This window comes from Gasterosteus aculeatus, chromosome 9 (genome assembly GCF_964276395.1).
Source record: "Gasterosteus aculeatus chromosome 9, fGasAcu3.hap1.1, whole genome shotgun sequence".
Classification (NCBI taxonomy): Eukaryota; Metazoa; Chordata; class Actinopteri; order Perciformes; family Gasterosteidae; genus Gasterosteus; species Gasterosteus aculeatus.
This window is the reverse complement of record NC_135696.1, coordinates 19,252,118-19,375,653: the sequence shown is the minus strand read 5'-3', so window position 1 is coordinate 19,375,653 and position 123,536 is coordinate 19,252,118. Positions and strand designations below refer to the sequence as shown.

At 47.4% G+C, this 123,536-nt stretch overlaps 2 protein-coding genes across 6 annotated transcripts; one reads left to right on the top strand and one right to left on the bottom strand.

The window, feature by feature from the left end:
* Positions 1 to 4,351: 4,351 nt before the first annotated feature.
* LOC120825763 (protein ELFN1) lies at positions 4,352 to 66,753 on the top strand. 2 transcript variants are annotated; one of them, XM_078079553.1, is made up of 6 exons: positions 4,352 to 4,722; positions 46,153 to 46,217; positions 61,504 to 62,114; positions 62,203 to 62,356; positions 63,215 to 63,381; positions 63,879 to 66,753. In XM_078079553.1, the coding sequence occupies exons 3-6, from the start codon at positions 61,825 to 61,827 to the stop codon at positions 66,004 to 66,006; spliced, it is 2,739 nt and encodes a 912-aa protein (XP_077935679.1). In that variant the 5' UTR covers positions 4,352 to 4,722; positions 46,153 to 46,217; positions 61,504 to 61,824; the 3' UTR covers positions 66,007 to 66,753. The 2 variants fall into 2 exon arrangements, with proteins under 2 accessions (XP_077935679.1, XP_077935680.1); XM_078079554.1 differs by lacking the exon at positions 46,153 to 46,217 and having other exon boundaries at positions 4,486 to 4,722.
* Positions 66,754 to 76,370: 9,617 nt separating this feature from the next.
* Positions 76,371 to 111,673, bottom strand: mad1l1 (mitotic arrest deficient 1 like 1). 4 transcript variants are annotated; one of them, XM_040187076.2, is made up of 19 exons: positions 111,492 to 111,673; positions 110,848 to 111,011; positions 110,621 to 110,761; positions 110,353 to 110,532; positions 110,131 to 110,255; positions 109,942 to 110,023; positions 109,449 to 109,579; positions 108,690 to 108,804; positions 108,320 to 108,381; positions 105,159 to 105,245; positions 104,508 to 104,652; positions 101,905 to 102,045; positions 101,203 to 101,259; positions 100,329 to 100,420; positions 100,015 to 100,105; positions 92,227 to 92,437; positions 89,309 to 89,502; positions 76,794 to 76,989; positions 76,371 to 76,711 (listed from the first exon to the last, which is right to left on the bottom strand). In XM_040187076.2, exons 2-18 carry the CDS (start codon positions 110,989 to 110,991, stop codon positions 76,840 to 76,842), a joined length of 2,148 nt encoding a protein of 715 aa, XP_040043010.2. In that variant the 5' UTR covers positions 110,992 to 111,011; positions 111,492 to 111,673; the 3' UTR covers positions 76,371 to 76,711; positions 76,794 to 76,839. The 4 variants fall into 4 exon arrangements, with proteins under 4 accessions (XP_040043010.2, XP_040043011.2, XP_040043012.2 ...); XM_040187077.2 differs by having other exon boundaries at positions 76,839 to 76,989; XM_040187078.2 differs by having other exon boundaries at positions 111,244 to 111,658.
* Positions 111,674 to 123,536: the final 11,863 nt, after the last annotated feature.

Here is a 123,536-nt window from a genome sequence, read left to right as displayed (position 1 = left end):
GCGTTTATCAAAGGAGACTTCGGTCCTCCGGGAGGACGGGGGAGGACAGGGGGGGGTGTTTAGGGGGAGGGGGGGTTGCGCGGGACACACACCAAACACGCACGCATTCGGATTTCATTTACATCCTAATACCGTATAATTCATTTTTAGCTCTATACAGTTTAGCTTTACATAAACTCTGATAACGGCCCAATGATTTCTATTTTGAGGTTTTGATTTAAGGGATTTTGATACACGACAATATCCTGTATTCTAGAATATAATGAAGGCACGGCAACATTTCATGGAGCTGATAAAGACTTATCCAAAGCTCGACGGGTCTGCTGTGCCCATAGTTACGGTTGCTATGCTGGTATCGGTTGCTGGTCAGGTTTGGGGTTTAGCTAATTGTTAATTTGATATTTTTAGTCTGATATTTAACATAAAATATTACCTGCTTTGCTTTAACTATTACGGCCTCAATAAACAAATATGCACGTGAAACCACGCGCTTGCACACAAAGCGATGACTGACATTCCTAGCGGCTGTAGGGCGACGGAGGTCAAAGGTCATTAACCCCTCTCTTCTCACCTCCGTCCTCCTCGTTTCTCTTCGGGCTGTCAATCCCCCTAAACCCTCCACCTGTCCGAGTTTCTCTCCACCAGCCGGCTCCATCGGGTCGCCGGCCTCTTTGTGTGTCTGTCTCTGTTGGCATGACTATACTCACCGCAGCGTTTACGGCTGTGCACCATAGACGACCACAAACGGGCCTTTTTAAAGGAACGCGACAACGTTTGATTCATATTTGTTTCGGCCTGCACTAAAGGATTATAGAAATAGCCGCGTCCGTTTGTTTTTGTCGGATCATCTAGAAAACATTGCAAGTGATCAAACAAGTAGTTGATCACTTGCTGGTCCGGAGGGTTTTTGTATTCTTACAGCAGAAGAGAAGGTAGACATGTACATTTGTACCAAACAGTACGGTACACGTTCATGTAGTAGAAGGACATCCGTTCATCGAGGCATCAAATGTTTATAGGGATCTATTATTAGGTATTTATTTATTCAACCAATTTGATTATCAAATCCTTTGAGGAAACAAACACATTAACATATTAAATGTGAGAATGCAGCTCAAAGTTAATGTAAAATTACATTTGCAAATTGCAGTGCTGCCCGTCGTTTCATCTTTATGTGAGTGAATAATGCGAGTGCATGTATTCGTATATTTGTGAGATGAAAACATGAAACTGAAGATTTGTCATTAGAATCATGTTTAATGCAGGAAACTTGAATTAATATCCATGTACAATCGACAGATGAATCATAGTTTATTATTACAGATTAAGATAACTGGCACAAAACTCGACCAGCAACAACGCATCAATAATTAAAGTCCAATTGTGTCAAATGTATTAAGCTTAAATAGGAAATTTGGCAATTTAACTTTTTAAACTTTAAGTACTGTATATTTCAATCTATTGGGAGATTTGAGGCTGTTTAGCTTCCGTGATGTTTCTTTCAGACAAGAAGTAAAACTTGATTGTTATGGGTTTATTATGTGACACTTTGTTTAATAGTGTCTCTAGTTTTCTTATGAATACATAAATAAATGTGATATTGAAACCAAAGCTTTCTAAAAAACAGTAATACGTAAAAACAATGTTTTTTGTAAATAATCAACTGGGGGAAATTTGACACTTTTCACCTTTGTGTCTTATTGGTAAATGTGTTATTTGCAATATATATTTTTTCCAGACTTCAGGAGCATCAAACCTTCCAGTTGAATCCTGGATTCCTGTTCACATTCTGAAGCTTTTTACAGAGGGCGATCGTTCCTTTGTAGATTAGTTTTCCCTTGTAACATGGCACTTTTTCCACTTATAGTTCATTGTATATTACAGCACTTCCTTTATTCTTTTAGAGAGAAACATCCGGGAATCCAAGTTTCCTCTTAGAATCGAATAAACAGGTTTCACATTTCTTTGTAAAGCACATGATGTTCTACAGAAGAACTGTCCCAAGGTGTTTCCGTATCGTATGTATCGCCATCAACATGCTTCTTCTGAAAGGGGAACGTTTTTAATGATTACCTTGTAAACTGGGAGGGTAAACGCCATTTACGCACCTCTGGAATTTTGGAAATAGCGTTTACGCTCCTCGAAGTTCCCCGCGCCCGCCTGTTCGGATGGATTCATTGGTCACGTTGCCTTTTGGAGCTTTCTTTTAATGGTTAAGCAGCAGGGGAAGCGTCAACTTGCAGGATGGCTTTCTTCATATCACACGTTGAGCTGTAACGCCCTGGGCTTGTTTCCACAGGCCTTCATTTTTTGAAGGTCCTATGGAAGTCCTTTCTTTTGCCTACACATACCTTTTTTTTGACTGTTTTCTTGAAATTGAATAAACTACAAACACATGCATTCACTGCCATTGATTGTATGTGACTTTATCTGATGATGCACTACAGCCGGGAAAAGCCTTACAGAGTCTCTGTGTTGCGTTGCCTCGCGTCGATGTCTGTACGATCACAAAAATTCATAGTTCACCCACCTCTAATTTTACCACCACAGCGCTGCTTATAAACATGATGCTGCCAGTATCACGCATCCCTTTCATTCTAATTGTCCAGGTGCTGTTGAGAGTCACTCTGCAGTATAAATAAAGGTGATTGACGGGAACAGCTGAGGCAGGTGAGTGAAGTGCTAATAAGACTGTGACAGGATCACCAGGTGGTGCAAATCACTCCGCTCAGTGATGCGGCTTGTTTGAAACAATGATGTGGAAATAAGAGTTTGATTCAGCGGGATGAGATGTGTATTCATTGAATAAATAAGTGGAATAATGTATGTATTGTAACTTGTGTCTTTTGTTTCTTCGTTCACTTTTAACAGACGAGCATATTCCGGGACATCGGCCTTGAATTAAATTAAAATATAAGAAATACTAAAAGAAACCACCAGAGAAACCTTAAACCATAAGAAGCTGTATCATCTGCATGTGGGAGGACTTTTAAGCTTCAGTTCAATTTGAACAGCTTGTTCTCTATTGGTTGTGCAAATCTAGGCCCACGTGAATTGATTCTCATTGGGAAGATGCTTTTCTGCGGCGTAATGTTTAATCAATGCAGGGACGCACCCATTGAATGGTTACACCTTCATTTAACACACCGTGGTCACAAGTCACGGATTACAACAGTGGAAAGCAAATATTTTATGTTTTTCCAATAATATATCGTTTCCGAGAGAGACTTTATTAAGCATGTGAGGATTTCTGCACATTTTCAGACCAAGTTGTACCAAAGTTTCAGATATGTTGCCCCTTTCATGTGTATTTCTTGGCTTTATTTTATTACTCAGCACCTAAATGCTGCCAGGGAGTGAATTATGCTAATGTATATGTCAAACATATATGTGTATATATATGCAGTACAAAATAAACCTGCTGTATGTGTTGCAGACGCGGCTTTGATGAATGATGGTGGTTGGCGCCGAGCTCACTGATGAAGTCACTGCATTTCGTTTGACTGCTTAGCCCATAAGCTGTCAAATGAGAAGCACTTTCGCCGGCTTTCAGCGTTGTCTTTGCATTAGCAGTCACTTCAGCTCTGACACAGCGTGAGGAACAGCGACCATGTGGTTCACAGTGATGCTGATCTCCAGCATCTGCAGACAGGGGGATACATGCATGCATCATTCGGGGATGGGAGCAATTCCACTAGCAGGACAAACTCCTGTAGGGAATCAATGAGGAATTTGAGAATGTGTACAAGTATAAAGTATTAAGAGGCGACGGTATGTGTGGATTCATTTCCCTTTCAGATAATCTATTTGTCTTCATCCATGCCTGTGTGAGGACACGTTCACCTCGTGTGTGTGTGTGTGTGTGTGTGTGTGTGTGTGTGTGGCTCTACCAAAGAGCCGGTTAATCCGACCATGTCTGCTGGCAGGACATCAGGTCGCCCCACACAGTGCGTTCAGGCAAACAGCCAACCTCAAATCACATCTGACTGTTCATTCCGGTTGTGCTGCAGCCGCTCGGGCCTCCATCAGCCTCCCGATGGAGGCTGCGTTCCGTCCTGCAAACAGCTTGGATTTCATACCATTTCGATCAAGAACTTTGACCCGTTTGGGTTTTGATAGCACAGCCCCACTTATCGGGCTACTGAAAGCCACTAGTGTGCGAGCAAAGTGCCGAGCAAAGCTCTCTCCTCCACCGGCAGCTGGCCGGATGGTCGCCCCGGTTCACAGGAGGAGGCGACGGATGGAGGACGACGTAGAAACACAGAGAGAGAAACCGAATTCCAGCGAATTCATCACCGTGTGCTCCTGTGTGTGTGTGTGTGTGTGTGTGAGAGAGAGAGAGAGAGAGAGAGAGAGAGAGAGAGGGAGGGAGAGAGAGAGAGAGAGAGAGGGAAGGAGAGAGGGAGGGAGAGAGAGGGAGGGAGGGAGAGAGGGAGAGGGGGAGCCTGACGCAGTGTGAGAGGCAGAAACTAAGAGGAGAGACACGGAGAGCGAGGGAGACAGCGGCGAGGAGGCAGAGCACCACATCAGGCTGCTGCTGCTGCTGCTGCTGAGCTCACTGGACCGAATCAGTGCACGTGCACATTTATGTGTTTGTATTTACGTATGAAAACAACAAGTCAACACATCCACACATTCCGCCCAGAGGCGGCGAGCGGAGCGTGCGTCGCCGAGGAAGACCTGCGAGGAGGCGCCTTCCTCCCCGCGCACATCTGGAACGAGGTAAAGTGAGCGAACATCTGTGTTGCGCGCGAGGCGTCCGGCTTCCCTCCCGCGGCTGGACTCGCGGCGCGCGCGCGCGCGCGTGTGTGTGTTCAACTTTGAAAATCCTGCAGGTTCTGTGTGTGCGTGTGTGTGTGTGTGTGTGTGTGTGTGTGTGTGTGTGTGTGCGCGCGCGCGCGGTGGTGACAGGCATTTGCTGGCTGCCTTTGCTCGTCTCGTCTCCGCGCGGCTTCATCGATCCACATTTGCGTGATTGGCTCCCGGTGAGCGCGTGCGGTGCCTGAACGCCTCTGCCGCTTGATTCAACCAGTCCCCCCCCCCCCCCAAAAAAAACCCACGCGCCTCCAACGTGAGATATTTTCGTTCTGGTCTCTGGTGTTGATCTAGTTTTGGTCCCGGGACGTGCTGAAGGACTCCTGCCTGCACGCGGGGACTCTCTCCATCTCTCTGAAATGACTCGGAAGTGGTCGGTTCGTCTGCAGGTTCCTGTCAGTATGCTTCTTGGATCTGTTAATGCATCAGGCCCCAATAACATAGAACAATGTCATCTCATCAGCCGGAGGATTGTAGCTCAAAGTGCACATCCGGGCTGCAGAGAGTCCAGACAGGGGAACCAAATTAAAAAGGGGTCCACAGACTGTTTTGCATTTCAGGACAGAAAAAGTGCTCCAAGTTGAGACTTTCTGTCATTGAGTTTTACAAAAAGCCTCCATGAGAGCTCATGATTGGTATTCTGCGGCTTCTTTTAAATGAAAAACATGAACAAACGAGTTGAGAAAGGTAGAATGATGTGAATCCGATGCTTCGCCGTATCCCAACCTGAGTTAACACCTACGTGACAGCGACGTGATGGAGTAACATGTGGTGGCGGCCAACTATACCGTGTATTTCCATCACCTCTTTGGCATAGAAGTACCAGCCAGCCGAAAAAAGAAAGAAGAAGAGAAAAAAAGAAGCGTCAGTCTGCTCGTGACGTTCACCTGGGTGACACGAAGCCATTCAGCCGGTTAAATCTTTGGCCGCTGTGGCCCCGGTAACGTCCCGCCTAGTGCTCCACTATCGGTTGTAGCGGATGTTGTTGCCGCTCCGTCCCACAGGGCATGGACTACTAACAGAGTTTTTCCACTCACTGACTCCGGTTGCTGGCCGAGTACCACGGGAGAGAGCGAGCGAGGATAGAGAGGATGAGAGAGCGAGAGAGCGAGAGAGCAGGGTATCACATTAGCTCGCCGTGAATAGACATGAGACAGACAAACAAACGGCTTCAATGGCTCCTCTTTAGGAAGGGAGCAGATTTTTTTGGGGGGGGGGGCGTGAGGAGACGGCCGGCCGTCCGGCCTTCAGTTGTTTCCCGGGGAATCCGCTGATGACTCTCTCAGAGGTCGCTCGTCTCGCTTGCATCCTGCATCACTACCGCAGTGCTCGCCGCAGCACACTTCTCGAGTCTCCGGAGGTGTGAGAGCAGGGAGCGAAAAAGAAGAGAACCCCCCCCCGCCCCTTCCCCGGTTACAAAAGCGGCCCCCGTTTGATTCCTTCAGAGCCGACGACTCTGCCAAATGGAGCCCAAACAAAAAGCCTCTGTTCGACAGAGTGGAAGCTTTTTGTGCCGCGGCGGCAGAAATGTCAGAAACGGTGGAACTCTAATGGCGACGTCTGTAATAAGGCAGGTGGCGGCATTAAAAGTCAGCGGTAATGGAAAGTGACAACTTCAGCAGAGGGGAGCTGCCGGCATGTCCGCGAGCACGAGATGACTGAAGAAGAGGGGGGGGGGAGGTTTTAATGTCTGCGCCGGCCTTCGCTGCCACCTGGCCGTCGCCGCCGCTGCCACCTGGCCGCCGCTGCCGCTTCGACCCACGTCGTAATGGCGGTTTGCTGTTCTCCGTGCATCGTTAAACTGCAGAGCCAACCGGCTGTGGTGCAATCTCACTACCCAGAGGCGGCACCGCGGGCCGCGTTCTCCAGGAACGCCGAGGAGACGCGGCTGTGTGATTCCCCCCAGCGGTCCCCCGTCCATTTAGAGCATGTTTTTGGCTCCTCGAGCAACGCCGAAGTCCCCGGCTAAGTTTCCGAATCAACTCTCACCAGCGATTGTTTGTCAGGGCCATCAATATTGCAGCAGGAACCAGCTCTCTCCGTATTAAGCACGTTGGTGCACGAGGGGCCGGCTACTTCGTCTTTGGAAACACCCCCCACCGCGGCGTGGAGGCCAATCTGCAGTCAGCGTGGCACCTCCCCGCGGACTCGCGGCCGAAACGCGGAGACATCCGTAATTCCTGCTCCGCCATTGTCGGGGGGAAATTGTCGCACCGTTACATTTATTCATTCTCAGTTTTGTTATTGAAGCACAATTGGAATACAAATAAGTTGCAAACAAATCGCAGATTAGGCTTCTCGCAGTGAGAAAAATTGCCAAACTGGCATCGCGCCGTTTTGCGAGCGAGGCCTCCGTGTGCAGCGGTCGGGGAGAGGGATGCTGACAGACACGCGTGCGCGGCGGCGGAGGCACACGCCAGTGCACTGGATGCACACGCTCAAGCGAGCACATGGATTAATAATGTGCCGTATTCCCTGTAGGAGGCTAGTTAGCAGTTCAGAAAGATTGCACCAACACCAGGGATCTGTAATTAGGAAGTTATTGTTGCACGTTGCAACTCACACACACACACACACACACACACTGACACACGCAACCACTATGCAAATAGTCACTCCTCCTTTAATCAGTCTGCGCTTTTGGAGGCAGCTTTAGTGACATACTTTGACTTTATTTGAGTGTTTCCAGTGAATGCTACTTTTTTCTCTACTAAATGTAAGAGGAGGGTATTTTGCTTTTTACTTCAATACTTGCAATGTATTTGTTAGTGGAATTTCTTATAAAAAAAAACAATATTTGAATTTCTATGTCTGACGAACACCAAAGAAAAATCACAATCAATACAGCTTTATTTGAACACAGCCCCAAAAGCACATTTTGGATACCGCTCGAGATCTATATCTAGCGCGCACAAATATCTTGCTCGTAAAAGATTTAAAAAGAGAAAGAAAAAATAATTTTCTGCACATCTGACCGTGTGCGAGATGCGCGCCCCCCGTTCCAATATAACAGAGTGGAATGGAAAACAGTTTGTGCAGCTCACAGCGTTGAAAAATTACATTTTAAAAATTCATCAGTAACAGTTCTCCTCTCCGGAGACAGGCAGCCTCCATGGAGAGCATTTCCATCCGGGAGAAGTTCCATTTACCCCTCAGGTTTCCAGGGTGTGATCTGTGGACGCACAAAGCCCGAACCAAACCTCCGAACGTTTCGGGCGCCATTCTGGGAATGGCTGGGAATCCCCCCCAAAAAACCTGCATCACTTTGTGCCTCGACGTGCGGCTTAAGGATTCCTGAGAGGCGGTTTCATTAACCAGAGCGGTTACACTTCGAAACAGCGCTACCGACGGTGACCTCGCGTTAACGCCGCCGATGATGAATGGCCCGCTTAACGTATGCTGACGCACGTCTCGCCGAAACCAGAGCCGACCCCTGAAACTCTCACATCTCCTCCCGTTCCTTAAGTCTCCCCTCCCCAAACACCTTTCCTCTCCCTTTTCTCCTCTCATCTCTTGCCTCCATCTGTCCATACCGTCCATGCAGCCTGTGTGTGTGTGTGTGTGTGTGTGTGTGTGCATTGAGTCAGCTAGTTTGTATGCCGGTTGCTGCTTTACCAGCCTCTCTCTCTGGAAATCAAGGGTAGATCGTGGCGTGTGTGCTGAGAGAGGAAGAGGAAGAAAGAGCGGGTGGTGGTGGTGGGGGGATGAGAGGAGGCAAAGGGGGCTGGAGGTGATGGAGACAGAAAGATAGATGGAGAGGGGGGATAAGGATGCCACCGGCGTGAAACCAAACGGCAGAGGAAACTAAATAAGAAAAAAAGGTGGGGGGGGGGGCGGAGGAAAGCATTTTCCTTCCCCGGCCTCCTTGTCTCCATATTCCGTTTCAGTACCTCGCCCCTCTGTTCTCAGCTCTGCCACTGTCGCCGAGGCGGTTTGGTGACTCTGTCACGCCGCGGCGTGATGTTCCGCTGATGTTCTCATCAGAACATGAGCTCATGGTCTCAATTGCTTGTTTCTTCATCGCAGCATCACGTTCATTTCACGAATGATGGTCTCATTTGGAGTCAAAAACAAGCCAAAACAGGATACGCTTATGGGCGGGGCTTCTCTTTGATTGACGGGTTCGTGGGAGTCGTCTTCCTCTTACAAACCTTTGACAGTGTGTTTTCACTTCATTAAAGTTGTGAAACTGATTATTATGGTTTCAAATATCAAGATAGCAGCAACAGAGAGATTTGTTCTGTCCGTTTTCACTGTAAATGCCCATTTGACAACCATGGACCTTTGTTTAACTACCATATATATATATGTCTAAGAAACACAGCTTTGGTTCAACACCATCAAATAAAGGTTCATCATTGCCCATCGGAGATGACACGTATACCAACCAGCTTCATTATTAGACAACAGACGTGGCACAAAGAGCGAGTTAGTCTGTTATTTCAAGCACGATGCTTCTGTTCCCCTTCCGCACGAAACATCATCTGGCTTTTTGTGCAAAATATGCAGCTGTAGCCTCCCGCTTGTATCAAACGGTCATGTTTAGCTTAGCTTGATTAGCTAGCTTGCTACAGCTCGCCAATGAAATCAATGCCCCGCTGTTTGAATCTGCCATGTTATTAATGCAAATGCGTGACGATGAACCAACTCGACATACATGGCAACAGTAACTATGGGGGAAGAAAAATCCCACTAAGGGGGCAAAAAGTCGACAGCGTCAACTTCAATTATCTGGACAGCATTGAAACCCCAAATCTCTGAGGACAGACGGCCAGCAAGCTTTGCTTTCTTTGTTCGTTGTCGGATCAAAAGGAATCACTTTGGGACTTAAAGGAAAAAAGCCACTTCATGGGTATTTGTGATACAACCACAGAGAGAGAAACTCATATTTCTTGTTGGTTTCACCCCGTCGAGTGATGTCACGTCACGTCAAGTTTGTTTTCGTAAAGTCCGATGTCGTGTTCGGGGTCTCGGTGGGCTTTGCGGACCCTCAGCTGCCACGACTCTGAGGCCGAGCTGCCTGGCGTCGGGACGAGAAGGAACCCGGAGAATGTCGTCTTATAATAAATAGAAGACGATTTCAGAGTAACTCTGCCTCTGCTTCAGATCCGTGCCCAGCGGAGATGTCGTCTTAACTGCTGCTACTGCAGATTTGAGAGAATTAACCGAGTCGAGGAAGGATCAACTGCGCAGTATTTTCAACAGCCGGTTCAATGAAAGGAACGCGGAGGCTTTTACTATTGTTCCGAACTGCAGCAGAGAAACAATATAAATGCATATAAAGCAACTTAACTATACAGTTATGGCCTCAGTTTTAACGGTGATATCGTGCACCATCCGCTGTCTAAATGTAATCTTGTCCTACGTTGTTGTCAATTATTTATCCTTTTTCCGGTTATCTTCCCTTTAATTTAGCACCAGTTACTCGCGCGCTGTGACAGTGACAGTTGGTGATCAACCAGAGGAACCTTTGATCAATTAGCAGGGAAATACCAGGGCTTTGCTGCCACGTGTGTGTCTGTGTGTGTGTGTGTGAGGATCATTAAATGACAAAGTGTGTGTGGCAAGGCTTCTTGCTTTTAATTGTTGGATAAAGGTCAGAGGTCATGTGTGCATACAGGCCTTTCTTTTGAGTACTTTAGTTTCATCTGGTTTCTGTAGCCAAGTTGCAGACGCGTGTGTGTGTGTGTGTGTGTGTGCGTGTGCGTGTGCGTTTGCATGCAGTTCTGCATGTTTGCGTGTCTGCAAGTCTCAACAGAGATGAAGAGGAAACAGAAGACAAACAATCTGACAGCTGTATGCCGAATGTACTCTATGTGTTGTTGGGCCATCGTGTGTTTGTGTGCGTGTGTGTGTGTGTGTGTTGAGCCACACGCTCCGAGTTAAACGTGAAAAGCAATATCGGGTGTGTTCTGGTTTATAATGGCGGCCTGTGGGCATCATTTTCTCCCTTTGTCACTTTTCGGTCTCGGAGCCGCCGTGTCTGGATGTGACATGTGGTCTTTGAATTGTTTTTGAGACATTTACTAAAACCTTAATAACGAACTCCTTCATCTTATCGATTTTGAGGTATTAACATTCTGTTCAGAGCTGGAAGTGCTAAGAACAGCTTTTCAATCTTTGACTGCAACCCACGACTATTCTACTATTTATTCCTCATAAATTAATCATTTTTGGAACAATCAGTCTTTGCTTTATAAAACATTGGAAAAGCAGTTGAGTGTGGTCCACAAAATCAATAATATAACGCCAAAATATAATAAATACAAGAATTCATCCACTTAGTTTCCAATAAACCTTTTGTACTGTTTAACTCATCAATTGATTGCCATTTGTTTCTGGCCACATCCAATTTGAAGGCTGCTTTTAAACCTCCTAAAAAGGAAGCAGAAAGAAACTCCACAAACCAACATTTTAAATTTGCTTTATTGCCATTTTATAGTTAGATGAAAAGATTGAGCTCATGCCCCCGTCTGTACAGTAAACATCAAGCTACAGGCCTGGGTTGTTGCCTGGCGACAGCAGAAATTCAATACAGACTACTTTGGATCACTATATCGAATTAAAAATAATCAAATATGAAATAATCAAATTGATGTTTAAGTTTTGACACTAACAACGTCTCCCACTTGGCGTGTCACGTGGGCATAAATCAACACCTTTAAAAACACATTGATGGAAAATGTTACATATTTACGATCGTTTTCACCACTTTTGTAAAATGGGTGTCTGGAAACAGCCCCGGCGTATTTAGCCGGCGTGTGTCACATGACTGTGGAAATCAATGTGACATCAGAACGTGGCGCACAGCCTTCTACATCAAACGTGTGAGAGAATGGCAAACAGGAAACAAAGCACAGTGTGGTGCTTTTCACCTGCAGACAGAAACACGGCCAGATGACCTATTTGTGACGCCGTGGTGGAGTAACCTCTGCAAACGCCCAGAGAGAACGCGGCCTTTAGGTCGTGGCGACGCTTATCGTTCCATCTATAAAACGTTTTTCACTTAACGACACAATTGCTCTGATGTTCGCTTGTATAATACACGCGTTAATGTACTTGACCAGCAACAGGAAGCGGAATGTAAAGCTGATGACAAAATAAAGCAACTTCAGCTTTAATACGGACGGCGCGGTGAAAAAATACGGCATTTATTAGATATTCTGCATAGAAAGTCCCCCATCTGACGGAAACAATTTTTCTATTAATTAAAGGCATTTTCATTCAATTTCAATCTAACAATCGGTAGAGATGATTCCTCATTACCTCCATGTATGTGAATCACTGCCTCACCTCTCGATCCGCCTGTGTGATCCATGATGCCGCCCTCATTAATATCACATCGTACATAAAAGGGGGAGAAAGCTTCTTTGAACTCGAGGTGTATTTCCAAAAGCCCTTCACGCATTTCGAATTTAGGAGAGTAAAGATTAAGTTCAGGGAGAAAAAATAATGCTCAGGATCTCACACACACACACACACACACACACACACACACACACACACACACACACACACGCAGCAGCATCATGATGATGTCAGGACCGAAGTCACATCATCTTGGAAAGAAAACAGGCCAGAATCTCATCACTGCATCCTGAAATGAGATTACCACCCCGGCCCTGCTTTTTATATAGAAGTCAATATATCATTCATCTTGCCTCTGCCTCCTTCCCCTACAAATCCTATTAAATCCCAGATATGTCCCATAGAATAAAGACCGGCTGGCTGGCGAGGGCGAGAGAGGGAGGGAGGGAGACGTGAGTGTTGTGGACTTCACAGAGCTTCTCCCAGCGTCACTCAGTCAAGGACACATTGAGACGTGTAAACTGCAAACATCACACGCGGGACTTGCTTTCTGTTGTGCGTCCACGAGACCATTTAACGTCTCGCGAATGCAAACCGGGAACAAAGCGGATGCTTATGGATCACTGCGTTGGTGTGATCGCGTGCTATCGTGTGCAGACAAAAGTACCTCGGGTTGCTAGTGAGACATAAAGAGACGGGACCTCTGTCCACGGCGCCGAGGCGCATAAATACTCATGAGGTCAAACTTCCCCTTTCTTCCATCGCTTCATGTTTCCTGGCTGCTCTTCAGCCTGAATAGATGACACACAACCATGTAAGGAACCAGTGTTTAGGAAACACACAACTCCGCTATCTATAAATCACGAGGAGACGCCTCCTTTAGTATTTGCACATTTTTTTTAAAATAAACCTAAAACATTTTACAATCTTGAGTGGTCACTAACGAACCGGCGACGAATGAGTCATGAATGAGTCGTTCATGAATAATTCAAGGATGAAGTTGATGATAAACGAAGGACGCTGCTCCTCTGGATACAGAGAGACGTCTACGAGAAAATAACTGCTTGTCACTTGATCCATGCACCTGAAGAAAAGATGGCAAACATGAGTTTATGCTCCTAATCTCTAGTTTGATTTCTTCTGAAATATAATATAGTAAGAACACTTTGAGCAGAGCAGACCACCAGGCGGCTTCAGGGACCTTGTGATTGACAGATCTGAACTGGGACGGTTTCACAGTGTTTTTCGTTGCCTAAATTGTGTTTTATTCCACATCAGCAAATGTGGGCTTATAGACATATTAGCCAGACGGCACCAGATGCCAAGACGTTGTCAGACTGACAGCTGATCGCGTTTGGATTTGTTACTTTTACATTTTAGATAACAGTCTGATGGCCCTTTTTCCCGTTTCAACATGTCCTCAGGTGAAAAAACAGATGTGTAAAGAAATGACCTCCCCGGTTTGTTGTTGAACAGCTGCACAGACCTCGACCCAATCTGACACCTTTTCAGCCGAGACCAACACTGACCGCTCGCCGGACGCAGAACACAGCCGTGTGAGAAAGGTGCACCCCCCCCGCTGGGCCAACGGAGGAGGGGGGGGGGGGTCCTGCAGATAAGCACGGGGTCGTACTGCAGAAAAGTTACAAATAGGGGGCCGACTTTTGCCGCAGAGAGCCATCGCCTACGAGCTGCTGATCAATCCATTACTCTGTGATGGAAGCGATGCCCCCCTCAGCTCCTCACTTCTGTTTTTTGGAATTGGGGGGGGGGGGGGGGGGGTAACGTATTATAAGACCACACAGGAAGAAGCAGAAACAGTCGACTGTCCTCACGCTGCACCTCATCACACGGCAGCGTGACTCACCCCCCCCCCCCCCCTACCCCTCCTCCCCCGTCTTCCCTCTCTGGTCCACAGTTGCAAACTCAGCTATTTAGCTCACGTCTGCCCTCTCTGACCATGCATGCCCCCCCCCCACCCCCCCTCCCGCTGTCCTCTGTTCTCCTCTCCTCTCTCTGCGGCGCTACATCTCTTAAAACACATACGTGACCGCACTGCACGCGTGTATTTAAGGCTCTTTAATGTTCTCGGGATGCAAATATGCAACATAAAAGAGCGTCCTGATCAGCAGAAGGTCCCGGAGCCAATCGCTGTAATGAGGTCCTGTGGGATGTGCGCATGTGTTGCACAATGTGCAGCTATGTGGCTTAGCTGACGTGTGCGTGTGCGCGTGCGTGTGAATGGAGCTCTCTATGACGGACATACAGTCGACTACTGTCCGTCCGTCCGTCCACAGCTTCTACAATTAGAAGTGAGTGAGCGTCGGGATATTTGCTTCTTCTTCTTCTTCTTCTTCTTCTTCTTCTTCTTCTTCTCCTCGCGGCCCTTTGATGCGCGCGGCCAGCAGCTGGGGATGAGCGGGCCGGCAGCCAATCAGAAGCCGAGCAGGGCTGCTCACACTTTGGCCCAAAAGTCGCACAAACAAAACAAAAACAAACAAAAAAACACTGGGCTCTTTGACTCCAAGTCATCATTTTGTGTTCTGTTGTAAATAAAATGGAGCGGAGAGAGAAATCAACTACGGGTTGGCGAGTTTTTAAATACTGAATCCGCCATCCAGCCTGGATTTATAGTGATTTGAACGCTTGAGTCGCTCTGTTTCTGCTCATAAAGTAGACCCACATACGCATTAAGTTACAGCGATACGATTTGTGTCCTGTGGGACTATTCGAGCGACTAAAATAGGAAAATCTAAATAAGCCAGTGGGGTGTTACTGCACTGCAGTGACACGGCGACGCCACCGGAACCGAGCTGGGGGAAACATACAGAAGAGTGGATTGAAAGTTAATTCACCAGCGAGGATGCAATAGTGTTTAATGATACGAACCTGGATCATTTTCAGACGTCTCCCGTCAGTTGAACCGTTTCCCCGTCCGCGATCAGTCCCCTGACGTCCCCCCGTCCCTCTGGTTTTTCGGGAGCACGTGTCCACCGAGCAGGTCATCCCGGGCCATCTGCTGCTCGTCGCCGGCTGATTGCCGCGCTCGTCTTCCTCGCTTAGCCTGTCACCTGGTTGCCGGGGAAACGAAACCACGAGCGCTCAGCCTGCCTGGGATTGTCCTTGAGGCCGGGACGCCGACTCCTCGCCGGCTCTCGATCAGGAGGCCGCTCCGCAGAACGAGAGAGATCCACCCCCTACCTTCCCCCCCCCTGAAGGGATAAACGGGGTATCACGTTATTGCTAATTATCATCAGCGGCCCTGACGTGTCAATGATGAACAACTGATTTAATTATCATTGAAGAGCCTCTTTCTTATCAGCCTTATCGCGGCTTCCAGGTGCTAAAAGTGCAACGGATTTGGGAAGCATACTCCGGCGGCGCTATTTCCCCTCTGCACAGCCGGCTCTCTTGAGCCAAATGAATAATCTTCCTTAAAGGGATCTCGTTGCATATCGCAATGTGAACGCGGTGAATGCAAATTCACCGAGTGTGATGAATGTCATGAACATCAGCCGGTCGGCGTGTGCACATTATTGCTGAAGAGGGAACCCAGGTCGGGCTCAGAAGGAACCGGCATTGCCATAGGAACAAGCTGCACCCACGCAGGAGAAGCAGGCCGAGTCTCAGAGAGACGGGGAGAACGAGAGAGAGAGAGAGAGAGAGACATGCCTTTGATGTGAAAAAACAAGCATCCCACCGTCTCTAATCTTCTCCTTCCAAATATCCTTCTGCTTCTGCTGTGTCTCCTTTTAAAAAGAGAGAAAGAAAAGCACACGCTCTTCCCGTCCGTGACGGATGTCCTTGGGCCCAGCGAGCACGGCGGCGGAAGTTAAGTCGGGGATCCGAGGCGGGCAGGTGGGCGGGGGGGTTAAAAAGGGGGCGGGGCGCTACACGGAGGAAACACCCGCATGGAGCATCGGGTACCAGGAGGAGGAAGCTTCTCATCAGGGTTTCACCCCGATGGGCTCGCTGGTCTGTCGCCCACCGCGGCGTCCTTTGGTTCGGCTTCGCCATTGATCGCTCTCACATTCGTTCCGTCAAACCCGGGCGCATCGCTTACTATCGCAGCCGTGTTTGGGCTTCGTTTCGTTCCTTTGAAATCCTTAAGCTATCTGCTCTAATGTCTGCCCCCCTTTTTCCTGCCATCCATTCATCCCGCCTCTTTCATCTCCTCAATTAATTTAATCTCATTGCTTGAATCTGAATCTAAATAAATTCTCTATCTCCTCTCTTCAATCACATTTCTCTCTCGTGTCATTTTCATCTCAGTTATCCGTCCCGTCTTCTTTTGTCCCTTTCTATAATTTACTTATTAAGCGTGTTCACCATCCTCCTTTTCACCTCCTGGCTCTGGTCCTTTTCGCGATCACATTCACACTTTACATCACTCGTTTCTCACACCTCAGGTCATTTCTCTCTTCATCTCGTTCCTCTCGAAGGAGGCAGGTGGAGGACGACGAAGAAGAGCGGCCAGTGCGGCTGATGAAGACGAAGCTCTCTGACGGAAGCATCCGTCAAACGCGCCCGACGTCCGGCTCGCCCCGCAGGCCGCCTCGCTCCTTATCTGACGGATGGACTTGTGCGTGCGAGTCCGAGTCGACGACGGGTGACGCGCCGGGCGGGGGAGGGGGGGGGGGAGGTCTTCCGGCAGGTGGTGTCGTTAGATAATTGCGATTGTGTCGCCTGCACGTCGGCTGCGTCTCGCTCCGCGTGTCCATCACACCCTTCGCTTTCCCCCCCGTCCGTCTCCTCTTTACTTGCTTGTCCTTTTTATTGTCCTTTGCTTTCTCTGTCCCTTTTCCTTTCTTTTTCCCTTCCTGTCTTGGGTTAGTCTCACTTTGCCCCCCCCCCCCTCTCCCCCCTCCTGTCATGTTTGGTGAATCCAATTAAAAATGGATGTTGGACACTTTTCACTGATGGAGATCAACGCACGCGCTTCACGTCTCGGAGAAGGAACTTGTGTCTGACAGTCGCTTTCTTTTCAAATCCTCCTCTCTCTCTCTCTCTCTCTCTCTCTCTCTCTCTCTCGAGGACGAGGAAGTTGCCCCAAGGAAATGGAATATCACATTTGAGCACCTGAGCCGGGTTTCCCGCTCGCGTTCCGTCAGCTCTTCGGTACAAAAGCCCCACTCGGGGCTGCTGGTTGCAATCAGGAGATGGAATCGTTCTTCTCATCCTCTTTGACTTATGGAAACTCGTTTACGTGCATCAGCATAGAGTATTTCTGCCCCACCTCCTTAGAATTGATCTATACCACCAGAGGGGTAATTTGCTTTAGCTCAAATCCTAGATGAAAGCCATTTTTCACCCCAACGCAGGCCGGGCCGGCTCCATATTCAAGTGCAGAGAGCCATATGTGTCGCAGAGCGCAGGGGACGGGTGCACAAACGGCGCGACTCTGACCGCTTGTAACATCCTGCGCCGCATTTTTCTCCCTCGACATCAAACGAAATAGATTGTTTTTTGCGCGCCGAGGACGTGTTCATTAAGCGAGGAATGCCTCCGCGGCCGTTTGTGGGGAGAGAATAACGAGGAGGCGAAACCTGATGCATTATTCATTTGGGGAGCTGTTTTGTTTTGCACACATCTGGTCCAGGAAGTAGAGCTGGTGCTCTGTGAGTCCGGTAAAGAAGAGGCAGCGTAGGTCTTCTGGCCGCACGCGGCACCTCAGTGACGTACAGGCGGTCACGGTAAAAGCCCAGATCACCCTGCAGCCCGTGGGGGGAGGACGGGGGGGGGGAGTCGTCAAAGCTCTGCCCTCTTCCTTGCTCCAGTATCGGCACGTCTGCAGGGACTTTGCATATTTAATGGCTCGCCACGGGCTGGAAGGCAACAGGCGTCCACGCCTCTCCTCTCCTCTCCTCGCGCCCCGCCTGAACCACCACGAGGCCGGTGGACAAAAAGAAGATCAGCAGACGCGCGACGTTCTGCTGGTCGAGTTCTCCCAGTTGACGCGACGACGGTCGCACACGACGAGTGACGTGAACGCAGGAGAGGGAAGCTTCTTATCGCTCGCTGTGGTGTGTGTGTGTGTGTGTGTGTGTGTGTGTGTGTGTGCGTGTGTGTGTGTGTGTGCGTGTGCCCTCTCGGGTCGACTATGCGTTACTCATCAGACCAGCGGCCCTTAACAGTGGACATCTGACACACAGCCGCCTCACTTACTCGCTCACACTCTTTCACTCCTTTTGTATTTCCAGACTTCGAGGACGTGATGAGTTTTCTGACCTCTCTGACCTCGACCTGATTCTGGCCTCTACGCTAAAAAACAATCTGCATATTCTCAACAGGAATGTTTGTTGGCACTTTGCATCTGTGCAAACGTACGTTTAGTGGCAGAAACGTTTGGTGCTTAACGAAGCAAAACAGCTGGTTTGTGTTCAAATAACTATACGGAACTAGACTCCTTATTCTTTTATTCCTGTTGAAAAACGTAGTCATGTTAATATTTGCAGCAATTATTTACAGGTTGCTGCAGAACAGAACTTCTGCAGCAGAAGAAAAGCTCTTCATCTGTCAACGGCCTGAAATGACATTTTGTCTGAATCACTTGGCACTAAACTTAATGCGTTATTTGAAATGTGCACATGTAAGAGTTTTTCACCCGTCACTACCGATCCTTCTGCAGAGCCAGGTCGCTGATAATTGAAATAGTACAATATGAATTGAATCAATCTTCCCCCACGCAGATGTCTCCACCCTCCGGGATGCACGGCGAGTCATTTTTAAATGAAGTTTTCCTGCACTCATAATAATTGGACTGAATCCAGAGCACGTGGTGTGTTTGCGTGTGTGACACGGAAATGTGCATCATGTGCCCGCAGGTCAAAAAAGGTCAGAAAATCGCAAGGACGGAAAGCTCCAGACGGCAGCTTCATATTATTCCATTAAGCCCGGTGATTCAGTGGCCAGTTAGCGGTCGCCCCCCTGAGACGCCGATGTGATTGGGTGTCCTTCGTTGGCTGTGAAGTAACACGTGCCGCCACGAGGGAGATTATCTAGTGACGAAGAAAGGTGCTCCGTGGCTGCATTACGCTTCATTCCGGTTTGAAGCCGGTTTGATTTCCGGTTTGTAATTGATTTTTTGAGACGGTTGAACCTCGGCGAGTCTCGACGGGATTGTAAAAAATACCGTAATTTATTTTTCGGAACGGCTAATGAAAAGGAGATGTATTCGTTTTTAGTCTCTTTTGCTATTCAAGCATCTGTCATATTAAGCGTTACACTACGGTTTATCTTCATGGAATCTCCTCCTTCCCTTTAAACCACCACGTTGGGGAAAGAAAAGGTCCGACAAGGAGCGAGATTTCCTCCTGCCCTGAAACAAAATACACGGCTACTTTTCTCTATTCTTCCTTGAGCTCAGTACTCAGAATACATTTTAAGTTGAATTTGCTTCCCTTTTTTCTCCCCCCACTAATCTTTTTTTCTTCGGCTTTATTGTTGTGCCTGCAGCCTGATTGAATTTCCCTCTTTAATCTGGAATTCGAGGAGGTGCTGATCTTCTCCTCAGCGTCGCTCTCCTGCCCTGTGCACGAGTATCGCGGTGGCACTCGGGGTCGGTGCAGAGGTAACACGCCACACACCACACGCGTGTTGCTTTGTTGGTGGTGGACGTGTTGCAATGAAACATCTGTCGCTAAACGGGTGGAACGGGACAAAAACCACAGCGTTTGCAGAAAGAGCGACGTGGCGACGGGAATAAGACACGTGACGAATCACTGTCGACTGATGATGATTCAGGACTCTGCTGGCGAGCTGCAAGAGACTCATTTCCAAATGTAAACATGGTTTATTGCGATTCATCTCAGAAAAGAGGGATTCTCTTTGGGATTTTAATGTTTTTTTTTAATGTTGCAAGGTTTAAGAATATAATTCACTTGTCAACACACAAACGGAGGGGATGATACGGTAAATTAACACACTGTTTAGCACTTGGGAGGAAACAGTCAACTCAATATCTGGAAGGAGGGAGGGAGGGAGAGAAGGAAGCAAGGAAGGAAAGAAGGAAGAATGGAAGGATGGTTGACTTCATTGATCCTGTGAGGAAAATTAAACCGCCTCGCAGTCAGACATATAAGATAATAAAACAAACACAGACTAAAGTTAAATATAAAGTCAATAAATCATCGAAGCGCAAAATCACCTTAATCTCTTTTACAATAAACTAATAATTCATCCGCTCTGAGCGGTCAGGTCACCGACAGATTGTTACCGCAGAGTCTGAAACACTTTTACTTCACCTGCGCGTCATGCTAAACACGCCTCTTAGCATGTTGCCGCGTGACGCGTTGAGTTAATCAGCTCCTCTGAGCGATCTGCTGCGGCGGGTCGGATGCTGAGCGCTGTGCGAGCAGGAAGAGGATCCCCACTGCCGGCTGGATGTATGTTAACATCGTCCCACCGGGAGGCCGGACGGGTGCGTGCAGGTCCCGTCCCGTGAGGTCTGTCTCTGTGAAAGAGGCTTTCAGAGGACACGAAACTGCACTTTCACACGACATTCACGGACTCACTCGTGAGAAGATGGTTGCAAAGAGTCCGGTGATCTCGGCTTGTTAAATATCCAGATTGTAGATATCCAGGGTGTAGATTACGCTTCATACATCGTCCTTGAGAAGCTATTTAGTTTAATGTAGTTGGGACCAAATACGTCCGTTGAAACGCACGACTCGGTAAGCAACGAAAGGTCGATAGATTTAATGTGAAGAGCTTTTTAGATCCAAGGATTTGTTCATTTGTATCTTCTGTCACGGGGAATCATCTTCCTTTCGGCGTCAGACTGATGTTGAGAGATAATAAAACCAGACACACACAAGCCCTTTAGGAGTGAATCCAAAATCTGCATTCGAACTTCACCAGCTCGTCCCAGAAGAAGCGCGTCGCGTGATTTGCCGATTTACGCTGCAGGCACCTTCGTTCCCGCTCGCCTCCATCTGGCCCGAGCTCTTCCAGTGCTCAGCTCTACCCCAGAATATTCAGCTCTCGGGTCCCCGTGGAAACCACGAGCGGCCCGCGGCGCTCTGTGCGTGCGTGTGCAGATGTGTGAGTTGATACTTGATACTCCTTTTTGCAGCGTATTTGTGTTGCGTTAGTTCATTATCTAGAGGACCGAATTAGTGCGTCGCAAAACAACGTGACGACGCGCCCTCGAAGCAGGTGAAGTATATTCGGGTGCTTGATACCGTTGTGTTAAGAAGTAAAGATTTAAACAGCACACACAGAACACGTTAATAAGCCTGTCATCGCCTGTCACCACGTCACCTTACTCGCCTCCTCCATCTCCAGTGTCTCTCCTCTCCGGCTCAACAGGGCGTTGAGTCCCTCTGCGACTCTACGGCCCCTAAACGCCAGTCAGATGTCCAGATCTAAAACGCGCCGCGTGCTTTGTCGCGTGACCTTGCGTGACCTCGGCGAAGGAGAGGAATCAAGGGCCTGATGGCGTCTGGTCACCAGCGGTCTCCTTCCTCTTAGTGCCGGCTCCCTCCTGCCTGACTCCTTCCCCCCGACCCCACAACTCGCTCCCCCCATCCCTCCCCCCCAAGACGCCCAACGGGGGGCCGCGTGTCTAAGAGAGAAAATAGTTGTGCCGAGGGTTTTGATTGAAGTGAGCAATTGTCCCTCTTACCGCACATGTAGTCTACACAGTGACAGGAAGGAGACGAGGGAAGGTGAGAAGGGAGGAGGAGAGGGGGGAGGTGGCAAAGGGAGCGCTGATTGTGACCCCGAGTGGCTCCTTCTAAATGCTGCATACTGATGACTCCAGGAAGGGGTTGAAGATTATGCATAATGTGTGTGTGTCTGTGTGTGTGTGGGGGGGGTCACTATTTTAAAAGCCTGGCTTTTTTTAAATGTGTGTAAAGTCATTTTTGTTAAATAAACTTGACAACGAATGCATGAAAATATTATAACACCCGATGTCAATCATAAAGGCACAAAACATACACCAACATACACACAACATACACCAACATACACACCACATACACCAACATACACCAACATACACCATATACACAACATACACCAACATACACCAACATACACACAACATACACCAACATACACACCACATACACCAACATACACACCACATACACCAACATACACCAACATACACCATATACACAACATACACCAACATACACCAACATACACACAACATACACCAACATACACACCACATACACCAACATACACACCACATACACCAACATACACCAACATACACCAACATACACACAACATACACCAACATACACACCACATACACCAACATACACACCACATACACCAACATACACCAACATACACCATATACACAACATACACCAACATACACCAACATACACACAACATACACCAACATACACACCACATACACCAACATACACCAACATACACCATATACACAACATACACCAACATACACCAACATACACACAACATACACCAACATACACCATATACACAACATACACCAACATACACCAACATACACACAACATACACCAACATACACACAACATACACCAACATACACCAACATACACCAACAAACACCAACATACACACAACATACACCAACATACACCAACATACACACAACATACACCAACATACACACCACATACACCAACATACACCAACATACACACAACATACACCAACATACACCATACACACAACATACACCAACATACACCAACATACACACAACATACACCAACATACACCAACATACACACAACATACACCAACATACACCAACATACACACAACATACACCAACATACACCAACAAACACCAACATACACACAACATACACCAACATACACCATACACACAACATACACCAACATACACCATACACACAAGATACACCAACATACACACAACATACACCAACAAAGACCAACATGCACCAACATACACCAACATACACCAACATACACACAACATACACCAACATACACACAACATGCACCAACAAAGACCAACATACACCAACATACACCAACAAAGACCAACATACACCAACATACACACAACATACACACAACAAAGACCAACATGCACCAATAAAGACCAACATACACCAACATACACACAACATACACACAACATACACCAACATACACCAACAAAGACCAACATACACCAACATACACACAACATACACACAACAAAGACCAACATGCACCAACACACACACAACATACACCAACATACACACAACATACACCAACATACACCAACATACACCAACAAAGACCAACATACACCAACATACACACAACATACACACAACAAAGACCAACATACACGTGACGTGGCACCTCTTGACGTGGAGGAATGTGTGACGATGTTCCTTCCAGTCTTTTATTCATCCAGGTGGAGATTGATCCGCAATCTGAAGCAGTAACACCCGAGTTTAAAGACGCCAGAGTGCTGTGATCTTTTACAGTGGATTACCGTCTCTGGAGTAGTTGCACAATGCAGCATTCTAACACTTGTTGAAGAATACGTGACCTTTATTTCAGAGGAACTTCTACTTGTATAAAATAAAAAGGAAGCAGACGGTTCCATAAAACATTTACAGCTGGAACGGAACCCGGGGAAGACGGGTGATCGGTCAGAAAAGTGAAAATTGTGATTTGGACAAGTGAGAGAAAGTCGAATGATGAATGTGTTAAACGGAGCGAGAAATGAAGGCGAGACCCCGAGGCGGGCTTTGAATTATCGGGGAGCTTTTCCGCAGCACACACAGATCAACTGTAACTTTGCATCGTGACGCACACACACACACACACACACACACACGCACACACACACACACACGTACGTGATGACAAGGTTCATTCGCTAGGGATTCAGGTAGGAGGGATAAAGGTCTTCATTAGAGTTGGTTTACTCTGTCATTTACCCAAAGCTTTATATAGAACCTAAAGGTTTGGATTCCGATCATTACAGCAGCCTCGGCCGGATGTCTCTGCCTGAGCTGCACACTGACGTGTGGCACCAACATGACTTGTGCAGAAGGAGGAATCAAGAGGAATCGTTTTTTGCTAAAAATTAGACACTTGGGGGAGGCAAGAATAAAAGAAGAGGAGAAGCTAACCGATGCAGCTCTCTAAATACACCAGAAACCTGTTTTTTGTGAATGGCGCCCGTCCCTGTGGACGGGGATCGACCCGAGCGGGACGACTGGTTGTGTTCCGATGACTGAGGGGAAGAATAAAAGAGGACAATGGAAGAGAAGAGACAAAGACTTCAATGAGATACTCGCAATAAGCTTTGTGAAAATACGTCTCTTGTAAATTACCAGACCGATATTTTCGGATTTGAAATTAAAACAAATTGATTTTTGGGTATCAAAAGAGAGAGAGAGAGAGAGAGAGAGAGAGATGCAGCTTGCCATTCAAAGCAACCTCAAAGTGAGCAAAATCCAAGAGATAAAACGGGCAAAAAACTGAAAAAAACACATTTGGTATTTTAACATATTATGCAAATTTGTGCGTTGGCAGTTAGACATTGACACACACACACACACAAAAGAAAGTGCAGAGCTGGCAGGGACGACTAATTTATGCTTCAGCGCTGTTCAATTAAGGCAGATGTGAAGAACTGTTCCCCACTCTCAGCATGCACACTATCCTGTTAAAGGCAATGCAGAGCACACACACACACACACACACACACACGAAGAGGGTGGTGGAAAAAACACATGGACTTACATAAGGAAGTTGGTGTCGAACAGGAGCGCCATGGTAACGGGGGAGATGACGGCTGCCAGAATCCTGAAATTCCACCAAAAGGCTTCACGACTGAACTGTTTCTAGCGTGTGTCAGAAATGTTTGTGCGAAGCTTTGATGCAAAACATAAAAAGAAATACTTGCTATGAGACTAGAAAAGATTTGAGGGTGACATAAACACGCAAAACAGGAATTGTGGGTCATAATTTTCTCAAGACGTAAAGTCAAACCGCAAAAACAGGTTGTTTTTCTCTCATGCATGTGGGCCTGGTTACTGCCTGGAGTAGATGTAGATAGAGTGTGTTTTCTATCATGTATGTGGTCCTGGTTACTACCTGGAGTAGATGTAGATATAGTGCGTTTTCGCTCATGTATGTGGTCCTGGTTACTACCTGGAGTAGATGTAGATATAGTGCGTTTTCTCTCATGTATGTGGTCCTGGTTACTGCCTGCAGTAGATGTAGATATAGCGTGTTTTCTATCATGCATGTGGTCCTGGTTACTGCCTGGAGTAGATGTAGATATAGTGCGTTTTCTCTCATGTATGTGGTCCTGGTTACTACCTGGAGTAGATGTAGATAGAGTGTGTTTTCTATCATGCATGTGGTCCTGGTTACTGCCTGGAGTAGATGTAGATATAGTGCGTTTTCTCTCATGTATGTGGTCCTGGTTACTGCCTGGAGTAGATGTAGATATAGTGTGTTTTCTATCATGCATGTGGTCCTGGTTACTGCCTGGAGTAGATGTAGATATAGTATGTTTTCTCTCATGTATGTGGTCCTGGTTACTGCCTGGAGTAGATGTAGATATAGTATGTTTTCTCTCATGTATGTGGTCCTGGTTACTGCCTGGAGTAGATGTAGATATAGTGTGTTTTCTATCATGCATGTGGTCCTGGTTACTGCCTGGAGTAGATGTAGATATAGTGTGTTTTCTATCATGCATGTGGTCCTGGTTACTGCCTGGAGTAGATGTAGATATAGCGTGTTTTCTATCATGCATGTGGTCCTGGTTACTGCCTGGAGTAGATGTAGATATAGTGTATTTTCTGTCATGCATGTGGTCCTGGTTACTGCCTGGAGTTGCTTTTTAGCCTTCCACTGTGCAATGTCCTACTAAAGGATACAAACACTTTCCACCTAATTCCGTCCTCTGTCAAAATCTGCGTGGCGTCTCTGTACTTACTCTACCTACTCAAGTCCCTGCCTCTGGCCCTCTTTCTCCGTCTATGTCTTCCTCCTCTCCCCCTCATCTCGTCTTGTTGCTCAGAGCAAACAATCTCTCCTTGTTTGAGACACTCTGCACTAAAATAAATCTGAATAAATGTAGAGATCTGAGAAATGTAATGCGGTTGAAGGAGGAACAGATGAAGAAAAGCAATAAGAGGTTTACTAAAAGGATGTCACTGCTGCTCGGCGTCAGAGCAGCCCCCCACCCCCCACCTGTCTTTGTCTGCCCCTCACACATATGTGAACCTGACATTTCTGAAACATACATTTGTTTTTATTTTCACATTACATCCCTAAAGGCAGGGAGTAAATTATATTTAGGGGATTACTAAAGAAAACAACAGAACCCTGTCAGGCCGTACGGCTCTCTGTTGTTCCTGGGGAAGAAAATAATACACATTTATCTTCTCTTTTGTGTCCCTGCGCGCCGTTGTTTGTTTTGCTATACATTTTTAATGGATTCTGTCCAAACAGTCCAGCCTGGTCCCAGATTTACTGCGACCTCCATTTGAGTCGTTTATTCTAAGATCTTGGAAGGGAAACATTTCAATTGAAAGTCAGCCTCTGCAGAACTCCTGAGGATGCATATGCGGCATTATTTAAAAGGTTGATGGCGTTTCTTATTTTACAGTGTACAGGCAGCGGGATGACGGAGGAAAAACTCGATGGAGAGAGTTGAAGGGGTTTGGATTGATCAACCAGAAAAAAAGAAAAATTTTCCCAATAAAAGTGAAATCAAAGACAATTTTTCCATTACTCTTCTTTCCTATGAACAAGAGTGATGTTTGGCACTAATACCCTTTTAGAACATACTATTCAATAAAGGAATTAAGACTAAAATATTTATCAATGTATATTTGCCAACAACAATAACATCTGTAGGCTTCCACAAGTGAAATCAGAGTACAATAGAAAAATACATTCATATGATTATTAATTATTGATGAAAAAGGCGTATTTATTGCTGCACAAACGTGCATGATAGTGTGTCATAAATCATTGATAGTATATGTTCTTATGGGTGCTACATGAAGGTATTAAAGGCATGCGTCACAGAAAATGGCAGCCATACAAATCTTCCAAAAGTTTCTATTTCTTTTTTCTTTTATGACCCAAAGCCGCCAGAGGAAGTTTAAGTATTAATACAAAATTCGATAAGAGTTGAATGAACAGAGGCAGACTGCTCTGTGGACTGCGTACATCTTAAGATAAACCAACAATTGATTAATTGAAGCGGCCTTAATCTCTGCTCTTTGTTTTCGATCCATCTGTAAGAAGATATGACACAACACTGTCTTTTCAGCTTATGATCGGCTGGTAGGAGAAATCTGCAGATGCGACAGATAATGCAGCGTTTCTGCGCTTCCGGTGCGGTTGTGCATCTCTGGGAATGTGTGTATGATTATATTTGCCAATAATAGAATCTTAATTGGTTGATTAGGGAGGATTAAGGTCATTGATTGGATAGAGCCCAGGGCTCACCTGCTGTTCCCCACATCTAATTGGGTGGCTAAATAACATTTCAATGAAAGGCTGGGAGCTGCAGCCGGCAAGTGTTCACACGCACACACACGCACACACACAGTAACACACACAGAGCCGAGATGGGGGGCAAAGACAGATAAGAAGAGGAGCAGGGGGATGAAGGATGCGAGAGAGAGAGACAGAACACCTTTTACACCGAAGTGTCTCAGCCTTCCTGCATGACAAATATATTGTCTGTCAATCACAATGCAGGGTGGAAATGGGTCTGTGAGTGTGTGTGTGTGCGTGTGTGTGAGAGACAGAGGTGCAGGTGTTTGGAGTATAGTGTGATGTGCGATGGCTGCAGAGGCGGCGACAGACTGTGGAGGATGAGAATAGTAATTGATCGACATTGGTTTCCTCGCATCTGTATCTCCTCTCCCTTCAAAGCTACGAGAAAAACAACACAGATACGTCTCCCTTTCACACACACGCATTGGTTTTTGTTTTTTAAGGTGAAGCAGCTCATGCGGCCTCATTTCACAACGCCCAAACTGTCCCTTTTAAAGAGAAACTGATCCGTGCAAATGAGATTTCCCGCGCAGCCGCATGCTAAGTCTGCACCTGCAGGCATTTATAGTGTGTGTGGTGACACGTGTTCAGACGCTTGTTATCAGTGTGTGTTTTCACATAGAATTTCACCTGGTTCATGAAAGCTAAAGAGGCTGCAGGAGGATTACTGGGATGTCTGCCTGGCAGCTATACTGCCTGCATCATTATTATGGGAGACTTTAATGATGGTGAATTATCCTTATTGCAGAATGCTCACCCTGCACAGTAGGAAACATGGAAAAAATATCCACACGCACACAAACACACACACGCACACACACGGGAGGTGGTAAATCCCAACCTAGATACTTTTAATGTGCTGCGCAACAAAGTAACAGAGAGAACGGCAGCGCATAAGCGTTTGTGTTAGCGGATACGTTTGTGTTAGTAGAGATGTTTGTGTTAGCGGATACGTTTGTGTTAGTAGAGATGTTTGTGTTAGCGGATACGTTTGTGTTAGCGGATACGTTTGTGTTAGCAGAGATGTTTGTGTTAGCGGATACGTTTGTGTTAGCAGAAATGTTTGTGTTAGCGGATACGTTTGTGTTAGCAGAAATGTTTGTGTTAGCGGATACGTTTGTGTTAGCGGATACGTTTGTGTTAGCAGAGATGTTTGTGTTAGCAGAGACGTTTGTGTTAGCGGATACGTTTGTGTTAGCAGAGATGTTTGTGTTAGCGGATACGTTTGTGTTAGCGGATACGTTTGTGTTAGCAGAGATGTTTGTGTTAGCGGATACGTTTGTGTTAGCAGAGATGTTTGTGTTAGCGGATACGTTTGTGTTAGCAGAGATGTTTGTGTTAGCAGATACGTTTGTGTTAGCAGAGATGTTTGTGTTAGCGGATACGTTTGTGTTAGCAGAGATGTTTGTGTTAGCAGAGATTAATGGTTTTATAAATTGAAATGACTAAAATGTTTACTTGTCCTGAAGAACTTGAAGAAAATGTGATTGCATCAAACAAATAGGCCTCGACCCTTCGGCCGGTGGTTGAGTCATCGATTTAACTGTAATGTTCTTAATGTATCATAGCTCTTAAGCTTTGGCATGTAGACACACACATACTTACACTTAATGCTCTACTTCCTCATTTGGCATATTGTTCACTCGGCGGTATTTAAATCCAGGTGTTTCTCTCCTTCACACACAGATGCCTCCACACATTTGCACACGCTGTCTTTTACAAATTGCGCGTGAATATGTAGAAGAAGAATTGTAAAGTTTGACATAGAGCCAAAGGCGTTGCAGGGTGCATTCACACGCGTGTGACATGACAACCATACTGCCAGTATATACACACGCACACACACACACTGAGGACCACTCAGAAACAGGCCCACAGCAATGCTTGATTCCCTGAGTGAGAACCTTTTCTGTGATTCATTCTTTTTTAAACACTTCAGTCGAACTTTTATAATAAATGTATAATCTCCCGGACCCATGTGTTGATAAAGTTTAGCCCTCACTGGGAAATCAGCCAGTCCTTTGATTCATGACATCGTTGCCCTCCTTCAGATGCACAATCAGAGGGCAAGACGTTTCCTTTTAGGACAGGAAACCCTCCTGAAGCAGTGAAGGAAGACGACGATACATTAGGAGCATTACAGTTGATATTGTCACAGTTACAAGCATCCGGATTGATCTAAAGTAATTGATCGACCTTCAGGCAACTAATCTCCGCTTCATTGTGAATGCAGATGCGTGTGTGATTGTGCCTTTACACTTTTCTCACACACACACACTGTAAGTTGCAGGTTTTTTGATGTCTGTGTTGTGTTTCTTATATAAAGTTCTAGTAACTCTGTAAATACAATTTAAAGTCAACAAGTCAATGATGTCAGTTTAAAATTCTTTTATATTTGAAGAATATAAGAATCAAATGACAAATGTAGTCGTTTAAAGGTTGTTTAAATGGTCACCTGACCTGACCAGCATCCACACACCAGCCTTCCTATACTTAGAACTTGAGTGAGTACAACCCAGTTTTACATCTTCACTTGAATCACCCGGCGCTCCGACTCTCTTCACTCTTGAGTCTCTGTGGTCGTCACTCTGTGTCAACTTAACGCGTAAATCCGAGTTACTCATTTAAATGCTCGTGACAACAAAGCACTTCCATCTAATTTGCATTTTCGGGTTGACAGGCGTTTGCAAATTTCCGCCTCTGAAGACGGCGAGCTGCACGCTCGCAGTTAAGAGACAGCAGAGCTTGTACTTTCTGATGAAAAATTAACTTAATTCAGAGTCATTAGTACAGTACGTGGGCCGCCCAGATTGCACATACTGGATGATATTTTAGCCCGGGGCTCAAATAAAAGCCCTAATCAAGTCAAAAGGCCTGTGCAGAACACAACCATCATTCATCCGGATCTCCTACGTCTTCTTGCATCGTCTCTGCCTCAAATCAGCTCCCTCCAGAGAGGCGTCTGTTGTGGTTTGGTTTATTTTTTCTCTCAAAAGGAGGACATGTTTGAAGCACTCACACGCCAGGTAAATGTGGCATTGATGCAGAGTCAGATGGGATAGACTTCAACAATCAGACCAGAAGTACTGACTCTGTCGTGTAGTTTGATACACATATTAGTGATACTCACATTAGTGATACTCATATTAGTGATACTCACATTAGTGATACTCACATTAGTGATACTCACATTAGTGATACACACATTAGTGATACTCACATTAGTCATACACATATTAGTGATACTCACATTAGTGATACTCATATTAGTGATACTCACATTAGTGATACTCACATTAGTCATACACATATTAGTGATACACATATTAGTGATACTCACATTAGTGATACTCACATTAGTGATACTCACATTAGTGATACACATATTAGTGATACTCACATTAGTGATACTCATATTAGTGATACTCACATTAGTGATACACATATTAGTGATACTCATATTAGTGATACTCACATTAGTGATACTCATATTAGTGATACTCATATTAGTGATACACACATTAGTCATACTCATATTAGTGATACTCACATTAGTGATACTCATATTAGTGATACTCATATTAGTGATACTCATATTAGTACAGTAGGATGAGAAGCTTCTACTCAGCAGTCAGTTTTCAGTCACTCATCTTTTGAAAAAGCAGCAACTGACGTTCGTTTTAGAAAACTTGAATCTTGATTATTTATGGACTTTAATTGAAACTCATTTAAACACTTTCATAATACAGTATGTGGCTAATCCTCTGACATAATTTAGGTCTGTCATTGAGCAATGTTTACTAAAATAATGTAAAGTTGCAGCTGGTGTTATATAATATATTAGCCTACTAAATAATTTCCAGGAACTACAGTTTTGCTGGCAGAAAGCTGAGGTTTTGTTCAATTGACTCCATTGCAGAAATGTGGAACATGTACAGTTTACATGGTTTTCAGTTTCATGTCCATATTATCATCTTTGTTTTCCAAATTTTGCTGATTATTTACCACAGTGCAGTGTTTGTGTGACAGCTCAGTGCGATTTCAGATCTTCGCTCACTATGAGGACCCTTCAGGTGTCCCTTTTCATCTCGGGGACCATTTCATTTTTGTGTCCCAGTAAACCCTGAAATTGTGACAGTGAGCCAGCAGAAACAAAGCCAGGACCTTGTAACTTACTGATTTATGGGCATTTATTACGTACACCTCATGTTTCTCCGACTGTGACAATGTGAAATGCCTGTGTCGACTTTTAAAAGGCAAACGTGGTGTTTAAGAGTTCCTCCCGGTCGCCCGGCCGCTTCGGACGAGCTTTATTACCGCTGTCAACCGGAGCAGGTGCCTGTTCTCTGAGTTTTATGATAGATGCTCGTTCCCAAATGTTTCCAGCTGAGTTATATCTGTTTGTGTCGTACGTATCTCTGCTCAGAAGTCTCGCTACTCTCCACTTTCCCTCCTAAACAAGACATTTAAAAGAGCATCATTTAATTCATGACTGTTATCAACGGTGACCAGCTGCTGGCCGAGTCCGGCGGCGTGCACGGATCTCAGTGAAATGAAACACACTTGGCTTTAATAGAAACCTCAGGGTGAATTTTTGCAACATTTATGAATGTTATTGCAGTAGACAAAAATGTAAATGGGTGGCAGTAATATTAGATCCCGTATTGATTGGATTGGTTTTTGTTCTTTGGCTCTTCGCACTTCCTGAGCAGAGCTTACTAAAAGAATCCCTGCCGTTTTTATGTGGAGGAAACACACTCTGAGACATTAGTGAGATAATGTCAGTTGACAGATCCGTGAGAGAAGCGAGCAGAGATCAGCGTGAGGGAGCAAGAAGAAGTCTATGAACACTTTGGGGAATGAGGATAAGCAGAGAGCCTCGTTCCATGTTTATAAGTCGTAGAGCAACAGTTGGAGTCTTAAATTGCTATTGGCCTTCGGATGAGCAGCTGAATAACGAGGGGAAAACACATCTTGAATGCCTCTCAGTTGGGATAACTTTATTATTTGATGCTTTAAACTCCTGGTTAATTGTGTGAACAACGTGTTCAGGATGCAAACCCTGACCCCTGATACTAAAACATTTATTTATAACAATCTTAATGAAGTATTTTGATGGAATGAAATGCGCGTAGGTGTGTGGTAAATTTCCTCAAAGGAGCTTTGGAGTGTGAACGAAATAAATACCATAATTTAACCGCACTTTTGGGGTTGGGTTTTTCATATTTATGAGATGAGTGCAAATGCCCACTTTGACAAAAAAATTGACATTTTGTGTAAAAAATTGAATGAGAAACTAAAATAAGTTACAGCTTCAATATTTTAGGGTTTGTCTCCTCCGAAAATCAGGCACAAACAAAGAACACTTGACTGGACTGAGGAATGTTTCACATTCGGGTGTTAATGCATGACACACTTTAGATAAAATGAGGAACATGCAAACCATATGCACGCCTAAAATATGTATAATATATATATGTTTATAAATATGCAGTGTGAAATAATCAAAAGGCAAACCATATGCAAATTCTACGTGGCGTCCCTTTCATTTCGAATGCATCCGGCAGTGAATGGTGGTTTAGTTTAATTGTGGTCTTGACTGGACTTGAAATCCTCTTCATCTGCAGAGGATTCTGAGACGAGATTGAGGGAAAGTGGGGAACCAATCGGGACCAATCTGGAGGACAACGCTGGGTGTGGCTCTTATGTTTCAAACAGGATTGGTTTTTTTGGAAAGCAAACATTTTTTTAGTCACCCCCATTGTCTAATATCAGTCATTTATGAATATCCCAAAATCTGGCCCTGAAAACAGTGACAGGATAGTTGTATTAAGTGAGAAGTAAGATTACTGTGCATTTCTGACTATTTGACTTTTTTTCATCTTGCAAGGGAATCCTGAGTTATAAATCTTGGATGAGTACAAATTAAAAGAGCCCTCCCATGTTTTCCCCCAAAAAGTCAGAGTACAAAATGCGGAAAAAATTAAAAATACATTAGTCTTGCTCCTTCCAAACCTCTCCCCCCAACATCTGTGAGGACAGAAAGCAACGAGGATAGACAATCCTAACTATAAAATCTATATTGGATACTTGATTTTATTTCTCTCGCTGTCGCTGCTTTTTAGGTTTATCGATTTTATACATCTACAGGACGAAACGAGGCATCGCTGCTTCATAGCTCTCCCTAGCTCATAGATCAAAATGTGATTGTTCCCCATGAATCATGCAACCCCACACAAGCGCAAGACTGGAAGTCACAGCCCAGCAGCCGGCCGGTAATGACTTCACACGGAGGAAGGACGTTCTGTGGAAAGGGTTCAGAACGGTTTCTGCAGGTCCAGATGGAGAAAAAAGCACCTTTCTGCCCCCTAAACCCCCTCATCTCTCTGCTCTTTGTCCCGTTTCCACCAGTCATACGAGTCATTAGGGTCATCCATTGTTTCTGTCATGCTGTCATGCCATCATGCTATATCACGCTATATTGTGCTGTCATGCTGCCATGCTGTCATGCTATATCACGCTAACAGCGAAGTGTGCGTCTCTGTCTAATGGTTCCTTTCACAATAAATTGTACAGCAGCCCCCTTCCTCTGTTGGAGATGCAGGAGCCTCAGGGTATCGGTGTGTGAATTTGTGTGGTTGTGTGGTTGTGTGTGTGTGTTCTTTGCTGTGTGTTGTGCTGTTAGGAGTCTTGTCAAAACCTTGATCACACACACACAGGCTCATTTGCAGAGGAACAAGAGAAGACAAGAAACACAAGGGGGTGAAACAGAAAGACGTACAGTTCAACTCCCGTTTGTGTGTGTGCGCGTGTGTGTGTGTGTGTGTCTCTGTGAATCCTCTGTGTTCTATTTTAGGCCCATTTACAGTAAACAGGCGAGCTATGAGGTGTGTTTGTCTGGTGTCAGGGGGGCGTCGGGGTTAGTTGGAGACGTGGGAAAAGATGGAGGGAAGAGGCTGAGCATCTCCCTGCATGCAATGATCTACTTATCAATTCCCCTCTCCACCCCATCTCCTCCTCCTCTCCTCCTCCTGGTTCTCCTCCTCTCTTGACTGGCCTACTTGCTTATCCTCTTCAGAGCACTTTAAATTCAACTTAACAGCACTTTTGTTTTTGTTGCTGCTCCTCTCCTCCTCCGTTTCATTTCTGTTTTCGATTGCACATCTTCCTGGGCGAAAATAAGACACGGCAGAGACAATTTGCCGCCTCTATCTCGTTCCCGTTATTACCAAAGCCGAACTTGTGTGTGAATGTGTTTGTCGGTGCGGTTTATTTCAGAAAGACAGAAGCAATGAGGACAACGCAGAGGGCTGTAATAGCTGTGGAATTGTTGTTCCCGTCATTGCTCTGCTGCAATGCTTTAATTAATGTCCAAATATAGTCTTTAATAAATGTTTAGAGGCGGATTTCAAGTAGTACATGCAAATTTCCCAAAGGCGTAATGCTTAATTAAAAATGTTATTTTGTAATGTAAGATGATGTCACTTTGTAAAATGGAACCCAAACACTTTTTTTGCGTTTGCCAATGGCCGAGCAAAAAGTGAGGCCTTCAGTCAGCGATTTCCATTTCACTGTTGTCTTTATTTGTTACCTCCCCACCAGTCCCTCTCTTAAGCCCCTGTGCTCCTCATGTACAGCCGCCTCCGACTGGAGCTAATTGATCCCAACCAGCCAATGCAGCAGCGGCCGCGTGCGTCGTTACCGTTAGCATAGCATCGTTCGCCACAGCGGCGGCGGCGGCGGCGGATGGGACTGAGATCCGATTCGCTGCCATTCGGTCATGAACCAGAGTATTGGACGAAGGGAAATGTCCACTTCGCGGCAGGGCGAGAACTGAAGACCCTGAAGGGGGGGGGGTAGGAGGGGGGGGCGTGGACATCTGTGGAAATCCTTACAGTGGCCCGTGAAGACGTTTACGGTCCGGGTGAACAGCCGACTGACACGACGAAGCTTTGCTCCGCCAGGGAAAGGGAGACATGACAAATACGTCTCCTCATTTTCAGCCCGAATTTTGCATGACCAACAGTAATCAGAGCAGGAAAAGGAGAGAGGGGGAGGGAGGGAGGGAAGGGAGGGAGTGGGAGGGAGCGAGGGGGAGAGGAGATTACACTGAGGGGATAAATCAAATCTGATTGAAGGCCGTGGCCGGGCCAGAGCTTGTGACTGGCTCATGTTGATATTATAGTGTCATCGAGATCATAGCTTGTTTCTCTCTTCTATCGGCGGAGCTGCTGCATGTGTTCCGGTGTATATTTAGCAGCGCGCCCTTCAGCCTGCACTCGCACTCGCACCACAATTGCGTGCTGCCGGAGAAGATAAATAGAGTATTTGGGCACTTAAGGGGACCTTGATGATTTTTCCTCCCCGCGAAATGAAGTTATTTGCAGTAAAGTGTAAGGCTGCCTTCCAGGAAAAGATGCTGGAGGGGTTCAGGTTTTCTCCAATGTATGCATATTAAAAATGTAACTACGCACACAGTTCTCGGTATGGAATTTGGGACGCAGCCCCCGGCTGCTAAACTTAAAGCACAATTACTTTTATTCTCACTCCCCGAGGAGCTGTAAATCAACCAGGCTGAACTGTTTTGCAAAAGTCCTCGCGTGTAATCGTTTGTGCAATTAAGTCATAGTTACTCTCCATGTTGAGCACATTTGCCCCCCCCGTCATTACCATGTGATCTCAGGTGCGGGCCGAATGCATGCATAGAAAATCCTGATCACATCTGCAGGATTGTTTGGCACCATTCGTTGTCGGAGAGAACCCCCCCCCCCCCCTTTTAAGCTAATTCCACTCCACCTTCTAATGGCACTGCTGAACCCCATCAGCCTGCTGTTTACTAATGAATGACTGTGTACTCGATAACCTCCTTTAGATGCTGTGATTCACAATGAAAAAAAACCCACATTCAATAACGTCATCGACTGCTTATTCGTCACCCTTGAGCGATCAAGTGCCTCGGTAGCAAAGTGCATTCCCATTCATCCGCAGCAGTCAGCGGGCCGTTTTCTTCCTCAGCCTGTTCTCTCTTCGAACTGGAGCGTCTGCAGAATAATTCGGCTGCCGAAACGACACGAGATGCGAGATGAGTGAAGCCTTCGCCTCCATCTTGAGGGCGGAGCGGCTGGTGGATATCTGCCCGCCGCTGAGTGAGACAGGCAGATCAGCGCTGAACCGGGTAGGCCGCGTGACTCACGGGCTCCAGCGGGCTCGCCGCTGGGTTTTTGTCATGCAGGTGCAAAAAGAACCGCGTTCCTTTTATGTTGATCTGGTTTAGTTTTCACAGGCGTAGTATTTGTCCTCCCGCCTCGCTGCACTTTTCACACGGTCTTGATGTTACCGTGGTTCAGTGACGGTGTCACATTTCAGGGCTGTCGGGTGAGGCGCACGTGCCGAATGTGACTGCGTCGCCGGCAGGTGCAGACGCTCCAGCAGCAGACTCTGTGAAAATGAGCTCCTCCGTTTGAGGCGACTGAAGCTTCTGTGACAGACGAATACGAGGTTTCCTGTCCTTTTTGTCCTCCGCCCCCCCCCCCCCCCCGGACAGACAGGTTCACCTTCTTTCCAACCCCCACAAATGTGCAAGATCAGCCGACGTGTGCATGGAAATGTGGAAAAAGTGCAGCACCACGCCCAGTTTCTGATGGACCACGCCCAGTTTATAATGGGCCACGCCCCCGTGCGGCATCACTCAATATTAATTTCTCACCACTTTGGGGGTTGAGTGCGTTACTGAAGAGTTAAACGTCTGGCCATGGAATGTATAATTAGAATGAGCCGCTTGGATCTTGACTATATTTAATATAGTCAAAAATATCTAACGTGTATATATAACCTGATGTTAAATTAACATGCATATTTGTGTGTTATTTGTACCATAACACTTTAGTTTGTGTGTAAAAATACTGACAGCTTTCCAACTCATTCATTTATCATTTATCGTTCCTGGTTTGAATGAAAATGTCCAGTTAAGCAACACATAAAAAAAAAGCTCAAATGTGTAAATTTTCCTCCCCCCCCCGGGGCTCTGAAACAAACATCAATAAACAATCCCGACACCACGACACCTCAGACAAGTCCTTCAGGGAGCCTGAAGGGGGGGGGGGGGGGGGGCGGGACTAATGTCCCCTCGGATGACATCACGCCCGTGCTGCTGCATCCACCTGAGAGACGGGCGACCGCGACGCGCCTCCACACTCCATCCGCGACATTATGTCGCGCGCCTGTTTCAAGTGCGAATGTGCACAGAGCTCCCGGCGCTGCCGTCTGTAGGTCGAGATGGGGAGAGGAGTGGGATGAGCGGAGCGGGGTGACGGAGGGAGAGGGGCGACGGGGGGTGACGGAGAGGGGTGGTGTGTTTTCGGCTGATCCACTTCCTGCATGATGTTGGCTCTCATTTGTCTCGGCTGGAAACTGAGCACGAGGCTGGAATACTGATGACTGTTGCTCCGCGGCCCCCCCTCCTCGTTCTACCTCTCTGTGTCTCTCTCTCTCATCCCCCCCCCTCCCCCCCATTTATCCCCTCTTCGCATCTTCGCATTCTGTCTGCTCAACTGATTTCCTGCCTCCTGTCTCTCGTTTCTACCCTCTCGCCCGATGCAGCAGCACTCCGCCGACCCAAATCTCCCCCGCGCCCATCTCTCCACCTGACCCGGCTCTCGCTCTCCCCCTGCTCAGTCTATCACTTACCGGCTACATCACCCAGCTTCGTTCCTCCTCCCTCTTGCCGTTTCCCCCCCCCCCCCCCTGCGTTCCCTCCCGATTCCTCCCCCCTCCTGCATCCCGCTTGTCTTTTCCGCTTTGGCTCTCCGCTTTGTCTCATTTAGCGGCGGGCCTCCCGTCCTCCCGTCGCTCGGGCCCGTCTGCCTCCCGTCGCTCTCCTGTTCCCCCCCCTGTCTCCTGTGTGAATTAGCTCCTGGTCTATGTGGGTCACGCGGGTGATGAGGCGTGAAATCAGAGGTGTGCACACGCGAGTGTTCCTGTGACAGCGGCCGAGGGAGACAGGATGCAGAGACGGGGGGAAAACGATCCTGTGCACCGGTCTGAACATGTCGTGAGATCTATTGGTGTGTGTGTGTGTGTGTGTGTGTGTGTGTGTGTGTGTGTGACCCTGAGCAGGGTGAAGCCTCCTCCTGCCGCACAAAGGATGTCGCATAAAGGGGCTTGAACTCACGCAACAAGGTGCTTTTACTGCTAAAACATAAAAGTAGGTTTTAATGCTGTTGAGTTTAAAGTCAATTTGGACACATTTCCACCACAGAACGGTGGATCCAGTCCAGAATCATTATTTTCTTCACATATTGACTCAAATATATTGAGTCAATATGTGTCTGTATCTCCGCCTCGATCTTGATCAGTAGAATCAGTAGAAACCTTTGGAATACGGACAGGATGGAGAGTTCGGTTTATTTTGGTGCTGATGATCTCTGGCTAGAACAAAGCTAAAGAAAACTAGGTCTGGAATATGATTATTGTATTATTTATCCCTCAGGCTACATTTTGCTTGCAACCCTAAGCTTTCCTTATTTATGTTAATTCAATTCAGTTTCTAGTTTTAATTCGATACACTTCGAATTTGTCGGCGAAAACTGAGAACCGTGACATATTTTTCACACAGAATCTGTATTTTGCTGCGATGTGAGCTGTTCCTCCTGCAGCATGAGGCCTATTATGAATCGGAGCGATGAGTTTCTACCTCTGTGGTCGTTTCGCGTTGAGCACAATGAGAAGCGAAACGCTTTTCATCCTCGACGTCGCCCACATGGCCGCCTGCTCCCTCGGCCGCCCGGGTTCCTCTTTTTTTCCCCCGATGGCGTCTCTCTTTCTTGCACATGATTCATGAAACGCGCCGAGCGACCTCCATCCATCGCTGGGTGACCTGGGCGCCGTGGCGTCGGACCTCAGAAGCAGCTTCGTCTCCGGTCCGTTCCGACTTATTTTACAGCTCTTGGCCCGTTGAATCCTCCAGCGAGTACCACCTGGTTTTACTCCCAACGTGGCGTTAGCTCGCCGATTGGAGGAGGATCTGATGAGGCCCCCTCGGCGCGCCTCTCTCTCTCTCCGCGAGCCGTCTCGTTTGTCCGCGGCGGCGGGAGGTGAAGGGAGCGGCCGTCAGGTCCGGTTCTCCCACAGCTCGTTCTCGCAACCTCTGAATCTAATGAGCGTCTGCAGCCGAGCAGGCGGCGGTTTGCTGATGAGCGAGAACTCGCCGGTTTTTGATCATCCGCTACCCGCGAGGACTTCAAAGCGGGAAGTCTGGAAAGATTTTCCACCGGGTGGAACAGCAGGAGTGGTAAATGTCAAATCCAAGTTTAATACGCAGAAAGTGAGCGCTTCATTTCGCATGAATAGAGTCAGACGGAGACGCTCACAAAGGCCAAAAAGGTCGCGACAAACTGGGTGTCGGTTTATTTCTGTAAATTAAACTTTCATTTTGAGGAAGCTTTCTCCTCGTCGTGTACCATGGTAGTGACCTGTCAATCAAAGGTAGCACCGCCCCCTAAAGCATACTCTGCTTTATTGTCTATTTGGCTTTAAATGGGACCGTCATTTTATGAATGAAGATCCTGCTGTGCAGAAGGCTGGAAAACGGCTCTTGAGACAATAAACTCATCTTCACAATGTTTAATGAGGGAATAAATAAAGTTATTACGTTATTTTCTTCTACGCTTCTACACAATCCGACTTCCTTCTGTCACCAGAGGCGTCGCTGCCTCACAGCCATCAGAGAGAATGCAGCTTTAAGGCAATTCAGCATTTGCTTTATTTTTGTGGCCCTGAGGTTGCGTCTTGAAAAGTATTGAAAAATAATGCGTTTTATTTATTCACTAGATTAAAGCCTTTTTTGAAGGCGCAACAGAAAAATAGACAGACAGCGGCAGAATGAATTGCATGAAGCTCGTTTGAGTTTGTTCGTAGAGGCAAAGCTTGACAGTGTTTGTCACTTAATGTGGACAACTTCATTTTCAGAGGAATCTCAATCTCAAATATTCAAAAGACTGAAATGGAAAAAGAGGTCGGATTCATTTTCAAATGATTTCTAAAAACATTTTGCCTTCATTTTAGTTCTCAGCCTTTTATCATAGGACAGAATCCCTTTCTGGTTAATGAAAAATAATCGTCATCTTTTATCGAAGGTGAGCCTGAAGTCAAAACATAAGGACACTTAATCCGCCCTCGTTCCATTCACCTACTCTCGTCCATTGTCTTTCAGATCTATCAACTCCTTTTCTCCCCCCCCCCGGCGGCCATCTCTCTAGCTCAGATTATTTGAATTCATATTTCATCCTTTGCTGTTTTGTTCCGGCTCGATCTATTATGCACGGCCTGCTTTAAAAATGTAACAGTGCGAAGGTCACTGATCCGTGCTCGGTCCTCGCCGGCTCATACAAGATATCATCGCACACACAAACACACGCGTGCGCTCAAACACGCTGACGCACACCGGGAAATATTTACAGAACATTATGCATGAGACTAAGGTTTTCCAGCGTCCCCCCCGTGTGCATGACGAGCCAGAGACGACGGGAGGAAATGGAGAGAAATAGAGAGAAAATCTGTCTCTGTCTCCTCTCTTCTTCTTGCACATTCTTTTCTCTTATATCACAATATTCTATGTAGTTTAGTGATGCGGTTGTATAGTTTGTACTTGCATGGCAACGAGCATGCACTTATTTTTTTCTTACATTCTGTAGATTTCTTTCTTTACATACGGAAAGCAGAAAATGGACGTGGACGCGAAGTGAGACAACATGCTGAAACAAACAAACAAGTAATTCATCATTCAAACGATGCAAGAAAACTGACCTCACGTTTATACATCTTCATTTTATTGTCCTTAGATCAATATCCATTTTAAAGAAAAAGGAAAAATAATCAAATATTGTGAGGAAGCAGCTGCATGCACATCTGTATTAATCACTTGCACATGCTCAGTGTGTAAAAGGATCCCAGGCCTTTTCAAAGAGTTTTAGTGATGAAAGTAATCAGCATGGAGGTGGAGGTGCAGACGAGTCTAATCATTAAACGAGAAAAATATAGATCGTTTGGTTCCAAGCAATAAAGAAAGTCCTCCATAAATCATGTTTGCCGTCGTGAATTGTCACACTTTGTAAACACTGTGAACTCGGGTCAAAAGGAGGATCTCTGAAACACTACGAGCCGCGTGAGGAACGAGAACAAGCTGCTGAGCAAAAGGCGGGAACGAAATGAGAATAAGAGTGATGGGGAAGCGGTGGGACAGATGCTGCACACTGAGCCAGCAGATGGTGGAAGTTTGAAGGAAAAAGGGGAGGCGAGGGAGAGCGGCGTGACGGAGTGAGACGGCGGAATAACGAGCCGACCAAAGTGAAGAGAAACTCCGGGAGCCAACGAGAGCCGACGCCGGCTGAGCAGCAGATCCCGGATGCAGCCGGACGGAATCACCGGGATTGATAATGCAAAGCGGCGTGGTCGCCGTCTCCCCCCACTCTCACGGGCCCCCCCTCCCCCCCCCCCCCCCCTCCCTAAGCACTGCATCCTAATTGCCTCCTTTACCAGCCAATTAAATGGCAGTATCTGTCACCATGACGGCTCATTAGTAAATCAGCGCTCAGCTCTCAGGCAGTATGTTTCCAGGCGTGTGTGTGTTTGTGCGTTGTGTTGTTCTGCGGCGGTAATGCCTCCGAACTCCACCCGGCGGGCCACAGCCGATCGGTGACCCGAGCGCATGGGGGGGGGGGGGGGGAGCGGGGGAGCGCCGCTATCAGCGGGAAATGGAAAAAGGCCTTAATGCGATTGTGATTCATGTGACTCGGTTTGAAATGCTGCTGAGGACGACGTCTCCACTCAAAGAGACTCCACTCAAACGAAGTTTTGACGATGAATCCAAAGCTGACTGACCTCCGCGTGGGACTTCACCACCACATATTGAGACGCCGTCCCGCTCCGCCTCCATCTGGCTTTCATCCAATGGCTGCGAGAGGGCAGCGAAGGGGCGCGGTCGCGCGGGCCGCTGTGCTACAAGTCGATCGAGCTGCGCACACGTGGGTCAAGTTGAGGTTGACCGTGTCAGCGTCTTCGCTGCGCCCGCCGCCGGGGGGGGGGAACTCTGAGTCAATGGCGATTTAGTCACGTGATGCCGCCGAGAAACACAAAGCGACACGTTACGAGCTCAGGCGCCCCGAGGGAAATGTTCTTTTTCCAAGTCATGTGGACATTATTTACGGATTTGACACGTCCTCTAAAACGCGTGTTCCTCGCTGTCCCGTCCGGACCTTTTACGTGTGAACGGATGCTCCCGAGCTTGTGGAGCCGGATGGGAGGGGATGGGGGGGCGTCGAGTCCAAGTGCCGGCTCCTAGTCTGTAACGAAACGGCGGGTCCTCCTCAGTCCACTTGTCCTCGTCTCGGTTTGACCCTCGCCGCCTCCTTCAAAGTGTTTTTGCCGCGGATTGTTTTTTGTGTCCTTTCCTGGTGGGTGTTCATCCCGCCCTCCAGTGTCCTCCTTTAGCTCCCCGTCGGACGGACTTACCCACCTGCCGGCCCCCCTGAGCCCCTGAGAGCCCCTGAGAGCCCTCGTCCTTTGACGTCTTCGTCATCCAGGGTTTGTCCTTTGCAAAACAGCTTTTTTTTTGCGTCTGAAGTCGGAAGCGTTCCGTCTGCGTCCTTTGTCGTCCCGCAGAGCAGGTTCAAGTCTCTGCCAACACGGACGTCTTACCCGCCTCATGGAGTCGTGGTGGTGACGGCGTTTCCTACGAGAGGTTCCTCCACACGCACTCTGAGGACAGCATTTTGTTTGAAGGAAAATTTCTGTCTTCATGAAAGTTTATCGCTGCTTTGAGCTCCGGTTTGGTCTTCTCCGACTCCTGAGGGAAATATCTGACTCATTAGCTGCCAAATGGTCCGACATGTTCGCTAGCTGGTCATTAACTGTGTCTGCTTTCTTCTGCCTGGTTGATGAGATCAGAGTGATTCTGAACCAGATGCTGAACAGCTTTGCAGAACCGTGCTGAACAAAGACGATTAGAACCAAAGAAAAACCCCTTTGACATAAACATCCATTGATATTGATACTGATATTAACACCAAATACACATAAAAACAACAGCAGGGACGGAGAGCTGGATCTCTTCATGCTGGTGTCATCCTGCACCGATAGACTTTAACAACCGAAGCGGACGTGACTCTTTATTCCAACGGATTCTACCTTACAACATTCAGGCTGCTACACCTGCTACACCCGCTACACCTGCTACACCTGCCAGTGACATCGTTCGTATTTGACACACGTGCTGCTCCCGACAACCCTCGATCAATAAAGAACAGCGCCTTTAAACGGCAGATTCTGAACTGAAAAGGTCACACTTATAGGAAAAGAAAGTCAGAAATCAAATTGAAATCTTGTCCAGCCGTCCAACGTCCCGCTGTATTATTATTATTATTATTATTATGGCGACTCTGACACACTGTCCTATGTGCACTTGGAATTTAGTTGATTCGGAGCAGACATGCAGGAAGCGGGTTAATCTGTTTTCACAGGATCAATACTTTTGTTTTGCGCACTGCTTCTATTTCATCCGCATTCAGCCACGTATCAAACCGACGCATTTATCACATCCTCAGTCAACAGTCAGGAGATGTGACCTCCAGAAGCGCGTGACCCCGGGTCGGCTCGGTGCACCCTGAGCTCGCCTGCAGCCAACATGATCACCCCCCCCCCCCCCCCACGCTGCAGCCCTCCCACTGGGGCAGCTGAGGGTGACTCACTCCCTCACGGCGCTGCTGGGCCTGCTGGTTAATGTTTTTAGCCTCCACAGACGCACCGGTCTGCACGGAGAACAACAAACAGCTCCTCTCTGCTAACCCTTCAGCCGAGGGAGCACAGAGGAGCAAGAAGCCGATGCACGAGGAACAGAATGCTGCCCGTGTGTGTGTGTGTGTGTGTGTGTGTGTGTGTGTGACAGCACTGTAGTAGTTGGTTAGCTAATTTGCCAGCAGTAATGCATCAGAGCCTCGGATTTCAGTTATTGTTTTTCCGCAGGCTTTCTCATCCATCTCTCCCCCTCTCTTCCCCCTCCCTCCCCCTTTTCCCCCTCTGCCCCCCCCCCCCCCCCCCCCACACACACACACTCCCCCACTGTGCTCCCTGTTTCCTCTTGCACTTAATGCTGCTTCCCTTGAAATACTTTCAGTTTTTAGTCAAATTTCTAATGTCGAGCGATGAAGATACCAAAGACAAGATTCCCCTATTTTATTAGTATTTAGTATTTTATATTATTTTGCACGTGGCAGGAGGTTGAGTGGATCGGGGTCAAAGTGGAGAATGGAGCTGTAGAATTTAGACACAGAGATAAAGACTCGACTCGACTGTGGGAATTTACCTCACCTGAGACATGAAAGCAGTAACATTCAGGGCTGGAGAAAGACTGGACCTTGAGAAAGCCTTTGGAACCTCCGTTAGGTCCATTCATTGAGCGTAAGAACATCTCAGAGATGATTGCAGTATCACATTTTCAATTACCGACCTTCAAATACTAGTTTATGATTAGAAATCCCAGAAAGCTCTTCTTCTCTTTGCAGAAAGACTCATGAGTGGACGGGGACTTTGTAAAAAGGCTTTAAGAAGTTACGGTGTGTTATCTTACAAAAGGGATTAAAAAAAAGCATTTTATAGTACGATTAGAAACAGTACGGGAACATTTAAGTCATAATATATTAAAAAGAATAGTAGAATGTCACATTGGTTGTAATGACGTGTTATCGTATGTCATCGTTTGGTATGTCAAAAAAAAGCATAGAAAAATGAATGCAATAAGATTAGAATTTACAAAATGAAAAGGCTGAAAAAGTAGGAAAAAGAAAAAGAAATAAGAAAAGAAAATAATTGTTATAGTTTGTTTAAAATAATATATTGGAAATAGAAAAAATGCAAATTATGGTGAATCAAAACCAAAGTCTCGTTCAGATCATTTTCCTTATTAAAAACAAGGGCAGCACTTTTTGAAGTAGAAGCGCTCCCTGCCGGCCCTGTTGAAGTCTTCATGTCTCTTTGCGGACTAAACGCTCGTCTTCCTGCACACTCGGTCCACTTGACACCTGCAGGCGTCAGAAGAGTGACGTCAGGGGACGAAGGAGACGAGCAAGAGGCTCCGATTGGCCTCGGAAATAAGAGCTCTTCCTCGCTGTCTCCCTCTCTGCGTCCATCACGTCTCCAGCTGTCCGGCGGTGCTGCCGTCCTCAGCTCGTCTCTCTAATGGGGACACCCCCACCCCCCCCCCCCACCCCTTTCTCCTCACCTCAACTTTATTTACGACCATTTAACGGGCTTCACTTGAGCGAAGCAACCCGGTGGGGAAAACCTGCAGCGTGAACTTCGTTTTTTCTCTCCTGACGCTGCTCCACCGTCCTATTTGGGGACTTTCTTTTTTATGTGGCCGCCAAATCGTTTTCAAAGGAATCTCCCACCTTTCTAACCGCCGCGCGTCCCCTCTCTCCATCCTCCCCCCCCCCACCCGACCTTCTCTCTTCTCGACAGTGATGTGAAAAGTTCGCCCAGGCTGAAGGCTCCGCTGGTTCCGCGGAGGTCCTCCGACTCCAAAGGTAAAGACGTTCGCCTCCTTCCTCTTTGTCTCCGTCCTGCCTCTTTGTCCCTGAGTCTTTGGCTTTTAACCGTCGCTGCAAGACGCCGGCCGCATACAAAGCAAATACTCAGAATAAAGGTGACAGAACCTCTTTGTTCTTTTGCTCTCCGGGTAGTTTTTATTCCACACTCTGTGAATTTAGCTTCATGCTGATTCCGGTAGCTTGAGATTGTATATTTCAATTTGATTTTCTCGGGGAAAACGTTGTTCTTGGCAGCATTGAGGTGCAGGGACGCATCGGACGGACGACGCCTCGGACAACGTGGACGCAACTCCAACTGAGTTTAATTTAAATGGGTTTAAATGTCGGATTCAGCTTTTAGCTCTAAAGCTATGAACAATATTTCCAGTTCCCTTCAGCCTCAGAAGTCCTCCTCTCATAACACACTAGAATAATACATTACCTTCATTTGCACGGACTATAAATTCCTCGGGTGGAATAAATGAAATAATGGAAAACTGAAAATGTTTACCTGTGAATCCCGCCGGGCTCCGTTGTCTATCGCAGCCGTGCACAAATAAAGATTCTTAGAAGGAATCAACGGGGGGGGCGGGGGGGGGGGGGGGTTAGATAACATCTAACATGTCTGCCACGATCAATAATCTCTCCGGCTGCACCTCGCTGGTCACGCTCGCACTGCGGGGAACAGGCCGGGTCTTCACCGCCGAGCGGACAGAGAGGACAGACGAAGATTGAGAGGACGCCATCGTCGTCGTCTTCATCGGTCAACGGTTTAAATCCCAATGTACGCCGTTCCCTCGCCAACTGAGCTCGCGTCTCAGCGCTTCCCCCGACACACGACGTTCGACCGGGATTCTATTCCCGCGCCTGACGCAGGTGAATGACCTGTGACCGCGTGTGTGTGTGCGTGTGTATGTGTGTGCGTGTGTGTGTGTGTGTGTGTGTGTGTGTGTGTGTGTGCGTGGGGTCACGTAATGAGGTGATTTTTATTCGTCCTCTTCGCCCGTCAAGACCACGGATTCAATTTATCTGTCCAGATTGAAAGAGAAAGATTGTGTGTGTTTGTCCGTGAGAGAGAGAATTTCACTGCCAAGGCCGTGTTTACCTGTGTGCGTGTGCGTGTGCGTGTGTGTGTGCGTGCACAGAGAGAGGGCGATGGGGCTTGTTGTGTGAACAGAATGATTGTGTAGAGAAACAGCATTATTTGCATAGCATTGGTATCACTTTAACAGGACACAAGCCGCCAGTTATTTGGGTCCGATCTACTTTGTTCGCAGCATTTAATTGCATCACACGACACAAAAGCCCGACTGGAAAGTGTACCTGCGCTTTTTTTCAACGATACCACCCCGGACCTGTGTGATCGCGGCCTGAATCGTTCATCACTGGCCGATGAAACCCGGTTAACACGGCGGTTTTCAGCACGAGAGGCTCCGGAGGTAAAAACAAAACGAAGGAGCGACAGCCGTTGGCTGGCCGATCAATCAGGAGGCATCATGACTGGGGTGGTGGGGGGGGGACGCCACAGCTGCCGGGGGGGCCGTCAGTGCTGACTGAGCGCCGGATTGCAAGTGCTGTTTTGTGACCAGCGATGATGATTTAAGTGGCTGCTCTTGATTTAATGGAGGACTCGTTCATGATGGAGGCTGTGGCGGTTAGTCGTTTGTCTTCTTACCTCAAATGACAATTCAAAAATTAAATGTATGATGCTGATTTAAAAAATTGAAAAGAAACACCATAAAAGTCAATTATTTTCAAACTATTTGTAATTTAACCTTTTGGGATTACATTTTTCATTGGTAAACAGGTGTTTTTTGCTCTTTTCTCCCATCCTTTACTGAAAGCTACAGTAAATAGCCTCAGTAAACAGCCCATTGTTTGTTTCTTGGATCCTGATGGCAGAAATCACAGCGGTCAAACGCGACTTTTCCCCCAAAAGCCGCCTCGTGCTTGTGACCAGATCCACTTAATCACAGTCCTCACATAACAGAAGCCAAGCTAAACGTTGAAGCATTTTCCTCCAATAAAGCTCTCGCCGACTTGATAGAGTGTGAAAGAAGTCCCATGCGCAGCGTAACGAGATGCCATCAGGGCCGTCGATGTGTCCCGCGTTGCCTTTAAGCTCCAATAAACAGCAGAACCAGACGAGTGGCGGCGGATCCATATCTGTTTATTGATAAAGCGCTCAGACGTCGGCGGCACCACCTCTAATCACCCGCGTTTCTATCGCAGCGAGCAGGTAAACGCGGGATTGATAACTACATCGACGCGCTGGGATTTCGCTCAAATCGAGAGCGTCTTACCCGACGTCTTTGGTCTCCTCGTGTTTTCTGCGGAAAATGAACACGTTGTGGTTCATTTTTCTAAAAACCTTCACATTCGCTCTAATTAGAATTAATTACCGTCGTTTTGTTTTACAGGGAAACGGGCAAACAAATCTGCCGGTGCGCGTCAGCTTCAACCCGTCGCCAATTAACGCCTCAATGCGCGGGATCAAGTTGTCGTCTTTTGAATATAATCCCGCTTGTGCTCGCACGACCCTCGGTGAAAGTTGGTTCCCACAGGAAGCCGGCGGAGCTTCTCACGCCGCTCACCAACGAGGTGAATCTCGTGGGACGCACTCGACGAACCAACGCTGGCGCTCTCGAAGGAAAAAAAGGCCTGAAATCTTCAAAGAAGAAGAAGAGAGCGAAGGTCACGGACTCGGGGGGCGTTTTTTGAATGAATGTATGGAAAGGTCAAACAGGACGCCGTCTCCTTAAGTGGAACGTTTTCATGTGGGAGGAAGTTTGCAGGGGAACTACCGTGTGTGTGTGTGTGTGTGTGTGTGTGTGTGAGTGCGTTTAGGGGCCTTGAATCGCTTTTAAAAAGGGGCTTTTTATTGACTAATAGAGTTGTAAACAAGGAAATCCAATAAATAAACGGGGGGAAATAAAAGTTAACAGATCTGCAGCTAGCAAGTGTCACACACACACACACACACACACACACTTACACAGAAGCCCTCCACACACACACAAAGACGTCATGCCTTTAATCAGGATCAGATTTCAAAGTGCCTACATGTTTTGGGGCAACAGGGACGAGCCCCAAATAGCCGATTATTATTATTAAGTCTTTGTCCTGTTTGCCAAAGTCTGTCCGTGTGTCTCGTCCTAAAGCATCTGACCACGAATCCCTCAAATGTGACATCTGCAAGGTGGCACTCGCGTTCTCAGAGAAGACGTCTCTCGGGATTATGCAAAAACGCCCCAAAACCCTCGCTGCGAGTCTGCGGCCTAGTCGGATCTCTTCCACCAAGCACCCAGAACCATATTAAACCTCCCCAGAACATTATGCAGGCGGAGGAAAAACAGCTAATGGAATAATCCCCCCGTCCTCGCTTTGGAGCGCAGAAGATCCACACAAACCCAAAACAATGCCGGCCGGCGGAAGGCAGAGGACCAAAAATAAGCCGGGGGGAGGGTTTTGTTTTGCGAAGGAGCTCATTGGCAGCTGCTTCATCTGTGAAGTGCTTCGTTTGGAACATTTATAGAACTATGTTTCACCTCGTGAATATTCATGCGAGGAAAGCAGAATGTTTCTCTGTTTCAGGTAAAGAGCACATTTTAAAAGTGATTTTAGGTCCCAAAAACTGTAAAAAAAATCAACTAAAGGACCAACCGGCAGAAGCTCTCTGCTTGGGAGATATTTCCCATAAGACTCAGTAACGACCAAAAATAGAGATTAAAGCAGAGTAAATATTAAAAAGACGTTCATCATATATTCATACTGCTGTCTGCTGGGTACGAAAAACACGCCACATCATGTCGACAAGTTTGCCATCACCACGTCCTCGCTGCCTCGCAGGGAGCTGAATGAAAGCAGCTTCAGCATATTACACGTATGTAATGACTCACAAGCAGACGTAAAAAATACATTTCAAATCATTGCCATCGGAAAGATGTGTCATCGTAAAATTGAGTTGTTGAGTTGTTGCATATAACCTGTTTAACATAACGTTGGATAACTCATCTTAACACTAATATGCCGTAATCTGAACATTTATGAGTAAAATCTTCTTAGTGAGTTGACGAACTAGTTAAATAGCAACAAGGCCTTTGGGTCGGAGCCCGTCCTTGTGTTTTATATTATAGCTCCGTGTTCAAAGGCCGCTTGCTGCTACAGGAACAGGCTGGTCCACTGTGTGTGTGTGTCTGTGTCTGTGTGTGTGTGTGTGTGTGTGTGTGTGTGTGTGTCACGCTTCGGGCTCAGAAATGTGACACCTCAAAGATGAGAGTGTGAAATAATCAAACGTGAGGGAATTTCCTGCTGCTCCAGACGTGTAAAAGTCACAATTTTCAAGCATGTCAGAGCTAAATTATGAAGAAATATCAACAGGATTTGAACAAATAACAGAAACGGATTGGAAGCTGACTTCTATCGGGACCAATATGTCAAACGCTGCTGCTTCATCTGGGGAGGAAATAAAACATCATAAATCATTAAAAGATTTATGTCTGGTGCCGTTGTTTCTTTATATTTGCACCCAGAAGCAGCAGCAGGCGTTACGACACATCCGGGTGGTGCATGTTGAAATGCTACACACTTCAGTGTGGAGGGTTTGCATCACAAAGAAAGGACGAGGTGGTGAAGGGTGACGGAGGCCCAACTGATTATTAATGGAGCTTAAGCGGCAGTTCTAGAAGGAAGACCTTTATGCCACACGTAACGTAGAGACGCTTCAGCTGGTCCCCCAGAACTACCCAACCAGCGGAGATGTATGCGACCAACAGAGGCGGCGCTGTGGCTCTAAACCAATCACATAGTTGCTGTCAAACCTTTTTCAAAGGGTTCTCTCTGTGTCGCTGTCAGGTGTCATTTCAGAGTGAAACCGGATGCGACCCTCCTCCACCCATCAGGCGCCCCCAGCAGCTGTCAGGCATTCTTCACTTGTCCTTGGTTTTCATCAACTCTCTTCTTCACCACCACCACCACCAGTGTCTGGACTCCAGGGGGGGATTCTGCCAAGCAGAACATCACCGCCCCTTGATTATCCCGGTTTAGGATGGAGTGCAATCGCCAAAGATTCTGCACATTTCAATATTATACATTATGTGTAAAGTTTGTCAATTCGGACGGAGTCTGTCCTGATTGAAATAGCCTGATGTGGAAATGGAGCTGCGATGCAGCACCTGCAGCCGGCGCAGAGACGTCCGTCAGGCGCTCACACACACCGCGGAGGCGGGACTTATTTCGGTTAATCATTTGAAGCAATGATGGCCTCCGCCTTCCTTCCTCTGGGGAGGACCGAGCGGGAAGCTTCGCTTGTGCGAAGGCATGTTGTCAACACAAAAGCATGTTTTATGTACAGTACGTGCTTGTGTGTTTGTGCGTGTGTGTGTGTGTGTCAGCTTTTATTGAACGCGTTACTGAAGCGGCGTCCTTAGGTCAACACACACACGCTCACACGCTCACAATGTAAGTTAGCCGGCGAGAACGATGTCGTTTTTGTGGTACGCTGAAAATAACGAGGCTGCTGTTTCCCATGATGCCTCACTGGCTGAGCGCCCCCCCCCCCCCCCCCTCGCGGCCAATCAAGTGGCAGACACCCGCTCATTAGAGCTTAAGCAGGCAGTCACACATTGTTGTACACACACACACACACACAGTCTGACTTCACCTAATGCTGATTTAGCAGCACACACCGTCTGTCAGGAATGATTAACCTTTCCATCAATCTCAGGTTTCTCCATTATTCCAGACACACACACACACACACACACCGGCTCGCACACGGTTAGGTGTGAGTGAGTGCGCCCGCCCACACACACGAACACGTATGAACAGGTTGTCATCCTCAAGGTCTTACGCGATAAGAGGCTCGATGAATCTGTTCTCATAACTAGAGGCGGGAAGTGTTGAGAGGCGTAGGGGCCACGGAGGTCGAGGCCGCGGATCAATAAAACAAAATGATGTTGTTCTGATTGTTTCACGGCGAGCACAAATAAACACACACACACACACACACACACACACAGCTTAAGATGCGCTGCATCGGGCTGCTGGCTGTCTGTGTGTCTGCAGGTCATATGGCATAATAATAGAACAAGGTAGAAGTAGCTAGCAGCAGCTAACCGTAGCTAGCAGTAGTTAGCAGTAGGTAGTAGTAGCTAATAGTAGCTAGTGGTAGCTAACAGTAGTTAGCAGTAGGTAGTAGTTGCTGATAGTAGCTAGTAGTAGCTAACAGTAGCTAGCAGTAGGTAGCAGTAGCTAATAGTAGCTAGTAGTAGCTAGCAGTAGGCAGCAGTAGCTAGTAGTAGCTAGTAGTAGCTAACAGTAGTTAGCAGTAGGTAGTAGTAGCTAATAGTAGCTAGTAGTAGCTAACAGTAGTTAGCAGTAGGTAGTAGTAGCTAATAGTAGCTAGTAGTAGCTAACAGTAGTTAGCAGTAGGTAGTAGTAGCTAATAGTAGCTAGTAGTAGCTAACAGTAGTTAGCAGTAGGTAGTAGTAGCTAATAGTAGCTAGTAGTAGCTAACAGTAGTTAGCAGTAGGTAGTAGTAGCTAATAGTAGCTAGTAGTAGCTAACAGTAGTTAGCAGTAGGTAGTAGTAGCTAATAGTAGCTAGTAGTAGCTAACAGTAGTTAGCAGTAGGTAGTAGTAGCTAATAGTAGCTAGTAGTAGCTAACAGTAGGTAGCAGTAGGTAGTAGTAGCTAATAGTAGCTAGTAGTAGCTAACAGTAGGTAGCAGTAGGTAGTAGTAGCTAATAGTAGCTAGTAGTAGCTAACAGTAGGTAGCAGTAGGTAGCTTGTCCACAGGCCAGTGGAGTCATCGGGATGATGAGACTGCAGATGCCCTGCAGCGACTGTTTGGCAATTTGTGTTGTAGCGCTCGCTAGGGAGCAACACACTATTAGATGTTTGAGAAAGATGACACACTTCATCCACAGGACAATACTGAGCGGAGAAGGAGTTTAGAAATGTTTGATTACATTGTTAAAGGAGCTCTGGGCGGGATTTTCCAGCAGCATGAGAGAAGAAGTCCAAACTAAATGAGACACAGAGGATTGTGAGTATTGTTGTACAAACTAGTGTCTCCCTGCACACACACACACACACACACACACAGCCAAGGGTTCAGCGTCAGTTGACTTTAAGAGTAAAACAGAAAGTGTGTACGTCATTGATGCAGCGGAGTGAACACGATTCCTTTCTTCGTTTAACCTTGTCGTCATATTCACCGGTTCAGTTTCTTTTGGAGAGTCACAGCGCACGTTATGTGAAAGTTGCACTGGCTGCCAGCTATGTACAGTTTTAATAATCAGATGGGGCGAAATGTAAAGATGAATCATTAAAACCAAATTGACAATTTCAAAAACGCCCAGACGAGGCCGCAATGTTGCTGACAAAAGGAGGCCGATTCCAGCTCGGAGTCTGCCGTCCAAACCGTCCTCTACATGTCCCTCCAAAACAAGCATCTTGGCCGTAAAGTCACCCGCGCGCGCAACCTTTGCCTCCTTCTCCGCTTACGAAGTGACACCCCCGCGACAGCTCGCGCGCACAATCCGCTCACTTCAAAGCATCCGTGCAGAAAAACGTTACACGCGGAACGAGTGAAGCAGACGCTTTCAGGAAGTCAGTAATCATGATGCGCCACAGTTCGGCTGTTTGTGATTGTTGCACAAAACAAAACATCTGTTATCTGTAGTCCAATGGTGTGTGTGTGTGTGTGTGTGTGTGTGTGTGTGTGTGTGTGTGTGTTCCATTATTTGCATCATTTATCTCAATTGCCGGTTCGACCATCACAGCGGAGGCCGTCTCCGTCTCTGTCAACACAGCAGCAGCAGCCTGGCTGGCTGGCGAGCGTCAATTCCCCGTCACGTTCAACCAGTCGTGTGTGTCTGTCACACAAAGGCAGACACACACAAACACACACACACACACACACACACACACAGAGTGGACAACACGGGAGACACAAACATCCACTTTGTGGCAGAGTTACAGGTCGTGTGAACACTTTCCACCATAATGTGTTTTAATGGGAAGTGGCAGTGAAAAAAGTGATTGTGTGTGTTTGTGTTGCGTGTGTTTGTGCGTGTGCTCAGCGAACACGCCGATGTTGCTTTTATAACATTTTACAGTTGGCTGCATGTATCAAGACGAGAGGGATATAAACAGCTTGAGGTGTCTGAGTGATGCCTCTTCAGCTTCTGCTCAGTCTGTGTGTGTGTGTGTGTGTGCACACGCGTGTGTGTGTGCGTGCGCGCGTGTGTCACATACTGTAGAAATAGAAAGACAGAGCGCGAGCTGCTCTCCTCGGTGAGTTATTGCACGCAGTCACCAGGCCATTTGTCTGGCAAAGTTGTAAAGGCAAACTTTGCAGAAGTTCTCAGACAGGCCATAACACGCTCCACCTCCCCGAGCACATAAGCTCTGCTTTCTATTACTGAGGAATCTGGCTGCCGCTCCGTCAGCGCGGAGGTCCCACACTGCACCGCACGCCGCCGAGGCAACAAATAGCCACGTCCGTCGGGTGGGAGAAAAAAAGCTCGGGCCCACTTCTCGGAGTGCTGTTTTCTGGAGGCGCGTCGGATTGATCCGCAGCGCGACCCTTTTTTTTTTGAGGATTATCTGCTTAAACAGATGTGCCTTTAAGAGGAATTATTCACACACCAAAAAAAGAATAATCCATCTACTGAGGAGATAGCGGCGGCTTTAGTCGGCTGAGGCGTCACCGCAGTTTTGGGTCGCCGGACCATCGACAAACTGGACGCTTCATCTTTGCACTCCACTCCTGTCACGGGGTCCCGTGGGGGACGAGGCCACGCGGTACCTGTTGGTCCACGATGCGGCCAACGCGGTAGAAACTATCTAACATCAGCACTTTCAAGAGGTCCACATTGTGAATTTACATTCCTACACAAACACGCCATGAACATAATCAATTTTCATCCCTGAGATTGGATTGGACCCTATTTAATTGTTTAATTAAAATAATTCACAGACTGCTATGATCCCTTTGTAATAAATTGATTTTGGTCTGAAGTATTGCGGCGATAAACGCTGGTGTGAATCGGCTCCCGTAATGGATTAAAACAGTGACTCAGGGAACGAAAAACTCCTCAAGGGGACGAGTGTCTGCAGCGAACCACGACGCACAACCCTGAACCGCGCGGTGGTTTTGAAACGTTGTCACCCATTTTTGTTTTGCCGCGACTCACCGCGTGGAACCCGCAGGTTTTGTCGTCCCGTGCAGAGACCAGACGCCGCCGCCGCCGCGCACGGGCGTCTCAGAGCTGCCCGCCGATGCTCTGTGGTGCTTAACGGAAAACAGCTGCCGGACAAACAGGTCACAATGACCGCCGCGCGTCCTCGCGACAGACACACTCCTGCAGCCTCCCGCGTGTGCGTCGGGCCTCGTCTTTTGGAGACGAGCGATGTCGCCGGCGTGGAGTCTGTTAGTTTTGCATGTCTACAACGTCTGACAAATCCTTTTTCATATCAGAGTGTGGCGTGCGTGGGCGTGTGTGCGTGTTTATTTGTCCGGGTTCACGCGTTGCTTTCAGAAATGTTTATCCTCAACATTAGTGTGCGTCCGAGAGTGTGTACGCGTGTGTGCTGCCGAGTGTGAAATCCCATTAAGTGTGTTAAAACCCTCTTTGGCCTACTGCCTGCCCAGAGAGACAGACTACACACACACACACACGCACACACGAGTGCGAGTTAACACACCTGTGTGCACGTGTGTTTTTGTGTGCAGGCCAGTGTGTGTCCTGCTTTGTCAGGTGTTTGGGGTCCTTGGTGTGCACTTCATAACATCTACACACTCGTTACCTCATCTCACCTACGGGGTCTTCCGTGTGCCACACAAGTATTTAAGGAGTTTTCACGTCATAATTAACGGATAGATTGATGCAGTATTTGTAAAAGCAACACTTCTCAAAGTACATCAAAGGATCGTTACGTTGATTTGACTTATTAGAAAGGCTCTTATTTTGAAATGGAAAACCTGAGTAAATGAACGTTATTAAAGCCATTTGAACAAAATTTTGTGAAAAGCATGAAAAAATGACTGAAAATACTGAAAATACTCACACGTTAAAAAGTAATATACATCAAATTGTTCTTTTCTAAGAAAAAAAAGTTTTCGTTCCACTAAAGTATTGTTAAGTAACACAATGAAGCAGTAAAATTACCATAACCAAATAGTTTGATGCTTCTATTTCTATTTCCGTGACCCTCCTCGTTGACTTTTGGATTAGGGTTAATAATTCACAGCGTCTTTCTCATCTACCTGCTGTAACACACACAACACAGCGTTGGACGATTAGTACAAAACTCAACGTGTTGAAAAAAGGATCCGTAGTCGGAATCATTTGCAGAATTGACATTGTGGTTCAGCTGTTCAAATTACTCCGACAAACTGCACGCCGGCTACAGCTCACGACAAGAAGAAAACACGGAAAAGAGGAGGAACAACGAGAGACCAGCTGTGTCTGTTTGGAGGGTTTTTGGTTTTGGAAAATCCGACGAAAGTTACGTTAGAACAGTAAACTATTCATTACAAGGTTCGTCGAGCCTCTGGTGGCAACAGCCACAACAAGCTAACGAGCTAACGAGCTAACAGTTAGGAGCATCTGTCCTTTTCGTGGTCAATGAATGAATGTGTTTACTTGCAAAAGCGTACCGTCAGAATCTTACCGCACAGCCCTTCCTCAAGGTCCCCCCCATAATGGACCTGGGAGTGAGGGGGGGTTTAGTTATCTGAAGTATCTGATGCATAATCACTACAAGCAACTTGAGGTTCCGCTCTTCGTTTGACCACGAAAAGCAACACGAGGATAAAACACAAACAATTCTGAGACGGAGATATTTCCACATCAGCCCTCTGCTCTCGTTTTCTCGCCTCTCTTTGGTGCAGCTCTGACTCTTCCCGTCTTTTCTCAGCCCCCACCCCCCACCCTCCGGACCCCCCCCCCTCATCCTCTCTCCTCTCTGAATACCAAACGCGTTACGTAACCAGGCGTCGCCACAGAGGATCATCCGGGGCCTCTCGCATGTTGGCTTCCCTCTGCAGGGGAGTGACAAGTGGAGCACCGCAGGGCCGGTGGAGGAGATTCATGTCAGCGGGGCCTGTAATCCCCCCCCCCTCCCACCCACACACCCTACCAGCCCCCCACACACCCTACCAGCCCCCCTCCTGCAAAGTCAGAGATGGAGGACAGTGAGAGACGGAGGAGAACAGAGATGTACCGCTACGCGAAAAGTCAAATCGTGTATGAAAAGCATTATTATCTTCCCCATTTCGTGCCAGCTGCCATCGACTAGAACGCGGCAGTGGACCCCCCCCCCACGCCGCCACCCCCTCCCTCCCTCCCTCCCTCCCGCCACAGGCTCCCTAGCAGGCAGGGAAATATTTCTATAATAGAAATGTCCGTCACGCTCCCCGTTCCCAGATCTCTTATAGAAATGTCCATCACGCCGAGTCCGAACGTCAGCTCAACCCCGAATACTCCTCCACCCATCACCCCCCCTCCCTTTAAACACCCCAGAGGCGCAGGGGGGAGGGGGAGGCATGTGTGATGTCGTCCAATGTTGCAGCCATATTTCCGTAAAAGTCGATCACTCTTATAGATGGAGGGTTTGGGGGGGGGGGGGGACAGATTCTCTTCTGGTGTCTTTGAGTCGAGTGTCGTCACGGGAGGAGTTGCTGTAGCTCTTCACTTCTTGTGTGATCTGATCCCCTCACATCGATCGCACAAAGCACGCGTGTCACTTGTGCCCCGTAGAGTGTGTCACATTCAGGGGAGGGGGGGTGGGGGGGTGAGTAGGGCGGGGGAGGGGGGGGTCTGCGCACTGCCCAGAAGAGTTTGTGTAACGTGGTTCGATGAGAAGTCCCCAGACGGCGAGGACAGATTTATTCTTCACGTCCGCGAGTCGATGCGCTTCACAGCGAAAAAACAACAGAAGATGAAGCGGAGAGCAGGAGGTTCGGCGGGGGGGGGGGACAGGCTGAGTGACCTTTGAACTCGGTGCATGTATTCTTCCAGCTTTTAGGAAGACAAACGTGCACGTTGAACTCGTCACAAAGGCAGTGCAGCACTGAGGGGGGGTGATGGGTGTGTGCAAAAACAAGCTTCATTTGCCCCAAATTGTCTTGGAAAACTTTGCTCGGTGGTGGCGAACAAAAGGAAGGTAGACACCTCCTTTAGGACTGAGCGGCCTCCCGTTATCGATCTCTCGTGGTTTGCTCGTCCTGCGATGACCAAACGTTGCATTTCCTGCGCTTGCGTCACGAGGAAAAGCCGACGATAAAAGCCACAAACAAAACACAGCGTCGGTACGTTAAGCGGCTGTTGCATCGCAGACGGTAAACATTGTCATGAATGGGGACACACATATACACATATACACATATACACATATACACGTGGGCATCGGGGGTCATTTGTCTCACCGCTTCTCCCTCACCTTCCGCGTCCTATTCCCGCTGATGGGTGTCATCAGCTTTGTCGGGTGCTGCCCCCCCCCCCTACCCCCCCACCCTGCAATCTAATGAGAGCACCGACAGACACGGCTGTGTGTGTTTGTGCGTCTCCGCTTCTCTTTCCATGTGTGCGCTCACATTAACGTCTGCCGGTTATTAATGCGCTCATCTTCTTCCTGCCTCACTCAGAAGAACCCGTCTCCTAAGTGCTGCCCGTCAGGGAGAGGTGGGGGCCGGGGGGGGGGGGGGGGGGGGGGGGGGGGGGGGGGGGAATAGATGATCACCTTCAAAAAGAAAAGGATTGAACTCACGTTGTCGACAAACACTGAACAATTGTTACCGGATTCGACTGATTCGAAGACAAAAAGAAACAGAATCAGTATCAGACAAACGGGACTGAACGTGTAGCTCCCTGAGAATAAAACCTTAACCTTCCTCATTCAACGTCTTTATTGTGTTTCCTATTCTCACCCCCTGTGACTCCTAGTCGGCATCTTGGTTGCTGATGTTGTTGTTATTGTTGTTGTCGAGATGAGAGTTAAGCGTTCGAAAATACAATAAAGGATTTTCTGCTGCAGAAGCGTGATACTTTTAAGAAACTGGTTTGATTTGGAGTTTCCTCCCATGCTGCCGCTCATCTCTCTCTCTCTCACTGAGTTTGTGAAGATATTACGTTTTAAGAGTCATTAAACTCACACCAGACGGCGGGTTTGGCTTCTCTCTTCACCACGTTTGTCCGTGTGTTGTTGAATAAAACCCTGACGCTCTGCAGTCGCGAGGCCTCCCGAAGGGCCGCTCGGCGTCTGGGGTGACGCCTCTTCGCGTCTACGCAACCCGCCCTCAAAGCACCTGACCTCTGACCCCGCAGCCGCCACCCCCTTTCGGTGAAGCGGGTTCACAGTCCCACCTCTCCGTGTGGCGCTTTGTACGCCATGAATCTTTAAATGCGACACAGCTGGAAAGCGAGACGGTCATGATGCTGAGTGCTGGAATATTCCACAAGGTTGTTCGTAGCACCGTCGGTGTGTGTGTGTGTGTGTGTGTGTGTGCGTGTGTGTGTGCGTGCGGGGAAGGTGATGAATGATGCAAAACGGAAAAGAGGCCGACAGACTCTTAACGCTTCCCCCTTCACGCATCACGTTACCTACAACGAGTGTATTCGCTGCAGAAGGAGGTCAAGTGCGAGCCGGTAACCGCCGCTGTGTCTATTCCTGCTCGCGCTGCGTCTTCCGGCACCTTCAGCCGCCGTCACGGGGCAAAAAGAGGTCAGGCCTGGTCCCGTTTGGGTCCCGTCCACGCCGAATCCCCCCGGTGTCCCCCCGTTTATTTAGCCCGGCCTGGCTAACGGTCGTTTCCTGTACACGTTGGTTGGTCTGTGTGAGCAGCTGGCGGCGGTAACTGGGTAGTTTTCCTCACGCTTCATGATGGGGACGCCTCACCATCCATTATAGATGGATGACTGAGGGGTGGGGAGGGAGGAGGGGGGGGCACTTGCATGAATTAACATTTCGAGTGTCTCATTCTCATGTCTCTATTACTGTGTTGAGGAGAACGAAAGCACCAAACGACCTGATCACATGCGTGTTAAGGCGGGATGGTTTTCAATGGTTGACGATGTAAATGTTGTGATGTGATGATTGCAGATGCAACAGCAGCAAGAGGCCCTCGGGAGAGCGTTTGTGCGTCTGTGAGATGAGATGCATCACCAGAGGGGTTTGGTGTCGGCATCAGTCCGGCTGATTATTCACATCGATACTTAAAACAAGTCTCTACTCCCTTTAGGTGCTAAATTCTAAATTCATGGCCGTAAAGTAGCAGCAAATCACTGCCTAAGTAAAGATGTAGTGGACCTTTGTTGTTGTAAAAAAAAGCGCCCTACTACGTTTCATGAGCTCCAAAAGTTTCTGAAGATGACGAGAAACACGAATATCGTTAAAACGCACAACTGAGGCAGCTTGTGGAAGACGAGCGAAGAGCAAAGAGTTCACGGATCATCACATCACTACATCCAGGCCGGGTTTATCAAAGTCCTGCGGCGGTTTCCTTTTATTGGTCGGAAGCCTTTGATTCATTGATTCAAAATCATTTTGAAGCAGATAACCAACCCTCCCTTTAGCCTGGGGGCCGTCATCGGGCCCCTGATTTGCAGAATGAGACAATACTATGAAAGACATCCTGATCAACCTCCGCTCTGTTACGTGTGAATCGGCGAATGACGGCATGTGAACAGCCGTCGCTCCAAAGACAGTAGACGTCAAAAAACGACCCTCCACCGAGCGATAAGAGAAGCCAGTGAAAAGAATCACTGGCTCTTTACCTTCTTACCGCCTCGCCCCCCCTCCCCTCTACCTCACGCCTCCATCCCGCCATCTCTCTCGCCACTTCGTCCTCCTCCTCCTCCCCGCGTCCTCCTCCCTCCCGTCGGACATCAGCTGTTTGTTTGGTTTTTCTCCCAGGAAGAGTTTTATTTGGAGCAGATTAATTAATTAGATACCGTATCAGCGAAGGCGCCGTTCTTAGCCCGGGTTTATCGAGGCCCGGAGGCTAATAGCGTGGCGGGGAAACGTGCGTGCGCGCGCGCAGCATCGACCGGCCCGCGTGTATTCTCAAGAATTCGCAGGTGCCCGTTGTGCATCCGCAGCGGCGTGCGCTAATTGGACTTGTCAAGAAAGTCAGCGCCGGCTGGTTATATAAGAAGCAATAACCACCGCGGCGCCATAACAGGCGCGCGTTTGTCGGTATGTAGCGCTGACTTTCATTAGCGAGTCCTTTCTAACGCTCCCATCTCTCTCTCTCTCTCTCTCGTGTTCTCCAGGGATCAGAGTTCTCCCGCAAAGCGCAGAGCAGCGAGCGATGAGGAAGAAGGAAAAGAGTTCCTCGTCCAATCAGAGACGCAGATGGCCACGGAAGACGTGAGCACCAGCCCATCCGGCGCCGGGGCGACTTCCGCCTGCCAATTCGTGCACAGCGAATCAAATGCGACCCCGTGATTGAACAGCGGACGCAGTTTACCTGGACACCCGTATCTGAACCGCGCTGATTCTACTCTGAGGAATCACTCAATCCTGACCAAATCACGCCAACACGTCCTCGCTCCCTTTCCTAAATGGCGCCGGCCTCGATGAATAGATGTTAGATGGCGCGCACCTCCGCCCGGCTCTCTCCGATGGACACCGCGCCGGCTCCCCCGATGGCCCAGAGGACGCGGCGGGGACGGCAGAGACGTGACGCGACCGGGGGTCCCGCCCCGGCGGTCCTGTCCGCGGCCGGCTCCTTCCTCCGTTGGCTCGCCCTGCTGTCGATGGTGCGGTTGCCGACGGCGACCGCCGACTGCTGGCTCATCGAAGGCGAGAAAGGCTTCGTGTGGCTCGCCATCTGCAGCATGAACCAGCCGCCGTACGAGGCCATCCCCTCCCACATCAACAGGTAAGGAATCTGAAATAAGACACCTCGGCCCACATTGTTCTCCCCCCCTCCCGCATCTGAAGCCGCCGCGCTTTTACTATCTCCGCAGCACCATCGTGGATCTGAGGCTGAACGAGAACAAGATCCGGTCGGTCCATTATTCTTCACTCAGTCGCTTTGGCAACCTCACCTACCTGAACCTCACCAAGAACGACATCAGCTACGTGGAGGACGGGGCCTTCTCAGCACAGTTCAACCTGCAGGTGAGCAGCTCCACGCGGGGTCATTCCGTTAACGCGCATCTGCACAATGCTGCAGCAGCTCGGCCGGCGACCTCTTGACTCTGCGAGGTCGTAGTCGGGGCAACGGTAAAGGGAAAAGTCAGGGGACATGGCATAAATATAAGCGGAAACACGGAGGACTTTCACCCGGGAGTCAGTGTCGAGTCATTGGAATAAATAATAAACATCGACGACTTCATTCCACCACTTTATTTACTGTGCTTTCGTACAATTCATTCTTTTATCACAGTAATTAGAGTGAGCTCCTGTTCAACCAGCAGGAACATTCAAATGCAGTTTACACACTGATGCAGAACCTTCTTTTGTTAAATAGAAAAGGTCCAATGTTCTTAAGTTCTTCATAAAATGTCTACTATCACTTAATAAATATTTCGGATATAAATATCTGATAATGATTCATGATAATGGAGGAGTATTTCCTACTTTCACCCGGGTTACGGATGTGGATTATTCCAGAATTATACACAAAAAGAAAGAAGAAAACACTCGCTCATTACGGCTTCCAAAACGCATTGAGTGTTTTTCACCAAACTGGGCTGAACGCAGCCGTAATGAGCTGGCGTAGTGACACACACACACACACACACACACACACACACACACACTACCCGATGGATTCCTGCCAGGAGGTAAAATGCGAACACGAAGGATCTCGGTAAATTGAACACGGCACGCAGGCTCAGATCACCGCGTGGAACACGAATCGCACTGAACCGTCGTCTGTTGGTCCCGCGCGTGCTTCCAGCCCGGCGTGCGATGCTTGGCGCCGGCCCGGCTCTTCAGAGATTAGAATAATCCCACTCGTGTTTGCCCCTCCAGGTCCTCCAGATGGGTTTTAACAAGTTGCGGAACCTGACGGAGGGGATGCTGCGCGGCCTGGGCAAGCTGCAGTACCTCTACCTGCAGGCCAACCTCATCGAGACCGTCACGCCCAACACCTTCTGGGAATGCCCCAACATAGAGAACATAGACCTCTCCATGAACAGGTATGACGCCAAAAACATGCTGCGGGGGAGTTGAAACCATCAGTTGATTAATCAATTCATTTACTTGCCGCAAAAACGGAAAGGACAAGCGGCAGCGTTGGTGTCATCCAACCCAAATTCAACGACCTGCACTGACGGATCCAACCCTTTTTTTCCCCCCGCGCTGACATTAAGCCGCGCTGCGATGCTGCAACGAGCCGTTCATGCAATAAAAGTTGAGATACTTCCCCAGTGGGAATAACTCTCTTGTTCACACTGTCGCCTCCACTTCCATAATCGACCTCCTGACTTAAAATCAACAGCAGGTGCAAGTTTAAGTGCTCTTTGAGGCCTGTTAAAAAGGTGTTATTGGGAATCCTCAGGGTCCCGAGTGGGTTTAGCAGAACTCTTAAGTCCCACCCTTCATCTCCGGCCCGGCCAACGTTAGCAGATAGAAGCTCAGGGATGCGGGCGCGCCGAGGTGACGCTGTCTGTCTGTGTCCTTCCCCCCTTTGCAGGATCCAGGTGCTGGACGGCGGTTTGTTCTCTGGACTCTCCAAGCTGACCACGTGTGAACTTTACACCAACCCCTTCAACTGCTCCTGCGAGCTGCTGGCTTTCCTCCGCTGGCTCTCGGCCTTCCCCAACAGGACCAGCGAGCGGATGGCGTGCGACTCGCCTCAGGGGTTCTTCGGCTACAACCTCCTGAGCCAGAACCCGCGCGCGGCGAGCCAGCGCAGCGCGCTGCACGTGCTGGGCCTCGTCTGCACGGACGACGGCAGCAGCGTGACGTCTTTCTACATGATCGGCACGGCCGACTCGCCCACCCCGCCCCCGGATTTCGCCTCCCCCTGCGGGCTGGACGACTGTGCTTCGGGGACTCCTCCCGACGAGGTCATCAACATAAGCCCCATTTTCTCCGACACCAAGCCGGTCATGGTGCTGAAGCAGGTGCTGCATTCCACGGCCGTGATCACGGTTCAGATTCCTCAGCCGTACAGGAAGATGTACAGCCTGGTGCTCTACAACAACAGCTTCTACTTGGACATACAGGTTCTGAAAAACCAAAGGGAAGATATCGAGCTGAACAACCTGAAGCCCAACACCGACTACACGTACTGCGTGGCTTCCATAAGAAACTCCTTGCGCTTCAACCACACCTGTCTGACCATCTCCACCGGACGCCGCGCCGGGGAAGATACGACGGACAATCAGTCGTCCGCCACCCACTACATCATGACCATCCTGGGCTGCCTGTTCGTCATGTTGCTCTTCCTCGGCCTGGTGGTCCACTGCCTGAGGAAGAAGAGGATCATGCAGGAGAAGGAGAGGAAGATGAGCAGGATCCAGAGGACCCTGATAGAGCTCAAGTACGGCGGAGAAGGGGACATAGAGGGAGGGAGCGGCGGATCCGTGGCCCAGAAGCTCGGCGCCGGCGAGAGTCTGTCCAGGATGCCTTACCTGCCCCAGGGTGGCGAGATCGACCCGTACAAGCTGCAGGAGGTGGTAGAAACGCCGGCGCACAAGCCCGCCAAACTCAACTACATGGAGGTGAGAGGGTCCGGCATCGAAAGGGAGAGAGAGCGAGAGCGGGACAGGGACAGGGAGAGGGACAGGGAGAGGGAGATGTCCCCCCAGGCGAATCCCCAGGGCTCAGTGGCGGAGATCTCAACCATCGCCAAAGAAGTCGATAAAGTCAACCAGATCATCAACAACTGCATCGACGCCCTCAAATCGGAGTCTACCTCCTTCCAACAGGGGATGAAATCCCCGTCTTCTGCGGGCGGGGGGGCGGTGTCCACCGCGGAGCCTCAGCTGGTGCTTCTTTCCGAGCAAGGAGAGCGAGAAAGAGGAAGCGAGTTCCTCTCACCGGTGTACAAGGGAGGAAGGGGAGGAAGAGAAGACCGGGGGAGAAGCTATCATCACTCTCTGCAGCGCCACCACAGCATGGAGGCGCCTCCCACCTCCAAGAGGCCCAGCACCTCCTCCTCTCCCGGCTCCGCGCGGAGCCCCCGCTCCTTCCGCTCCGAGGGAGGCTACCACTCGTCGGAGACCCGCTACATCGAGAGGGCCTCCGGCGGCGAGCGAGGGGAAAGGGGCGGCGGGGGCGGGGAGGCCGCTCGCGGGGTCAACCCCGCCGCGGCCATCTTGCGAGCCGAGGCCCAGAGAATCCGCCAGTACAACGAGCACCGTCACTCCTACCCCGGCTCCCAGCAGCACCTCCAGGAGCTGCAGCAGCAGCAGCAGCACCACCCCCAGGTCCTGCAGGACCTCCACCACCACCCAGGCGGCCGTAAGCCCTCCATGTTGGACCCCCTGACCCTCGGCAGGCAGGCCAAGCAGCGGGAGCTGGCCTACTCCCAGCTCTCGCCGCACTACCCGCTCTCGCCCCAGTACCACAACCTCAGCTACTGCTCCAGCCCGGAGGAGGACGAGGAGGACGAAGGGCTCCTGTGCACCCCGACCCTGGGGCTGTGGGAGAGGTTCAAACTGCACCGCAAGAGGCACCGGCAGGCGTCGATGGAGGACGAGGGGTACGTGGCGGCCGGACACGCCCTGCGGCGAAAGGTGCAGTTCGCCAAGGACGAGGATCTCCACGACATACTGGACTACTGGAAGGGGGTCTCCGCCCAGCAGAAGACCTGATGCCCCGGCGTGGAGGGCCCGAACGCTTCGAAGACGGAAAATACCAACAACACGGACTGATACACGAGTGACTTGTAAATACGCACAAATACACACGACTTGCAGGATCTACGGAATCGGACTGCACACATAGATCTACACACACACACACACACACACACACACACACAAACCACAAACCAAGCCTTTGCTTCTGAGAACACGAAGTTGGACCAAACTAATATATTATATTGAACAACAAGAATTATAGCTTATAGAGATACTGAGTTACGTTTTGTAATGTAAAACACATTATAGCTCAGACTTATGTAGCTGTTTGTACCACGTTTTGAATGAAGAAAAAAAACATAATAATACTAATAATGAAAATTAAGAGCAGAAACCTTAAATGTTGCCAGGCAACCCATCCTGAACCGCCTGGCTACGCTTTCAATCTGCCTCGAGACCGACGTTCACCCCACCTGACCGCGGCCGACTGACCTCTCCGGCTGTCGTCGTCGCCGCCGCGGCGATCCGTTAACATTCTGCCTGGACGGGAAGCTCGGCGCGCTGCTTTAAAAAGAAAAAAAAAAAAACATTTTTAAAAGATCCACCGTTATCTTTGTACATCACAGTGACAGACTCTGGATGGGTCGCCAGGCAACAGTAGTATTCAACCGTGCTGAGAACGAGTCGGTAGCTCTCACCAGGAAGTGAGCATAATGTGCCAAATCAACAAAGTGCACCAACTTCTCCTCGCCACTGTTTTTATAGACAGTTTAAAAACCTAGAATGATATGTTACTACTTATTAATTATTCTTATTACATTACTGGTCTTCTTCTTATTCCTACGCTCCACATCATTAATACTCAATATTGTTTGAACGCGGCTCCGTTGACGCGTGTTGACTGAACCCTCTCAGCCGAGGACGCAAACACCGACAACGGACCAGACTTTTCAGTTCTTCTTTCCTCACCGAAGAGGAATGTGCTCTCTGCTGAGCCGAAAACCAGGCCCGTCGTTACCCCCCCCCTCACCCTCCTGAAGAGGGTCCGCTGTACAGATGAGAGAAGTTCTATATTTGCAACAGAGGTGACTGTTTTGTTTGTACTCTCTGACAGGGGTACGTTTTGGATTTTGAAATCAAACTAAAAATTCTAATCTTCAAATGAATGTCTTTTAACTCCCACGGGGGGGGTTCAGGGGGGGGGCAACATATCTGCACTGTTCAAAATCAAGAAAGGACTCTTTTGGGAGGAGACCTAAAGTGATCCTCCACTGTGTCCTTTCAACGAATCGCCCCCCCCCCCCCCCCCCCCCTCCAGGTTTTCACTGGTCGGTTTCCTTCGGGATTCCTCCGGTTCCACTGTGGTGCCGTTGTGCCGACTCAACAAAGTCGTATTTGAAAGGAATTTAAATACGCTACTATTTACAGACCTCTCCTCCTTCACGTCGACACATCAACAACAATTTGCACAAAGCGTCCCGTCCCGTCCCGTCCCGTCCCCCCCCATTGGCTCACTGGTCCCCTTCTACCTTCCAATCATTTCTAAGACCAAAGTACTGTGGTAGTAAATTGCCCTCTATAGCCCCCCCGTGACCCCGCTGTTCACCCACCATCACCCTCACAATAGCAGCTCTAGCACAGGCGCACACATTTAAGTGTACCCACACAACCACACACACACAGATGAATGTATTCTTTGTTTTCCCGATGAACAAGCTGCATTCTGAACAGCGTCCTCGTCCGTAGAAACTTTTCTCCAGGTGGCTCAAAACGCGTTTTCAGAGCGGGACACGGGGGAAGAAGGAAAAAAAGCAACGAATATTTGGCTTTTCCCAAGGAAGCAAGAACCGACCACTCAGGGCGGATTCTCTCCCGGGACGACTCTCCTGGCAGCAGCAGCTTGTTTCGCCCGGCGAACCGAATGTTGTCCGCGAGGAGGGCGGGGGTTGCCTTATCAAAGGGTTTTTCAACAAGAAACATATTCCAGATGTTAGAAGTGTAAAATGTGATGAGCACCGCCAGCGTGGTGAAAAGAGGCCGCGTGTTTATGTGAACACCGGAGGCCGAGCGCTGCTGTTTGGCGCGTACGGGAGAGCGAACGCTTCAACTCAGCGGATTACGGGTCGAGCCTGCTGGACGCATTCACAGTACCGACCGATTAATGGTCACAAATGCGTGCGAGGACTTTTTGAAACGGAACAGACGGCCTCGAGGTGCACCGCGGGAAAACGAACGCTGAAAACGTGACTGGTGAATGGAAACACTGTATAAACTCTTTTCTCTGTTATTCTCTGCTACGGTGAGTTCAGAATGCTCAAGTCATTAAGCCCGGTTAAAGCCATAATCGCGGGATAGTGAAATCACCACAGCTGCTTGTAGCACTGCAAAAAAAAAAAGAAAGAAAAAGCACATTTGTTTGTGTGGTTTCAAAAAAAAGAGAATGCCCTCTCCTCACACTGCAGCAGCTACGACGAAGCGTCCAGCTCCAGACGGGCCGTGGTCGTTTCTGCGTTACACGTCCCAGATTGTGGCTTTAACTTAACAACAGCCTTAAGAACATTCAATTTTTTTCATTACTCTTTTTAACCGAAGCGTTGCTTGGAAAATCAAAGGATTTCCTCCTTTCTTAGCTTATACTTTCCTGACTGCAATTTTGATAATTGCTGGATTCTTAAGCCTCACTTGAGCATTCTTTGAGTAACAGTAATACCAACGTAGCGATGTATTATACTACTGTTTCTTCTCTTCTTTTCGTTCTTTTCCCGGTTCTGTTTGTGAACAATAATGGCCTGAATTCCTCACGTGTCGGAGAGCAGCGGAGCTCGTCTGGAATCGGACGACAAGGCGCCGGTCGACGCCGCCACCCCCCCCGGCCCGGCGCCGCCGCTGCTCCTTGAGGCGCGAGGAAAGAAAAATAAACTGTTTTTTGAAACTACAATGCCTAGAAAGTGGAAATAAACAGAGGTCCTACTGACGACAGACAGAAACACTGGAGCATGATGCGAGGGAATCCTCGGCGCTTGCGTGTGTTGCCATAGGATCTCTGCCAGCTTTTCTTTCTTTTCTTGTCAAAAAAAAAACAAACTTAAATGAGCACAATAAAATAGCTTTTCTTTCACCGTCTCCTTTCCTGGAGAAACCACACCTGCGGCAGATGTTTCAAACACACTCGGGGCTTTTCACATTTCAAAAGCAGAAGTATCTGCAGGCGTTGAGCGGTAAGAAAAGAACGTTTTTGGTGCCAGGTTTTAAGATATTAGTCTCTGGTTTTTGGTTCCGCCTAAACAGACCTGCAGGGGAGACTTTCGGCCAAATGACGGGAAAACGGCAAGTTTTGCTGGACAAAGTGGAATATTAACAAAATGATGCGGCTTGACGGGGAGGTAATAAATCCTTTTGGAGACTAACAAGCCAGAAACGGGTCAGAACCAGTAGCATAATAGCGTCATATAAACTGATTGTCACACATTACAGCACTTACAGGGGTTCCCCTTTACCCCCACACAAATAAATTGTAGAAATAGGCAAACTAGTTCCATAGTTATTACACTTTTTATCACGGGTGTGCTATCGGATCAGAGGCCAAAAAAGAGGCTTTTCTGCAAAAGGGGCCACAAATAGAATGTGAGGAAAGTCACGCGTGTGGAAACTGGTTTCACAGAGTGTCTTATGCAAGTCACGCAGAGTTCAATGACCGTTGCTTCTACACGTGAATCGAAATCAAGTTTGTAGTTTTATAGCAAAAAACAACATGAACACATCACAATAACTAATTGTAATTGGTTAATCCACATCCGTGGGAAGTCTTTGGCTCCCAGTTAAATATAATCCGCTTAAAATCACATATATTTTTATCTATACTATTTATGTCCGAGCTAAATCCGGGGCCGGGTGGCGCCGCAGGAAAACCGACGGACGGACCCGAGGCTCCGACTTCAAGAGATGCTTCAAAGGAGGGAAAATGAAGTGATGTCATAGTACACAGTGTTGCGTTGTGGATGAAAGGCCCGCTCGCAGCGTGTCCTTGGTGGGATGAATTATAATCGTTGCTTCGCTGGATTTTTATTTGACTGCAGCGACTGATCCCTCTAAAGAGGAGTGTTCTCGCTCCGGAAAAAATTGGCGTTTAATAGGCCGAGAAAATGTGTCATTTAAAATAGCTTGTTTGTACGAAAGAAGTATGACGCTGAGTGACTGCAGCAACGTCAGGATGTTTGTTGTGCCGGGACAAAAAGGGTCGAGGACGTTGAAGTTCGAACCGTCAGCCGCTTAAAACGTGGCCATGTGACGCGCGGGAGACCTTCAGTCAGCAGAAGGTGTCCCGACACGCAGCCGTTCACAGTCACACCTTCTCACCTCGTCCAGAGACCTTTAGTGAGAAGCCTCTCTGCAGGTAAGTGAGACGCTCCCTGAGAGGCCTGGAGACAACTACCACATGTGATAAAACTACAGTAGAACCCACGATGAGAATGTTAAATGGCTAATGACGACAGTGAAACGTTGGAGAGATAAATAAGAAAATAAAAAGCTTTAATTGGAGAAGAAGCAGGACTTTGTTCTTGAGAAGTCGCTGCACTATTTTCACCGACACATAAAGTGAGGATCCAGGGGTTTTGGAGCTTGACCCACATTAGAGACTTACAGTACAGTTAAGATTTCAATGAAAATATTGCTGTTGTCAGCTATAGTTTCCCACAATGCTGAGTTTTAAAAAAAATATGAAAGATTATCTTAAGTGCTTGAAAGTTTCACCTTTCGGGGAATAAGCTCATTCCCTTTCTTACCAGATGGTCTCAAATCAGCAAGATTACTTTAGCTTAGCATAAATACTGCGATCAGCAGGTCTTGCCAACGTGAGGTTGCTAAGCAACCGGCTGAAAAGCCCGGCGGCTCGTGTCACAATAAAGTATCCATAAAACCACAAACTGCTACTTTTGAATCCCCTTTGTGTTTGGATTGAACAATGTAAAGTGTAGATCAGAGAACAGAGCCAGGCTAGAGCTATGCTAGTTATGCTAAGCTACGCTATCCACCTATAAACACATGTGGGGCTGACGCTCTGCTACAACAGAGGTGCAAAAAGGCTCCTCCTTAAACCATCATTTAAGCAAATAGGTTTTTTGGGGGAAAATCAGAATGTTCTACTAAGAAATGTTTTGGCAGAGCAGAGACGAACTTCATGGCTCACGTGGGCGATGACACAGACTTAAATAACCCCTCGGATTCATAGTGCAGGAGCACGATCCCATTCCATCGCCAACCGAAATCGCAACGCCGAAGAGGTTTCATTACTCCTTATCTCCAAACCGGCGCGGTACAAGCGGCTTAAGGGCCCGACGGTGGGAGGCCTCCATCGAGACGAGAACACGTCCTTATGGGGGCTTTTTCATTATCCTTACATCTCCCATCTGTCCCGCATGACTCCAGGCCAGGTGAGCACGCGATGTCTCCACTGTTGCATCATCTTTCTCCAAAAACCTCATTTCACCTCTCGCTGTGGCGCCTTCCAAGGAGCCGTCTTATCAAAGCAGTCTGATGCAGGGCCTGCAGCCCCCCGACGCTGGGCCTGCAGCCCCCCGACGCAGGGCCTCCAGTCCCCCAACACAGGGCCCCCAGCCCCCCGACGCAGGGCCTGCAGCCCCCCCGACGCAGGGCCTGCGGCCCCCCCGACGCAGGGCCTGCAGCCCCCCGACACAGGGCCCGCAGCCCCCCGACGCAGGGCCTCCATCCCCCCGACGCAGGGCCCGCAGCCCCCCGACGCAGGGCCTGCAGCCCCCCGACGCAGGGCCCCCAGCCCCCCGACGCTGGGCCTCCAGCCCCCCGACGCAGGGCCCCCAGCCCCCCGACGCTGGGCCTCCAGCCCCCTGACGCAGGGCCCCCAGCCCCCTGACGCAGGGCCCCCAGCCCCCCGACGCTGGGCCTCCAGCCCGCCCCACTGTCAGGGTTTGGTACACAAGTAGCTAACAGGCTCCTGACCAAAATATCTCTCTTTTATTAATGTGTGTGCTGTCTACCCCCCACCCCCCCCCCATCACTCTACAGACGTCCATCAGGACAAAAAGAGGCAACAATACTCGCCCCTCCCTCATTGGCTCGTGGCATTTGCGGTGACACTTCCGGCAGAGATGGAGGGTAGAAAAGGGACGGAGAAACAAAGAAGCAGAAAGAAGCCGGAAACGGAATTAAAAATGAGGGTGAAGGAAGATAAAAGAGCGCCGGGGTTCTTTACTCGTTGCCCCCGTTTGATTCCCCTCACAGCCTCGGGGCTCGTCTTTGTGAAATAACCTTTTAAAAAATGCGCCTGATGTGGGTCACCCAGTGAGAGCAGCCGTCCGCCTCATTCTCACCACTTTATTACTACGTATTAAAATCAACCCGCTCACAAGAGGAGCCTGCATCGCACACGTGCACACGTGCACGTGCACACGCACAGGGTGAGAGGACACTGAGGGGCGAACAACACGACGTACAGTTAGTCACCAGGTCAGCGGTCAAGTTAGTTGAATTAGTTTTCTCTTTCTTAGTTGTCTTCGACTTCTGAGCATCTCAGCAACTTCTGTTACGACGTCTCACGAGGGACCAGCGTTCAGGAGACGCCTGAAGGCGATGAACCGGATCGCACCCCTAAAAAGACGGAGTGAAGGAGCAGAGAGAGAGAGAAGAAGTAGAGGGTGGAGGAAGCGTTTCTTCTTTACTTTGTCCGGAAAATGTATTGAAAGGAAACACAGGGTTTCCCGCGCGCGCTCGAAGGGGCTTAAGACCAAAGATCGAGGCGCCGCAAATTAAAAGCGCTCTAATTAGCCAAACCGTCACTCTGCAGCTCGGGCAGCCATATTGAAGCGTGTCTGGAGACCTCCACCGGCCCCTGCTTACCAATTATATATATATGTATATATATAATATATAATATATATATATATATATATACACACGCTGCATGGGAGCGAGGATTAGAGGAAGCGGCTGTCGAGGATCACACTTGCCAGACGTTGCAGCGGCGTTCCAAAATGTCCTAATGAACGGGGAGGGACGTGTTAATGAAAGTGCCCTGCGGAGCTCCGTCACCTCCCCTCCACCCTCCCCCCCAAAACCCCCCAGCTTCTCCTGGTCCCACCAATACTGAGTGCATTATCGCAGCGTTAGCCGTGGCTAATTGATAATTGGTCACGTGATCATGAGTCAGTAGCCGCTGCTAACAGAAGAAAATACACAGTATTTCAAATGAGGCTTTAGGCTCTCTGGGTACTTTTGTTGTGTTTTGACTAATAAAGAACTGTGGACGGGATGATGTTCAATTTTGTTGTGGATAATGTAAGAAATAAATAATGAGTTTTATGAACAATATGTAGGGAACTTCCATTACCGTGATAATCGGGGAAAAAGCTGAGAGTGGTTTGAAAATAGAGGAACTTTTAAAAGTGTGGAAACTTTTAATTGATTTATTCACGCAGGAGGAACTTTTTATTTCTGATTATCTCAAGTGAGATTGTTGAAGAAGAAAGTGATTTAAGGTGAAGCTGCTCCAGTTTGTTTCCAAACCGTTTCAAGTGTAATCAAGAGCTTAATATAGTATGTTATATTTAGCTAAGATAAAGGGGACATGAAACACTCTATTTTAAGTTTTTGATGCAGTTTTGAAGTCACTTAACTATTTTATCATCAAAGCATCTATTAACTTTGCTTACATTTTATTTGAGTAAATGCATTCTAAAGATTCCAATACTAAAGCAGTTTGTACGCACAGCAGCTTGACTTTGTGTTGTATTTGTTGTAAGCGGTTAGTTTGTAAATGTTGGGCGAATGAGTCACATGTTACATCGGTGGGATAATAAGAGAAAAGGGTTGAGACGATGACTTTGAATGTAGTCAGTTTAATGGACTCAAATCCACGCCGAGGCTTCGACCCGAGACGAGGCCTCACCCTGAAAACGGCCTCGGTCGACAGTCGTTCTCTGGGGGGGGGCGAAGACGACGACGAAGAAAACCCAGCAGTCAAACGTTCAAACCGGGTTAAATCCCACGCTTGACGTGAACGTCGAGAGGGAACCTGGGCTTCGTTTTGGCGAGCAGCCAAACCACGGGAAGTGCAGTAACCATTAAAGCGGCAGGCCGCCGGTGGGAACGAATCACAGAGTTCCCTCTCCGCCGTCTGAAGGCCGAGGAGGAACGTCGCAGGAGCGGAGGGATTAGAGATGAAGGAGACGTGACAGCTTTGGTTTCTCTTTGCGTCCCACAAGGCCGCGGCTCGTCTCACTTATCAATATTTCTCTGTGGTGGGAAAAAAATAAAAATCTTTCGAGATGAAGTCGAAATGCCAATTCTGTACTTTTTAAATTAAACACGAGAATCTAAAAGATTCAGAGCGGCATCGGAATGAGTTTGATGGGCTTTTCCGAACGATTGTTTACCGCCTGATGGGGATTGGTGTGAAAATGGGATGAATGCTGCAGAGTTCATGAAGCTCAATCCCTCTCCAGCCACCACTTCATTTACTATTAATGAGATATCAGCAGATGCACTAATTGTTTTCCACTGAGAGGTGACGGGCTGATAAAATAAAGATAAAGGAATGAATAAAAAAGTGGAAAGAAGCGAGGAGCAGCAGAGAAGTCGAGGGGAAGGAAGAAGATTTCACAGGCGGAGCGATAATGAAATGGAAGAAACTGAGATAAAGGACGGACCAGAACATACCGTCTAAAAATAACCCAACTTTAGTTAGAGAGACACGTTGTGTAACATTCATCTTCATCACGTGAAAACACCCCTCGCGTTACTTCTTATTACTTGCGGCTCGGCTGATAAATGGAACCAGCCATCGAGTAAAGTGACTGAAGGCTGAAACATTTAAAAAATAAATATTGGTGACTTAAACAAAGCTTCTGTAGCTGGAGGCTACACACACACACACACACACACACACAAAAGTTAAAAAGCAGAATCACAGATGTCTTTTTAGGATATCATGACCCCCTCTAAGCATTCCTGAATCGGAGTGTTTTCTTACGTTACAGTAGATCCCAAAAATATGATGGTGATGCTTCCTCAAGTTGTGTCTCCTAAACACAGCGGCGTCAGAGAGGTGAAATCCCACAAGCAGCCAGCGCAGACCGGTCACTGCAGTTAATGTGGATTAATAGGGCTGTAAATAGATTAAAAACAATCAACTAATCGCACATTTTGAACTTCATTCATCTCGATTAATCTTGAATGTTGTTTCAATGTTTTTTTATCTTCTAAAGACTAAATCTTAAAACTAATGAGTAATCACTTTAGAAAAAGGGGTTGTTTAATTGTTAATGTTATTTTAAACACAAAACTACACGCATTTGATCATCTTGGAGGCAGAATTCCACCTGGTGGAACACGTTGAACATGCGACTCTTCCACTTTGCTCTCAGCTCTCCATCATTTAACGGCAGCATTTAAAGTGCCAACAATCTCCCCACGTTTAGCAGGACGATTTCAAAGTCCTTTAGGGACACAGCGGTGGTCCTCTGCAGACGTGGAATAACGTTTCCGAGGTCAATTTAAAACAAACGTACAATATCGTTAAAATACTTTTTGCATTAATCTCGGCCACATTAATCGCATAGATTAATACATTTATGTTGACAGCCCTAATAATTAATATTCTCTCAGTTTGAGTTGCACACTATGTGTTATTGATTGCATTTGCATTTCAGAGCAGCAGGAGGTACAGTAGTTTCGTCGGGTTGACAAAAGCCTCGACGTGCATCGCTCAGCTAACATGAATCCCTCCAGAATATCACCTCTAGGTGAGCGCTGTGGGGGGGGGGCGCGGCGTGAGACATAATAAACAAAGGGAGTATGTGGCGTGTACAGAGCGGGAGGATGCGCTTCCTCCGGAGACGTGTGGCGGTTCTTCTTCTCCCAGCGTCGCTGTGACGAGCGGCTTCGTTCCTCAGACGCTTCCTTTGGTTTCTCGCTCGTATTTGACGGCTGCTTCCTCCTCACGCCGGGTTTATTTATGCCACTTTCTCTTTGGTCTAGAAATTTCACTCGTTTTATCTCTGGCCTGCGTAGCGCAGCATTCTTAGTGAGTATCAGGAATTAACGACGCCGCTGTGATCTGCTGCTGTGAACAATATGAATGAGAGGAAACAACATTTGGATCCAGGCAGCAGACGGACGCTCACATGAGGAATCCGCTGTAATGCAACTGTGGAAAACATTTGCATCCCTGTGAAAGATCCAGTCTGCTGGTTTGCTTTCCTCCATCTTAAGACTAAATGAGGGTGAAACACGTAGAAGCGCTCGGCACTCTGTCCGGGTTGGAGTGAGGAAGAAATATTGAAGATCCAATACTACATTTTGTCCCCACAGTCGAGTTCAAAATGTGATGAAGGGAAAGGTTGGCATGTTTCATCTTTTTATTTTCAACATTTGTGAGAAGAAGCCAAAAAGATCATTTTCCAACAGTAGAGAGTACAGAAAACTTCCTCTTCAAGACAAGCAAATAAAATGATTAAAAATAATAAAAAACAACTTTATGCGGCATCACTGAATGAAATAGTGATGAAAAACAAAGTTCTCATTTTGATAAATCCTGTTAAGAGCAGGGAGAGAAAAAACAAGCCCCCTCAGAGCTTGTTTGGACACTGGATTGGACTCCTTAGATCACATGAGAGGACGCAGAAGATCCACAGGAGCACAAAGGTTTCTCCTCCCAGTGCGTATTTAACTTCCAACTGTCGCACTGTAAAAAGAAAAAAATATATATATATTTATTCACTAGTCGAAAAACGTGTGAATATTCAACGGTGAAAACAGGAAATTACAGGTTAAAAGTGATCCCATCTCGAATGTAGTCGACATCGATTTACTTCAGATCGTGGTCTGCCGGCTGAAGAGGTCAAGGGTCACCGCGGAGAGGAACGCCGGGAGGCTCTTCTGGTGATGCAGGTGGAGCGCCACCATCTCGCCCAGAGTTTTAGAGAACTCGGTCTCCATGAGCTGCATGCTTCCACTGGAGCCCTACGTGCGCAAAACACACACACGCACACGCACACACACACACACACACACACAGTTATCAGAAGACAATGCACATTATCAAACATTAGGACCTGGATTTTTGCATGCAACTCCAGAGAAAAACTTTCAAAGTGAAGAACACTTCAAGTTGTTGTTGTCTACAGGGGATTGTCGTGTGCATCTGTGCGTGTGTGTGTGTGTGTTTCCCATTCACAGCAGGGTGAAGGTGTCTAAATCTGTGTGGATTAATTAAAAGGAATGAGGAGCAGCTCGGGGCGATGGAGTGGAGGAGGAAGGGATGAGGGAAGCGAGGGATGAAGTAATTAAAGCATCGCAGGATGGAGGACGACAGCGAGCAGCAGAGATATTGAGACGTCGGAGGAAAGACCGGCGTCACGTGACCGAGTATTCCACCGGTATCACCAGAAGGCTCACACTGCACGCCGCTACGCCGCGTCCCACGTGGACACTTGAGTTCCGAAAGGTCGAGCGGGTAAATGTCCCGTCTGTGATTTGGAGCTGAATAACTCGTAAAGGTTATATATGCCTTTTTAAAAATTAATCCCTCTTGAGCTTCGCATTATTCCCTTAAATTTAAACAAACCTCAGCTGTAGCACATTGGAAAGCATTTTGGATGCAGGAAAAAAAAAGGGTAAAGCAATCAGTGTGCTTCCTCACACACAGCGGGCGAGCTTCACTTCCGCGTGAACAGTGACAAATCTCCGAGGTGGGTGAGATGGGTGAGGAGGGTGAGGAGGGCGCATGACCAAACTAATGACTTTGGCAAGCGGGCTGCAAACCGAGGCTAAACGGCGCCTGATGAAATCGGGCCCGACGACTTCCTGTCTATATGCAGACACCCACAGCAGCTCGAGCTAACTTCGAGCTAGCATTATGCTAACAGGAGTTTTAAGGTCGGTGGATTTTTGGCGGTGAGTTTGTGTTTTTTGTCCTTATTTACTTACTTATTTATGCGTTCTGCTTTAATGGAGTTTCGCTCGAAGAGAAATAAGAAACACGTTGAAAAGTGACGGCTAAAGTCACAAGTTTGTTTGTTGACAAATCAGAGCCGCAACTCTCGATTAATCTGCCGATCATTTTCAAGAATACCTACCTAAGTATTATATTGTGCACCATACCAGCTATATATATATATATATATATATATATATATATATATATGTAACAAATTGTTACAATTGTAACCATTCTAACTTCATCCACACTGCACCTTTAAAAACAGAGTTTACAAGGTGTTTCGACAGAGCAGCGCAGCAGCTCTTCTTCCTCAGTATTTATTGGCAATTATCCCGTAACGACTGTGTACAGTGAAGAGGCGGAGGGGAGAAACCGGGCGGATGACACGCTGCAGAGGCTCTCCAGCCGGATTTGTCGCGGTTATGTGGTAAGCGCCTTAGAACGCCGCCGTGGTATTTTACATTTAAACGTGCACTCCTATTAAAAAGTTTAGGATCTTTCCACGTTAAAAACAGTGAGGATGACATTTCTTACCATTACTTTTGCCGTTTATTCCGCCAGGCATCGACCTTCTGTTGTCTTTCAGAATAGAGGTACTTTCTTTACAAAAGGGCTCCGATAATTCAAGGCGTCTCCATCTGCTCGAGCAGCGGGACGCTCTCGATGCACAACGGAGCCACTCAAACACTCGAGAAAGAGACGCATCTGCCTCCGAGGAGCGTCTCCCACAAATGTGCTCTAAATGCAATTTCACCGCTCGGGCCTGAAAACGCTGCGGCCGGACCCAGCCGAGGCTTTTCTAATCACACACCAGCTTTATCCAGCCGTCCTCCCGTCGCTCCGCCTGAGCGCCCTCACTCTGCTGCCTGTCTCCGGGGGGGGGGGGGTTTCTCCCCGAGAGCGACGCCGTACCCGCACAGCCGCCGCTCTCATCAGAACATGGAGACGGACGCCGGCAACGTGGGACACGCACATCAAAGCCCGGTTACCATGGAGACCTCAGAGTCTGCAACACGAGTTTTCCCGCGGAATCTTATTTATCTCCTTACATTCTTCATCCTGTGCAGCGTGAAGCCCGTTGACATTAGCGATCATCACGCCAGAGACGATTCATATCGTTTGAAATGATAACGTCACACCAACGAACAGGAGCCACGAACATAGAAATCCAAACCGGAGCGGCTACTTTTGTGCTTGTGTGTCGGACCTGTGTGAGGAAAATAAAGATAGTTTCATACTAATGATCTCTGTGTGTGACTGTGCGCTCTAGTCGGATGAGCTGCTCCTCAGGTTGAATAAATTACAATTCTTTCAATTGTTAACAGATGCTACACAAATATGGTGCATAACTGATTTAATAAAGTAAGCATGCTCATCCAGTAAAGTAAAGCTGCTTAAACAACTAAAAATTGAGCTGGAATAGTTTTTCAGCTGATCTGCCTGACTAAGTGCTGCTTACGGACTTCATTAAATAATATTCTCATGTGGTTCGAACACAACGCTGAAAAGTTCAGATGACAGATTTCATTTCTGGTGATATTTTGGAAGCTAAATCTACCAAATGTAGCTTTGGTAAACATGAAACGTGTATAATATGAGGGCTGAAAAGTGCAGTCCCAGTTGGAAAAAAGAAGCTTTTTTATTTTTTATTTCATGTAACCCAGAAGGCCACACGGTTAGCAGGACTTGTTATTTTTTATCCTACGCATCTCCTTCCTCTTGGGTGGAGAAAATAAATAAGTTAAGGTCAAGTGTTTTTTAAATCAGCTTTATTCAAATATTGACCTTATCAATGAACATTTGCATATTTACGCTTCCTTATTAGGGGTTTTAAACCCGTTCTGACCTTTCTGAAAACAACAAAAAGTTACATTTGAAGACAACTTTCCTCATTCAGGAGGCGTGAGCGTCACGCAGGAGAGTCTCTGCCCGACAATAAAAACAGAGATGGAAGACGGACGAACGTTTCCTCAGGATCAGCGATAAGAAACAAAGACGTACGACGTCCAAGGAGGACGGACCTCAACAGTGGAGACGAGGAGCGCGGCCTCGTTCTTCCCCTCCTTTCAATCGTCGACCCAATTAACGGAAATCGATGCTGCCTGGCATGAGATGCTGGGGGGGGGGCCTCACAGTGACCTCATCCACCCGAGGAGCCGCACGCCGCCTGAATGACAATCCCGACGTAGACCGAGTCAGTAATTGTAATTGTGTTCTGCTCTTCTGTCCTATGTGGTGTGTTGGCTCAGTACTGCAGCAGCAGCAACAACCCATTTGTTAACATTACAACCAAAAAACTGGTTTAGTTTTTTTAAGCTCTCTGCAGCCGGTGGAATGCGTTTACAGCGGCTCTCTGCTTCCTTCACACGCGGCATCTCGTTGCTGAGGAGCCGCCTTAAAGCGCCGGGTCGTTACACACAATCACCTCACAACCCTCCTCCCCCCAAAACACCCCCCCACCCCCCACCCCCCACCCGACTGAGGCCAAATAACCTCAGACTCTTTCTACCGACGCGCTCGCCAATCTTCCCCCGCTCCGCTCTCCATCCCTCTCCTCCCCGTCTGCCACGCGGCGCTCATCCAAAAAGCACTGGGTTACCAGGGGCAACCGCCATGCCCGACATGGCCCCTGTTCTAATTTGTCTGGCTAAAGTGGCGTTTCATTTTGAAATACTTATAGAAAGACTATGTGTGTACGTGTTTAAATTACACACACACACACACACACACACACACACACACACACACACACCAATCTTTATTTGAATATGATGAGATAAGACTTTAAATGGCTAATAATAAGTTACTGCTTCTTTTCATATTTAAATATTCAAACAATTACATGATTGTCGCATGTAAATGAACCAAACTTGATTAAATGAATCCGTATTAATCACGTCAGTGTAACAGACTATTACTGCTACACTAATTTGGGTGGTTGTGATGCAGGAAAAGAAAGCGCAGATAAAAAGCAGAAACCACAGGACTCGGAGGAGCCGCGCGTTCTCATTTCCATCCTTGATGAGACGTTTCCATTATCTGAATAATCGTCTCTGTGAACGTGAACTCGTTGAACGCACTCAGACGGCCTCGCCGGCCCCCGCAGACTCAACGTGCGACTTTGCACCGATCTTCTGCGACTCCATTTGCGTGACGGACGGGCTCGTATGGAGGTGGTGGCGCGCAGGTCGCGGCTCACCGCACCGCTAACGAGGGGCTCCTCTGCTCCCCATCTAAAACATCCGATTCGCTTCCCATTCACACTTTGATCTCTTCCCCACGTGCGCACCCGGAAACCGCCCCAGCGACGGCAGACAATTCCACCGCCCCGGACGGCGAGCGGTGGGTTTAAAACAAAAAGGAAACAAAAAAGAGAAGAGAAAGCAGAAGGCAAATACATTGAATAATCAGAAGTATGCAGATGATGAGCTTCCAATATAAATGCTGATTTTTTTTTTTCTCGCAGTCGGGAGGATGTCAGAGAGTAGAAAAGTAATTCTATTCATATTTATGTTCTAATCAGCATATTGTTTAGTTTTTAAAGCGGTACTCATCGGTCTGCGCAGTAATTAATATGTAACGGGGCACATTTACTTTCTGAACGACTGATGTCCGGATCGTCAATTAAAACAGGGAATCGGTTCAGTTTTGACTTACTGAAACCTGCCGATGTCGTGAATCAACTCATCCGGCTCACGACGGTGCTCACGTTCCTGCAGGCGGAGCAGCAGCCGTCTCTGACTGCGGCCTATTAATAAAACCGCAGGCCTGCGTTCGATTAGAACTCCTTTTCAAAGCCTCCTTCTTAACATCTCACAGCCGACCCGCTAAAGAACACGGCCGACCGTCTTTGTCGGCGTCCGTGTCCTCACTTCCTGTCGGAGGCAAAGAAGATGAGGATGAGGAATTCCACCCGCTCAAAAAGATCCATCGAGTCGCGTGGGAGCCGCCGCCTCGCGTGCGGCGTGCGTGAACGTCGCTGGTTGAGCTTTGTTCAGTCTCAGGCAGCGGCTCATCGAGATTACGGGAACCGTAACTGTGTCCTCCTTGGTTCTGAACAGCAATTTCCTGGTGTTACCGTTTTTAATTATTTTGTCATTGAGGGGGGAAATGTGTTTGACAGATGCATCTCTGCTCTGCCCTGAATGTCACCTTTGATGAGTGATTGACAGGTTATTAACCAGCTAGTTAAAGTGAACGACCTCTTGTGAGGAATTAAACAAAGTCTGGACTTTTACACAATGAACCCGTCCAATCCATTTAAAGACCGGCCGACATATCAAACACTTATTTTATATGCAGGAGGACTGACAGCTCAATGGAACACGTAATATGCTGCATGTATTTCAGATCAAACTCAAAAAGCGACCGGTGAGCTGCTGGAATGTGGAGGCGCTCGGCAACAGGTGAGTTTTCTCTAAATGAAACGTGAATGTGCAGCAACACGGGAGGTGTGAACGTCTCGTAACGGAGCGACGCGTCATGGAAATGAGAATAAGGTTGTCACATTTACGGAGTAGAGGAGGTCAGTGAAGGTCTCACGCTGTGAAGCTGTGGAGCCTGTCAATCACCCCGGCTACATACGGGGATGGGCGGCACGACCAAGGGCCGCATGCAGCGCCGACAAAAACAACATTATGTTTACTTTTTCAAAACGTTTCAATATTCGCTTTAAAAAACACAGATATTTGAATATATTCGAGATATATATATATGCAGCTATAAAAAGCCTTGAAAGATATTCGAATATATTCGAATATCTGGTTGTGCATTAGACACGTCAATAACAGGACAAATTAATACAATGAGACATAACTACTTGTATAGGTAATTTATTTAAGTTAACATAAAGATAAGTAAATTAACGGCCAAGACTCACTCTCTCAATTTAAGGTTGCGATTCTTGTCCCAAAGATGTCAGGCTTCATTCAGTGATTGAAGTTTCTGTACTTTTACTGTAAAATTGAAGTTTTACAGTACCGACATCGAACGCTCCGAGCGAGCTGTGCCGTAAACACAGAACTTTTCCTTGGCATGAAACGACAAATAATCAAACCAGTGCATGAAGCTGTTGTAGCTTCTCTAGTCTGTTTTATTCATGCAATATACAGTCAGTAGTCAGGCGCGCGCCCACCCGCAGTCGCCTCTGTTGTGTTGTTTTTTTTTTTTACATTTGAATATTAATTTTCACATTCGAATAGTTGTTTTTAACAACTATAGAATATGTGTTGACATCCCCAGTGCGAACGTGAAACATAAACCTGCCTCATGTCCGAGCCGCACGACGACAGCAAGAAACCAAATTAGAGTATTTGGAAATAAATAAACCTCGTATATATAATTTACTTTAGCTCCATTACTTCCCATTATATATATATATATATATATATATATATATATATATATATATATATATATATGCAGCTATAAAAAGCCTTGAAAGTTTATAGATCAAGTGCCACTTCTGTAAACCGTCTGTGTGTCGGCGGGAGATTGGGGGGCTAATTAGAAGCAGACACAAGCACTGCAGCCGATACAGCGCTGCACCCGTAGCACGCCGCTTATCTTTGCTCACTGAGGGGGAAGTGAAGAGAAAACCTCACTCCACAAATTTAGCATTTAGCTAAAGTGCAAAAAAAAAAAAAAGTTGCAGCTAAATAAATATATGTCATTTTTCATTCCTTAAATTCTCACTTTAATCCGGGTGCCGAAGAATCAGCCACATTTCAACTGGCCGCATCAGCCGGGCGATTCGCCGGCGTCATGCTAGCAGCGGCTAACGTAGCCCCGGGCTGCGAGCCGCCAGCTACAGAGGTCTAAACCCCCCCGACCCCCCCAAATATGAACAAATATCAGACTCCACGCAGCTCCGTCCGGGGCCACAAAGGGCTTCACTCTACTCCCCACACACGCTCTCCTGCAAAGACGCTTTGATGTGGCCCCTCAGAAGCTACCGATCCACAACAGCATCCATCCACTGCACCCGACCGGAGACGTGGCGGTTAGGAGGACACACACACACACACACACACACACACACACACACACACACACACACACACACACACACACACACACACACACACACACACACACACACACACACACACACACACACACACACACACACACACACACAATGTGACAACTCTGGCGTGGGAGCTGCTCCAACCGCAGTTGGACTTCAGCGCGGTTCTGGCGGTATCGCGTTACCATGGAGACAGCAGACATATGTTTTCCGATTGAACAGAGGAGCCAGGGATGCCGACAAAGCGTGCGCACACACACACACACACACACAATGATACATACATACATACATACACACACACACCCCGAGGACAAGCGAGACAGGAAAGTGTCAGGAGAAATCAGAGTGAACATTCTGGGCTTTCTCCATCGCGGAGGTTTCTCTCCCAAGGTTTAAACACAAAGTCGTACTCACTAATTTATTCTGCCTGTATTCCCATCAGCCTTTGTGTTTACTGTTTATTAGCGCTTTGCTCATGTTTATCTTCATAGCTATCAGCGATATATCAGAGTGTTTTGTTTCAGTCAGTGAGCAAAGTGAGATTCAGTCCCCAGCATGCGTTCCTTCTGTTTCCGAAATATTCATAAACACCCAGTCATTAATACTGACACACACACACACACACACACACACACACACACACACACACACACACACACACACACACACACACACACACACACACACACACACACACACACACACACACACACACACACACACACACACACAGTAATCATAGATAACTTAAAAGAAATGAGAATTTTGAGGATGAAACTCATGACTGATATTTCCCCCCCCTGTTATTTCAGTAATAAGAAACCCATTTTGCACAGAGACAGATTTAAGATAAACAGGCGGCGCACGCGGACATTCATTTGCATACTCGAACAATGGCGCCGCATCTCAACAGAACATTCTGTTACAGCCGCCGTGGTCTTTGTTCTGCAGCGAGGAGCTGCACAATTATGCCCCATAACGATAACCACGATTTTAATATTGAGATCACGGTCAGTCGATACAATTACGCGTGCATTGCTGCTGCAGGCGGCCGGCGTCGCACGCCAACACATTCTGCGGCGTGTTCACCTGCGTGCACGCGTCTGTGTGAGTCTGTGATGGAGAGGACAGAGCAGTGACAACGTGGTCAAATTAGAGACAGAAATTCACATGCCGTCATGCAAATAAGGTAAATAACATTTATTCAGTTTGTTTGATTCAATAACAAAGTAAGGAGCTGATCTATAGGGGAGGTAACTTCAATATATAAGTGAAAAGGTTTTTCACATAGTCACTGTCATGTTACGCTCAGCTCAACGAATGCAAACATCCGCTGCTGCAGTATTTTATTTAAGCTCTCACCAACACGACCACTTAAACGCCAATTCCTCAGTTGAGCATGTTCCTTTAATAGTGGCGCAAAAATCGATTGACGCCTAATTAACTGTCCGGCTTAACGTGTGTGTAAGGATGAGCGCAATCATAAACAGGATGGTCCTCTAACTCATCCGTGACCGTGTTTATACCGGCCGGCTGCTGTTGTCCCGTCACTGGCATCCAGTTTATGAGGAGCTCCCTCATTACACTTTACTTCCCATTCAATAAATAATAATAATAATAAAATCACCGTTATTGTTTTAAGTAGCCAACACTCCAGTGACATCAGATCTGATTAGTCTAAGAGGCAGAGGGGGCGGGGCTTATCACCATAAACGCTTTTGTGCGCCCGACCGACCGCTTCAACTGTCATCGGCAACAGTTTTGAGCTGTTATTATAAACAATAATGTTAATGAGTCGACCATCCGGCTTCTAGCCGCTAATCACGGTGCTCAGAAGATGTTCTCCATCGACGGTCCTCTCACACACGATTCATGCTGTCTTTTTTATTTATTTTTTTCCTTTCTCAAAACCATCGGCGCGTCTTTTCTTTTCTTAAACGCTCGGCGCCGCTCTCCTCTTCCTCCCCCCCGGTCGCGTGGGAGCGTGCGTCAGTGAGCCGGCCCTGAGATTCTATCTCCCCCTTTCATTAGGAAGGGGAGAAGGCGCGGAGATGGAGGCGTCAAGGAGGTGAAGGGGGGGCGCGGGGGAGGTAAAGAGTAAAACAGATCGAGCGCATCGGTCGAGGGGGAACATGTGGAACTTTAGCGTCTCCGCTGTGGGCGAGTGTGTTTACTTGTTAATGAGCTAATCAATAGCAGCGGCTGCTCGGGGAGATTACTCACAGAGACACACGAGTCGGCTGCTTCGCCTGCAGCTTCCCGCGGTGGTTGTTTTCTTCAACTAAAGTTGCTCCAATGGAGTTTCTCAATTTCAAGTCTTTATCTGAAAAATGCTTGGCTTCATTCAGAGTCTCGTCAGCACTACAGGGTGACAATTTGGTCTATTTTCCTAATAACTTAGAGGGAATTAAGAAAGGGGGGATGGGGGGAAACTAATTGTTGTGAGTGCATAAAAGAAACTTCCAACAAAGTCATTATTGCGTTTTGTCAGACTGACTTTTATGGACTTTGTGTTCGTCTGAGCGCTGAAACGGATACTCGTTAACGTCGCAAGACTCCGAACTTCTGGAGACAAGCGCTGTAAATACTCACAGTTGAGACGTTTGTCTCGCTGATTAGCGGAGCCTCATAAATGCATAATCACTGCTGCTAATCAGCCCTCTCAGGGTCGAGCTACAGATATAAATGTGCAATTTATGCACCTTCTCCCTCGTCTAGAACCTTCCTGTCGTCACGGGAATGGATTGACAGACACTTTTTATCCACATAAACCAGCGATGACTTCTTCTCGTTTGCAGCATTAAAAGAAGACTGTCGACTTTGACGGCCTTAACCTCTGACCTCCCACGACTTCATAATTTAGTAGATCGATCAAAAACAACAGCAAGAAGGTGCCAATATGGCGAAACTCCTCTCAGGAGGAACCGACCCCGACTGCATCCAGTGAGCTCAGTTGTATTTATGTGCGATGACGACACAAGGCCTTATACACGTTATACAAGTAAGGACGAGCGCCACTGGACGCGCGCGGCTGCTCTGCACCTGAAATGACTCTTCGCTTTGAGACGTTGCACACTGCTTCTGTGTGGCATTTACTGTTGACCCGCCAACTAAACATCCCTCGACTATTCAAGATGACATTTATGTTCAGACGCTGGAGGGTTGAATTAAAACATCGGAGCGACAAAGACTGACGAAGACACAATAAACAAAACGTCCCTCTCTGTCATTATCACCATCATCATCATCATCATCATCGTCGTCGTGTCTTTGCATCCCGGTTCAAACTGGACGAGTGAAACGCAAAGAAAAGAAGCTCGTTGTGCAATTTAACTCAAAACATTTCAATTAACAACTTATGGTAATGTTTGAGGGCTGAACGGTGAACCTGGATTAAGGGGCGAAGAAAAGCCTTTGAATGGAAATGGGACAAAATGAATGAAGGCATGAGGAGCGAGAGGGAGGGAGGGAGGGAGGGTGGGAAGGGGGGACGTGACAGTTGCAGGTTAAACAGCTTACGCCACAGGAGGGGGATTTGTGTGCCTCTGCTAGAGGGGGATATTAGCAGGATTATGTGGCAACCCTGTTACTGAGGTGAATAACATTAGAATCCTATTTGTAGGCTTCCCGTCCACAATCCCGGAGTAGCCCCCCACTCATCCACGAGCGCACGTATCAAGCACGTTACGCAGGTTATGCACATTGTCATCAGTGTGTGTGTGGCTTTAAATGTGAGTGCGAGGGTTGTGTGCCTCCTGTAGGCCAACAGGTATGTGCGTGTCACACAGAGAGCACCTTGCATACTAATAGAGGAAGTCTTAGCATCTGTTACGTGTGTGTCTTTGCACATCTGTATGCATGAGGGACGGAGGTAATTGTGATGTGAAGGAGAGGGGTTGAGAGTGTGTGAGCGCAACACTGCGCAGTATGAGGGTATTACGCCGGTGTCTGAGGTTAACGCATATTGACAGTGAGTTATCTCTTCTGGCGGGGTCGCAGGTGGGTTCGATGCAGCCGATCGGACGTGACGAGTGGGGGGGAGGAAACACGCATGTGGCCGCCCGCACGCCGCGCTCGAATCCCCGTCCACACCTCGCGTTCTCCTGGACTCCCCAACACCATTCAAACGCGTTCTCGAGCCATCGTCCCGCGCCAAGGTGACGGCTCCCGTGTCGGCCCTTGCTGGAGGCCGCCTATCACATCGCAACGCGACGCTGATTAGCTCGTGCCGCACACTCCGATCAGACAGATCAAGAGGCAGACAAAGACGGGAGAGAAGGTGGCGTGTGTGGGGGGCGCGAGGGAGGAGGGAGTAAGGAGACGAGTGCGAAGGGAGAACAACAAGATGATTTATTTTACTGTAAAGCTACTTTAAAAGAAAAAAGGAGGATTTGTTCAACAGCTGAGGGAGGGTCACACACGTGGAGGTTGTATGAGTGGAGAAGTGATCGATTCATGCAGCCCGACCCGGTGACATTGCCCAGTCATCACTCTCTCACACACACACACACACACACACACACACACACACACACACACACACACACACACACACACACACACAGTCCCTCTGCCTGCATGGCTGAGTTGGGTACAAAGCTAAAACGGGGCGTAATGGTGCCTCAATGTGGACGTGGGGGACTCATAAAAGGGAGAAGAAAAAAAAAAAAACACCTTGCAAGGTCAAATTTGCACTTCCTGAAGCGTTCCTGAAGGATCCCGAGGAGAGACGGATATCAGCACCGGCGCAGATGCTGCAGCCGGTAGGAACGCTGACGCTGACAGCGATCTCCCTTTTAACTTCACACCTCTGCGTTACTGATCACGATGCGCTCGCTTACCGGTACACGCGCCGCCGGGAGGCTCGTGGCGAGTGTGTGCATGTGCTGAAATACATTGATGCAGTTCCACGGAGGCGCTTCCTATCACTACCGCAAACCAAATGCCAGATACGGCGTTCCGATTTGTCATCACACGTGCATGCATCACTTTTATCACTTCCTACAATCCTGTATGTTTGATGAAACTGTCTTCACTTCCAGGCAGCAATGAATCAATGAAAGCAATGCAGCGACTAAATAAAAGTTCCCAACACCTGAAACATAGAGCACTATTAACAGCGGCCGTGTTCAGTCACATGCGACTGAGCCGCTCTCTCATGGACTGAAGGGAAGGGCCGAGGCGCTTTTGTTACGGATGCTTTTTAAAATCTATTTCAGGCTTCCTGGTTTGCTTCCGGGCCCCTCAGAGGCAAAGCGATGTGCGTGCGTGTGTGTGTCCGCGTGGTGCCCCGTGTGAGGTGCGCGTACCTTTTTGAAGAGCAGGGAGTCGTCCATGTGCTCGGCGTAGAGCGAGGTGAGCCTGTACTGGTTCTCGGTGGTGATATCGATCTGATAGCCGGTCAGGACGTAGCAGACGGTGCGGAACTCCTGGATCTTCCTCTGAAACACCTCCTTCAGCCTCTGGTTCCTGAGCTCGGAGCTCTCCATCTGCTTGCGTAAATCTGAGACACACACACACACAGAATACGGTCAGACATTCCCGCAGTGGGTTTTTACAACGTCCCTCTTTATGTACGCAATCAACATTCCAGCCACAAAAGGGAGGTGAGTTGATGCTTTTTATGTTTGGTCTTTTCCAAAGACTCCACACGCGGTGAAAAGTGCTCAATTTACTCTCAATAAATTGCAGTAATTGGTTGTATTTTTTGCCCTCATTACAAGAGCGCCAGAATAAAAAGGTAAAAGAAAGCAGTTGGACCAAAGCACATAGAACGCTCAGCTGGTGTTGATTCACTTCCCATCTTCAGAAAGCGTTTTCAAATGTGAACTCACTTCGCCGAGAGCGATCAAACAAGCGAGAGGCCATTTACCCGTTTACAGCAAACAAGTCCTCAACCCTCTGGTGCCGTCAAAACACACACACACACACACACACACCTGCAGCACCGGCCTCGACTCACAGCCGCCTCTGCTGAGGCCGGTAGATTTCAATCTGCCACCATCCAGCACGGCGCCGGATGGGTTTCGAGGAGCCGGCGAGCGCGTCTCTCTCGCCGTCCGTCCGTCCGTCTCCAGGGCGACCGGCCTCCTCTCGACTGTCAGTCAGCGCCGATAAATACCGGTTCAAGACTTCAGCGTTGTGACACGACTGTCTCCACGTGACAGCCATCAAACCCCCCCCCCCGAAAAATGGCTGCGGATGCTCGAGTGGCGGCGAGGGGAAGCAGGAAAGCATTTTACTGCAACGACGTGGAATCGAACGCGGGGAAATGGACGCGTTGGTGTCAGACTGAGTGGTGTGCGTGTGCTCAGTTGCCGGTTCAAAGCATTCGGGGTAAGAAGTTTCTTTTTACGCCAACTGTCAAGTTTTGGAGTTGGTGATTTCTGACTTTTACCCCTAATTGGTCCCAGCGGGTCCCTTAGAACCAGATGATGATTCTGTATCGTATACACAACTAACCTGGCCTGTGCGTTTGTATCCGTAGAATGGAACATGGGCGAATAAACTAAATGGGAGACGACACAAAGCAGCCGTGGTTTTACCAACAAAGCACAGCAGGAGGTCTAAAGAACGAGAAGCATCTGCTGCTCGAGACTTCTGAAGGCTCGTCAAGTTCAAATGGGAGAAGCAGAGGCTTTTCTACACGAAAGATGTGTGAAAACGGGCTATTTGGTAATACTTGATTCTAAAAAGTGAAAGAAAACTTTTAACATTTCATTCATTCCTGTGAAGGAAATTAGATTGAATGGTTGTTGATGTGTCATCATTTGAGGATTCCATCAGTAAAACCAACCGTCGCTGAGACAAAAACACTGATTCTGTCAAAAAATAAAAAGGCCGTCAAGTGTTATTGCTCAAATGTCAGATAAATGTGGCGTAAACCGCCGATGCAATATTCACAATCCCTCCAATGGCTTCTTTTACACAGACGTCCTGCAGTGGTCACCATGTGGGTCAGTTCATCAGACTGTATGTCCCATTAAATATACATTGACATGTGACTTGGTCGGTTTACTCAATGACTTGAAGGAGAAAGAAAAAGGTTGGAAACAAACTCCATCGCCGGCTCCGTTACAGACCGGTCCAAACCTGCCCCCTGAAGCCCCGCAGCAGAGGGTGTAAAAGCAATATGTTCAATTTCACTTCCCAATGAGAAGTTACCCTCAGGAAAACGGTCCAGCGTGAAGCTGATTCTACTTCTTCGATGGTTTTAATTAAATGGTTTTCAAGTGCAAAGATGAGCCAAATTAAACAATAAGTGTTGAGCTTCATTTAACATGTTTCTAATTGGACATTTTGAGTGCAGTCAATTAGTTCGTTGCACCACAGCAATTATCACAACATCGAAGCGATACGGTTGATGTAGAATATACGGAAAATAACACATCAATTACTAAATTATGGTTACATAAAAATAATCCTAATAAAATCCTGAAAGTACCCATAATGATGATTACTCTACGCCTGTAATGCACTGCAGCACAATCGGGGATTTGTGTTGTATTGAAAAGAAAGTTAATAACTTCCAGAGGTCTCTTTATGATGAAGGCTTAATTGCACAAGTGACTTCATGTCGTTAGTGTAAAATATATAGATATACATACGGCTTTGCCCCATGAAGTAATACCTTGTTAATGAAATCTGCGCCAATCTCAAATACATGACATTCATTCAGCTTGTCTTTTGATACGTTCCCAGACATCCCGTTGCTTTTGACCCAGGTTTGACGATAAGAACACATATCACACATTATCTGCTAGAAGTTCAATTGAGCACATCGCTGGGAAACTCCATTATCATTTCCGGAGAAGAATGGACCCGGAGCAGAAAGGCAAAATTAAAGAAAATAACAAAGACCAGAGTGAACGGAATTGTTAAGAGAAAGTTGCTCCTCAGGAGAAAAATCATCCAACAGACTTCTGGCGACGAACCTCCCCGAGCTCAAATTAAACATTTAACCCCGTCATGGCTACACTTTCCCCATCGAGCCGCGCGGACACGACATCTCACGCTTCCTTCGCTGCCAGATGTTGCTGCTGCGTCTTCCCGCCCGCCTACGCCAGAACCCCCCGCGGTGAGTGATCAGAGTGATCGAATGGCTACAAACTACCCAACCGCAGTTCATATTCAGCCCTTTATATGAAGCGTCGAACTACGGCTTAGTTTGTTGATGCTTTTTTTGCGTGTTTACATTTTACAGCCCCCCCCCGCTTGTTGTTCTTACCCAGAACCTCCTTCGGCGGCGGCAAGCTGAGGCCGGACTCGTCCTGCAGAGCGGCCGCCGCGCCGCCGTCCCGCAGCGAGCGCACCACCTCCCGGAGGCGCGTCACTTCCTCCCGCAGGGCCTCACCGTCCTGCTGGCGCTGCTGCTTGGCGGTGGCGGTGGGGTTCATTTTGAGGTGGAGGACTCGGGTCTTGACGGGATCGTAGTCGCCCTGAGACGGCGAGACAAGGAGAGACCAGACGAAGCTTTTCTTCAGCCATCTTTAACCAGGGTGGAGAGTTAAAGAAACACAACTCAGCGCCGGGAAGGAAGGAATTGTTGAATCCAGTCGTTCTCAAACCGTGGGGCGTGACCCTCCGGTGGGTCGCCGGGGGCGAATTCTGAACTCTTTTATAGACGGATATCAGCACCGGGACAGATGCGGACAGTGATCTCCCTTTTAACTTATGTTGAGAACCTTCTTACAAAAGTACAAAGCAGACAAACGACTGTCGTTCACTCGCTCGTCTCACTCTGTCACTTTTTCCCTCTCCTTCACGTTTTTTCTCCCCCTCTCCCACACTTTTTGCTCTCCCTCCCTCTCTGCCTGCAGAGGATGCTCCTGTGCTCGAGCCAATGTGAAGCCCCAGCAGATGTTCAAGGAGGCCGCTTGTGTGAGTGAGTGAGTGCATCTTTTATCACGCTGCTGTATAACTCGCCCCCCTGATTATTAATTATGTTAAATTATTTTGCAATGTACTTTGTATTAATAGTTGTCATCTACTGAGGCAATAAAGAAATGAGTCATTTTGCTGCATCATACGTCTTGTGTGACATATTTCCATTGGGAGAACAGTTGAAATTAAAAAGATGCCTTTTTAAGGGGCCTTGATGTTTAATAATGTGGACAGTAACAACCGTGCTAAATATCCTGTATGTCTTTCGGAATTTTGCGAGTAGAACTCTATTAAGGTTCTGGGCCTGTTGCTCACCAACATATTCACAGATCCATTGATTTTGAATTTTTGTTTGGTGAAACGAATGGCATACTGAATGATGTCACAACGTAGGGGAATAGTTGATTCCCAATGAAGTAAATATGAAAATATTGTAAAAAAAAAAGTGAGAAAATGCCCAAAAAAATTTGCATTGAAATTGAAAATCAAGTAGAAATGTGTTAAGAGTTCTTTTATCAGTGGATGTCAGCACATGAGTTCTGTGTATCTGGAATGCATTTATTGGCAGCACTCTCAACCCATTGAGGATTTGAGGAAAATAAAAAATAAAAATCAGACCCTCAGAAAAAAACAAATAAAAAGTATGGCAGCCCATGTTTGAGACTTTGGCTCCCCGACTATGAAACTAAAACACTGGCAACAGGAGCGTTTCAGCAATATATATTTCATGTTTACTACATAATATTTTACTACACTGCAAATCATCAAAAAGACTAAGAGCAAATTACATAAAGTCCAATGAATACAGAGGGATCTTAGCAAAAAAAGCAAAGAATGGAGACGTGCCTTTTCCACTGAAGACATGATTTTCTCCCTTTTCCCCACTTTGTCTCTGACTCTATAAGGTCTGCGTAAATGAGAAGAATCTATCTCAGCTTAATGCCAATAAAAGGACACACACACACACACACACACACTCTTGACTACTGGCTAAATTAGATTCCATGTGCCCCTGAGCGTCTGTTGCCAACTAAACTAGGGGCGTGTGGGGAAACCGAAAAGAACACGAGAAAACCAAAGCGCCTTCAGAGCACGAGGAGCAGCAGCATGGACGACGGGAAAGATGCCTCGCACGCTCATAAACAAACCTCTGCATGATTTAAATAAGAGCCACTGAGCCATTTAGATTTTTCCAAAATGAGAACGTAGGTATTTGCATCGCAGCATTTTCCAGCGGACTGCGCGCACGTCCAGATGCAGATGCACACAACTGGCAATGACAAAAAACTCACCCAGCTCTACTTCCCTGAAATCAAAAGTTTCACATTTTTGGGGGGGTGGGGGGTGATGCCCGGACTGAGTCGCGGGGCAGAAGTTTTTAATTGACTGCTCGACCGCAATAACAAAAGCAAACGGATTTCTCTTTGGCATTTCAGCGCATCGCCTCAATCTAAGAAATAGCATGATCTTTTTTTTTTAATTGGTTAAGCATCATCCAGTGAAATATAAAAGTACTAACAAGGACAATGTTTATAAAATTGGGACGGGTATCATCACCTTTCACTGCACAGGAGTCTGCAACACACCACGTATGTGTGTGTGTGTGTGTGTGTGTGTGTGTGTGTGTGTGTGTGTGTGTGTGTGTGTGTGTGTGCACGTCTGCTCCTCCAGCAGCAAAGTGCCCGAGGCTGCATCTCTTATTCATAGAAGGACAATAACAACACATCTAATACCAGGGAGCAGTCGGTTGTAAAAAAGGGTGAGAGGGAGAGCATGAGATCAGAGAGACGGAGTGGGGGGGGGGGGGTAAGAGGGTCACGGAGGGAGGCGGATCAAAGTCCAGGGGAACAGTCGCTTCAACACCGCTGAACAAATCACTCCGAAACGACCGCTAAATACTGCACCGACCACCGGGGGACACGGGCGTCCCCACGTGCCATCCGAACATAAATTCAACTTCTCAGTGGATTAATTATCTCAGTAAACATTGTAAGCATGATTTTATGATCTGAATCTCCAATTCAAAAGTGTCCTCAGTACAGCGTGTTGTTTAATAGAGTCAAATAGACAAAGCTGTGTGGGCTTCAGGGCGAGCTTACTCTGACAAATGGGCGTTGCAACAATGTCAACGCCCACTTATATGCACTCACTGTGCGTAGGTCAAATACACAAAAGCCCAATCGATCTAAATATCAGGGTGTAATGCAACAAAAGAGGATGGTTAATGCATTTTGCCAGGCAGTGTACTCTACCTGATGACATCTCATCGGGGGCAAAAACTGGATAATAAGATATTATAAAATAAGACAATTGAAAAAGGAGCGACGGGAAAGAGATTTGTTTACTAATGTGTGAGGCGGTAGAAATATCCGATATCCTTTGAGGGAACACTTCGTTGAGGGGATCCTATGGAGTCTTCTTGTAAGTACAGAGTTCTGCTGACATTCGCCGTCACTCCACAAAAAGCACCGTGTTTATCCATAAGTGCATCTCCCTCCCCGTGAAATAGCAGCATCTGTTTCCTAGCATGCAGTCGTCTTAGTGGCGACAGCGTCACCTACACAAAAACATCTACACGGGTCTAAGACTCCAGAGTGATTACTGAATCGCTGAGACACACGAAGGACCCAAACTCAAGACTAGGACATGCTCCACAGGGCGGCGTGGGTTGGTCCTCTCATGCCTCCTACACGGCAGCGGGCGCGTAGAACAAACGACACGGGTCGTTCTGCACATCTTCAAACCACGTCAATGACGCTTTAAAAGAGAAGACGAGTAGACGCTAGACTGGATTCTCCCCTCCAAAAACCACAACGGCACAAAAGGACCGGCACCCGAGGTGCAATTTGGGAGCTCCTCCTCCTCCTCCTCCTCAGCTGAAGAGCTCGCCGACTGTGATGTTGAGGAGCTCTTCATATCATGCAGCGTTGGCACCAGAACTGGTAAGCTGCAGGCACCCGAGCCTGTGGGGACTAATGGACACACGAGTGTCAGACGGCGCTGCGCCGTCTCTTCTTTCCCCCCCTATAATCACGCCTCTTCAAAACGGAGACAAGCATCGCACATTCCCTCAAGAGTAACTTCCTCATCAAACTCTGCTCACGAAGGACCGTCTCACCTGTGTGAAAGTGTCGGGAGTGACCTTTGTGTCTTTCTCTGGGTAAGTCCCAGTTGCCGTGCCAGCCACTGGACAGATGTTTTTTTTTAATATTTACTGATATGTCAAGATATAGCTGTTCTCCAAAAAGGGGCAAGGAAAAAATGATGGCTTTACATTGCAATCGTCCCGCCGTTTTCCCCTTCGCCCAAGTTATGCTTTGCACGTCCAACGTGTGTCCGTTAAGGAGTTCAGCTTGATGAGCGTTCTGTCGTCAGAGGAGCGGCCGCTGCGGGCAGAGGACCCGTCCAGAACCATCTGCGTGTCGGCAGCGGTCTCCGGGGGGTGGAAACCGGACCGGCTCGAGCCGACGTCACCAGTCCCCTGCGCTGATTTAACAGCGTAAGAACAGAGCGGCGTGGACGTCTGAAGAGACGTTTTTAGCTCGACACAGAAAAACGTTGCTTTTGGGAGGCCGGTGCATTGTGGGACGCGTAAACGGATTGAAAGGACCCCTCGTTGTCGTCGTCGTCCTGGGTTGTTGCCGCCCGTCCTTCAGACACCAATCATCATCAATCTGTCCAAAGAATGCGCCAACCTCATTAATTTGAGGAGTCGGCGGTCGCGAGAGGACATCTGTTAAAAGGCGCCTTTCACGCCGTCATTGAAAATATGTCAAACAATATCGCCTTCAATTGTCTCAGTGAAATGTGGCGGCGACAAGGTCGCCTGGGGAAATGAGTTATGAAAGGTAAGTGTTGTCACGAGGCCCCGTTACATTAAAGTGAGATTTTATTCTCCCTGGCGTGTGAGCTGCTGGCAATAACTCGCTGTGTCCACCTGCCAAACATTATAAAAGAGGAAAATATCTCAACCACTTGCCAGAAAACTCCACATTCATGGTGAACTGTAATTTTAGCCCCACTTCTGGAGAGGAGAAGAGGAGAAATGTGGCCTCAAGGTTAACTGCCCGTCGTAAACATTTAGTCATAATTTCAGCTATATTTGTTGCTTGGATTGTTCTCTTTATATAGATATATTTGCCATTAAAGCGTAGACCTTCATATCAGCAGCAGGAGGAGCACAGCTTAACCATCCATCATAACCAGATTCAAATGGGCTTTACTGAACGTTCAGGTTCAATCCCGCGAACATCCGGTACCAGTCAAACGGTCGGAGTTTTGACTGTTAGTGGAGGAAATAAATAAATAAATTCGCTGTGAAAGCTCTGCAGAGTTCTTAAATTATATTGATAATTTTTTTTCAAAAAGTATCAAAATCAACGTTTGCCTTGAACATACTCATGGTGGGTTTAGGAGGAGCAGCAGGAGGAGGAGGAGGAGCAGCACTTCCAGGCTGTTCCTCCTGGTCCTCTGTGGGTTGTTCCAGTTCATGTTTAAACAATAAAAACAATTGTATAACTCCAAAGTGCTGCTTTAATTTAAATGGTAATTTGCCAGCAAATATTAGCATGTCTCTCTTTATAAAGCTATGCTAGTATAGTGGTTTAAGATCCGGAGTAAAGGGTTCAAAACTCACCTTTATTATGACCTCTTTTTGCTCATGAAACACTTTTCATAAAAAGGTATAAAAACCGTATAGAACCACGCATTTGCCGAATGAAAAGAACAGGCACCGCGTCGGCCAAACTAAGCTTTTCTCACTATGCTGCGGTTTTGCGTCTTCACTTGTCGACCAACCTCTCCGATGGACTCGCTGCAGCCTCTTTCATCTGGTCTCGTTCTGCATCTGGGAAGAACTCTGCGGCACTGACCTCCTCCGCCCTGCGGCCCACGTTACCGCCACGCTCTTTTCTCTCCTGACCCTGCGACACCATATCGGTCTCCCCTCTTCTCGTCCTGAGACACTCCCACCTTCGTCGGCAAATCTCATCTGATAGCAACCATCAAGAAGCAAATACGTCACACTTCCCCACTCACTCCTCCGTGCCTCTTAGTCCCGGTGTGGACTGTACAGCTCGGGGTTCCCACACAGCGACTATTGATCTCGACACGGATCCAAAGACAGATCAAAGCTGCAAGGTCAATTACTTTAGGCAGTAAAGGTTTTTTTTTTTTATTGCAACAACATTCAGCGTTTCTCTTGCAACATGGAAGCTTGAAGTGCGCGCGTGTCACAGTTCCCGTGTGCGCCGAGGCAACGTGTTTATTCTCTTATGCGCTTTTTGATTCACAACATCTGAGTGTGTAAAGTTTTACGTTAACGTCAAACAAAGCTAACGTTGGCCGTTAGCCTTTTAGTTTGCTAACGTTAGCTAATAAAGAGGTGGTACGCAGCGAGTCTTTGGTGACAAAATATGAAGGGTTTTTATTGCGATAGAATGATATGAGAAATACGTCTCCATCCAGCAGTAAACACGATGCTGCGGTGTCACAGCGCGGCAGACGCACTACGTTGATGCAACCTCTTGCAATGACAATTAGAGCGAAACGTGCGGCAGCGACAAGTCAACCATCACTGCTGCTTCAGTGCGCGCTGGAATCGAATGATATCAGACCGCTGAAGAGCTGTTGTTTAAGCCAGTTGGATGTGCAGAGAAGTAAAGTCAAACAAATGATCGTACATTGCAGGACCACCAAGCCCCATGTGTGGTTCAAAGGATAATAATCCCACTCGGTATTTGTTTTGGTTATATAAAGACTTTTGAAGCTGCTCGTCTGGCCTTCAGTCTCTCGCTGATAACCCAGAGATACATTTCACACAACTGGCAATGACAAAAGCAGCTGCCTCACGGCGGCGCCGGTTAATTAATCACATCCGTCCGTGAGGAAGGTTTCATTTCATCTTTGTAACCATCAACTAGATACAAGAAGTGGTGTTATTGGTTTTTCATCCATTGGTCTGTCGACTGCGATTTTGGAGGCCTCGAGGTCAACGTTTTTTCTGCGGAGCAGTGACCTAGAGGAGCCGCGAGCGGCTGTGGGAGCATTTGACAACCTGTCAATCACACGTAGCCACGCCCCCAAAGCATTACCCTGCTTTACGGTCTATTTTACCCCAAATGAAACCAGCGATCAAGTAAGAACAGCGAGAAGTAAGGTCATTCACTCATGAATGAAGAATACAATCAGACCTTTTGCAGCGTGACAGAGTCCTCTGGTTGTGAACTGGTTCTGCGCTCGTCATACTAGTAACAGTGACTTACTGTTAGATATATATAATGTCCATCACTTGTATACCAGGAATGCCGATGAATGATATCAGACGCTCCTCCTGTCAGATCACTGGTGGGGAGGATTGAAAAGCGCTTTCATTACGCTGGTAATCCGAGTGGTTGACAGTCACTCGTTAGTCAGATCTCAATATCAAAGACGGGGCAGAAAAGACGCTTTTGCTGCAACAATCATCATGCAAGTTGATGTCACGACCCAGCCCGCCCCCCTCGCTGTCAATTCATTCAGGCATTCAATTCCGTACCTCTTTCATGCCAATTCATTCAGGCATTTATTTCTCCTTTCAAACGAGGCGCCGTTCAGTAACTCATCCTTTCCCCTCGGCCTCATGTAGACTTCTCTCTGCGTGCATTAGACCACGGAGGACTCATAGAAAATTACTCCTGAGAACTGACCTGATCCCTTCAACGCGCAACTTTCAAAACACACACACACACTCCTACACATACTTAGTGGTTAAAAGTGGTGGTCATGCTTGAGAACATATGGATTTCATTCACCCCGCGGCTAAATGGATCCAACGCGCTCGCCCACACACCTTTCATTAGAGTGGCCTGGTAGCTTAGTCTGGTACGGTACGAGTCAGGGGAGCTAGAGGACGTGACGCGCGCACACACACACACACACACACACACACGATGTTCACGTGGTAAAGTGTTCATTTCAGCCAGTTGTATTCGAATCCCTTCAACCACTAAAAGCGGCTGTTTTTAAAATCACACCTGGGTCCAATTGTCCTTGAGGAGTGTTTGCGTGAACCGGCTCGTGGGGGGGGGGGGTGGTCCCTGTGTGCCAGGCGAGTATTTCCGTCACAGAACAGCGCTGCGGGGACGTGGCCTACCTGTAGGTTGTGTCTCTCCAGTCTCATCTCCAGAACGTTGTTCTGCTGCTCCAAGGACTGGCGCTCTGCCTCCAAATCTTCAATTTTCTGTCTGAAAAATGCACACACACACATTCAGTGACTGGTTTATTACTATAGCGACTATGCAAAGTGTTGACTCAGTCCGCTAATCCAGCCCGGCTCACAGCTAATCCATTCGTATAGAAGATGCACCCTTGTTTAAGCATTAATCGCTCATGTCCCGGGTGTGGAAATGGTTGTCTTGGCAATAGGTTGTGTGTGTTTTTGTGTGTGTGTGTGCGCGCACTAAATACCTGAGTATGCTGACCTCTTCTTTGGTCTCAGAAGAGCTGCCATCACCAGCGGAGGCTTGCTGCTTCCTTAAAGACTCCATCTCCAGCTCCACCTGGGACAGACGGAGGAAAATGGGCCTGCTGCCGTAACATCCGCCACCTTTGGCTTTGTGCCTCGCAGGCACCTTTTGGCTGCCGCTATCTTTTTGAGACAGGCAGCCAGACCAACGGCTAAATCCTTTAAAACGTCATTGGGCCACCGACTCGGTTTCCATTTCTCAATGTTCCAACCCTCCCAATTTCACCCCAATCTCACCCTCATCTGTGCCTCATTTCCTTTTGTGCACCAACTTCTTGTTTTTCTTTTCTTTCCCATACAGATGCCTAACAGTCAATACGCTGTGTATATACTGTAGTGACTGTTGAGGGGAAAATGCGATACCGGTGACTTACATATCTTTATATTTAGTCGCAGCAACTCTACAGTACCATTATCACAAATGCAAATACAGATGATAAATAAGACAATAAAGCAGCCCAACGTCACAGGCTTATTAAAGCGCTCTGACTCACAGAGAGGCCGAACACACCTGCCGGGGTTACAGGCGGGACTGAAAAAGGTACCCGAGGCGGCTCGAGCGCTGGCGGCTGAGGCTACAATGACTAATACAAAGTACTAATTAAGATTTCTGTATAGCTTTAATAAACATTTTACTTTTTGCCTCCTGGGTACTTTTGTTGTTGTTAGCTGCTGGTGCAGAACGAATAGAAGTTAATTAGGGTGAACTATGTTTGACAATATAAGGAAACAATGATTTTTTTTTTTCTGTACCTCACGGGACAGAAAGCTACAAATAGCAGAGACCGGAGTGTGCGCGAGTACAATTCTACTCACGGCATGCAGCTGCAGTTTCAGAGTCCCCGCCTCTTCCTGTGCTTTGGTCAGCTGACCCTGAAGCAAAAGGACCAAAACAAGTTCAATGTAGAATCCATGTAAGAGAAACCAGACCTGTTGCAGTTAATATCCACATCTGTCAAAAATGTAAGTATTTCCTCATATTTTTTCCCCTTTGTAAATACATGTGAAAGGTCAAGTAGCTTGACAAGCAAATTGCTTCCAGTTCATCCTTGATTTCCAGTGGGCGTGTGGCCATCTGAGTTGAATAAGCCACTCAAGGCCCTCCTCATATAGCGCTCTCAGGAGGGCGGGAGGTCACAGCGACCTTGACCTCTGACCACCACATTCCCATCAGCTGATCCTCTTGTGTCGAGGCGAACGGCCGCGCCATATTTATGAAGAAATTGTCCGGCGGTGACAAAACGCGAGAACGGAGCAGACGGGCGGGCGACCCGAGACCACAATGCCTCCGGCCACGGGCGTCCTCGGGGAGTGGCCAATAAAAAGAGGAGAAATGGCCTCCAGTCCTTCGACTGATTAACAGCCGACACAGACGGAAGAGGGCAGCTTAGGCAGCGGCGACCACACCCCTTTTTTTTTTTTTTTTTTTTTTTTTTAAAACAAGCCTTCTCCCATTTCCTTCCGGCGTTACCCACAATGCCCCCCGTGCACCACGAGTGACGTTTAAATCACACCCACCTCCATCTCCACGTTGTGTTTCTGGGTCCTCTGCAGCACCTCCTCGGCCTCCCGCAGCCGCTTGCTGAGCTGAGGGGAGTACTCGGCGGGGGCCAGCTCGCCGTCGTAGGACTCCAGTATGGCGCGCATTCCGTCGCGCTCCTGTACAAACGCAGACAAACGAGAAAACATGACTTTAGGAGAAGGAAATCCTGCGGAACACATTCCCACGCAGCCGAGCGGCTTAGCAGACTCTACTGCTATCCGACATGTAATGTTTGCCAGTGAGGGGAACGAGAACATCAAAGCGCTCTTGATCATTTCTGGATTTGTCCGCGTTGAGCTCGCAGGACTGTTTGGTGTGTTGATACGACGGGCAAAGGCCTTTGTAAATGAGGAACAAAGCGTGGAGCAGCTGCTCCGTTCTCATTCAAGCTGTGGCCATGAGAAGCTCGGGGTTATGGTCGAGCTCATCGCGGTTCCGCCGTATTTAATAATTCAGATCTATAGACAGAAGTCTTTGAATTTAAAGGATAAGTAATACATTGGAAAGAAAATCTGGAAAATTGAAATGAAGGCATATTACATCTCGCTGCCTCTTCTCTCTTTTCTGTGAGGAGGTCATTTCAAAATGCAACACTGGAATGAAAGACGAGTCCTCAACACGTCGCAGTCCTTTGAGAAAGGACGAAAGTTAGCGGCTTCACATTGACTGACAACCGTAAGGACTTTAAAACAAATAGTTTATGCTCTTCTTTTTTAATACGTGTTCAATTGACATTTGAGGAGGAAGGACAAGTGGATACGGTACTGGGTGAAATATATAGATTTCATTTAGTTAATGGCAACAATGCTGTCAGCCATGATTAATCACCCTTGACACTAAAATACTATTCAGTAATTAACATTAATTAAAATAAACAACGCTCTCCGTTACACATCTAATGGCAATAAACGATTACTACTTTGAATTAGCGCGCTGTATTTGTGCTGGTTGCCTGGCAACATGATGAGAAAGAAGCAATCAGTTTAATAACTGTCAAACAGCCCGTTTATTGATGCAAATGTGACATCAGTCAAAGCGTCTCAGACAACACGTCCCGGCCTGCTCTGCGTCGCAAAGTGACGCCGCGCATTTCTAATGAACATCAAAACAAACAGGCGCGCTGCTCGGGACCTTCCTTGAATTGTGAGGCTCAATGAAATCAAATGTCTGTTATTAACGGGGCTAATTTGGCCGCGATTGCCAAGCCCAGGTTGAAAGGAGGTACTAAATACCGGCGGTGAGAAGCATCCCAGATAACCGCAGGTAATATACGCTGATTGCAGAGCGCTGTCGTCTTTTCGAAACGGCTTGAAAGCGCCTCGTAATTCCTGGACGTAAAATCTATGAATAATGGACTGGAAGGTCCGTCAGATTAGCTCATAGGCGTGTACACGAAAAAAAAAACCCATCATCACCATAATCAGATTCTGCCGGTGATTGAAACCAACATAATCATTTTAAGAGACGCCGGTCGGGTTCATTTAAAAACACTGTATGAGAAATCATACTTAATTCAACTTTATTAGTTTTGGCGCCGAAGCATCGTTTGTCATGCAAAAGTGTCCTGATGCATCCTGGGAGAAACTCGGGTGGGAGAGACGAAGCAGGCCGACCGAACAGAAATCAGAATTTAGAGGTCAGCGTGTGTGTGCGCGTCCAAACCAGCGAGCCCCTTTGGCTATTTACGGTCTATTAACGCGCAATGAAATTCACCCAATCTAAATCAAAAATCTGCCGGCTCCTCTCCGATAAAAACCCTTATTTTAAAAAACAAACAAATGGGGAGCAGTGGGGGGAGGGGTGGGGCAATAAAACTATCATTACCGTCGTCATCATTTATTTCTTTAAATTGCTTTTCATGTCGACCGCTTTATCTGGTGCGCGGCGATGTGACGGGGCCTCTAATGGGTCGGCGGGTTCGTCCCGTCGAAGTATACGAGAAACACCGGCGTGAAAGTCGCAGCCTCGTGGCAGAAAGGGGAAGGAGGACATTTGGAGACGGGAGACACGGAGGCTTGTCAATTGGTGGGTCGTAGTTCAAGTCGACCGCTTTGTGCGGGTTATAAGACAATGATTTAAGCGTTGATCGGTCGCAGCCCTGCCGAATTGATTGCATCAGCGACAACGCAAAGTTGTAAACTAAACATACTTTGCGGTTGTCGATACAGTTGATGGCACAAAACCGCAAGCAAGGGCTCAACGTTTAACAAAAAAACAACAACGATGTGAACAACTTCTCGTACGGGTCGGTTAAGTGAAATCTTTAGAAATTTCCAGCACGCCTGTAGCTCAGCCTAGTCATGGTGGAGCCTGAGAGAGAGACTGTTGCTTTGTGTACTAACAGACGGAGCATGTTGACCTCGGGAATTACACACAGTGAGAAATCAATACCACAGGGAGGGCTAGTCGGGCACCGCGGAGCAGACGGCAGTAAGATAGATACACGGGGAGGCACGGGACTTTCATCGACCAATCAGAAGGGGAGGGTGCCGGGGCGAAGGGCGGATTCGGAATTCACTGCCGGCCTCCGTGTTCCCCCGAGAGGAGCCGCACGGAGCCGAAGGCCGTGAGTCGTCACCTTGGTCAGCAGCAGCACTCTCTTCTGCAGCCGGCGGACGAGAGCGTCCTGCGCCTCCCTCTTCTTCTGCTCCTCCTGAGTCCTGCCACGCTGCTTGGACAGCTCCGCCCGCAGCTCCGCCTGGGACCGCTCCGCGCTCCTCACCCTGGGAGGAGGGAACCAGGGAAAACCAGACGTTGGTTATTCTGTAGCGGCCTTCGCCGGGTCGGGCCGATACGACGAGAATTAGAGCACGCGCTTCCATCGTCTCTCACACGCACACGGCGCTCTCCCGTTTCTAATATTTCGTAATGAGCACAATAGGCAGAGCGGTACAGAGGCGCTCGTTGGCTAATGAAAGCTTTCTCAGCTGGACTGAGCCGCGGCCCCCCCCCACCCCCCCACGGACCTCACCTCCGCCTAAACAGGACAAGTTTAATTAGTGAATTCCCTCTTTCTCTCACTCACAAGCCTTCACACACACACACACACACAGCAGCAGCGGTTACTGTCGGGAGTGCTATCAGAAGCACCGGTTTAATTAACTTTGTGACAATTAAGGAGTTCTGGAGATACGCTCCAATAGATACGTGGGGGGAAGGGAGAGGTGGAGAGAGTCTGAAGGCGGAGAGGGGCAGACATTTTGTATGCGCGTGAAGACGTGTGCGTTACCGGCTGTTGAGTGTGTAGTTCTGCTCTTTCAGAGAAATCTCTATCTGCTGGATGTGAATCACCTCCCTGGACAGATCCTCCGGTTTCCTACAGACACACACACACACACACACACAGACAATGAAAAGGGGACGGAGAAAAGATGGAAAAGGCGGCACTTAGATATCCTTTTGTTATTGGGCCACGGGGGGAGCTGGAGAATGAAATGACATGAGCAGCAGGGAGGGAGACGAGGAGCTAAATACTGGTCACAGTTCTGCAAAACAAACTCACTCCGTGGGAGAGATTGACAGATTACAAACGCGTGCGCACACAACGGGCAGGCAACAAAGCGAAGGTCACATACTTCAACGGAGACGCACCACACGACCTCCAAACTCTAAAATCCCGGCTGGCTTCTGCGGATGTGTGGAAAATAAAGAGCGAGCGGGCGCCGTTATCTCTTCATCTCTTGTGAAATGGGCTTACATTAGGGAAGCTTAGCGCCGAAGCGCCCTGCAGCCGCCGGCTCGCAGTGAAAAGCGACGGACCTGAAAAAGTGCTGCGGCTCGCTCCCGACGTCGCGAGACCGGAGCGTGTTCGCCCGCAGGAGGTCAGAGGGGCGTCGCCTTCTCCTCCCAGCAGGTCAGACTAGTATCGTGATGTATCGCTTTCTCTATATATACACACACACATGTATACATGCGGTCAAGGTTAACACCAAGGCTGAATGGGAACGTTGGTTGCCGTGGATTTATCACCTCCACTTCTGCTTGGGACGGAGGGGGGGGGGGGGGGGGGGGGGGGGCTCAGGTATGAAAATAATATCATGACTAAAATATGAGTTCAATCGCGTGATGGAATAACTATGATGCTTAGACGGGAGCAGAGAGCAAATCGAGCCCCGTTTCGACGCCGTGAGAAAGGCGACTCAAGAGAGCGGAGGCCACCGAGGTCAACCGGGAGTCGGGTTCTTACTTCCAGAGTGCTGCTGGTTCATTTTGGAGCGTATTACTTTTCATCTGTCAAAACTTTAAGTGCAAATAAAGCAACGGCGTCACCAAATGTTTCTGCATCTCTGGTAATTAAATTGTGCTGCAAATAAATCATCATTATTTTCCAGTTATAATCTTCAATTTGCTTGTTTGTTTGTTTTTTCCCACCCAAAAAGTCTTCAACCCAAAGAGATTCAGTTCAGAGACAGAAAAATGCAGCAAATCCTCAGGTTTTAGTGGGTGGACGATGGAACCCGTCATCGTCTGGCATTTTTGCATTTTGCTTGAAAAATGGCTGGAAATTAACATTATTCTACTTTTATTTTACAGTATATTGAGCACAGACAGAACAGTCAGCAGAATAAAACGAGATGCAAAACTAAAGTTGGGAGAACTTGAGGACGAGGTGAGCATCAGATTTCATTGTGTGGGAAACAAGATCAAGACGTACTACGATGTACCACGTAGACAAACACCCTCAAGTGGGGGTTTTCGGGAGAACAAGCACTCAAAGCCGGCGAAAACGTCACTGAACAAAGGAAATCCATTTCCAGAACGAACCTCTTGACATTCACCTCGTCTTCGTTTTGCTCCACCCGACCGCCTTATTTGCAGAGAATTTTGTCAATCCCTTCCCGTAACTCTTGCATTCAATTGTCGGCCACCTGGGCGCACACGTGAGCAATCACAACTTTATCAGATCGCACAACAGAAGGAAAGGAAATGAAACACCAACAGCCGGCCGACACTCAAAACATGGCCGCCGTTGTGCAATATTTATAATTTGATGAGTGACCCAGACGCAGCATAAATATGAGCTCTAAGATAAAGCATTGTTTGGTCAATATTAATTCGGGAGCTGCTACGTTACTCGCGAAGGCGTCGTGATGTTATCGCAGCACTCCAGTGTTGTTCATTTTCTTTTCTATTGTAATCAGCTGATTTTTTACTCCCGAAAATGCACAATGACATAAATCCAGATTTAATTGCACTTATGCCACCATTCTTTATAAATTTCTCATAACACATTAACGCAGCTGAAAAGATTCAGCACATTACAAATTATGATAACGTCTGCTTAACAGCCTCTGAGGCGATGGCAGTCTGCCATTAACACGGAAATCAGAGTCAATACCCACAATGCACGCAGCGTACTATTAGGTGAAATAAAGGTGAAGAGATTGCTGAATGAAAAACTCATTTCAGCAATCTTTCTGCCTCTGCATTTTTTTTTCCCAGGACGACAACCCTGAAAATGAAGTTGGTCATTTAGAAAAGAGTAAAAACAGCTGGAAGGAGTTTCTAACTGTTGATTTGCAAGCGGCATTAACCTTTGCTTTTGATCGGTATGAGCCGCACACACACACATGGCTGCCCTTTAGAAGCCATATGTGCCATGTAGGGGCTGAGGGGGGTTTCAGCCAAAGCACTCAGGCAGCCAATAGCATGGCAGTCTGAACACCTGCATCTTCGGGAGCGGTTTCCTCAATTTACCCAGAGCGACATGCGGTTTGCAGAAAGATGATGGACAGCCCAGCCAAATTATCGCCTATATTAAAGTGAGATTGGTGCTACACCCCTGTGATCCTTCTAGGCCTTTTAATAAAGGTAAAATTTAACAAACGCCATCAGGTCCCTGGACCCATTACGCAAGATCAAAATTAAACCTTACAGGAGGAAATACTTCATTTCGTATACTTTTTCCCTTCCTACCCTGGAGGAAAGTGCGACACACTTTTTACACAGAAACGACTAGATATGCTGCGTGAAATGGGATCCATTTAACAATCCGTTTACATTGCAGCCAGAACTAATCCTCGTGAAGATGGCGAGCGTGCACGCGTGCATGCAGGTATGTATGCATGCATGCATGCATGCGGACAAGGCCTCAGTGTTTATAATCTGTCAGATCGGCTCCGCTGCTCGCAAAGAAACAGGCAATCATTCTCTCATTACCAGTTTTGACTGTATGCATACTCACACACGCCTGCACGCACACATGCACAGAGCAGGGGGAGTCAATCCACAGTGATGAGGCACATTTATTTGGAGTTACCACATCTCCACCTGGTGGTACTCAATCAGACTTCATGTGGAAGAATATACAGCTAAAACCTTTAGAACGAAGGCGTGTCTTCCTGTTTTTCGGTCTGATTGCGTCGCTCACAGACGTTGACGGATTCTGACCTGATGTTGAGGCCAGTAGACTGACCGATGGTCTCCCAGGCTCGGAGCTTCTCCGCCACTCTCTAAAGGATGCCAGAAACATTGAGTCACATGTTGGTCCATGTGTTGGATGTAACTGCTGTTGTTAAAGTGGCAGCAGTTAAGTGCAAAAAATGAATAAAAGATGATATAACAGAACCGTGATACACAAAACACAGCCTAAAATATGATCTTTTGTCATCATCAATAGAAATAAATACAGGTCATATATAAGTTAGTTTGACTTTGAATGTCTTTATGCGTTAATATTTAGAGCGATGGAATGAGATGACGACGAGAGATGCCAGACACTCCGTCACAATCTCACAACCACACGTAGTCCGGAGTTTACCTCCTTCTCCAGTTCCATATTAACCAGCTCTTCCTTGGTTCTCTCAGTCCTCTCCAGCTTCTTCCTCAGACCCTCGACCTCCTCCTTCAACAGGCTGCAATTCTCCCTGCTCTCCCTGAACAGGCCGACGGAAAAGAGCAAAAACAAAAGTCAAAATCAGCTTCACATGAATGTTGATCCGTCCGACACAGAAAATACACCTATGAGCCACAAGGACAGAACATTTAGAACGGCGTAATGTATAACCATGATTGCATGGATGGGATTATTCTAAAAAAAAAAATTTAAAAAAAACTTTGATTCAATTTCCTTCTAAATCTATAATAGGAGTTCTTTTTTCGCCATTATATGATAAATATGTTAATATGTTATCAAACCTTCCTCCTTTTCAATGGCCACGTTCTCATTTTAAAAAGCTGGGACTTAAAAGTGTGACCGTGCTATTACAGTACCTTTAGCAGAATTGTAGTTGTGTAAACAACATATCTTTTTTATACATTATCATGTTTAATACTTCCAGCATTAGAATGAAAGTGAACGGAATGCTGCATTTCTGCACTTAAACATTCCTCATGTGGCACAGCTTTTCTCCTACTTTCCCTCCCCAAATGTACCCATCACCTAAAACCTCCTAATGCGCCATGAGCACCCAAATGTCAGGCGGTTCGAAGCAGTGTGTGCACCACTGTGTGCTCGCACTAAGCTGTGGTCTTTAGAAAACAAATGCATGTCCATTGAAACATCAAAAACATTTTTGACCTGAGAAAGGCATTATCTTCTCTGAGGCGCTTCAAATCTCTTTCCAGGTCTGGAACTCTGGCCACCTCAGACTTTATGTTCTTCACAATGGCAAAGTCTTGCTCCTGGAGGGCGAGACGCCTCTCCAACTCCTGTGGAAACACGCGAGAGAGAGGTCAGTCGAAGGAAATAGCGACATCTACATTTAGGGCCACGACACAATGCTTCATATGTGGGCACCTTTGAATGACCCTATTCAAATATTATCATGTAAAAAAAAAAAAAATTGTTAAAAAGCCAAATTGAAATCATTCTAAACAACACCAAGTAATTTAAAAATGAAACATTAAGTGAATAAGCAGTTCAATGTCTCAATAATTAAAAGGATGAACGATACATGTGATGTAGAGTACGTTTAGAAGACTTTGTAATGATCTTGGATAGATGTAAACCCTGTAATCTCCTCACATCATTGAGGTTTTTTGACAGTAATGTCAATTCTCGTGTAGCAAACCTTAATCGTGATGATGTGCTCTGAGCAGGACGACTGTGCAGCTTGGAGACTTTGGCAAAGCTGAGAGACTTCCTGATACTTCCTGATTACAACACCAAGCAGATAGAAAATGTCAGGTCAGCGTTTTTATTGCGCAGTACAGCATGAAACAGAGCTTGGAAAGTTGGTATTCTCAGTATGTCGCTGTACCTGCGCTGTAAATCTAAATGTTCCTGCAGTTCCTGGTTTTCAAGGGTATGAGAAGAAACTGCAGAGTCTTGGTTTTGAATCTTCTGCTTCAGCTCTCTGATCTCATCCTTCAAAGAACTGATAGTCTGGGAACAGATTGCAGAAGTGAACCCATGTGAAATAAGAGACATGACCCGTTTGCAAATGCAGTAAGTGTAAATGTGCATATGAGAGTGTGTGTACCTGGTTAGCAGTGTTCAGCCTAGTATCACGCTCCTCCACTTTCCTGTTCAGGCCGTCCAGGTTCTTGCGCAGAGAGCGATTGACCTCCACCTGCTCAGATAAGTTCTTAGCTTCCTCAGTCTCTCTCTCCTCCAACTTTTTAATTCGCCCCAAGAGGTCCTGGTTCCGGTCGACCTCATGCTGTGGCATAGAAAGGGGGAGAGGGTTTGGTTTATTTACCCAACGTCTTCTCTGATGTTCATTTGAACGGAATGGAGGCGACCTGTACCTCGAAGTCGCGCGCGCTGTCAGAAGCCGCCCTCTCCAGTTCGTAACGCGCTCGCTTGTGACTCAGCTCCATCTGCCTCTTCTCCTGGTCCAGCTGAAGGTAGCGGTTCTTGGATTGAACCTTCTCCGCCGCTTCCAACAACTTAAAAAAAATGGAGTGCAGAAGGTCGCACGTTTAACACCAGCTTCAGAGAGGCTTCGTGTCGACGCTGCCAGCTTTCTGTTTACCTCCATGCTGCGTTTGTACTGACTCTGCAGGCTCACGCTCCCCGCTGAGTGCTCCGACAGCCGCTGGGGAGCCTCGGAGTGTCTGATGAAGGAATTGAAGGACTTCAAGGTGGTTAATACGGTGGTGTCATCTTCTAAGTCCATGTTGTGAAGTCCCTGGAGTTCTGAAGCACAGATGGGACGGTTCAGGGATGAGAGCAGCGAAATAAACAACGCAGCACAGCACAGCCGTGTTGGCTAGTACATAATAGATGACGTTAGATAAGTTAATTGGAGATATAAATAGAGAGATAGGCTGTTTAAATGCTAACAGGGCGGCGTTATAAAACTGTCATCGGTTAGCCAACATGAAACAAAAAGGTAAGCTAGCTATAAATGCTACAAACATTAGCTTACTTGTTCAACAACACAAACAGCAACTGTCCTCGCAGTTTAGCTAGCAGCCTTGAAACTAAGAGCTGACTTGACGCATAGTTTCACGTTTTAAACGGTTAGTCCGACTCGTGCGTCCCCACAAGTTGACGGTTCATATTCGCTGGTGATACGTTAACGTCAGTTGGTGCCGATGTTCACAAGGCGCTAGCGCGCGTAGCCGGCTAGCATCTCTGTTTGTGCAGTCGCCACTTTGAAGGACGTGTCCTCACCTCGGAGCTGACTTGTTTGCGAAAAGCAACAGGCTTTTGGTAGCGTTGGATGAGTTGTCTCCGCGCTGCTAGCACGTTAGCTTGCGCACGCCGCACAGTAAAGTCCCTCCAGTTTAGCTCAAACGAGTCGGGGAAGTCTCGCGAAACTTCTTCACATATCGCGAGAGGTTGAGTGTCAGATACTGTCCGGAAGACATTAAAATGCGCTGTGAATTTGTTTTACGATTCTTAACGCATTTTCCAGTTTCTATGCCTTTTTAATGAGGATAATAATATAAAGAAAGAAGAGCATTTCTGATCACCATCAACTCATGGTATTTGGTATGGGCCTAAAAAAAGAATGAAATAAAAACATACCACTTACAATAACACAATTTATTATAACAAACACGTCTCGTCATCAGCTCGGTACCTTTGCGGAGGCTGCAAAGACGATTGTGATTTATTTGCCATCATGTGGTTGCATAGTTTGTCCCCTAGAGAGCAGCACCGCTGTATTCATCAGTGGGGGTCAGGAGGCAAGACAACAACCAGATGTGAGCTGATTTTCATTAAGTTGATGAATGTGCAGAGTTTCCTTTACACCCGGAGAGGACCAAGGCCAAACCGGGCCGCCGTGTCCGATGAGTAAGCAGAGAAAACACGGAGAGGCGAGGAGACACATGGAAGTCATCCAGATGTCCTACAAGCAGCCACCGAGACGCAATGCTGTGAAAACCGGCTCACTAGTTTAAAAGGTCAGAAGCTCGAGAAAGCCCAAGGTGTGCAAATGACCCAGACCTGTCTGAAGTTATGGGGCGAACAATCAAACCTGACATAAAATCAATGAACTCAAGTACCACCACTAACCTCTCTCCTGGGACCTTTTATACAGTATTTAATCCTCTTCCTGTCAACCGGAAATGGTCAGAAGGGACATGACGATAGACTACATGTGGAAAGAAGAGCTGGACCATTAAATAAAAAGCTTGGGGGAGCCACAGAGAGCAGATTCTTTAAGAGGGAGACGGCGAGGGAGGGGGGGGGGGGGGTGTGAATATGTCTGAAAAGGTCAGAGAGAAGACACGTCCTCCTCAGTGACACGTTCTCTCCGTCTCTTTCCCTCTCGTCCTCTCAGCCCCAGCGTGTCTCCGTCCGCTGTCCTCACGGACCCCCGAAACCTCCCGTCACTCCTCCCCTCTTTTTTTCCGGGACCCCAAATCTGCCCTGCAAAGCGACAGGGTAACGTCTCCCCCCTGCCCTCACGCCGCCCCCCCCCCCCCCCCCCCATAAAAATACATGTTTACACACACACACACACACACACATAAACACCATAGCAACTAAGGCAGCAGCAATCCCTGCAGATGTGCCCTTCGTTGCCATCTGTTGTGAAAGCAGCTCTCTCTTTATGGCTTTGCACCCGCAGCATGTAAACAACACAACAAACACGTAGGTTTCAGTTTCAGGTTTGGCTGCTCTAATCTGATCAAGTCTTTTGTATATTATTCCACATTGTCTCGTTGGTAGCCACTTTTACACTGTGCATGATGAGGACAAAACATCTGCTGAAAAATAGCCGTGAAATACACCCACGGTGGTTTGGTTGTTTTGAATTAAATTACCACTCACTATTACGGACATTTTGTTTTATTGCTTCAGCGCATTTAAATTATCTTTTCAGCCGCAGGCGCCGCTCGTATTCACATCTTGTAATTATAAACTGCGTTTTTGTGTTGTTCTTTTCGCATTTTCGAGTCACGGCGTCCTCGTGATGCAGAGGTGCTTCTAGCGCACATATGTCAGAGTCAAGGCCCGCGGGCCACATCCGGCCCGCGAGAAGGTTTTTTACGGCCCCTGGGATGATCTAGATTTATTATTAGAACCGACCCGCAGACCGCAGCAAGCCGGCAGCCCGCAGATCTTTTACACGCACCAGTACTACATTTCCCACAATGCAACGGTGACGCACCGAGCAGTAGGCTGCTTCATTTCAATATTTATTGGCACAGCAGTTGTCAGCATCACAGTAAAATTAACTTTCAGATACCCATCAAAAATGGCAAAACGGAAGGTGGACACTGAGAACCGGGGGTTTCAAACAAGGTGGGAGTCGGAGTATTTGTTCACGGAGGTAGCTGGAAAACCTGTGTGTCTTCTGTGTGGAGAAAGTGTGGCGGTACTGAAAGAGTATAATCTGCGTTCCCGAGCGCACAGTTGGCTGATAAAATAGGTATGCTTGCCGCTGACTTTCGACGCCGATTTGCTGACTTTGAAGCACAAAAAAGCAGGTTGGAACTGCTCGGTAACCCATTTGCTGTTGACGTGGAAAGCTCACCACCAAACCTCCAAATGGAGTTGATTGACCTCCAATGCAATGATGCACTGAGGGCAAAATATGCGGCAGTGGGTGCTGCGGAGTTCGCCCGTTTCCTCCCCGACACAATGCCCCAGCTGCGCATCCAGGCTGCTCAAACGTTGTCTATGTTTGGCAGCACATACCTGTGTGAACAACTGTTTTCTTTGATGAACTTGAACAAAACATCACACAGAAGTCGACTTACTGCTGAACACCTCCACTCAATTCTGAGGATTTCCTCAGCTCAGAGCCTTACCCCGAACATTGATGAACTTGTGGAAAAGATGGGACACCACCAAGTATCACCCTCAACCTCAAACAAGTGAACATTACTGTGCAATCACATATTTAGAGTTTTTACTCAGTTCAAGTTTAAAAGTTAAAGTTTAATATTTGTTTTCACTGCATGTTACTTCTCCTTAAACAAAGTGTTGTTTTTGATTAATAGATTTTTGCACTTTATTTTATTGTATTTCAATCCAATTATATTTTAAAAATATTTCAGTTGAGTGGATGATAGAAAATTGCTATTGTTTTTTTCTTTGACGTAAATTTAGCCCACTTTTGCCAAAATAGAAAATATAGGCTACTGATGGTGCCTTGAATACCGGTTTCTTTCATTTAATGTTCATGTTATGGGGATTTTTATATAAAGGAAATTTGTCTTTTGTGTCTGTTGAAAATTAAAGATTACTGACAGAGCCATAAGAAAATATTGCTTTATTTATCTGATCATATTGGAATATATTTGTTAGGTTTTCAGTAGGTTCAATTAGGTTCACTAGACTATATGCGTCATTTAAAAATTTTTCAATGAACATTCAAACAGTCCGGCCCTCGGCTTGTAGCTAAATTTTTTATTTGGCCCTCCGTCCATTTGACTTTGACACCCCTGTTCTAGCGGGAGCCGCTGCGCAGCGCGACAGGAAGAAGAAGAAGTCAAGTCCCTTTTCGCTCACAGAGAGAGGTCACTGCGAGGTCACTGACGCACAAAGTGTTTCTTAAATAGCAAATGTGAAAACTGTGAATCTGTGAGGGGAGGAGTGAGGAGGGAAGTGGGCAATTAGAAGGAGACCAAATCCAATAGAAAAGAGGGCAAAAGGGAAATTTGAGGTTCACGAGGTGGAAGGCCTCGAGAAAATACAGATAAAAAGGTTAAAGATAGGAATCAATGAAGAAGGGATTTAATATCTATCTAATGAAGGAGGACGGAGACAAAAGCTGATTCCGGCTCCCTAATCGAGCCCCGGGGAGAACATCAGCAACATGAGTTCATGGGTGCAGAGAGAGAGAGAGAGAGAGAGAATGACAAACAAAGCACCTGCTGGCGCACAAACAATGCAAGAAACCAAAATCGGAGGCTAAATTCAAAATTAACGGCACTTACTAATTTATGAAATAACTCTCGCAGTGAAGTGGTCCAGACCCACCCGCCAAAAGTTTTGCCACATCCAGAACACGTCTGCAGTCTGCAGGCCAGCCCTCCAGAGAGCAGCATCCTCACACATCACGACGACAGGAGCGTTTCTCTCCTGCTCGCCCTGTGTTGTGTTGATGAATAAAAGTATGCATCGTGTACAAAGCATGCTTGCGCGCGCGCGTATGTAGTCGACTCGACCTTTCCATGAACCGCTGTCACTCCCCGGTTTTCAGATCCATAATCTACCCAACAGCCTGTCCGAAGGGACTCGGCTGGGATGAGGATGGGACTCGTGTGTGTCTGCGTGTGTGTTGTTAGTGCGTCTGATGTGAGCCGGAACTCAACCAATCGCTCTGATGCTTTTTAGCCGCAGGGCGGCTTGATTGACACGTGGTAATAAGAAGCTGCTGCAGGTGAGTGGAGCCGGGGGGGGGGGGGGGGGCAGACGGGAGAGAAAGATGGGGGAGAGAGAGGGGGGGGGTGAGGGAGGGGAGATGCAACGGTACTGTGTGTGTCAAATATTATTCAATAGGCAAATATGTCATCAGGGTTGAAACATGCTGTTTGTGGTTCAGTGACCCACCTCACTTAATCACTCACAACAATACAACAGGAAAATAATTAAAAGGAGTGTTTTCGATCTTTGAAATGAATGAATAACTACGACTGGCGTCAATAAGGCTCGTTAGTGACTTAATATTTCTAACCAGGAAGGGGGGGGGGCGAGTCCAGGGGACGCTTTAGGGCGTGGCCACATTGTGACTGACAGGTCAGTGCCAGCGCCGAAGCCGGTTTCTCTCCATCACTCCAGTGAGGTTTATGTTTAGTCTCTTCTGTTCGCTGGTTGCCAAAAATGAGCCTCTCGTTGTGCACATGTGCTGATCGGGTGAACTATGTTCTGCACATATTGAATAATGTAGAATAATTTCCCCCCGTATTTCCTGCATGGCAATTTCCACCACATTCAAAGAGTTCAGCAGCGTGATGAACAACAGTGCGATGGACAGCATTGGGCCCCGGCCAGCGCCGTTGAGGCTTGAAGCTTTGTTCGAAACAAAGAAAGAAAAAACTCAAGAGAAAAACTCAATTCCCGGACGAAGTTCAAACCCTCACCGAGACTTCCTCTGACATTGTTCGGATCCTGGTGACCTTTCCTTCTTCAAAGCTTTGTTTTGCTTTGTCTTCTCTGTTTATTGCAGCGGGCTGGGGGGGGGTTCGCTCATGCGGCGGTGATAAGCGGCGTTATCACAGTGATGTCCGCGCTCATTTGCGGGGCTTGCAGCGGTTTCAGTTATTGCTTCTGATTCATCTAACAATTTCCTTTTCAGTCTAACCTTCAGAGAGTCGGAGGCTTTTAAAGTGCAATTGTATTTCTCGACATGCTGTAGAGGGTCAAGTCAACGTTATTCATAGAGCCAAACATCATAAATCCCACTTTGCGTCGCGGGGCCTTTTCTATTGATGGACCCTCGATTCAGGTGAATGAAAAGTTCCCCAAATAAAAAACGTTTGTGTTGTAAAACTGAGGAGGATTCCTTTGTCCTGTAGGAGAAGCAATATGGACAATCCAAACGAGAGAAATACAACCTCCTCTCCACCGTTTAGCCTGGAAAGAAGAAGGACTGCGCACATGCAATGAAACAGCAGAGAGAGAGAGAGAGAGGGAGGGAGGGAGGGAGGCAGAGAGGGAGGGGGGCAAGAGGCTGAATCTCCTTGACGGAGATCCAACACTGGGAAGGAGGCAGCCAGGAGTAAAAGAGAGAAATGGTCCCTGCAAAGAGAAAAAAGGAGGGAGGGAGGGAGGCAGAGAGAGAGGGAGGGAGGGAGGGAGGCAGAGAGAGAGAGAGGGAGGGAGGGAGGAAGAAGGGAGAGAGGTACACATCTGGGCACAAACACGGACCTGCGATGACTATCTGTGGTAATCAGCGAAGCCTCAAAGATGCTCCCGCTGTGATCTGTGCGACTCTACGGAGGGAAATGACTCTTTCCACCTCGACCTTTACACATCCGATGGCTTCGGCGGGATTTGGTGGCGTGTTTCAGACTCTCACAACGGGGGGGCGGGGGGGGGGGACTTCTGGGAGAATCCGGGTTCCCGTCGCTCCTCGGGCAGTCAGTTCATCAGTTAAGGCCTCGGCCTCGATTGATTTTCTGCCCCAGTCGACGTTTAAACGCGATTACACGTATAAGAGCGGCTGTTATGCTGCAGTCAGGGGTCACAAAGCTCAATGAGGGGGGGGGATGCTATCGGCTCACAGAACAACTGGATGTAGATGCACATTAAATCAAAGGAGCCTGGCAGCTCTTTCAACATTATGTTGTAAATTAAATCAATTTGTGTGCAAATCACCCAACGGTGAAAGTGGGTTTCACGTCGTCGTCACTCTTTCCCTTTTCATTGATATTGTTGCCTTTTTTGTCTCAAACAATTATTCTTCAGCGTTGAAATACAGACAACAATAAATCACTGGACTCTGACGTTGACGTTCTTTGTGGTTATTGACATGAAGAAAAGGAGTTAATCTTAAAAGTGTCATCACTATAAGGTGTGTCATCACACAGAATAATAAATATTGGGCCATTGAAACCCTCTAAATTTACAACCATCTTTATTACTCTGCTTTATTTTACAGAGATTCAAGTCATCTAACTGGTGTTACACTCTAACATGTGTGTGTGTGCGTGCGTGTGTGTTGCTTTAATTCTAAATCATGAGCAACTTCTAACAGTCTGTTTATTTATCATCAAGGTGCTGGTGTTGAGCGCTTCATGGGGGCAGTTTCTATGCGAGTGTGTATTCATGAATAAATATGTGTTGAGGGGACTTTTTTTTTCCATTGTGAGGACTCGGCTCGCCTTTTAGGACAAAATGCACGTCACCACTATGTAAATTATTACATTTTACGCAGGCAAGAAAAAAAGCTTCGCTGCTGCTGAATCTTTAACCATCAGCAGCACAAAGCTCCGTATCTCAGCTCGTACGTTGCTCCTTCCCTCCGTCTCATCCTCGTCTGGGGGGTGACGATGGTGGCAGTGGGACAAGGTGGCACGGGGGGGGTGGGGGGGTCTCCATGTTCCAGTAACAATTTAACATTCAGCCGAGGGACCAAAAGGAAACATGCACACTGACCGCGCTCTCCCTACGCAAGTGTATTAACAATCCGTCTGTCTTTGAGGGACGCGGAAGTGTAAACAGAAAGATTACATTAAGCAAAAAGCCACAAGGGGCTTTTGTTTACAGGGATTAAAAAACAGCTAAATGTTGTCGAGGACAATTCAAGAAGGTTTTGGCGTCTATTTCTTCATTTATCAGGTTGAGTGCACTTTTACCTTTGCGAGCGGTCGTGTCTTCTGAAATTAATTATTAGCTATTAGGACATCAGGACGCAATATGGCTGCACGTTATGGAGCCAATCACCTGCTCCGCATTAAGGTAAAATATGCAACGCTTTTTGCCTCAATGTTTCAGAACTACGCACGACAAAATCTCACTTCTATCCACGTCAAACAGAGGCTCATTGTGGATGTATATTGTAGATATATAAGTAAGTAAGTAAATCAAATCGCACAACGTTGTCCCAATGTGATATTGTGGGTCATCATTTCTCAAGCTAACCTAGAAACACTCTTTATTTATTGTTGTGATGGCGCTATATTTATAGTCTATAAGATACTAATGCTTTGTAAATTCATCCTTTGAGACAAAACAGAAGAAAGGGAAACATAAAACGCCTTGTCTGACCTATCTCAAATTAAAAGGCCTCTAACATTAGCAGAATGGTGTGTGTGTGTGTGTGTGTGTGTGTGTGTGTGTGTGTGTGTGCGTTCAGGGGGAGAGATTCATTTTTTGGTCTAAATGTGGATTTCATCCCTCCCCAATGTCCCCCATAAAATGTCACGATGGGGTTTTTCTCTTTGTGTCCTTTCCTCTATGATTAATCTCTGTCATCATCACATCCAGCTCCCGTTCTCTTTGGCCTTAAGGTTCGGTTCTGATTGATCATGGCCGCCCACTTTTGAAATCTCTCCTCGAAGGACCCGTCAGCAGTCGGCCTCTGTGCTTCAAGCTAAAAATTATCCCAAAAAATTGGCGGTGTAAGAGTGAAAGATCAAAGAGAAATAGCAAATGTAAATTGACTTGATTCGTATTCTCATGTGTCATCAATCCAGGCTGGATGGGTTAATACGTCTCTTTCCTTTCAGTCCACGATATGCTTCTATTTCAATACATTTGAGGGAAAAAAGACAGCTAACCCTTTAAAACACACATTTTAAATACAGAATTGCGACACTCAGTGATGCCCAGAAAAGGAGCCAAGATGAGAATAGAGATTAGCCGTTAATCTATTGTAAATCGTCATTGGTTACTAAGTGAATGACTTCATTCATTTCAAGGCCACTTGGGGAAAATATATGTAGAAAGACAACATTCACGTAGGCTCCTGCAAGAGTCAATGCGACCGACCCGTTGCCACAAAGTGTCCTTCAATATCCAGCAGAGCCAAAACATCTTTCTCTCCTTCGGCTCCTGATGGAAACATCTGGCTGTCCGATCTCAGACTTCCCCACTGTGTTTGTGTTTTGTTTAGCATTTATTTCTTCAGCGTACCTTGACGCGACAAGAAAGAGTCTGACTGCTCGTATTGTTTTGGATAATTGGAGCCTAATTAGAACGTTTCATCCATTATGAAAAGCTAGGTTTAAAATACATTTATTTTCTGCCATTTATACATGAATTTCAAATGTGTTTACGCTTTAATTCCACAATAATTGAAAATGTGAAAATGGACGGAAGGAAGGGTAATGTATCCTCGTCAATGTCCTCGTCGATGCCAAATAGCGGTTTGCAGATATCTAATGTAAATGTAAGCTGCATACATCATGCAGATGTTATCCCATCTGCATGCGTCCCGGTGTGACCTCGCAAATCACAACACAACAAGCTTTGTTCGAGGAGTTCCTGTCAGGATTTTGAGTGCATCATAACACAGAAACAGCACAGGTGAAAAATTACGAATGATCTTCTACTTGCATCGGACCAAGGACACATCACTGTTCTTGTCTCGCTGGACCTCAGTGCCGCATTTGATACCATAGACCATTGCATCCTGTTGCAGAGACTAGAACATTTAATTGGTATCAAAGGAACTGCTGGTTTAAATCCTGTTTATCGGACCGATCCCAGTTTGTGCTTGTAAACGGTGAATCCTCAAAGACGTTGGTCACGGAGTCCCACAGGGTTCTGTACTTGGACCAATTTTATTTACCCTCTATATGCTTCCTTTGGGCGATCTTATCGGGAAACACTGCATAAACTTCCATTTTTATGCAGACAATACTCAACTGTCACGGTGTGGTTCACTTCCTGTTGTATTTTGTAGTTTTCTGCCACTCGTGTCCCCGGGTAACTTCACTTCCTGCCTTGTCCCGTCATCCCCTGTGATAGTCTAATAGTTTCCACCTGTGTCCAATCACCTGCACCTCCCTTGTGTATTTAAGCCGTGTGTCTCTCGTGTCACTTGTCGTGTCATTGTCTATTGTCGTGGATGTCCATAGTTTCCTGGCTGCCGTTTTTCCCCTGGTTCCTGTGTGTTTTTGCCCCTTGGCCTTTTGCTTTTGCCCTTTTGACAATTAAAGTCTTTTGTTTTCCGAGAAGTCTGCGCTTGAGTCCTGCCTCCTCCACCCATCCTTGACACTCAACTGTATCTGTCGATCAAACCAGAAGAGACCGACCAGCTTGTTAGACTTCAAGAATGTCTTGGAGACATCAAAACTTGAATGACCGGCAACTTCTTGATGCTAAACTCAGAAAAAAGTTATCTTTATAGGCCCAGAGCGTCTTCGAAGTCAGCTGTCACGTGATTTATGGCTGGATGGACACTTTTTATGGATGGAATTGCTCTGGTTATCAGCAGCACCGTCAAGAATCTCTGAGTTCTCTTCGACCAGGATATGACCTTCAACTGTCATATAAAGAAGACTTCAAGTACTGCCTTTTACCATCTACATAATATATCAAAAATCAGGAACTTCTCAAAGTGATGCAGAATAATTAGTTCATGCGTTTGTTACTTCTAGACTGGATTACTGTAATGCGCCTGGCTTGCTACTCACAATTACTTGAATCATTTCTGTCATAGGAATTGAATGTATTATACATTGTTCATTCTACACACATGGCTTCCATTGTAGTCTGTCCATCCCGGGAGTGGGATCCCTCCTCTGACGTTCTGCCTAAGGGTTTTTTCATTTTTTGGGGAGTTCCGGGACAGAGGATGTCGTATGTGTACAGACTGGGAAGCCCTCTGAGGCAAATTTGAAATTTACGATTTTGGGCTATACAAAATAAAATGAATTGTATTGAACCTTGCAGGTGACGAGGTCACGCTACTCAGACTATCGGCCTGTTGACGCTGCAGCCATCACTTTATCACTGCCCTTGTCTAAATCCTCATATCCCGTCCTATCCCTTATTGTTGGTGTGCGTGAGCTCCTTGCCTTTCTTTCGCATTAGCAAGTCGGCAGGCGCGCAGCGACACTCCAAGGACTTTCATACACAATTCTAAACGGGGGTGAAAGGAAAAGCGGATCAACGTCGATGTCACCCACCCTGGTAACGTTGACCCGCATCGTGCCCTGCTGGCGCTGCCCTCAGAGAGTTTAAAGAGGATATTCCACGGATGACTCGGGATGCAGCGTTGGATGACCCGTTGACCCTCGGGGGCCCGGATTAGTCGGGACGCCGGGTTCGGGGGCCCAGATTTACGGCTGGAGCCCCTTTGACACCCCTAAAAAAAACAATGAGCTGTGCAAATGTGGAGCGCGGCGCAGCAGCTTTATCCTGTGACCCAGAAAGCGCTCAGTGGGCCGGACCCAGGTTTGTCCTCCCGTCCGAGTGCGGCCATTTGATCGAGCACTTTCATTAAGGAATGTGCACCAGGAGCACGATACAGACCAGATAATGACAGTGGCTGTAATCAATCATCTTACATTAGGGTCGGATTGATCATCGGGGAGTTTCTTAGTGAGCACGCCACAGTTCGGTCTATGTTTTTTTCGGGCAACAAAGCGGAGCATCAATACAGAGTTAATAGGCGCCGTGAGTGTTGGACTCATTCCAATGACAATGTGCCAGGTTTGCTTAACTTGTTTGGCCAAACGGGGCTGAAATATAATGTGTAATAAATGTTCAGTCAAGGCAACTTTCTTTCTAAAGCCCAATATGACAAATCACACATCTGCCTCTCTGCTAAATTAAATTAGGTTTTGGCAAAGTGCTTTCCTACATGGCAAGACGGCGAGGATGGAATAATAACGCAGGCTTTGCCTTTTGTTGGTGCCGCATTAAAGGGAACAAATTGCTTGCTAAATGGGAATTTAATTAAATTATCCCAAAACTGAGTGTGGGCGCTTGGTATTTCACCTTTATTTGTCAGAGTGAAAATCAACCTTACTCACAGTAAACGGACCCTCTGGGTTTGACTCCATTATCTTTCCTAACAGCCCCAAAGAAGACGCGCACACTCCACGGCTCTAAAAGACTTCTTTGAACATTCAAATCACAATGTCGGAATCAGACTTTAACTCCAACCAAACAAACATTACGTCACTTACAGTTGTGCAGAAGAAGTCTTGACGAGTAAATGACCTTTTCACCACAAAGTTTGTTGAACTCGGTGCCTGATGTCCCGCCTCCTCTCGGAGCGGATATAAAGTGCTGAATTCAAAGGCTGCTAAAATATTCTGCTGCAGGATTACCAGAAATGTCAATGCGCACGTGGGATGATTAATGCAGAGGCACAGTGAAGTGTGAAATCACTTCAATGTAAATATTGAAAGGATGGGAAAGAGAATGATGATTATCCACCTTAAGGACTCTCCTTTTGATTCTGACAGCAATAATTCAGCAGCAAACACCAGCGTGAATACATAGTGGAGAAATGACTCCCCCGCCTCTTCTTCTTTCGGTGTTTCTCTGCTCCTCTCGTGTTCCTGCGTTAACTTCTCCTCGCCGGCATCGCCTGCTTGGTCTGCAATGCAGCGCAGATGAGCCCCTCGTAGGGGGCATTAGGGGTATGACAGAGGGGGGGCCGAGGCTGACCTCGCTTTCCTCGCTTTTTGAGGTTGTGTCTGCTGAGCAGTTTCTGTGAGAGCTCTGGTAAATGTGTGTTATCGCTTAGATATCCTATTCGGGGTAAATTGGATGCTGGAGCTCTGTGACAGAAGAAAGTGAAAGCAAACGTATGCTCGATATTCATTTACTCGAACGACGAGGGAAAGATTCATG

Excerpts from the sequence above, each read along its gene's own strand:
- mad1l1 (XM_040187076.2), bottom strand. The coding sequence starts at position 110,991 with ATGGACTTAGAAGATGACACCACCGTATTAACCACCTTGAAGTCCTTC. Across the intron at positions 110,533-110,620 it reads ACAGCGCGCGCGACTTCGAG|CATGAGGTCGACCGGAACCA; the intron begins GTACAGGTCGCC and ends TCTATGCCACAG. Across the intron at positions 89,503-92,226 it reads GCCGCCGAAGGAGGTTCTGG|ATTTACGCAAGCAGATGGAG; the intron begins GTAAGAACAACA and ends TGTGTGTCTCAG.
- LOC120825763 (XM_078079553.1), top strand. The coding sequence starts at position 61,825 with ATGGCGCGCACCTCCGCCCGGCTCTCTCCGATGGACACCGCGCCGGCT. Across the intron at positions 62,115-62,202 it reads ATCCCCTCCCACATCAACAG|CACCATCGTGGATCTGAGGC; the intron begins GTAAGGAATCTG and ends CTATCTCCGCAG. Across the intron at positions 63,382-63,878 it reads ATAGACCTCTCCATGAACAG|GATCCAGGTGCTGGACGGCG; the intron begins GTATGACGCCAA and ends CCCCCTTTGCAG.